At 35.7% G+C, this 144,179-nt stretch overlaps 1 protein-coding gene across 26 annotated transcripts; it reads left to right on the top strand.

Annotated features, from left to right (window-relative positions):
- The first annotated feature begins 37,368 nt into the window (after positions 1-37,368).
- RBM26 (RNA binding motif protein 26) lies at positions 37,369-121,314 on the top strand. Of its 26 annotated transcripts, none has more exons than XM_045480148.1 (25): positions 37,765-37,935; positions 45,752-45,862; positions 68,063-68,181; positions 68,798-68,934; positions 71,209-71,297; positions 71,971-72,188; positions 73,910-74,170; positions 74,945-75,184; positions 75,612-75,782; positions 76,148-76,303; positions 81,194-81,305; positions 82,400-82,559; positions 85,219-85,383; positions 86,075-86,206; positions 87,433-87,504; positions 95,131-95,256; positions 95,630-95,704; positions 97,339-97,506; positions 99,041-99,145; positions 102,280-102,480; positions 104,842-104,928; positions 113,097-113,210; positions 114,976-116,168; positions 116,824-116,882; positions 120,593-121,021. In XM_045480148.1, the coding sequence occupies exons 2-23, from the start codon at positions 45,777-45,779 to the stop codon at positions 115,063-115,065; spliced, it is 3,084 nt and encodes a 1,027-aa protein (XP_045336104.1). In that variant the 5' UTR covers positions 37,765-37,935; positions 45,752-45,776; the 3' UTR covers positions 115,066-116,168; positions 116,824-116,882; positions 120,593-121,021. The 26 variants fall into 26 exon arrangements, with proteins under 26 accessions (XP_045336156.1, XP_045336214.1, XP_045336266.1 ...); XM_045480131.1 differs by having other exon boundaries at positions 120,590-121,021; XM_045480237.1 differs by having other exon boundaries at positions 75,642-75,782; positions 76,163-76,303; positions 86,084-86,206; positions 114,976-116,882; positions 120,590-121,021.
- The last annotated feature ends 22,865 nt before the right edge of the window (positions 121,315-144,179 follow it).

Here is a 144,179-nt window from a genome sequence, read left to right as displayed (position 1 = left end):
TGACTACTGAATAGGAAACTCTTAGGCGGGATCCAGCAACCCAGATTTTAACAAGCCCAGGAGGTGATTTAGTACACGCTAAAGTTTGAGAACCACTTCCCTATAACATTAGTGTTTGCAGCTTTTTTAAAAAAATGTTTTAATGTTTATTCTATTTTTGAGAGAAAGAGAGCACAAGCAGGGTAGGGGCGGAAAGAGAGGGAGACACAGAATCTGAAGCAGGCTCAAGTCCCTGAGCTGTCAGCACAGAGCCCAATGCGGGGCTTGAACCCCCACAAGCTGTGAGATCATGACCAGAGCTGAAGTCGGATGCTTAGGATGCTTAGCCGACTGAGCCACCAGGCACCCCTGCAGCTTATTTTAATGAGAGTAGAAAGCTCAGTCTAACTCTAAGGGCCAGTATTTGTCTTGATTGTTATATGTTAATGGTTTTTATTTAAAAAAAAAAAAAGCCATCCAAAATTTTTGCATTGTGTTTAGATTTCAGGAATCTGTCACAAATCCTTTTGTTGAAAAGGTCTGTTGCAGAAAAAAAAGTGACTGTTTTTTTCTAACTACTGAGAGTTACAATGAACTTTTCATAGTTCTGAAAATGAAAGACTTTAAAAAACAGTAAACTTGCTGCTGATTCATTTGCACCAACCGATAAAATTTACGAACCGTCATCAATTTTCACTCCATGACTTTAGGCAATTATTTATGACAATGTTTCAACAAAACTTTTACACTTACTCAAGTACAAAGGTTGCTATTGTGTATTTCATAATAGATGAAATCAAGTTCCATAGCACATCTTCTTTTTGGGGACAGGAGCTTAGAGAACAGAAAGTTCACTATAAAACAAAATGCAATCTGATGTAGGACATTTGTTCGTAACCTAGTAAACCAATGAGCAATAGGCAATTTGCGATTCAAAAAAAATGATATTCTTTTCAAAGGGCTTATGAGTCAGAGTCCAGTCAGGAGACAGAAATCACACCAGTTATTAGAACAGGAATAACACAATATAAAGAATTGCTAGAAAGTAGAAGGTGGTCATCTACCAAAATGAATAAAAAGAGTCCAGAAATGTCAGGTGTAAAAAAGCAGCTACTTTTTATAGACTGTGAAACCATAGATAATAAAGGAACTAATCACCAGAAGCAGGCTATCCCATAGCTCAGACTGAGATTCTGATGTCTTCAGAGAGAAAGTGGCTACCACAGTAGCACATAGCCTGCTGGTAGCCGAAGAAGTTGACTGAGTATAGGTCTGCAGAAAAGGGTGCACCATTGCTGGCAGTTGTGAGTGGGCTGGAGCTGGTTTCTAGAAGTGATACACCATTGCCTGAAAGCGTAGGCAGACCAGAGCTGCTCAGGCTTCTGGTAGGGAGATCATAACCTTAGGGTATGCCAGGAGCTCCTCTGAACAGCCAGCTGCTAATCTGCTCTAAAGAATAATATTGGAAGACAGGAATCTGGAAGAGAAGTATGTTCCTGCTGCTATTGCCTGGAGGGTCACACCAGTGTTTAGAGTCCAGCTGTATTATTACAAAGTAGGGCAAATAATGGTGGATTTGTAGCTGACAGACAATAAATCGATAACCTCACAGTCTATCCTCTGGCTATTCAGCTTCCATATACACTTTTCTCCACACATTTAGACCTCTATTCTATGACAAAACAACTCAAGTTCTCCACCAGTAAGTTACAGCTGTCCTCTGTACACGTGAAAAAGTTCTTACCCTCTTCCCAAAATGGAGAGACACACAGTGCCAAGAGTTACTGTATTATAATTCAATCATAGTCCAATTGAATATTCTGTTATCTAAAGGCTAAATTGTAAATGTAACCTTCAAAAACACGTATATAAAATCATAAATGAGAGAGGAAAAAAATCACTAATATATGCATTTAAGCAAATAGAAAATATGCAAAGCTGCTATAGCCCCAGCTTTTGTAATTGGCCGAGACTGTAGTTGACACCTGTGACTTCTTTCTTCTACTATCCTTTCCACATTTTGTTTGCTCTCAGGAAAGATATCAGCTAGCTGGGGCTCTTCACTTGGTGGAATGATCTCAAACTTAATTCCTGAGGAGTCTGTATTCTCAACAATCTTGTCGTTCATTTATCCATTCATTCATTTTTGGTTGCTGAGTTTTCTATTAACCTCAGAACATAAAAGTACCTGGACAACTAGGTAACCATTTGGAAAAAGATAAAATTAGATCCATATCTAAACTCCAAATAGATTAGAAATCTAAACCTAAATTAAAAAATTATAAAAGTACTAAAAGAAAACATGAATGGAGCGCCTGGGTGGCTCAGTCAGTTAGGTGTCCAACTTTGGCTCAGGTCATGATCTCACAGCTCATGGGTTCGAGCCCCACATCGGGCTCTGTGCTGACAGCTCAGAGCCTGGAACCTGCTACAGATTCTGTGTCTCCCTCTCTCTCTGCCCCTCCCCTGCTCACCCTCTGTCTCTCTCTGTCTCTCAAAAATGAATAAATATTTTTAAAAATTTTTTAAAAAGAGAAAACATGAGTGAATTCTTTTTTAACCTTGGTGTAATGAAAGACTTTCTAAACACGATTCAAAATCCAGAGACAAATAAGAAAATAATAATTTTGACTACATAAAAATTTAAAAATTTTGCATGACAAAAAAACATAAAGTTTGTCATAAACTGGCAAACAGGGAGAAATACTAGTGACATATAAGATGGACAAAGGGCTAATAATCTTAATATACAATGAATCTTAAAACTGAAAGACAATCGCTAAAGCAGTGCCTACTAGGATATTTATAGCATTAAATATTTATATTAGAAAAGAAGAAAAGTCTCAAATCAATAATGTAAGTTTCTAATTCAGGAATTAGCAAAAGAAGAGAGAAACCCAAAGCAAGAAGAATTAAGGAAATAACAAAGACTAGAGCAGAAATCAACCAAGTTGAAACAGAAAACAATAGAGAAAACAGAAAAACAATAGAGAAAGCCAATGAAACAAAAAGGAGGGTCTTTGAAAAGAATAAATAGAATTGAAGGGCGCCTGGGTGGCTCAGTAGTAGTCGTTTGACTTTAGCTCAGGTCATGATCTTGCGGTCTGTGAGTTTGTGCCCCAAGTCCGGCTCTGTGCTGACAGCTCAAAGACTGCCTACAGCCTGCTTCGGATTCTGTGTCTCCCTCTCTGCTCCTCCCCCACTCACGTTCTGTCTCTTTCTCTCAAAAGTAAATAAACATTAAAAAAAATTTTTAAAGAATAAACAGAATCTATAAATCTCTAGCAAGATGGAGGAAACAGTACAAAAATACTAATATCAGGAATGCAAGGGAGGATATCACTATAGATCCCACAGACAATAAAAGAATAATAAGGAAAGGAAAATAAAAAGGGAATACTATAAATAATTCTGTGCACATCAATTTAATAACTCCTATGCACCTAAGATGAAAAGGGCCAATCCTGAAAACTACAAACTACTAAAATTTATCTAATCTGAATAATCCTATTACTACTCAACAAATTGAATTCATAGTTTAAAATCTGAAAAAGAAATATCCAGCCCAGATTATTTTACTAGAGAATTCTAGTAAACATTGAAAGAAGAAATAAAAACAATTCAATACATTCTTTCCAGCAAATAGAAGCAAAAAATAGAATAAGTAGAAGTAAATAGAAAAAAAAATAGAAGACACTTCCCAACTCATGTAATGAGGCCAGAGTTACTCTCATACCAAATCCAGACAAAGACACTGGAAGAAAAGAAAATTCAGACTCATACCTTCAAGAACATAGATGCTAAAATCCTCAGCAAAATATTAGAAAATTAGATCCAACAACATATAAAAAGGAATAATACATCACAACCAAGTGGGGTTTGTCCCAGGAATACAGGGCTAATTGGTTCACTATGAGAAATTCAATCACTGTAATTCACTATACTAACAGCCTAAAGAAAAACACCATGTGATCACTACCAATTAATGCAGAAAAAGCATTAGACAAAATTCAACACCTATTTATGATAAAAACTCTCAAAACCTAGAATAGACAGGAACTTTCTCAACCTAATAATAGCATCTATGAAAAGGCTATAGCTAACCCTAAGTTGAACAGCCTCAATCCAATATAAGGTATATATTCTTGAAATATATATGTTTGCCATAGGCAAGATATCCATATTTTATAAAGTTGATATAGAGGCCTTCTGTAATAGGTGACTTGGGTCACCTATTTGCATACATAACACATAAAGAAGATAATCATCCCCTCCTTTCCATTTTCCCAGGATATTGTATCATTATTTTCAGATGATCCAAACTTTTTTGGTTAAAAAAAAAAAAAAAAAAGCCAGAGGCTGGTCTGAGTGCAGTGGTGTTTACAATTAATTGATCATAGCCAGTTACAGATTTCTTTGTTTCTTGTCCACTCCCACTACTTCACTTGACTCGCCTTACATAAAAAATTAATTAAATAAATAATTATTTTTAAAAAACCACAATTCCAAAGTATAGTTTATTCTCTTTTTTACCTTTTCTGAGACAAAAGTTTCTCATATAAATGAAATGCCTTTCATTATAATTACAACAAAAAAAGGAATTTTGTTGAGAACACTCCCGGGTTTTTCCTTACTTACATTACACTTAAAGTGATTTTAGGGGCGCCTGGGTGGCTCAGTTGGTTAAGCGTCTGACTCGATCGAACCCCAAGTCAGGCTCTGTATTGAGTGTGGAGTCTGCTCTCTCTTCCTCTCCCTCTGCCCTTCTCCTGTGCTCTCTCTCAAAAACTAAATAAATAAAAGAGATGCTAATTAAAAGTCCTAGATTTGTCTCAGAGAATTCTGTATTTTATTTATATGAAGTGTTTAGGAAATGGAAGCTCAATTTTTCTCATTAGCCTCATTAATATTTGCTTCTTCACATATGGAACATTTATATAACTTATAACAGCTACTAAATTGTAATTAGTACACCTAATTTTCCAAGCAAATGCTAGAAAAAACAAATGCTATAATCATAACTCTTATTTAAAAATAATTTAGGCAAAAATGAACTACTGGGACCTCATCAAAATAAAAAGCTTCTGCACAGTGAAGGAAACAATCAGCAAAACTAACAGGCAACCGCAGAATGGGAGAAGATATTTGCAAATGACATATCAGATAAAGGGTTAGTATCCAAAATCTATAAAGAACTTTTCAAACTCAACACCCAAAAACCAAATAATCCAGTGAAGAAATGGGCAAAAGACATGAATAGACATTTCTCCAAGGAAGACATCCAGATGGCCAACCGACACATGAAAAAATGCTCAACATCACTCAGCATCAGGTAAATACAAATCAAAATCACAAAACTCACACCTGTCTAAATGAATAACATTAACAACTCAGGCAACAACAGATGTTGGCGAGGATGCGGAGAAAGAGGATCTCTTTTGCATTGTTGGTGGGAATGCAAGATGGTGCAGCCACTCTGGAAAACAGTACGGAGGTTCCTCAAAAAACTAAAAATAGAACTACCCTATGACCCAGAAATTGCACTACTAGGCATTTATCCAAGGGATACAGGTGTGCTGTTTCGAAGGGACGAATGCACTCCAATGTTTATAGAAGCACTATCAACAATAACCAAAGTATGGAAAGAGCCCAAATGTCCATCAATGGATGAATGGGTAAAGAAGATGTGGGACATACATACAATGGAGTATCACTCGGCAATCAAAAAGAATGAAATCTTGCCATTTGCAACTACATGGATGGAACTGGAGGGTATATATGCTAAGTGAAACTAGTCAGTCAGAGAAAGACAAAAATCATATGACTTCACTCATATGAGGACTTTAAGAGACAAAACAGGTGAACATAAGGGAAGGGAAACAAAAATAATATAAAAACAGGGAGGGGAATAAAACATAAGAGACTCTTAAATATGGAGAACAAACTGAGGGCTACTGGAGGGTTGGTTGGAGGGGGGATGGGCTAAATGGGTAAGGGAAACTAAGGAATCTACTCCTGAAATCATTGTTTCACTATATGCTAATTAATTTGGATGTAAATTTTAAAAAATAAAAAAATAGAAAAAAAATAAAACATATATTCACAAAAACAGAAAAAAAATAATTTAAGAGGCACATGGGTGGCTCAGTAGGTTGAGCGTCCGACTCTTTTTTTTTTTTTTTTTTTTTGAGAGAGAGAGTGTGCAAGTGAGCAAGGGGCAGAGAGAGAGGGAGAGAATCCCAGGAGGGGAAGAGGGAGAGAGAGAGAAAGAAGTGGGGCTCACCTGAAGTGGGGCACGAGTGGAGCCTGCTTAAGATTCTCTCTCTCTCTCTCTCTCTCTCTCTCTCTCTCTCTCTCCCCCCTCACCTCCTGCTCCTCTCTCTGGTTTGCACTAGCTCTCTCTCTCAAAAATAAAAAAAAGTGAAATATAATAAAAATTATATATGTATATATATTAATGTATATTTATTTTGAGAAAGAGAGAGAGAGAGGGAGCACAAGTGGGAGAAGAACAGAGAGAGAGAAGGGGACAGAATATCCAAAGCTGGCTCTGTTCTGACAGCAGAGAGCCCAATATGGGTCTCGAAGTCACAAACCACGAGATCATGACCTGAGCCAAAGTCAGATGCTTAACCACTGAGCCACCTAGGCACCCCTAAAATCAAAATTTTAAATAAAAAAGATTTTAAGTATTTATTTTTGTTTTAGTATACAAACTTGATAAGAGTTAAAATGTATGCGACTAACATAAAGGAATGTAATGGGCTGAATTATGTTCCTCAAAATTCATATGTTGAAGTCTTAACCTCCAGTACTTTAGAATGTGACTGTATTTGAAGATAGAGCATTTAAAGAGGTAATTAAGATACTATATGGGTGGGTCCTAATCTGATACGACTGGTGTCCTTATGAGAAGAGATCAGGACATAGACATGCACACATGACAAAGACCATGTGAGGACACAGCAAGAAGATGCACATGTGCAATCCAAGCAGGCCTCAGAAGAAACCCATCTTGCTGATACCGTGGTCAGAACCATGAGAAATAAATTTCTGTTGTGTACATGACCCAGTCTGTGTTACTTTGTTATGACAGCTCTATCAAACAAACACAAAGAGTTTTAAAGTATTTTTTTTCAAGGTGAGTTGAAAATGCTTCCTGTCTGCTAGGCACTGTGGGAAATATGAGCATTTTAAGAAACAGTTATTTCACTCAAGAAATTTAAAATATTCAGATTTAACTGGGCTGAAGACCACAGTGGTAGATCAATCCTGTATTCTCTAACAAGCAGAACAATAAACAATATACGTATATATTCTCTTACATTCTTTAATAAACAAAAGAAAATTGAGTTTTCTGTTCATGATCACTAAAATCTTAGTGCTTTTTGACTGTAATACATAAATCCCCACAATAACATGTAAATGTAGCCTAATCATGGAAAAATTATTAAGGAAAAACATTTTTTTTTCCAGCTTAACCATACTACTGCAAGAAGCACAAATGCAAAAATGATAAAACTTTTACTACATTTAATGGAGAATGTCCTAATGCTCTCCAAACAGGTGTTCATTAACAACTAAATACCCCCTTAAAGATAAAAATTTGAGGCCTGGAAACTGATACCTAGAGCTGAGTAGAGAAAGCGTCCATGCACCAGTAGAGCTAGAATCCAAACCACGGTATCTGGGACTTTACTATTAGAAAACAGGAGCAGCTCTTGTATTTGCGATTGTTCTGAAGAGTAATTACAGAGAATTCCTCTCCAGTGAAAAGTTTAAAAATTTATATAACTGCTTTTTCCACTTAAAAAAAAACACTGGGTTATTAGTTAAAACAAGATATGGTGATAAATGAGTTTTGTCTGTTCTCTGTGGCTTGGTACAAGCTGTATAATCTGTTCCAACCTACTCATTTACATGACTCGTCTCTATCACTGAATAATTGAAAGTTAGCTTCACATTTGGGCACTTACTGCACTGTCTTCTCATACATTCTTAATATTGTATTGCTAATAAGTTGATAATGTACCCCCTTATATTAGAAATAAATAATTAATTAAAGATGCTGAACTCTGGGAACATGAGCTAGCAGCTTTCCTTTCCTCCTTAAATATTGAGTTTATAACTTTGATCACTTGGGCCAGTGGTTAAGTCCATCTTTGGCTGAACACTGAATAAGCATCTGCGGGAAGCTCCTTCTGCAAATGAACTAATTAATTTTATTAGAAAAGACATAAAGAAGCAAGTTTACAGACATATTCATAGTACTTGCTAGGAAATATTCCCAACACATAGTAATTGCGGAAAACTACATGAGACATTCTAAGGCTTTGTCTAAAACTTTTATGATGAACACTGAACAGATTAACTTCATTCATTCATTCATTCAGTCAGTCCACAAAGATTTGCTGAATGCCTTCTGTAAGAGGTTATCTTGTATCAAGTCCTAGAAGCAGAGCCTGAGATGAAGATTCTTATTGAAATGATTAGTTGAGGAAGTGATCTCAAGAGGTGAGTGAGAGAGGCAAGGCGGCACATGGGATAAAGGTTAGCAAGGATGTAATCTCATCAAGACATTAACTTCAACTTTAGTCCAGTCCCCCAGTTAAGTCTCATCCCATCTTGAGGGAAGGGGCCAACATATGTGCCCCATGTTAGCCCTTCAAGGGTGTGGCTGCTCCAGTCTCTCTCTGTTCTGCTGAAAGGAAGAGAGCAATTTGCCTGAGATGGGGACATCTATGAATTGCTAACAGCAAATACTCCTAACAGCTAGAGGATTAGGGGTAGACAAACCAGCCAGATCAAGGGAAGGTGGCCACCAACATAGTCCAGTTGATGACTGTGTAAGATATGGTCATGACTTATTAAGTGTTTAGAGGTAGAATGTACTTTAGAGATTAGATAGAACATGACCACTCATTTTCTACATAACCAGCACTGAGGCTCAGAGACATAGTTTTAGGAGTACCTGATTTGGCACAACGTAGATTAAAGATTAAACAGGGGTGCCTGGGTGACTCAGTCGGTTAAGCAGCCAACTTCAGCTCAGGTTATGATCTCGTAGTTCATGAGTTCAAGCCCCCTGTCAAGTTCTGTGCTGACAGCTCAGAGCCTGGAGTCTGCTTCAGATTCTGTGTCTAATTCTTTTGATTAGTATATAGGTTGCAGAAACTTCATCTCTAGTATTTTTCTTTCAGAGAACTAAAGAAGCAGATAATAGAGTTTGGGACTAAATTGAGTTTTGTAATAGGAAAGAACTAATTGCTTGAGAACAGTAACTGGACTTCTCCCACTTGCAATGAATTGAAAAAGAATTCAACATATAAAAAAAGAATTCAACATCTAAATATAGATGAGAATGAAAAAATTAAAAAGGTAGCCCTAAATTGGAAATAAGAATAAGAAACAAGAGATCAATTTCTTCTCGTCACAAGTGATGAGGCAGAAAAAACCAAAGCTGCAAGAATGCCTAGTAATGAAAGAGCAGAAAGAGATGTCTCATCATTGGAGTTGTTTTTTTGGTTTTGTTTTGTTTGTTTGTTTGTTTGTTTGTTTAACAGCACTAAGTCGTTTGACCATGTTTTATGAGGAAGAACTTGAAAGAAACTGAGAATTAGGACTCTATTTTCAAGTGCTTTTTAAAAAATTTTTTTGAATGTTTATTTTTGAGAGAGAGAGAGAGAGACAGAGCATGAGTGGGGGAGGGACAGAGAGAGAGGGAGACACAGAATCGGAAGCAGGCTCCAGGCTCTGAGCTGTCAGCACAGAGCCTGACGCGGGGCTCGAACTCACGAACCGTGAGATCATGACCTGAGTCAAAGTTGGACGCTCAACTGACTGAGCCACCCAGGTGCCTCTATTTTCAAGTCTTTAAACTTGACACAGATGAAACCCAGGGAATTTGACTTTTCTCTTAAAACAGCCTGGCTTAAAGATGTATTTACATTGTCTTTAGGAACCCTGTACCAAATAACCAAAATGTGAGAGTTTATGAATTCTGTTCAATTTATCTATCTGTTTATATCAGGAGTTCTTAATCTGAACTCCTTGGGTACCCAAAAGGTCCATGGATAGAATTCAGAGGGTATTTGAACTTGATGGGTAAAAACAAAATTTATTTTCAGTAACATTTAAATGAAATTTAGAGAGTCCTTCAAACATGAATGTGGGCAGAAATCTTGGTCCCTGTGATCTTGTCACCATTAGAATCCACAGATACTTTCAGACCACAGTGAAGTTGTTACAGACATGTTAAAATATTATTTATGCTAATCACTCCTCAAAAGTACTATGGTATTAGCTTACAGCCTCCCTGTCCATGGACACTCTTGCACTGGAGTACTAATCTGGGCCTTCACCTATTGAAGCTATATAATCTCATAATAGAACTTTAACTCAACAGCTTCAAAGAATTTTGATATTCCTTGGGGGAACCTATCCACTTCTTGTTAAGCAACCTCTGGAAACTAATTAAATTTATGATAATATATTTTTGATAATCTGGATTGTCAACACTTGTAACCAAAAAAACCCCAAACTGGAAATCAATCGTATATTTTACATGACATACACATTGCCCTGTCAAAGAAAATTTATCGTTCTTATTCATATTAAGTAACAATGGCCTTCACATGGATAAGTGTTATAAAAATACAATTTAACTTTGATTTGCCTATATTTGAAATCTGTTGTTATGTAGCATATTTTTAAAAATTCATATATTGTTACATTACAAACATAATTTTTTTAAAGTAGGCTCCATGTCCAGTGTGGGGTTCAAACTCATGGCCCTGAGATGAAGAGTCACGTGTTATCCTGACTGAGGCAAACTGGTGCTCCAGAAAAATAATATTTTATAACGTTGTCAATATAGTTACTTTTTTGGTAATCCTATATATTTTATGTATTCAAAAAATTATTCTTAATAGGAATCCACAGGCTTTACCAGACTGCCAAAAGGGCCTATGATATAAGAAAAGGTTAAGAACCCTTGAGTTAGAAGTTATTTCTTATTTATGTAAATCATGACATTTAAAAGTTGCTTTCACTGGTCTTTGTTTCTGGGTTCTGACTCAAATCAGTTAATTATTTCTTTAACTCATACATTTTTCCTATATTTATACCTTCATGCCTTTAGTGAAATATGTTTTACATATTATAAAATCCACTCATTTCAGGTGTACAATTCAGTGACTCAGTAACATTATTGAGTGGTGCAACCATCCACCATGTGTCAGTTTTAGAACACTAACATCCCCCCCAATAAAATCACTGGTGCCTATTAACAGTCCTTAGTTCATTTTTAGGCATATTGAAAATGTATCCCATAACCTTATCATTGGTTATCATGCTATTTATTTATTTTTAATTTTTTTTTTTTAACGTTTACTTATTTTTGAGACCGAGAGAGACACAGCACGAACGGGGAAGGGTCAGAGAGAGAGGGAGACACAGAATCTGAAACAGGCTCCAGGCTCTGAGCTGTCAGTACAGAGCCCGACACGGGGCTCGAACTCACGAACCGCGAGATCATGATCTGAGCAGAAGTCGGACACTTAACCGACTGAGCCACCCAGGCGCCCCGATCATGCTTTTTATTATTTATTTATTTATTTATTTTGAGAGAGAGCGAGCAAGCAGGGAGAGGGGTAGAGAGAGACGGAGAGGGCTTGGTTAGTGCAGAGCCCAATGTGGGGCTCTATCCCATAAACTGTGAGATCATGACCTGAGCCAAAGTCAAAGGTCCAATATTTAACCAACTGTGCCACCCAAGAGCCCTCGATTATCATGTTTTTTAGCTTATAGTAATTCATCTATAATAAAAGTCCCATGATTATGCTAATGCTTAGCATGGCATGAGTGGTATACATTTTGGAAACAAGTTTAATTGAAAAATACTCATTCTAGGGGCACTTGGGTGGCTCAGTTGAGTGTCCAACTCTTGATTTTGGCCAGGGGATCATGATCTCACGGTTATGGGATCAAGCCCTGTGTTGGGCTTTACACTGAGTGTGGAGCCTGCTTAAGATTCTCTGTCTCCCTCTCCCTCTGCCCCTCCCCCGCTGGCACTTTCTCTTAAATAAATAAACATTTTAAAAAATTCTTTTTTTTTAATTTTTTTTCAACGTTTATTTATTTTTGAGACAGAGAGAGACAGAGCGTGAACAGGGGAGGGGCAGAGAGAGAGGGAGACACAGAATCTGAAACAGGCTCCAGGCTCTGAGCTGTCAGCACAGAGCCCGACGCGGGGCTGGAACTCACGGACCATGAGATCATGACCTGAGCCGAAGTCGGACGCTTAACCGACTGAGCCACCCAGGTGCCCCCCAAAATTCTTATTTTAGTTAGTAGTAGGTAGTAGTCATCAATGGATGCCAAAACTAGTGTGTAAATGTCTGAGGAGTGACAGGATAGTTACAGAATCTCAAAGTATCTTTCCAAAAGTCATTTATTAATTATAAGAGGTAGCATAATAATGTCAGAGTGGAGACACATGACAGATACCCCTTTAGTCAAACGATCAAGGTTAAGCACAAGTAGTGAGACAAATGAACAGTATATGCCTTCTGATGTGCACTGTGAAGAACAGAGCATCCTTTCTGTGATATTCCTGCATAACTTGAATCTAATAACAAGAAAACATCAGACAAAACCTAATTTGAAGGACACTCTACAAAATAATTGTCCTGTACTCTTTAAAGATGTCAGCTTCATGACATACAAAGAAAGTCTCAGGACTTCCATATTCAAGGAAAGTAAAGAGATACGACAACTGAATGTAATGCATGATCTTAAATTCCTTTTGCTGTAATTGCTACTACTGATCTATTAGTAAGAGCTGAATAAAGGCTGTATAGTAGGTAATAGTGTTGTATCAGTATTAACTTCCCAATTTTGAAAATGTGCTGTGGTCATATAAGAAAACGTTCTTGGTTTTAGAAAATACACACTGAAGTATATAGCAGGAAAGAAGTATTGTATCTGTAACTTACTCTTAAATGATTCAGAAGCGCAAGTGCATGTGTGTGTGTGTGTGTGTATGTGTGCATGTGCACATTCACGTGTAGAGAGAGAGAATGAAGAAGAAGATTATGAGACAATAAAAGTTAACATTTGGGGAATCTGAGTTTAGGGTTTTCTGGAATTCTTTGTACTACTTTTGAAATTTTTCTATAAGTATGACATTATGTTAAAACAAAATAAAAGACAGCCAGCTCTACGTGTACTCACTGTCATGGCAAATACTGAAAGTTTTAATACCTCAATTTACACACCACTATTGGTTGTTTTTAGGTACTGGCAATTTTTCTCCGTAGATTTTTTTGGCTGTGCCCTATTTGCTTCTTTCGTTTGAGTATTTGTGCTCTCCTGTTTTGTTTATTATTTCCCTAGGGCAGATGATGCTGAGCTTCAAACATATGGTCATTTTCATTTTCTGCCATTCACCTACAAAAAAAAATGCTAAAAAGGAACAATCATTATGATAAACTAAAATAAGGTATAGAAATGTGGAGCAGAATGAGTCATATTTTGGGAGTCTGCAACTTTGGTTAGCTACTAATTCAATTCGTGACCTTGGAAAAAAACCACATCACTGCTTTGAGCCCCATTCTCCTTATAATCTTGTACAATACAGAGTGTTGAAAGGATTAACTTATGATTGTGCATCACTTTAAATCTCTTTGATTTAGGTATTTAAAGAGTTACCACAAATAAATATCCCTATAAATAGCATACTTATGAAAAACTTCTTCTTGGTATATTGGTAGTTGTTTTAGAACTACAAAAGCTTTTCATAATTCTCAAAGTATTACCAGCACTGGCCTAGAGTATACTTTCTCCTTGTGGACATTGTTACTGAATAATATTGAGAGAATAGGAATCATGCAAGGGATTCATAGGTCACCAGTATTTTGCCTATTTTGTCTTTTCATTTCTGGACTGAAAATACCTGAATTAAACTTTTTCTTCAAAGTTATTACCCTCTGCACCAGGCCTGTTGTTTTTGTCTGCCTGGCATCCATTCATCTTTTCTCTAGCATTGAGTTTAATTTGGAAAGACATATCTCCTTCAACTCAGTTCATATGGTTTAGCTGGGACTGACCTGGGAGGATGAGGTCCACAGCACAGATCTGACCAATCGGAACAGCACATACTCTTATCTACAATGATTATAGGATTAGGCACATGATACCAAGGACCATGAGTCCCTCTTATGACTCTTTCTAAAATGAAGAAACAGGTGATCTCTTTCCACTGAGATCACTAAACTGGGAGAATGTAAGATCATTATTTCTAGTAGTTATCTTGCCACCAGAAGGGAAGAATATGTCAAAGCCTATTTCCATTCCAGATAAAAACACAGGTGACAGATAAAGAAAGTGACTTCCTAATGCTTATTTGAACATCTAGATGGGGTATGCCTGCATAGAGACATATGCATGGACATATGATGGTTACAATTCCTGTTGCCATCTTGTGACACTGAGGATAGGAGCCATGAATCAAGAAAAGCACTGTAGACATACAGAAAGTCCTGGATTCCTGTTGTCTCTGTGGAACTCCATCTGGTATGGAAAGCCCACAGTTGAACTTCTTTTATGTAAAACAATAAACACTAAGGTGTTTAAGTCATAGTAGTCAGGTTTATTGCTAGTAGTTGTCAAAATTCTTATGTAATATGATACATCTCTGCAGTCAACTATCAATGGTACTCCATGAAATGCTTGGATTTATTTCCTGTAGTGGAAATTAAGGAGAAATGGAACAAATATTTTTGCTTCAACCTATCACTAATTTCTTTTACTTTTACCTCATTTATGAATTTTTTGTGACAATAATTCTGATTGCTACTACCTCAATTCTTTTTTTAATTCTCTCTACACAATAGAGAAAATTTTAGACTGGTCAAATGTGGCAGTTCAGAGTTATGATACTCTTAATATGAGCTTGTAGATGATCCTAATTTTTTGCCTTCTCTATTCTTATGCTCATTATTCCATTTCAGACCATCATCAGTTTATTATGTGGAATTTCTTGGATCCAACCTTTGTTCACTAGACCCAATTCTCTGCACTGACACTAATCATTCAAATACATCATAATTTTAAAAATTCCTTAGAAAACAACTACCTAAATGAACTGGAGAGTGACCAAAATCAGGCAGAAACTGGAGGGAGGACAAAACTTGAAGTAAGTGGCTATAGGTTTAGATATGTATATATAATTTCTATCTTGAGGGCAGGCTCCAGTGAAGGAGCTAAATTTTGGAGAGAAACCCACATTTTGGCTTCAAGAAATAAACAAAGCGTAGAGTTTGGGATGACAATTATAGCTGGAAAGAAAAAAGGAAGATTTCATATAAGAGAGGTCCAGAGTTCCAAATACTCTGCTCATATTTTAGTTGAAGCCTAAGCTCTAGCTGTTCAGGGTATATTTAATGTAACGCAGGGGCACTTGGGTGGCTCAGTTGGTTGAGCAGCCAACTCTTGATTTCAGCTCAGGCCATGATCCCAGAGTCCTAGGATCAAACCCTGTATCGGGCTCTGTGCTGAGCATGGAGCCTGTTTGAGATTTTCTCTCTCTCTCTCTCTCTCTCTCTCTCTCTCTCTCTCTGTCCCTCTCCCCTGCTGATGCTTTCTCTCTCTTTCTAAAATAAAAAGAAAATAAAAAATAAAAACATAAAGTAACCTAGATAAGGCCAAAAGATCTGAATAGAGATTGCAGCTGTTGCCCTCCATAGGAAAGATCCTGTGAGTTCAGTGATGTTAACTACCTTAAACAACAACAAAACAAAACACAACTCTTAGCCAACTAGGAATAGAAGCAGAACTTTTTCAATTTGATAAAGCACATCTACAAAAACCTGAGAGCGAATGTCATACTTAATAGTGAAAAACTTGAAGTTTTCCTGCTAAGATCAGGTACAAGGCAAGGATGTCTCTGGCATCATTGCTTTTCAACATCATACTATAAGTCCTAGCTAATGCAATAAGCCAAGAAAACGAAATGAAAGTTGTACAGATTGGGAAGGAAGAAATAAAACTGTTTTTGTTCATCGATGACATGATTGTCTATGTAGAACCCCCCCCGCCCCCCGCAAATTGACAAAAAAACCCTCCTGGAACTAATAAGCAACTATAGAAAGGTTGAAGGATACAAGGTTGATATAAAATCAACTGCTTTCCTATATACCAGCCATGAACAAGTGGAATTTGAAATTAAAAATACATTTACCACATTAAATTAGCAGCACACCCCCCCAGAAAAACCTATGTATAAATCTAATGAAATATGTACAAGAGCTGTATGAGGAAATTCCAAACAATGAAGAAAGATTTTATGAAGATGATCTAAATGGAGAGATATTCAATGTTCATAGACAGCAAGACTCAGTAGCATCAAGATGTCAGTTCTTCCCAATTTGATCTATAGGTATAGTATAATCCCAAACAAAATGCCAGCAAGTTATTTTATGGATTCTAAAATTTATATGGGAAAAAGTCCCAGAATAACCAATTAACATTGAAAGAAAAGAACAAAGTTGAAGAACTGAAAGATTTACTATAAAGCTACAGTAATCAAGACAGTGTGGTACTGGTCAAAGAAGAGACAAATGGACCAATAGAACAGAACAGAAAGCCCAGACATAGACCTACATAAATATAGTCAACAGATATTTTGTAAATTGAAGTATGACTGACATATAACATATTAGTTTCAGGTGTACAATAAAATGATTCAATATTTGTATATAATGTGAAATGATCACCACAATAAGTCTACCCAAATCTGTCATAACATATAGTTAAAATTTTTCCTTTTGATGAGAACTTTATATAAAAGATTTTTAAATTAAGTTTTTCCTTTTTTAAAGTAGGCTCCATGCTCAGCATGTAACCTAGCACAGGGCTTAAACTCACAACCCTGAGATCAAGACCTGAGCTGAGATCAAGAGTCAGACACTTAACTGACTGAGCCACTTAGGTGCCTCTTTGATGAGAACTTTAAAGATCCACTTACTTAGCAACTCTCAAATGTGCAATACAATGTTATTAACTATATTCACTATGCTGTACATTATATCCCCATGACTTATTTACTTTGTAACTGTAAGTTTATACTTTTTTAATGTTTATTTTTGAGAGAGAGAGAGAGAGAGAGAGGGAGAGAGAGAGAGAGAGAGAGAGAGAGAGAGGAGGAGGAGAGATCGTGAATGGGGGAGGGCCAGAGAAAGAGGCAGAATCCCAAGCAGGCTCCGCACTGTCAGCACAGAACCCCAAATGGGGCTCCATCTCACAAACTGTGAGATCATGACCAGATGTGAAATCAAGAGTTGGACACTTAACTGACTGAGCCACTCAGGTGCCCCCAGAAGTTTGTACTTTTTGACCCAGTTAACCCATCATGCCTCCACCCCCCGACCCACCAATATGTTCTTTGGCAACCACCCATATGTTCTCTGTATCTATGAGCTTGTCTGTTTTTTTGTTTTTTTAAGATTCCACATCTAAGTGAAATTATATGGTATTTGTCTTTCTCTGTCTGACCAATTTCACTTAGCATAATGCCCTCAAGGTCCATCCATGTTGTTGCAAATGGCAAGAAGTCATTGTTTTTTACGGTGGAATAATATTCCAGTTTGTGTGTGTGTGTATGTGTGTGTGTGTGTACCTTTTTTTAATCCATTCATCTGTCAGTGGGCACTTAAGCTGTTGCAATGTCTTGGCTATTGCATATAATGTTGCCATAAACATGGGAATGCATATCTATTCAAATCAGTGTTTTCATTTTCTTTGAATGAATATTTAGAAGAATTGTTGCATCATATGGTAGTGCTAATTTTACTCTTTTGAGAAACCTACATGTTTTCCATAGAAGCTGCATCAATTTACATTCCCATCAACTGTGCACAAAGGTTCCCTTTTATCCATATCCTTACCAACACTTGTTACTTTTTGTCTTTTTGATAATAGCCATTCTAACAGGTGTGATGTAGTATCTCACTGTGATTTTGATTTGCATTTCCTTAAGATTTGTGACAATGAACATATTTTCATGTGCTGTTGGCCATCTGTATGTCTTCTTTGGAAAAATGTCTATTCAAATCTCTGCTCGTTTTTTAATGAGATTATTTGGTATTTTTTGCTATTGAGCTGTATGAGTTTCTTATATATTTTGGCTATTAACCCCTTATCAGATAATGATTTGCATACAGGCAAATAGGTTGCCTTTTCATTTCACTGATCATTTCTTTTGCTAGCAAAAGCTTTCAGTTTGATGTAATCTCACTTGTTGATTTTTGTTTTTGTTGCTTTCACTTTTGGTGTCATATCCAAAAAACCTTTCACAAGACCAATGTCAAGATCTTTTCCCCTAAGTTTTCTTGTAGGGGTTTTACAGTTTCAGGTCTTATAGACCTTAAGTCCTTAATCTATTTCAGTTTAGTTTTTGTGAGTGGTTTAAGATGGGGGTCCAATTTCATTCATTGTTTTGCATGCTTTCCCAATACCATTTATTGAAGAGACTATCATTTTCTCATTGATTCTTGGCCCCCTTGTCAAATATTATTTGATCATATATGCATGGGTTTATTTCTGGGTTCTTAATTGTTTCATTGGTCTGTATGTCTGATTTTATGTCAGTACCATGCTGTTTTGATTACTATAAGTTTGTAACAGAATTTGAAATCAGGAAGTGTAATGCCTCCAGCTTTGTTTTTTCTCAATATTGTTTTGGCTACTTGGGGTCTTTTGTGATTCCATACTAATTTTAGGCTTACCTTTTCTATTTATGTGAAAAATGCCATTGGAATTTTTATAAGGATTGCACTGGATCTGTAGATAGCTTAGGGTAGTATTTTAATAATTTTAACAATATTAACTTTTCCAATTCAGAAAACTGGAACATTGTTCCATTTGTTTGTGTCTTCTTCAATTTTTTTCTTATAGTTTTCAGTGTATAGATCTTTACCTACCTTGGTTAAATTTATTCCTAAGTATTTTATTATTTTTGATACTATTGCAAATGGGACTGTTTTGTTTCTTTTTGTTGTGTATAGAAATGCAACTAATATTTGTATGTTGATTTTGTATCCTGCAAATTTACTGAATTCATTTATTAGTTGCCATGATTTTTTGGTGAAGTCATTAGGATGTTATACTCTATTGGCAGTCTTGGAACATTTTGCTACCCATTTGGAAAAATGAAGTTGGTTCCATAATTCACATTGTACTTCAGAATACAGTTCAAATCCAAAAATCGATTTAAAAAAAAAACCCATAAAATTATTGGAAGAAAACATGGGAGAATTCTTTATAACCTGGGAGTGGGGATGGATTTTCTAATTGTGACTCAAAATCTAAAAGGCTGTAAACAAGATTGATAAATTTGACTATGTAAATATGGAAATTTCTGCATGCTAAATATATACCATAAGTCAAAAGACAACAAAGTGGCAACACATATCACAAAGGGCTAATTGCCCTAATAAGAAGAGATTGCAATGTAATAAGGACCAACAAACCAGCAGAAAAATGAGCAGAAGATTATGAACAGTAAGGTCATGAAAAAGAAATACAAATGGCTCTGGCACTGATGTTCTATTCACTCATAATAAGAGAAATGTACATTATACCTAGACACATGTCATCTATCAGATTGGCAAAATTCAGAAGTTTGATAACATTCAGTTGACAAATATTGTTATGAAATAGGTACACTGGTCCTGAGAGAATATAAATTGATAAAAATCTTCATATATGGTAACTTGGCAATATCCATCAATATTATAAACTCATATGTCCTTTTACCTAGCAATCCCATTTTTGGGATTTTATCCTTCAGGTATACTCTTTACATATACAACTTGGTACATGTATATAAGGTTATTATTGAATAATTATTTGCAATAGAAAAATATCAGAACCAACTCAAAATGTCCCACCAAATGGGAACATGTAAATAAATTGTGATATATTCATAAAACGCTTGCTATCCACTATACAAATGTTTTAAAAAATGATTAAGTTCTCAATTGTAGACTATGAAAAGATTTCCAAGATATATTAGTGATAAAACCAAGATACAGAATAGGGTGTATGAAATGCTACTTATTGTATAGGAAAAAGTGCATTAGAATGAGACTTTATATTCATATGTGTCTGTGTATTCATAAATAAATTCTGGAAGGATACTTACAAAAATAATAACGAATGGTGTTTATGTATGTGGAGGAGCTGAGAAATGAGTGAATGGGAATATGTTCCTGTTTTATTACATATACAGGAATTAAACTTAAAATGTGTCATATTTTATCTACCATGTTTAATGTTTATAGCTGGAAAGTTTCCATTTTAGTTTCGTCCACCTTACCAGAACCAGAAATCTTGGTTAGAAAAATTTTTTGGAAGTGCAGGCTATTGGAAAAAGTAAATGGAAAGAATGTAATTTCAATTGCCTGACATTTCTAAATAAACTAAGTGATATTGATGTCTTCTATGTGAATATATTTTTAACTGAAAGACTTTTTATGAACACATTTTATTATTTAAATGATAACTACATATTTTTCAGAATCTAACACCTTTTAAAAGAGAAAATATTTTCAATAGTAAGTTAAAAAAACATAGCAAAAATGTTTGAGCTCCCTCTGCCGGCTCTGTAGTAGCATATCAGAGTGTATTTTGGTTTTATTTAGAAACAAACTAGCACATGGTTAATGCCATTAATTCATTTGCCAATATTAAAGAGAGTAGTTTTAAACTGTGTGTTTTCCATAATCTTATATACGTTAAGTTCTGCTAATATACCACTAATATTAGCAAGTAAGATGAGCATTTCAATATAAATGTTAAAGTTTTATTCAATATGTCCCTGTTCTTCTTAATACATCTTTAAATATGGTACCACATAAATGGATTGTACAACAAAAAATCTCTACATGCACAATATATACACGAAGGAGTATTTTAGCTTTTTAATTTATTATGGCTTTCAAACTACAGTGAACATAAATGTTACTGTTGTGTTAGTATATTAATGTTTAATAGATTAAAAATATCATATGCATATTTTGAAGCTAAGAGGAATATAAAATATTTGCATAGCTAAAAAATAATTTATATGACAATTCTGAGTATCTATAGTTTTTTGTCATGGCAGCGCAATCAATGATGTACTAAACTACGATGTGCTTTGCAAAATTACAAGTTACCTCTTCTCTTCTTATGATTTCTATTTTTATCTTCCAGATCATTGATTAATGTCTCAGTGGTGACCATCTTATCCTTCTCTTTATCTACTAAATTCTTTAATTTTGAGAGGGGTTGAACTGAAATCTCTTTAAGGATGCCTTTTAGAAAAAACAATTCAGGGGGAGCCTGGGTGGCTCAGTCAGTTGAGCATCCGATTTCAGCTCAGGTCATGATCTCACAGCTTGTGAGTTCAAGCCCTGCGTGGGGCACTGTGCTGATAGCTTGGAGCCTGGAGCCTGCTTCAGATACTGTGTCTCCCTCTCTCTGCCCCTAACCCACTCTGTCTCTGTCTCTCTCAAAGATAAATAAACATTAAAAAAATTTTTTTAATAAAACAAAAAAAAATTCAGGTTTTCATCCCCCTTTTTTATCAGTTTCATTTTTCTCTTGTTTGTTCTGACCGATATTACTCTCTTAAACTACTTGTGCTTCTTGTTTCATGTGTTCAATTCTGGTTGCTGAAAATTGAGAATACCTCATGTAGTGGAAGGTAAAGGTGTTTCCAGTCAATGGTGTGCTGGAGCTGGCTGTTAGCACCCTGTAAGAGCTTATTTTCAAGAATTTTACAAGCTAGAGGTTTATACAACTTGTATTAAAAACTAAGCTTAGGGGCGCCTGGGTGGCGCAGTCGGTTAAGCGTCCGACTTCAGCCAGGTCACGATCTCGCGGTCCGTGAGTTCGAGCCCCGCGTCAGGCTCTGGGCTGATGGCTCAGAGCCTGGAGCCTGTTTCCGATTCTGTGTCTCCCTCTCTCTGCCCCTCCCCCGTTCATACTCTGTCTCTCTCTGTCCCAAAAATGAATAAACGTTGAAAAAAAAAAAAAATTAAAAAAAAAAAAACTAAGCTTAAAATTACATCAGTTGTATTTTAAAAGGCAATAAATACTAAAGATTTATCACTTCTTATTTACTCTATTTTATTATTATTTGTACACCTTAGGTTATTTACAGCTATTGTATCTTCATGGTAGAAATACTACTGTATAATGATGTGTTCCTGTGAATCTCTTTCCAACTCTGCATTCAGTGATATGTTGATAACCCGAAATTGGCTATTTTGGGAGCATTTACACCATGGAAATTGGCAATTGCTACAGAGCTGGGCTTGATTTTTTGTTTCGTTGATTGTCTAGATGTAAAAAAATGATGCATAAAATGTTACAGATACAAGCATTTGGTAAAAATCAGCAAAAACAGGTCAGAACTGATTTGTTATATGGAATTCATAATAAAGAGTATTATATATTTTATCATTTGTTGTGTGCTACATATCTTTTACAGCAGCAAAACTTATATACATACATATGTATCCATATATTCTATTTTCTAGAAAGCTAGTTGCTAAATATTAACCAGCACACCACCAGTCTCTATCTGCAAAGGTAGTATATGCAGGCAAACAGTCAATTCTCTGCCAGGGTTCCTGGAGGAATCACTGATGTCCTACTCTCATTAGAGAATGTAGTAGAGAATGTAGTAGAATGTCCCAGTCTCATTAGAAGTGCTGTGGTTTTCAAATATGTCCACACATTCTTTGATGCACCTCCTTTCTAAAGATGAGGCCTAATTCTCCTCCCCACCAAATGTGGGCTGTATGGTGACTCTAAAGAACGGAATGTGGTGAAAGTGACAGTGTTAGATTTCCCATGCTAATTCATAAAAGACACTGTGACTTCTGACTTGCTCTCTCTTGCATTGCCTGTCTTGGGGAAAACCCACTGCCATATGATAGAGGACACTTAAACATCTATGCAAAGAGGCCCATGTGGTGTAGAACTTAAGACTCCTACCAACAACCATTTTGGAAGAAGATTCTTCAGCCCCAGTCAAGGTTTCAAAGACTGAGGCCCCAGTAGCCATCCTGACTGCAACTTCATGAGAGACCCTGAGCCAGAACCTATCAGCTAAGCAGCTCTCATTGATCATTACTACTTCTTCAGCTCCAAGTAAGTCTTATATGATGATAATTTCTATTGGTTTTGTTTGGGGGTATTTGTGAGCCTGAGTGTTTTATTTATGATTTGAATTTGCCTTTTGGACATCAGCTCTCAAATTAAATTAATATCCACCTTCTGGAAAATTATATGCAAAGAAGATCATTTATTGAAGGAAAAGACTCAGAATTTTAATCTTGTTCGTGTTACTGTTTTAAAGTTGCAACTTTTAACATGCCAACTGTGATAACATGCTTTGTCCTACAACTTACGTTGGAAGTAAAATCGCTCATTGGGTGAAAAGATAGGAATATAATCAAGCTAAGTCAATTAGCTTCTCTATACCTATTATTCGTGTCTTGAACAGAGAAGCTCAGAGTGGGTGGTTGTTATTGTGTCATTGGAATGCAGGAGCAATCAATAGAAAAGGTCCAGGAAGGAACAAATTGGCTGGTATGATTCTTAGAGGTGTGCTGGTTCTGTTGCTTGGGAGGCTTGTTGTTAAACATTTTTTGATGCCATGAGTTACCTTAATTTTGTTTTAAAAAATCTCCTTGATATGCATAAATCAACTATGAATATTGGTTGAATGAATGATGGAATGAAAGTTAAGTCTGTGTCATAAGAAGAGTATATGTTGATAGAGAGTATAGGCCTCAGTGTACAATGGCGTTTGTAACAATTAATGTTTATATAACTCGCCAACTCAAACTAACCACCACCTAGTGGCTTAAAGGCATTTATTATTTCTCATCATTCTGTGAGTTGCAACTCACATTATGAGCATGATACCATGATAATTACCACGCAGAAGACCACCAAAAAGCAATAAATGACAATTTAAAAATGTATCATCTTATTACTCCCATTTCAGAAATGAAGAATCTAAGGTGCAGAAAGCTTAAGTAACTTGCCCAAAATAAGCCAAGGCATCATGATTCAGACTCTGGTGGCCTAACTACAATTCAGGCTCTCATTGGCCACACTATATATACCACTGCCCCTAGTAGGAACAAATATAAGGCAAAGAGACCAGGTCATTCTTAGGTTAAGTTAACCAGTTGATACAACTAATCCACAAGCACACTCTATAGAAAAAAAAAAAAAAAAGATAATTTCCTTCATTTTCAAAATGTGCAGCTGAGGGCTCATTAGCTGTTGCCACCACTTTTCCCTGATGCTGTGAAGACCCTGAATGCCATAACAAAAATTGACACAGATCATCACTTGTCCAGAGTCTGCAAAGATCTTTCTGTGGTCACAGCTCCTGATTGAGAGCACCTGTCATTAGTTAAATAAGCAAATCACTAGGTTGTAACAAAAAGGTCAATACAAATATATCTGCTAACTGGTTGATGCACCCATGTTCCAACAAACCTGATTGAAGCTCTGCCGCCCAAGGGCAATCAGCATTTCGGTTCTTAGCTTTTTGGATTATCTCTTGCTGTCCAAGGAGTAACACTGGCTGAGGACACTATTTTAAACCAATGAATCCCAGTGATGCATGCAAACAGGGGCAGGTCTGATGCAGAAAGGGGCAGGGATGGATAAAGCTCTGTCAAGTCCCCTCCTCTTGGCCCTGGCACTGCCCTCTCTCTCTACACTGCTAGCTCTCCAGACATCTGACTGCCTGCTCTGTTTGGGATGTTCTGTACTTCCACAAGCTAAAAGATCTCAGACTCCTTAAGGCCATGTGGTAGAACAGGCTCTGAAATCAGGCAAATTGGGTTGAAAATTTGGCTCTACCACCTCCCACTGTGCTATGGGCCCAAATCCCTGCAGTCCTCTCTGCCTTGGTTTCCTCATCTCTACAGTTGAGGAATGAATAGTATCTACCTTATGGGATTGATGTGAAGAATAAATGCGTGTCAGCTCCCAGAACCCCATAAATAAAAGCTCCTATTCAGGAACCTGGATTGATTGAAGATGATGACATATTTTTTCTTTAATTTACAAGGACATAGACATTCAAATGGGCCTTATGCTCTACAAAGCAATTGCTTTAAGAATATCTCTAAGCAGCATTTTTTCCCTAAAGGTCTCTTTGCTTAACACATTCTTGGAACTTTTCTTCTGAAGTTGCCTCCAGCATGAATATCTTTACTGGTGACAAATCTCTTTCCTTTGGGGATGCATTATGACCAGAATGGTCAATCAGAACCAAGTTCAGTATTAAGAGGGGAATCCTTTTGGTTAAATGGGGGCAGGGGACGGGCAACGGTAAAGTCCTAATCTGGTCCCAATACATGTGTCCAGCTCTATTCAGCTGCCACAACTCCTCACTCAAGGCACTCAGAATTTCTCAAACCTCACCATTTCCTGAACAAACGGAGCTTTCCTGCTCCCAGGGCTCCACACCAGCTATTCCTCCTGAATAAAATGGCATAGCCTTCTCTCTCTGATCCATCTGGAAGTATCCTGCTTAAAACTGTCCTGCTCCAGCCCACAGTCAACTCTTTTGTAAAGCTTCTCCTCTACCAATGAGGCACATCAGCACAGTGGTTAAGTAAAAAGATGTGAGAGCCCAAGAACAGGGCTCAAGAGAAGCAGCAAAGTGGCCTGGGCCTGAATCCTGCCTCTGCAATGTAGTCACAAGCTCTGTGATCTTAGATGAGTTACTTTATTTCCTCATGAATCAGTTTCGTCAACAGTGAAATAGGATAAAGAGTGGTAGCTACTTCAAAGGTCTGTTTTGGAGATTAGATAAGCACCTAGAACAGTTCCAGCAAATATTTGTCTAATGAAGTCCTAGATCTATAACATCTTAGCTAGGTTAACCATTTTGCATCTCAATTTCTTGACTTTAAAATGAGGATAAGAAAAATAACATCAATTTCATAGGATTTTTGAGGATTAAATAATGTATGTAACTTGCCTAGTACATTATCATATATAGAGCTTTACATATGGCAGGATTTCAACAAATGGTAGTTAAAAAAAAAAGTTGGCTGTTTCTTCTGAACTCCATAATGCTTTATTCATATCTCTATTATATCAAGTTATAATAGCCTAGACTGGGAACTTCTTTAGAGGACAGGAGCTTTGTCATTATTCTTTAGATAAAGGGAAAAACTGGTTAAGCTGGCAACCAGGATGTGAAAAGGGAACTAAAAGTTGAAACAGAAACCACAACTTGCAAAACTGTATTGTCACTCACAAAATAGCAAAACTGTATAAACCCATGACATGCACCACAAACTATCTTCGGACCCTTAATACCAACTCATTAGACCCATGGTATTCTGAATAAGACCACAGGCAAACAAACTAACCTAACAAAGTCATGTGTCCTAAAGATAAGACCACTGATGGTTCTAGCAACTTTCTAATTTACAAATTTTGACCAATTCCTGCCAAGGCCATCCTGACTAATTCTGGTTCTTCAAACTCTATAGGTATTCTTTCATAACTGCCACCTGTTGAAATTTGAACTCTCCATGGTGTACACTCTCCCTTGCAGCAGCCAACTAGTAAACCTAAATATGAAGAAAAATAAAGGAAAGGAGAGGAAAGAAAGGAAAGAAAAAAGAAAAATACTGTCTATTATACATTAGATATTTGGAATAAAACAGTGAATGGTAAAAAAGCTTTTGCCTTCAAGGAACATAATCCTTCAATGTGGTAGACAGACAACTATTAACCATACAAGGTGATATAATTATAACAGGAATAAATACTGTGAACACTCAGCCCAGTCAGAAAAGGTATCCCAGAGGCAGTGGTTTTTAAGTTAAACACTGAAGTGTGATTAGGAGCTAAATACAGAATAGAGTTGGGCATGGTAAATGCTCTAAACAGCAGGGGCTCCTTGTGCAAAGGACAGAATAAAGGGCAGTGTGTTTTGGAACAGAATAAAGGACAGCTAGGAATAGACTGAGGATTTTATAGGCCCAATGCATTAAGAATATTATAATGCTTTGCCATTTGAAATTCAAAATAAAAATAATGCTAATGATAAAATACATGCAGAAAATTCCTTCTATCTGGTTTTTCTTATCATATTCAGTTTGATACTTTATTTTATTTTTTTTTTCAACGTTTATTTATTTTTGGGACAGAGAGAGACAGAGCATGAACGGGGGAGGGGCAGAGAGAGAGGGAGACACAGAATCGGAAACAGGCTCCAGGCTCTGAGCCATCAGCCCAGAGCCCGACGCGGGGCTCGAACTCACGGACCGCAAGATCGTGACCTGGCTGAAGTCGGACGCTTAACCGACTGCGCCACCCAGGCGCCCCCAGTTTGATACTTTAAAAGAAATCCCTTGGATGCCTGAGTGGCTCAGTCGGTTGAGCGTCTAACTCTCGATTTCAGCTTGAGTCATGATCTCATGGTTTGTGGGTTCAAGCCCTGCATCAGGATCTATGCTGACATTGTGGAGCCTGCTTGGGATTCTCTCTCCCTCTTTCTCTCTCTGCCCCTCCCCCATGTTTTCTCACTTGCGCTCTCTTTCAAAATAAACATTAAAAGAAAGAAAAGAAATTCCAAATTCTCTAAAAAATGTATTCATGTTCCTGTTTTGATGTTTTCTTCAGAATATACCAGTTCATTTATTGCAGAATGCAGTATTGTTTATTTGGGGAACTACAAATACTTTGGTAAGGCAGTACTGTAGAGTGTGAAAGGTGAAGAAGTGAGATGAATCTGGAGAGCTAGACAGATACCAATTAATGAAAGATTTAGTAAAATGTGGTTAAAGATGTGGTCTTTGTTGTTCAGTAATCTGAGTTCAAGGTCTACCATGCTTGAGCACTCACTGAATATATTTAGGCAACTCAAGACTTTAATTTCATCAGCTATAAAATGGGAATGCTCAATTGTGAGGATTAACATTCTCTCTCCCTCTCCCTCTTTCTCCCTCTGATATTCTGTCTCTCACACACTCTGTCTCTCTATGGCACTTAGCATGGTGTTTAATACCATAAAACACGCTAAATTTCAATTAGGTATTATTATGAATAAATTTGTACTTCAGCCTGGTAAATGGGGAGTCAATAAAGGATTTTAAGTAGTAACATGATTAGCATGGACTTTTATGGATTTCTTTGGCTTCAGTGTATAACCTGGGTTGAATGACAATGAGTAGATTCTAGGTGTACTTATGAGGAAGACTCAATAAATACTAAAGATTGATTGGATGGAGGGTGAAGAGATATATGCATACATGCAGGTATATACATTACATATTCATACACACATAAGCACACATTTACAAAGTTCTTGTACAAACTGCTATAGATGATGACAGGTATAAATCTCCAGTATCCAGACGGGGAAAATGTGTAATATTAAAACCATCTGTCAAGGAACTCATATGATATGATGTTTACGCTGTCAAAATAATTTGAAATGGAGTAAGAGGAGAGGATGGAGTATCAATGAAATAAGATTGATCATGAGTTGATTATTGTTGAAACTGAATAAGAAAGATTATACTCTTTTCTGCTTCTGTGTATGTTTAATTTTTTCCAAAATAAAAATAAAAAGCATTAAGAAAAATCTATTGAGGTAGGGATCTCGCCTGTCTTGTTTACATCTATATTTCCAGGACCTAGATTCATATATATATATATATATATATATATATATATATATATATATATATACACATATATATGTATATACATATATATGATGAATATATATTTGTTGAATGAATTAACACTGGAGAACAATTCCTATAACCTGAGTGAGAGTCTGACAGCTTAGGTTGAGAGCCAAGACTCCTGGGGTTCCCTTTATCTTCATGCTACATATAGCATTCCATTAGCTATTGTAAAGATGAATACCTGAAAACAAACAAACAAACAAACAAACAAACAAACAAAAACATCCAAAGAGAAAGCAAAGCAGATCGACAAAGTTCATTTTGGAATTCCATGAGAAGTAGGTATTTACATGCTTATATGCATAAGATCCCCAGAGAGCTTCTGTGGGGACTCTGCCATATCATTTCATTTCATTGCTTTTTATCCAACAAATATTTACTGTGGAGATGTGTTTGTCCTTCAAGCCAAGAATCAGAAGAAAATTGTATATACCCTATTGTCCCTTCCTTTCTCATTCTCCACCTGAAATAAGGGGAGGAACAGTCTTTTGGAGAAAGTTCACCTAAATGCTTTGTTTTTGTTTCCATAGTAGCCCTAGGACAAAATTGTCTATTATAAAAGTAATGATGTAGAACCTTAATTAGGGCTTTTGAAATTCAAGCCCACTTTTATTGAAGGCCAGTACCTGACCAGAGGAAAATGACCAATGACACTGAAACAACAGACATCAGCCACAATTAAATACCCACATGAGACACTCTCTAAAGTTTTAAAGCTGTGCTGTCCAATAGAGAGCCACTAGCAATGTGTGGCTATTGAGCACTTGTGATGTGGCGTTGAGGTGAGCTGTAATTGTAAAGTATACACTAGATATCAAAGACTTAGTAAACAAAAGAAGTAAAATATCAATAAATTTTATATTAATCACACATTGAAATGACAGTATTTTAGATACTATAGGTAAAATAATCTATATTAAAATTAATTTCACCATTCTTTTAACTTTTAAAAAAATATGGCCACCAGGAAATGTAAAATTGCACATGTGGCTCCTATTATATTTTTATTGGATAGTGCTTTTCTAAAATGGAAGAACTTTTCCTCTTCTTTAAAAAAAAATCTTTTTATGTTTATTCATTTTTGTGAAACAGAGACAGAGTGCAAGCAGAGAGAGAGGGAGACACAGAATCTGAAGCAGGCTCCAGGCTCTGAGCTGTCAGAACAGAGCCCAATGCAGGGCTTGAACCCACTAGCCATGAATTCATGACCTGAGCTGAAGTCAGACATTCAACCAACTAAGCCACCCAGGCGCCCCTGGTTTTTTGTTTGTTTGTTTGTTTGTTTGTTTGTTTTTTAAGTGGAGAGAGGAGATAGAGAAAAAGAATTATACAGAAAAGATCCTGAGCAATGGTAAGAAGGTGAGAGAAAACAATATATGTCAAAACTCAAGGAATTTCCACACAGGGCTCTAACCTACAAACCATGACATCATGACCTGAGCCGTAGTTGGACGCTTAACAGACTGAGCCACCAGGGGCCCCTCCTCTTCTTACAAAGAGTTCAGTGTATTAGTAGCACAACTTCTAGTCCTCTTACTCTGTACTGCTCTGCTAGGTTTTAGATCCCTTCCATTAAAGTACTGCTATAGGGAGTCATTATAATCAATTATGGGTATAAATGGAGTGCCCACTAAAGAATTGGTGATTGTCCTTCAAATTCTTTTATTGCCACCAGAAGTACTCTGATCTTATTAAGGGGGAAATGATAGTATGTCCTCTGCTCCTAGTTTACACTATTAGCAACTGCTGAAAGGTTTCCTCTTGAATTACCTAAGGACATACTTCACCACGGCACAAAGCATTATTTCTCTTTCCAAGTTATTGGTTTCTAGTCTCAGATGAGAAAACCATATTCCCTTTATTAACATGATCTTGATTCTACTTCTAGGGAAATAAAAATCCTAGCGTTACATTAAAAGTGATTTGCCTCCTTTTTGTTTTTATTTAAAACTCCAAAATTTGAAAGGGGACCCCCTCTTGCACTGTTGGGGATGCAAACCATTCAGTGCTGGGAAACACTGTGGAGGTTCCTCAAAAAATTAAAAGTAGAACTACCCTATGACCCAACAATAGCACTACTAGGAATTTATCCAAAGGATACAGGAGTGTTGATTCATAGGGCACATGTACCCTAATGTTTATAGCAGAGCTTTCAACAATAGCCAAATTATGGAAAGAGCCTAAATGTCCATGAACTGATGAATGGATAAAGAAGATGTGGTTCATATATACAATAGAATATTACCTGGCAATGAGAAAGAATGAAATCCTGCCATTTGCAGCAATGTGGATGGAACTGGAGGGTATTATCCTAAGTGAAATAAGTCAGAGAAAGAGAGATATCATATATTTTCACTCATATGTGGAACTTGAGAAAACAGAAGATGATGGGGGAAGGGTGGGGGAAAAATAGTTACAGAGAGGGAGGTAGACAAACCATAAGAGACTCGTAAATACATAGAACAAACTGAGGGTTGATGGAGAGGTGCGGGAGTAAGGGGAAAATGGATGATGGGCATTGAGGAGGGCACTTGTTGGGATGAGCACTGTGTTGTATGTAGGCGATGAATCATGGGAATCTACCCCCAAAACCAAGAGCACACACAATAAATAATATTAAAAAAAATAAGTTAAATTAAAAAAACAGATTAAAAAACTCCAAAATTTAATTAAGCTTTCTCTTATGAGATGTTCAGGTTTTCAATTCATCCTGCCACATTGAAACCTTCTCAATGGCTTCTCGTCATATTTTAAATGAAATCTTGTTTAAAAATCTTAACCCAATTTACCTAATTTGACCCACAGCTATGTTTACCTAATTTGTTTACCTAATTTGACCCATAGCTATGTTTCCTCCTCATTCAACATGCTTTCACTTCTCTGGCCTTTAAGATGCTGGCCCTTCCTTACCTTGAACATTCCACAAGCTATCATGTAGGCTTGGAATGTTCATCTCTATTTTGTTTTACATGGCTAACCTGTATTCATAATTCACTTTCCTAAACCATTTAAATAACATACCCTCAGAGAAGCCATGTTTGAGCATTTCCAGTCTAAATTGCTCAAATGGTTCATATTTCCCTCCTTATAATACCTAACATAACTTGTAAGTATAAGTTTTTTCTTATATGATTATTTGTTAGAAGTCTGCCTTCTTTATTAACTTGTAAGCTCCTTAGGGCATGTATCATGTCTTTCTTATCTACCACTATATTCTCAGCAAGTAATGGCACGATGATATGGTATTGTCAGCAAGTAGAGCAGACCTTCAGGAAACATTTGTTGAACATTGCCATTAGAAAGGCCCAGTAGAGTACAAGGGTTGAACACAGGAGATAAGGAAGTACCTGATCAAAGTACTCAAGGAGGCCACTGGGGATTACATTCAGAGCATTTGATGGAGGATAAAGTATATGTACACTAAAAAAATAAAATGACAGGTACTAAATCAATGATGGAGAGAGCAAGTCAAAGACTTGTTAGAATGTATGTTTTGGGAGACAGTGTATTTTTTTTTAATGTTTATTTGTTCTTGAGCGAGCGAGAGAAAGACAGAGTGTAAGTGGGGGAAGAGCAGAGAGAGAGGGAGACACAGAATCCAAAGCAGGCTCTAGGCTCTGAGCTGTCAGCACAGAGACCAATGTGGGGCTGGAACTCATGAACGGTGAATCATGACCTGAGCCGAAGTCAGATGCTTAACCAACTGAGCCACCCAGGAGCCCCGGGAGAAAGTGTATTAAATTGAGTCAGGTAGGGATGGTTTCAAAGAAGTAACTGGGCCAGAAAGTATGGTTAGATTTTGTTATTAACTATGAATTTTTTTAATTTATGAAAACAGAATTAGTCAGATGACTTAAGTTGTATCATAAGTTGGGCTCTCTGGGGAGATGCTGAGATGAGTTAGAAGTACAAAAGATTTATTGCAGAGTGGCACTCGTGAAAGGGAGAGAGCGGAAGCAGGACTGGGCAGGGGGAGCCATGTGACTGCCATGCAGGTCTGACAAAGCTTGTCTTCCTAATGTTGAGTAGGTCTTTATACTATGCTTGACTCAGTCTTTGGCTGAGGATGGGCATGGGGGAAGGGGCTGCCCTGATAATAGTGTAACTTAAGCTTGAAATCTGAGGCAAACCCAAAGTTAACAGCCGGAGGCTATCAGCTAAGTACATGCCTTCAGCTGGGCAGTGAGTCCTTTCTTGAGGCAGAGCTGAAGTGTACCTGCGACTGCCATACATTATAGGATGCCAATTCAACCCAAATTAATCTATAAATTCAATAAAGGATTTTTTTAAATAAGCTCAACAATCTTCTTGTAGAAAGTATTTGGAAAAAGAAAGGTTTATGTTTAGCTAAGTAAAATTTCAGGGGAAAAAAGAGCAAAACAGAGGGATTTGCTCTGTTAAGATAGTCTGTAAGATGATGGTAAATATAAACAACATGGCACTGGTGTAGTCATAGACAAAGAGACCAACTAAGTTCAGAACCAGAACCATATATAAATAGAAATATGATATATGATAAAAGTGGCATCAAAAATAAATGAGGAAGGGACAGACTATTGTGTATAATTACAGAGAAAAATTGGCTTGCCATCTGGAGAAAAATAAGCTAGATCCCCACCTTACACCAAATAAAGGAATATATTCCAGAGAGAATAACAATCTAAATGTGATTCTCTGGAGAGTAATGAACAATAAAGGAAATAGAAAATGTAGGCTATTTTTGTGAAGTCAAAATGCAGGCTGAGTTTTTAAACAAGAGCCCAAAGGCAACACTGAGAGTGATAAGATTATATCCATCAGCTAGGAGAGAGAACTGGAAGAACCCAAGGAGGAGTTATGTACACTATACAGAATATTCCTAGGATGAGGGCAGCCAAGGAAACCACAAGGAGATATAAGTCTGTTAGGAAGTGTCATTATGACTTGCCTGTCCAAAATATTTCCCCCTGCCTCTACCTCCTTCCTATTTAAAATTAAGCACATATCCCTCAACAAACGTTTTTGAGCTCCAGACACTGTTAAGTATAGGAAGTACAAAGACGAATATGCTTGAGTTCTAGTCCTTAAAAAGTTCATAATCTAGTCAGGGAGACAGAGCAGAAAACTGAATGTTTTAACTCCTATCCTACAGGTAGAAACCTAGAGGCATCTACCTTCACCTAGGACATCAGTGAGAAGCTGTTTTTTTTTTTAATTTTTTAAAAAAAATATTTTTTTATTTTTGAGAGAGAGAGACACACAGAGTGAGAATAGGGGACGGGCAGAGAGGGAGACAGAATCCGAAGCAGGCTCCAGGCTCTGAGCTGTCAGCACAGATGTGGGGCTGAACTCACAAGCCACAAGATGATGACCTGAGCTGAAGTTGGACGCTTAACCGACTGAGCCACCCAGGCACCCCAAAAAGCTGGTTTTTGAGCAATGAGGAAAGTCATTCCAGGCAACATCACTAACAAAGAAACAGGACTTTGAAAGTTTATTGGAAAATGTTAAGTAGGTAACCTAATAATGGACATTCTGAAATGTTTGTTATTGAATGCAGAAAGTACTTTATGGAGGTTATTTTAGTCTTCCCTTAGCAGCACTGATAATCACACTAGCTAATTATCACCTTTGAAGGCACAGCCAAAGAAGTACTAAAGTGATAAGGGGTAAATGTTAATGGTTAAGAAAGAGAAGCATGCTGCAAAGCACTGACGACTAAGTGTGGAGTAGTAACAACTGTATAATGGATTTAGAGGAGGAAGAGGTTGCTGTCAGCTTCATTGGTCAGGGAAGATCTCATGGTAGTGGCAAAGCTTCACTTAATCATTCAAGAATTGAGAACTGACTGTATATATGAGGAGCTATGCTTGGAGCAGGAACTTCAAAACTCAAAACTATTGTTACTGAAGGACAGATAATCAGATACTTGCAAAAAATAAAGCAATGAGTGTTATGACAGAGGCAAGCATAGGCTGATGTGAGAAAACCTCAGAGGGACTCTTGCTTTAGAGCAGGGAGGTCAGGGATGGCTTTCCAAAGGTGATGCTGTATGCACTGAATTATGATGGATGAGTAGGATTTCATCAAGTGAAAGGGAAGGAAAACCATTCCATTTAGTGAGAGTGGCTCCATTTAGTGAGAGAACACACCTCCCTCAAGGAACATGGAATAATAGCTTAAGGTAATGGCTGAAAGGCAGTGAAGGAAGTTTCTTTTCTTTTCTTTTTTTTTTAATATTTATTTCTGAGAGGAGGGGAGGGGCAGACACACACACACAGAATCCAAAGCAGGCTCCAAGCTCTGAGCTGTCAGCACAGAGCCCCTTGCAGGGCTAGCTCAAACTCGTGAACTGTGAGATCATGACCTGAGCCCAAGTTGGATGCCCAACCAATTGAGCCACCCAGGCGCCCCTGTGAAGGAAATTTCTAAGGCAAATAGGTAGAGATTTGATTATGAAAGGCCTTTTATAGAATGTTAAAGAATTTGGATTTCTATCCTGAAGACAACGTGGGAGTTGATGAAGATTGTAAGCAGGGAAGTGACATGATTAGATTCAAGTTTTACCATGATTACTATTAAAGGCAATGATGATAAAGGCAATTGAAGATGAACTGATAATGGGGGCAGCCTAAGAGGCAGGGAGATTAAAAGGCTGTTGCTATTATTTATGGAAAATAAAAAAAGACTTCAAACATATACTAGCAGTGGTACTAAGAATGGGTAAGGTTTGAGCAGCCAGAGAAAGAAGTAGAGGCATTCCTCGTAGAAATGACAGGTATAAATGTTTGGAGAAGGGGAGGGTGAGCAGATCAGTTTGCCTGGAGTATACAGTATTTGACAGAAGGAAAATGATTAGCTTTTGGAAGGCTGGAGCAGAAGGCCAGGTACGGAACAGTTGGTGATGAAGTTGAAAACAATGTTGGAGTCAGCCCGTGACAAACCTATCAGACAGGCTAAACAATTAGGATTTTGCTTTTCCCATAGCAATATTAAATTAAAAAATCACTTTTATTGTGGTAAAATATACATAAAATTTATGACTTTTATCATTTTTAAATGTACAATTCAATGACGTTCAGTACATTTACATTGTTGTGCAACCATCAACAATGTTCCTCTCCAGAACTTTTACCACATCCCAAACTGAAACATTTTACTCATTACAGAATAACTCCCCTACCTGCCCAGCACTGGCAACTACCATTCTACTTTGTATCTCTGGGAGTTTGGCTACTCTAGGTACCTCATAAGTGGAATCATACAATATTTGTCCTTTCGTTTCTGGCTTATTTCACTCAGCTAAATCACTTTAATCAACACTCTGATTATTCAGTGGTTGAATTCTAATTTCATTCTACTCTACATGCTATATTTTAAAACAAATGTCTAGCTTTCTTGATAATCTTTCCCACTTATTGCTTAAGGACACTTCAATCTAGCAAATTATAAAAAAGGGCTCCTAAGGGCAATTTTACTCTACCACTATCTATCATTAAAGAGCTTTTCATTGTCTACTTACTCTAAGCGTCTTTATATTGCAAATTATTTTCATTTCATTATAGTTTTACAGGTACTAGACCTTTTGCAAAATCCCACCTAGTACCTTTTTTTAAATTTTATTTTATTACTTTGAGAGAGAGCGCGTGCGGGAGCAGGGAAGGGGCAGGGAGCGAGACAGACAGACAGACAGACACAGAATCTGAAGTAGGTTCTAGGCTTTGAGCTGTGAGCACAAAACCCAACGGAGGCCTTAACTCGTGAACCGGGAGATCACGACCTGAGCCAAAGTCGGAGGCTCAACGACTGAGCTACCCAGTCGCCTCCTACCCCGTCCCCGCCCCCACCTCCACCTAGCACCTTAATGATAGTAAATAATAGCAAATAGACCAACTCAGGCAGGATCCAAACTTCCTCAGAAGGGAAGTTAATTTAGGATGCTGATATGAAGGCTCTGTCTTTTGATACTATTTATTTTCCCTATCTGTGACTGAATCGGCTCTACATAAAGAGAATTAAAAACACACTGTTCTTATCTTTAGCCAGGGAAAAGTCTGAAGTTTCAGATGCTTGAAAACTATTAGAGAACTAATAAGATTATCTCACCTTTCTTTTGGGGCATCCCTAGATCATTACTGTTCTACCATCAAGTTGAGTAATTCTGGACAAAACACTAATCCTCTGGAAGTTTCACTGGGTTAGATTATACCAGCCTGTGCTTCCCAACCTTGTCCACACCACAGCACACACTATACGGTATTGCAAGACACTGAGATAAACGGAGGAGGCAGTACAGCACACCTGGAACCCCCTGGCCGCCGTGCGTCCTCGCACAACGTGTAGACGCTCTCAACGAGCGCTCCAGTCCGCAGGTTCGTTCCGGCTGATGCGCCACAGCCGTCTATACACAGGACGAGTGGGGCTCCCGCTGTTTCTGAAGTCAGAGGCCTTTCCCTCCGTGCATAAAAATAAAGTCTTTATTCCATAAGCGGACCAAAGCGTAAAAAGGCACAAAGGCCTCAAACGAGGCAAATACGCAAAATATCAAAGTACCGCACTCGCCCAGCGCGCTCTCCGCCGAGCTTACGTCTCTTCCCAGCAGGCTCCGGGAGTCACCGCGAGACTTCATCAATTCTCGCGAGATTTATCGGCAGCCATCTTCTTGGGGGTGCTGGGAGCCGGGAAGACCCCCCGAATCGTTCCCATTGAGCTGCCCTTCGTCGTCGCTTTCTTCACTTTTGCCTGTTCTGCGTTGCCAACACCACCTGGTTCCGAGGCTGAGAGAAAGCTCGGATCTAGGCGCGTGTCGACCTCCCGGTCCAAGAAGATTTGCTTGGGTGGAGGGAAAGGGGAGGGCTCGGGCAAACCGTTGCTGCCTCAGCCCGGGCCGGGGTCCGGGGACGGGGAGCTCCTGGCACCCCGTGGATTCGCGGCCTGCGACGGTACCCGCAGAGCTGTTCGCCGATCCGGGCTCGCGGGAACCTGCCACCGGCGCCTCCCACCGCGGCCCACGCGGGCGGCGCGCGGAGGAGGGGGCGGGGGCAGCGGCGGCTGTAGCGGCCGAGACCTGGGCGGGCGGAGGAGTGTGACGGGCCTCGGGGCCGCTGTGGATGGTTTCTAAAATGATCATTGAAAACTTCGAGGCACTCAAGTCCTGGCTCAGCAAGACTCTCGAGCCCATGTGAGTATCCGGGGGCTATCTCCTTGCAGGGATGGGAAGTGGGAGATAGGCGGACACATAGATCTGTGCAGTTTCCCCCAAGTGCCTGTGATGGAGGCCGAAGCGGTGAACGGAGGTCCCAGGGTTTTTTTTTTTTTTGTTTTCTCCTTCTTTTCCACCGTCGCTCCCAGGTTTAGGAGAGCCTGAGCTGACCTTTATCTTATCACCGAGTTGGTCCTTGAACTGGTATCTTCTCTTGTTTTCCCGTTATGTGTAGATCGACCCCCAAGCCGCACACACATTTGACGAGGGCCCCCAAATCGGTTTCCTTTCATTTAATGAATCCAATCATAACGTCTTGCCCACAGACTAATATACCTTGTTTCTTTAAGTGAAGTGAAATGGCCCTTATTAGGGATTAGGGCAGTTGTAGTGCAGGCCACTCACGTTTTACATAAATACAGTCCCTGAAAGAAAGGCCACGTTTCCCATGTGCTGTCTGGCTCATCTGCACCTCTTCTAACTGATTGAAGATGTAACAGGTGCTAAGGTACCCAGTAAGATTCCCTTTTCCCACCTACACGTTTGTTAAGTTGGAGAGGAGGAAGAAAATGTTATCTATCCATATGGAATATTTAGCAGTTTTAAGTGGGTTGCTGTAGATGGATTGTGTGTGTGTGTGTGTGTGTGTAGGTTTGTGTGTTCAGGGTGCCGGAATGTTTTAGATTGAAGAAATGAGTGTTTTAAGGATTTGTCTTTACAGTAATACATACAAAATATATCTTGATCCAGGTGTTTTATCAAGATTGGTTGATTTACAGTAAACAACTTAAAATATGGAAAATCCACTCATTTAATGAGTTTATGCAGTGCCTGCTATGTACTCTGGGAGGCTTTGGTAGAGCTTTTAAATTCCGAAGTTGACAAGACAATACTAAAGGAGTATTAAATAAGATAACTTCAGATAAAAATAGGAATGGCGGTTGTAATAATACAGGATCATATAAAAGGGTGATTAGAAGACTTCTCACAGGAGTTAGCGTTTGAACAACACTTAGGAGAAAACCATCTGTGTCAGAGTCTGGAGAAAGACTTTTCCTTGCAGAAGGAACAGCAGGTGCAAAGGCCCTTTAGCAGATATGATCACAGTGTGTTCCAGGAAGACAAAGAAGGCAATGTGACTGCAAGGAACCTTGTGATGGGGGTGGGAGAGAATGGAAGGACATGAAATTGGAGAAGTTGTCAGGGCAAATTATGTAGGATTTTCTAGGCCATGGTCAAGAGCTAGGATTTCATTTATAATGAGAAGACCTTAGATACTTTAAAGCAGGCAGGGACTGGTTTGAACTCTTTTTTTTTTTTTTTTTTAAATATGTTTATTTATTTTGAGAGAGAGAGAGAGAGAGAGAGACAGAGCGTGAGCAAGGGAGGGAGGGTAGGGAGGGAGACACAGAATCTGAAGCAGGCTCCAGGCTCAGAACTGTCAGCACAAAGCCCGACGGGGTCCTGACGTGAGCCACAAGATCATGACCTGAGCTGAAGTCAGATGCTTAACCAACTGAGCAACCCATGTGCCCCTCATTTGATCTTGTTTTTTTTTTAATTTTAATTTAATTTTAATTTATTTTATTCTTGAGAGAGAGAGGGAGATACAGAATCCGAAGCAGGCTCCAGGCTCTGAGCTGTCAGCACAGAGCCCGACGTGGGGCTTGAACTCACAAACTGTGAGATCATGACCTGAGCCGAAGTCGGACGCTTAACGGACTGAGCCACCCAGGCCTGTTCTTGTTTTAATGCTGCCTGCTTTGTGGAGATTAAGGGGGCAGGCATTAATGTGAGGAGACTGTTCTGAGGGCATTGTAGGCAGAAATGTGAGTAGTTTGTATTAGAGTGGTAGTGGAAACAACAAAATATGTTTTATAAGTGGATCTGATAGAACTTGCTGATATTGATTGGATGTGGGAGATGAGGGAAAGGGAAATCAAGGATGATGACCAAGAAGTTAGCAACTGGATGGGTGATGATAGAGAAGGCTGGGAGAACACATTGAGGGGAGGAGGAAAGATAGTTGGTTTTGATCAGTAAATGTAAAGTGTTATACATCTGAGTTAGATGTCAAATAAGTTGTTGGGTTATGAGTCTAGAACTCAGGTGAAGACTAGAGAAATTTGGCGTCATGCAGATTGTATTTGAAACTATGGAGTTGTGGGAGATTTCCTAATTAAGAATGTGTTGATAGGGAAGAAAGGAGGGCCAAGGTCTGAGGTAGAAGGTTGAGATTTATGTTACTAAAGAAACAAAAGAGGTGAGTTGTCAACTTGATGGGATGTTACAGAATGGCCGAAAAGGATGAAGGCAGATAAGTGGCCCTTAAGTTTGGAACGGTAGAAGTCATTGGTAGCCTTAGCAAAACAGCTTCATTGAAGTGGGGTGCTCCAGATCCCTTATTTCAGCAAATGGAGAGAAAATACGCAACAGTGTAGTGTAGTAGTTGAGAGGACAAACTCTGGAACCAGAATGGCTGGCTTTGAATATCGTCTCTGCCACTTTGCCAGCTGTTTAAAATTGGGTAAATTACTTAACTCAGTGCCTCCTGTTTCCTCATCTGTATGGGGGAAATAATGAATGTGTATTAATCTTTGAACACTACCTGGCTTGTAATTAGTGTTCAATAAGTACTAGGTGAACAGAAAACTTAAAATGTTTTAAGTTGAAATAGCATTCCTTTTTAAAAAAACTTCTTTGAATATAGTTTACACATAATGTTGCATTAGCTTTAGGTATACAATATGGTGATCCAGTATCTTTATATTTTATGCCATAATCTAAAAGAAGGTTATTTATAGTTACTTCATGTGTATGCTTGTGTTTTTATTCAGTTTTAATAAAGCATATAGTTACTTCATGTGTATGCTTGTGTTTTTATTCAGTTTCAGGTATCATATAGCTTACTCAGATGACTGTAGCACTGCAGTCATTACTGGTAGAATAAATAAGGCACTGCTAGCTAGAGTACAGCCTAAACCCTCGTAGGAATTGGAATTGGTCCTTTCATAATGTACATTGCTGTGGTAAAATTGAGCCCTTATCCAAGTTCCTGTCCCTTTAATTGCATTTCAGATGAATTCTTGGTAACTTTGAAAGCTAATTCCAATTATTTAAGATTTGTGGTTTCTAACCTTGGTTTTGTGAAACTTTAAGGTGTATTTGTTATCTGAAAGGATTTTTTTGTTTTACTTTAAAACTATAATTGCCAAATAGCACCTGTTTGAAGGAGAACATTTGAAGGACCAAGGGTAAGATGTAACTCAGAACTTGTGTGGAACTATCTAGTTACTCATGCTAGTAAAGCATCTCATGGTTTTGGACTTCCTCTGCATTTTGAGTATGTTAATTCAGCAAACATTGAGTACTTAATCTACTTTGTACTGAGCAGTGTGTTAGATATTGGGGATAGTGGGAAATGAGCAGAGAGGACTATCTTCGTATTGTTTACCACTTAGCAGGGAAGACGTGTTGAACAAGTAATTACAAGGCCAGTGAGTGTTACTAAGTCCAGAATGCTGTCAAAATATATGTCTGGGAGGTCAGGAAAGGCTTTGCTGATATGGTAACATTTTATCTTAGTCTGCAAGGATGAAGAGCAGTTTGCTAGGCCAAAAAGATGGGAATGGAGAACTGTGAAAGCATCCTAGATTTTGAAAAACAGATTGTATGAAAGCCCAAAAATGGAAGAAAAAAAGTGTCTTGGGGAAATTGAAACAAGTTGGAAAAAATAAAAAAAAGCAAAGGGAAGAATAGCAGTGGATAGCTCAGAGAGAGAAGCAGGAACATTCAAGACTTTGTTGAGTCATGTTAAGGATTTTGGATGTTAATTGAAGGATAGTGGGAAGCCGCTGAAGGGTTTTAGAAGCCGGAGAGCTTTCAGATTGACATAAAAACAAATATGAAATCCAGCCTGGTTGCACTGTTTTGGCATGAAATGAAAGTTGGCAGATCTGCATTTAATGATTGTAAGGTCTGTAGATATGTCAGGGTTTTGAGTTTTGTGGGTTTTTCACATAAATTATTGAAAATGTAGGTGTTAAAATTGGCATCTTAAAATACTTAAGATTGATACTATATTCTCAAACATTTGCTTAGTCATGCTTGCTAATAATAAAATGAAATTAGATGTTGGTCTTTAACATTCATTTCTTTTTGCTAATTTGAAGTCCTGGAAAAATTTTTAAGCTTTTTTTTTTTTTTCTTTTGATATTCGGTTTTTCTGTTTTTGTTTTCTAGACAGAAAAGATTTTCTGCTGTATTCTAAGATGTTTTTATGAGTTTACACATCACCAAGTGTGGTAATTTAATAAAATCATGGACTTTTTTTAGCTGGAGGGAAGCCTTAAAATCAAGTAAAAATAAAAAAAAAAAACTCCTTAATTTTTCAAAAAATGGAGAGGCAGATAGACTTAATGATGTACCCTTATTTTGTGACCTTAATAGTAAAGAACACAATGCCGCGTTTTGTCCTCCTGCTGCTGTGTAGTGCTGTGGAGGTAATGTGTAGTGGAAAGAAGCCAAGCTTTGATCCACGTGGACTGGTGTTCACATCTCAGATCTGCCACTTAGTGAGTAATCTAAGCAAATGAACCTCCTCTTTCCTTACTGGTATAATAGGTAGAATTATACTTCTTCTGTAGTTGAAAGAATTGAGACACATTTTTAAGAGTTTACCCCGTCGACCTTCCTTAAATACTACTTGATTAAACACAAATAGGTTACATTACTTGCTACTGTTACTATTATCACTACCACTGCTGCTGGCGCTACCCACCTGTATTTGCATACATTGTTGAAAGGTTTTGTATTACTTCCAAGTTCTATGAGGTAAGCACTGTTACCTCCATTTTGCAAGTGATGCCACTGGGGCACTGAAGCAGGAAGTTAAGGTACTTGTCCAGAGTCACACAGCTAGCTATAGCATGTGACTAAACAGTAATTTAAACTCAGACTTTTTTGATTGTAGAGCCATGTTCTTAATTTACTACTACACAATACCATGTATTCTTTCTTGTAACTGTATGCACTTTTTACTGTTACATTTTCATAATACTAGCTGCAATTATAAAGGAATAAAGTTCTAAAGTGTCATGGTTATCAGTGCTTTACAGTGTAAGAAAGAAACCTCTTTGGGAACTTTTGTAGTCTTTCTCCCTTCACTCACACTTGTTAACTATACCTTTCTCACCACGTTACAATTATTTTTGTTCCTGTTTTACAGGAAGAACTGAAAGGTGGTCTTTTTACTCCTGAACTTTATTCCTGTTTCCCTCCTTTGATCTTTCTCTTTTTACAGACCCTCTTGGGCTTAGAAACTCATTTTCCTGGTCTTTAAGGAAGAAAACTCAGCAACAGTGGTAGTGAAAACAAAAAAATAAAATCATACTTCTAGTTACTTTCATACTAGCTTTAGCTTTCTTTCCTTTTACTCGTAAATCTAGAAATAGTAGTCTTTATTTTTTCATTCCTTTGCCCCAACTATTTACTTCTTAATCCCTTGTCATGTAGTTTCTTTCTGTTTATATTCAAATTGCATATTTCAGTGTTACCAATTTATGCTAATTAAATGTAGAGATTCTTATATACATTTTATATTCTTTGTCCTATATGTATAACATTTAACAATGTTGATGCTGCCTTTTTAACATCACATATTTTGAATCCCTAATGCATTGCTTCTCTTTCTTCGCAAATCAGCCCTACCCTTTTTAGTTCTTTTTCTTGCCTTTTAATTGTATTTTTTCAAGTTCTGTTTCCATGCCTTTTTTTCCTCAACTGTTTCTACTCCTGTCCTCTCTTGCACATTCATTTCCATGGATGGTTTCTATTATAATCTGTGCCAGTGGTTCTTAAAAACCGTGTGTGTGTGTGTGTGTGTGTGTGTGTTGTAGAGTCTTTGAAAGTTTGATTAAAGACTTCCTTCCTTAGGATATTGCATATGCTATATACACATTTGCATTGAATTTCAGAGCTTTTCCAAGAGAACCTCTAGTTTCTGCATTACTTTTTCACATATGTACCTTTAGGACTTGATCACTCTTCAAAGCCTTAACCTCTTATTCCAGTTGCTAGCTAAATACCCACCTGGTTCTCCCATGAACTTCAAATTACATTTCTGAGAATAAATGTTCTCTGAATTCACTGATTTCCATTTCATTTCCTCAGATTTTCCAGGCTTGGAATTTTATTTTTTGGCTTTTCCTTACTTCATTCCTTTCCTGCATCAGTTAATCATTAGGTCTGTCTCTTTCTTTCCTGTTTTTTTTTTTTTTCAACGTTTATTCATTTTTGAGAAACAGAGCGAGACAGAGGGCACATGGGAGAGGGGCAGAGAGAGAGGAAGACGCAGAATCCAAAGCAGGCTCCAGGCTCTGAGTTGTCAGCACAGAACCCAGTGCAGGGCTCGAACTCACGAACCGTGAGATCATGACCTGAGCTGAAGGTGCCCCTGTCTCTTTCTTTTAATAATTCTTAATAATGACATTGCTCAGTAGGGGGCCTCGCACTCCTTACCTAACCTTTTGGGTTTTTTCTCCCCTCTAGTTCCATCCTGGATGCCCAGCCTTGTTTATATCTTCTTGTCCGATCAAAATCTTTAGCACTCCTAAATAAGTTGCGTACATTTAGACTTGGCTTTCAAACATATACAGTAATCTGTTTACCTTTCCGGTTTGTATCTTCCTATTTTTTGTGTGTGTCTTAATTTCAGCAAGGCTGAACTTTCATTGTGGTTCTGTATCATCACATTTGTATCATTTGTACATTTGTGATACATTTGTGATACATTTGTATCATGTGTATCATGTATATGTGATTCTGTATCATCACATACTGTCCCCTTTTCCCAACTTTTAGAGGGTAACATTGAGCGCTTATCTTATGCTAATCATTGTGTATTCATTGAGTGTGAGCTTGATTCTGTTATCTCAGTTTTAAATATGAGGAGATTGAGTCTTAGGAAGATTAAGTAATATGCTTCATTCATAGCTAATAAATGATGGAGACAAGATTTGAAACAAGACATTTTGATATCAGAGCCTTGTAGATTATGATATACTGCCTTTCTCTGTTTCATTTCTATATAAGTTGAAATCAAAGGTCAAGGGTGATTCTAGTTCTTTCAGAAAGTTATTTATAAGATCCATCCAATTGGAAGGCGTGATGTGATTCTCCGCCTAGAACTAGTTTGTGTCGATTGTGACAGTCATCACTTGCACACTTGTTTAGTAATCCTTACTTATTTTAGCTTCATTATTAGAATCTCAGGTTCTTGAAAGTAGACTCCAAGTCTTAAATTTTAAATGTCTTCCTGTTGTGTACAACACCCAGTACAATACCTTGTGTGTGGTATGTTTAAATGCACTGGTTGATATTTGTAGTTTATATAACCATAACCTAAGCAGAAACGAGTGTAAACTATAAAATGTGCCATACGTTAGGGGCACCTCGGCTTTCTCAGTTGATTAATGTTCCCGCTTAGAGGTCGTGATCTCGTGGTTTGTCAATTCAAGCCCCGAATCGGGCTCTGTGCTGACAGTGCAAAGCCTCCTTGGGATTATCTACCCCCCTCTCTCTGTGCCCCTCCCCCGCTTATTCTCATTCTCTCACTCTGTCTCAAAATAATAAATAAATAAACTTAAAAAAAAAGAATCTACCGTACTTTAGAATTTTATTTCAGAGCAGCAGATATATGAGCAGTTTGAAAAGTTATTAATTCCTGGGTCTCTTTCTCTTTATTTTTACTTCATAGCATCTTCATTATGTAAAGCTTAAGTGATTTTTTTTTTAGGGGGAAAGGACAGTGAAGAGTATTAATGACATTTACTCAAAGCATTTTTGAATACTGTTATGTGCAAGCTGCTCGCCTCCATGGAGCTGCCCAGAAAAGAATTAATATATGGTAATTCTAGTCTAATGAATTTTACAGCTGGTAGAAGAGTTTTTCTATAATTAATTATTGGCTAAAATATTTTTCATTGCCTTCTTCATCCCTTTAACATTTGTTGAGTTGACTCATCACCACATTTCACTGCTGCATAGCAACTTGGCTTTTCCATGTGAACGCTGACTAGTTAAAATGGATTTAGCATTTTCTATATGTTTTAGCACTTTCTTATCTTGGGCTTATAATGTTTTCAAATAAAATTATTCTATATGCATAAATCAAGAGACAGGGATAGTATTATTAGCAAAACAGAAAATAAGATATTCCAGTGTTTGGTGTCTAACATCAAGAATGACTAATTCAGGCATGAGCTAAATGGTTTCTAGGAATTTTTTGTCTTCCTCCTGCTTCCTTAGCCCCAGAAACTAGAAAATGAGAGAAATGAGTGGACGGTATAAGCCCTCCCCTACCAGACTTATTACTTACTCCCATTACCTCTTCTCAGTGTAAGAATCTCAGTGGAAAAATCCTCAGTTAGTCTACAGATAATAACCTCAAATTGGTAAAAGTTTATTTTTAACTTGGAGTAATATTTACTATTGTATATGTGTATGAAATAATGAAATTCACTTGAAATCTGGTACTCAGTGATTCTTGAGCTATTTTACCAACATACAAGCAAATAAGTTTATGTATTCTTTCTGCTTCTTATATAATTAGTATCATACTTGGATGTCATTCTGTATAATACATAAAAGTGTTGTCTTTTTTTTTAAGGCTGCATAGTATTTCAGTGGATATGCCATAATTTAACCATCTGTATTGATGAACTGAACAAATACTATTGTAGTGTGTACATTTATCACATGACGCACCCATATATACCCATCACTTAGGTTCTCCTGTTAACATTTTAGTGTACGTGCCACTATCCTTTGATTTATTTCAAAGTAAATTGCAAATGTCAGTGAATTTACCCCTAAATACTTATCATGCATATCATAAGAGTTCAGTATTTGTAATTTTAAAAAAGTTGATATAATTTATATACAGATCTTAAAGTGTACTCTTTGATAACTTTGACAAATGCATACATCTTTGTAACTCAATTCCCTATTAAAATAAAGAACATTACCCTCATTCTGGAAAGTTTCCTCATTCTCCTCCCCATACTCCCATCTATCCATACAAACAATCACTATTCTGATTTTTTAAATTTACTATATATTAGTTTTGCCTATTATGGAACTTCATATAAATGGAATTTTAAAATGGGTACTCTTGAACAAGACTTGTTTTTACTACTCAAGATGTTCTTGAGATTTATCCATATTGTTGCATATATCTGTAGCTCCTTTTTATTGCTGTGTAGTATTCCATTGTCCAATGCATGCTGTGTAGTTATAATAATGTCCATGCTATTTTTAGTTTTGACTAGTTAATTGGACACAGTTTTTGTTTTTAATTAAAAATAATACATATTTGTAATAAAATTTGAACAGTATAGAAATATAAGCTAAAAGTGAGTCTTCCTAGCCCCTTCTTGATCCCTGTACATAAACACATAATTGTATATATATAAAAATATACATGTATTATGTTTATTTAGGTGTGTACAGTTGACCCTTGAACAACCCTGGTTTAAATTGCATGGGTCCATTTATACATGGATATTTTACAGCATTTTGGATGTATTTTCGTAATAACTCAACATTTTATCTAGCTTTATTGTAAGAATACAGTATGTAATCATATATAACATACAAAATGTGTGCTAAATGACTGTTTCTGCTCAGGTCATGATCTCACTGTTGGTCACATCTGTGGGTGGCTCATTCAGTTAAGTGTCCAATTCAGGTCAGGTCTTGAACTCAGGGTCATGAGTTCAAGCCCCACATTGGGCTTTTCCTGTGCATGGAGCCTACTTTAAAAAAAAAAAAAAAAAAAAAAGAAGAAGAAACAAAGATGTTTGCAGGAGTCAAAAGTTATACACAGATTTTTGACTGTGTGGGGTTGGTGCTTCTAACCCTTGTTAGTTCAAGAGCTGACTGTAATTTTTTAACATAGGATAATTTTATTCATTTTTACTGTAACTGATATTACAGGTAACAGACGTGCTACATATCCTCTCATATGAGTATATTCTTAAGTAGTTTCCTGTTGTTTTTTTTTTTTTCCCCAGTGGTTCCATAGTATTATGTTATGGGAATATACTATAATTTGCTTTTTTTTTTTTAATTTTTAATGTTTATTTTTGAGAGAGACAGAGTATGAGAGGGGGAGGGGAAGAGAGAGAGGAAGACACAGAATCTCAAGCAGGTTCCAGGTTCTGAGCTTTCAGCACAGAGCCCAATGTGGGGCTCAAACTCATGAACCGGAAGATCATGACTGGAGCTGAAGTCAGACACTTAACTGCCTGAGCCACCCAGGAACCCCTATAATTTGTTTTAATAGTGCTTTATGTAAGACATGGTCATTAACTTTTTAGGAAAAAACACCTTAGTGGGGTGCCCTGGTGGCTCAGTCAGTTCAGCGTCTGACTTCACCTCAGGTTATGATCTCACGGTTTGTGAGTTTGAGCCCCTGCTTGGGATTCTCACTCTCCTCTCTCTCTGCCCCTTCCCCACTTGCACTTTCTGTCTCAAAATGAATAACAAACTTAAAAAAAAAAAAGGAAGAAAAACATTAACTTATTTTCTTAAAGTATTAAATTCCTGCACATAGTTACAAGAAGGAAAACTTCCCAGAAGGCTTTGAAATGAAAAGTTAAAGTCCTCTTCATATTTCCTACCCTAGCATTGTTAATATGTAGTGTTTATACTTTTAAAACAGCTGAGTCCAGTTTTATTGAGTGATTCTTCCGTAGTTTACTTAGCCATATTCTTGTCATTTAGTTCATGTCCTAGGTTTTTTTTTACTTTATAAATAACTGCAATGAACATCTTCCTGTATGTAGTTTGTTTCTTTTCTCTTTCTCTCCCTTATTCTTTCCTTCCTTTCCCTCCCTTTCATTCTATATCTCTCTCCCCTTCCCTCCCTTCTCTTTTTTCTTTGTTTCTCGTCACCCCCACTCCCAGTCTCATTAGAGAAGAATTCTTTTCCAGATGTCACCTAATGCTGCTGTTGGAGGCCTTTTTAACATTAAGAGATGTGTATTTGAAAGCTTAACCAGGTGTACTTTTGGTGGTGGTGGTTTAAATCCAGTAGTTCAGATGAACTTGTTTTATGAAGTTGCGTACTGCGTTGTGGCAAGTAATTTCTCTAGTTTTCTTGCCTCAGCCATTTAAAAAGTGACAGAAGGAGAGATAATATGTCTGTATAAATTCTGGTCTGTTTTTGCTTTGTAACTTTCTGTGTCCTGCTATTCCTACACTCCCTGCTTCTATGCCTACATTCCCCAGTTACTACTTTTCCATTGCTTATGCAATTTCCATTGCTGGCAATTAAAAAGTTGTTATGAAAAAACGTCTATACAAACCTTAAATTTAAGATTCATACAAATCTTAAAAAGTTACTGCAAATGATAAATAATTGAATGATTACAAATTATGCATATAAGCATTAAAATATGCAGTTCAGCAGGTCATTTGTTGCTCTTTGTAATAGTTTCTTTTAATTGAATAAATTTGCTGGGTAACTTTGTGTAAGTTTAAGGTATAAAGCATGTTATTTTGATACATTTATATATTTTCATATGTATGATTGCCAGTGTAGTGATACTTATCACATAATTATGATACAATATTATTGTCAGTGTCCATTATGTTGTGAATCAGGTCTCCATGACCTATTTACTATTCATCACGAGTTGTACCCTTAAACACCATCACTCTTATCTCCCTTCTCCCCCCACCCCCACCCATTCCCTGGTAACTGTCATTTTACTCTGTCTTTAATAGAGTTAACTTTTTTAGCTTTCAGTGTAATGTGCTGAAGGTCCATCCATGTTGTCAAAAAGGGAAGATATCTTCCTTTCTTGTGGCTGAATAATATTCCATTGTGTATATGTACCATATCTTTTTTATCCTTTTATCTGTCCACGGACATTTGAGTTCTTTTCAGATCTTGGCCATTGTGAATAGTGTTATGATTAAAATGGGAATTCATATATCTCATCAAAATCCTGTTTTCGTTTTCTTTGGGTATATACCCAGAAGTGGAATCATTGGCTTGAATGATAGATCTTTTAAAATTTTTTGAGGAACCTCCATGTTACTTTTTGTAGTGGTTGGGCCAGTTTATGTTCCCACCAATAATGTAGAAGGTTCTCTTTTCACTACATCCCTACCAGCATCTGTCATTTCTTGTCTTCTCAGTGGTAGCTTTTCTAATATGTGTGAGGCAGTATCTTGTTGTTTCTGCATTTCCCTGATGATTAGTGCTATTTAGCATCTTTTCCATGTGTCTGTTGACCATTTTGGTGTCCACTTTGGGCAAATGGCTGTTTAGTTCTCATTTTTTAATTGGAATGTTTGGTTTTGTTTGTGTTTGAGTGACCGTGTTCTTATATCTTTTGGATATTAACCGCTTCCAATTTATGCTTTACAAAAATCTTCTCCCTTACTGCAGGTTGTCTTCATTTTGTTGACAGTTTTGTTTGCTCTGCAGAAGCTTTTTAGTTTGATGTAGTCCTACTTGTTTGTTTTTGCTTTTGTTGCTTTTGCTTTTGGTGTCTGCTTCAAAAACTCATTGCCAAGACCTATGTCAAGGAGTTTATCACATATATTTTCCTCTAGGAGTTTCATGGTTTCTGGTCTTAAGGTTAGACCTTTAGTCTATTTTGAGTTAATTTGTGTATATGGTATAAGATACTGGTCCAGTTTTATTTATTTTTTTGCATATGGCTGTCCCAGTTTTTCCAACACCATTTTCAAATTATTATTTTTATTTTGAGAGAGAACGTGAATGGGAGAGGGGCAGAGAGAGAGGGAGAAAGAATCACAAGCAGATTCCACACTGTCAGCACAGAGTCCCCACATGGCGCTCCATCCCGCGAACCATGAGATTGTGACCTGAGCTGAAATCGAGTTGGATGCTTAATCAACTAAGCCACGCAGGTGCCCCTCCCAACACCATTTATTGAAGAGACTATAGACTGTCCTTTCCCCATTGTGAATTCTTGGCTCCTTTATTATAAATTAATTGACCATTTGTGTGTGGGTTTATTTCTGGGCTTTATTCTGTTCTGTTGATCTGTGTGTCTGTTTTTATGCCAATACCATGCTGTTTTAATTACTACAGTTTGTAATATAGTTTGAAATCAGGGAGTATGGTGCCTCCAGGTTTGTTGTTTTTTTCACAAGATTGCCTTGACTATTCAGGGTCTTTTGTGGTTCCATACTAATTTTAGGCTTATTTTTTCTATTTCAGTGAATAGAATATGTAGGTTATATATACGTATATATATATAATGTATGTATAACATATATATTTATGTATATTTTATAATAGAATATATACATTATATATTTTTTCTATTTCAGTGAAAATGACATTGTAATTTGTATAAGGATTGCACGAGCTATAGATTGTTTTGGGCAATGATGGACATTTTCATGATATTAATTCTTCCTGTCCATGAACATGGGATGTCTTTCCATTTGTTTCTTTGATTTCTTGTATTTTTTGTTGTACGAATCTTTCACTTCCTTGTTTAAATTTATTCCTATATATTATTTTTGGTGCTGTTGTGAAAGGGATAGTTTTCTTTATTTTCAGATGATTCATCATTAGTATAAAGGAATGCAGGTGATTTCTGTATGTTGATTTTGTATTGTGCAACTTTACTGAAATCAGTGATTAGTTCCAAAAGTTTTTTGGTTGAGTCTTCAGAGTTTTTTTTTTTTTTTTTTTTTTAAATAGATAAAATCATGTCATCAGAAAATAATGACAGTTTTACTTTTTATTTTCCAATTTGGATGCCTTTTACTTTTTTGTCTAGCTTAATTGCTCTAGCAAGGACTTCCAGTAGTATACTGAATAAGAGTGGGCATCCTTGTGTTATTCCTGATCTTACAAGAAAAGCTTTCAGTTTTTCTCCATTGAGTATAATATGAGCTGTGAGGTTTTCCTATATGATAGCATTTATTGTGTTGATTTCTGGCCCTTCTCTACTCAGCCTGTTAAGATTTTTTATCATAAAGGGATATTGTATTTTGTCAAATGCTTTTTTTACATCTATTGAGATGATCATGTGATTTTTGTTTTTCATTTTATTGATGTAATGTATTACATTTGTTGATTTGCATATGTTGAACCATTCTTCCATCCCAGGGATAAATCCCATTTCGTTATGATGTATAATCCCTTGAATGTGTTCTTTAATTTGGTTTGCTAATATTTTGTTGAGAAACTTTGCATTTGTATTCATTAGGGATGGTAGTCTGTAGTTTTTTTTTGTTTTTTTTTTTGGGGGGGGGTATTCTTACCAAGTTTTGGTGTCGGTAATGCTAGCCTCATGAGTTTGGAAGTGTTCCCTCCTCCTTGCTATTTTGGAAGAGTATGAGGAGGATTGGTGTTAACTCTTTAAATGCTGCTTGGAATTCTCCAGTGAAACTGCCTGGTCCTGGAGGTTTCTGTGTTGGGAGTTTTTGATTACTGATTCAGTCTCTTTACTTGTTATTTGTTCAGATTTTCTATGTCTTTTTATTCAGTTTTGGTCAGTTGTATGTTTCTAGGAATGTATACATTTCTTCTAGGTTATATAATTTGTTGACATATAATTCTTCATAGCAGTACTTTAAAATTTTATGTATTTCTGTAATATGAGTTGTAATGTTTTTCATTTCTAATTTTATTTTTGTTTTTTGAGGCTTCACTTCTTTTCCTCTTAGTCTAGCTAAAGGTTTGTAAGGTTTATCTTTTCAAAGAACCAGGTGTTCGTTTCATTGATGGTTTCTAATGTTTTTCTGGTCTCTATTTCATTTATTTCCACTCTGATCCTTACCATTTTCTTCTTTCTGCTAACTTTGGGCCTAACTTATTCTTCTTGTTCCTTGAGGTGTAAATTTAGGTTGTTTATATGAGCTATTTCTAATTTTTTAATACATGCATTTACTGCTATAATTTTTCCTTTCAGAACTGCTTTTGCTGCATCCACAATATTTGATATATTGTGTTCTTATTTCATTTGCTTTGATATAATTTTTTATTTCCTATTTGTTTTCTTCTTTGATCCATTGGTTTGGAAGTGTGTTGCTTAGTTTCCATATATTTGTAGATCTTACTTTTCTCTTGTTGGTTTCTAGTTTCATACCATTGTGGTCAGAGAAGATAGTTGGTATGAATTTAGGCTTCCTAAGCTTGTCATGATTTGTTTTGCGGCCTACCATATGCTCTGTGCTGGAGAATGTTCCGTGTGCACTTGAGAAGAATGTTTATTTTGTTTATTTTGTTAGATGGAATGTTCTATATGTCTGTTAAGAACACTTGGTTCTGAAATGTGGTTCATTCCAGTGCTTCCTTGTTTATGTTCTGCCTTGATAATCTATCCTTCACATAGTGGGATATTGAAGTCTCTCATATTTACTTACCGTATTGTCTGTTTTTCCTTTAAGATTTGTTTTAGTTGATTCATATATCTCAGTGCTTAGGATTTGGGAATGTATATATTTACCATTGTTATATCTTCTTGATGTATTAACCCCTTTATCATTATATAATGACCTTCTTTGACTCTTGTTACCCTTTTTGGCTTGAAGTCTATTTTTTTTCATGTATAATGGCTCTGCTCACCTGTTTTTTTTTTTTGTTTTTTTTTTTTTTGGTTTGTTTGTTTTCTTAGAATATCATCTTCTGTCCTATCACTTTTCAGCCCGCGTGTCATTAGAGTGGAATGAGTCTCCTATTGGCAGCATGTAGTTGGGTCTTGTTTTGTTTATATATCCAGCCACTTTGTGTTTTGCTTTGTTAAGTTTATTTTGAGAGAGACACCCATGCGTACAGGGGAAGGACAGAGGGAGAGAGAGGGAATCCCAAACAGGCTCCATCCCACAAACCGTGAGATCATGACCTAATCAAGAGTCAGATGCTCAGATGATTTGAGCCACCTGGGTGCCACCACTTTGTGTTTTGATTGGTGAGTTAATTCATTTATGCTTAGGGTAATTATTGATATGTAAGGATTTACTACAACCATTTCATATTTTTCCTTCTGGTTATTTTGTTTCTCTCTTGTTTTTCCTTTTGTTTCTGTCTGTAAGTTGGTTTTCCATGGTGATTTGCTCAGTCTCCCGTTTTTTGATGTTTCATGTATATGCTGTAGATTTTTGCTTTGTGATTACTATGAGGTTACACAAAACATTTCAGAGGTAATGAAGTCCTTTTTCTGCTAATGAAAAATTTATCTTCATTTGCCTATAATGGTTCTATCCTTTTACTCTTCCCCTTTTATATTTTTTTGATGTTGTAAGTTATGTCTTTTTATATTGTGATTTCATTATCAGGAGGTAACTATAGTTATTTCTTAATACTTTCTAAAATCTTTATGCTGTAGTTAAGAGTTTAATATACTATCTTAAAAAAGAGTTACATTATTCTAATATTGAGTATTCTGAGTATTTATTACCTTAATCAGAATTTTCTGTACTTTGGTCTTTTCATTTCAGCTTGAGGCACTCCTTTTAACATTTCTTACAAGTATGTCTAGTGATGGCGAACTCCCTCAACTTTTGTTTGTCTAGGAAAACTTCTCTTTATTTTTCATAGCTCAAAGATAACTTTGCCAATGGAGTATTCTTGATTGTTTTTATCATTCAGTGTTCTGAATGTGTCATTCCATTCTCTCCTGGCTATAGAGTTTCTGCTGGGAAACCTGCTGATAGCCTTATGGGGTGGGGTACCTTTGTAGGTTACTGGCTTTTTTCCTTGGGCTGCCTTTATAATTCTTTATTGTTGACTTTTGAAAGTTTTCATACAATGTGTCTTAAAGAAGTTTTTCTTTGTGTGTTGGTATAATAATGTGTTTTGTCAGCATTGTGGAGTTGTATCCAGTTCTTTCCCTGGGTTTAGAAAGTTCTCAACTATCATTTAAGTACACTCTGTGCTCCCTTCTCCCTCTTTTTTTTTTTGAGATACCCTTATTATGGGGCTTGAACTCAAGACCCTGAGATCAAGGTCTACTGACTGATCCAGCCAGGCACCCCAGGGTTTTTTTTTTACTTTTTAAAAATCTTAAATCTGGGGCTCCTGGGTGGCTTGGTTGAGTGTCAGACTTTGGCACAGGTCCATGATCTCATGGTTCAGGAGTCAAGTCCTGCATTGGGCTCTCTGCTGACAGTGCAGAGCCGGCCTCAGATCCTCTGTCTCCCTTTCCCTCTGCCCCTACCCCGCCTCTTTCTCTCTAAAATAAACATTTAAAAAAAATCTTAGTTTTTTCTCCCCTTCCACCTGGATCATATCAATATTACTATCCTTGAGTGTGCTAATTCTTACTCTTCCATATGATCTGTTCTGTTTCCAGGGTATTATAATTCATTCTTCATATATTCATTTCTTCACTTCAGAATTTTTTTTTTTTCTTTTTTTTAGAATTTTAACCTGTCTGGCAGAATACTCTTGTTTGTTAATTTTGTTCCTGGGATCATTTATTGCCTTTCTGAGTTTTTGAGTGGCTCATTGAATTTCTTCATAATAGCTGTTTTATAGTTGTTTTATAGTCTTTATCAGTTAGATTACAATATTTTATGTCCTTTGGGTTCAGTTGCTGGAAAACTGTCATTTTCTTTTTGTGATTTCATATTACAGATGGAAAGTGCCTCTGCTCCATTTGAAGTAGTGAACACCTTTCTTATTTAGGCAAGGTTTTGTTTACTTTGATTCTGAGAATTCAACAGATTTGTAATTAGGAGCCTTCATTTTGTTTTCCAGAAGGTGGCACTATAGCACAAGTCTTTGGTTTCTCTTACCAGAACTAACTCATATTAAGGTTGTAAGCAGATGCATTAAAAGGAAAAAGAAAAAGGAGCAAAGGTGGCTGCAGAGCTTGAGGAGAGGTGTATATTTAGCACTTGGGGCTTTGGGTATGCCAGGGGCCTGCTGGGGAATCTTCAAGGTGGGGTGGGTACCAGAGGTCCATGAGTTATTCTCTTACTCCCCCTTTCCCCCTCCTCCCCCTGGCAGATAGCAAGAGACACTTTCCTTCAGTTTTCTTTGCCTACTTCCCTTTCCTTCTGCTGTTCGCAGGCACTGTGGTCTCTCTTCAGAGAGAGCAGCTGGGTTTTGCCACTACTGTATGCATGGTCAGGTAGACAGACTCCTAGTCTCCCGCCTTTACCTTCCACCTCCTGTGCCAGAAAGGCTTGCTGGCTTGCTGCTGGACCAGCCACCACCTTGTTTGCTCTTGTTGCAGCCTCTCTGGTTCAGTCCACTCACTTTAAGGTGCACAGATGGATAGATCTCTCAGGTGTCCTGGTATCCCGTGTGGAGGTACTTTTTTTCTCCTTTGGTTATGGATGTCCAATTAGGTGTAAAGCAAAGAGGAGAGAAAAAGGGAATGACTCAGGCCACTGTGATGCTGATGATTGTAATACAGTTTAAAATGTAATAAGTACTTTAAGATATGTAATTTAGGACTTCTTTGGGGCATTTTATAAGAAATTGTCAATGTGTTATATGTTTGTACTATTTTTTAAATGATATCTCCAATTCTTTAAAAAAATTTTTTTTAACGTTTTTATTTATTTTTGAGACAGAGAGAGACAGAGCATGAGCAGGGGAAGGGCAGAGAGAGAGGGAGACACAGAATCTGAAGCAGGCTCCAGGCTGTGAGCTGTCAGTACAGAGCCTGACGCGGGGCTCGAACTCATGGACTGTGAGATCATGACCTGAGCCGAAGTCGGACGTTTAACTGACTGAGCCACCCAGGTGCCCCATGATATCTCCGTTTCTTATTTTACTTTTTCTTTTTTTTTTTTAATGTTTATTTATTTTTGAGACAGAGACAGAGCATGAATGGGGGAGGGTCAGAGAGAGGGAGACACAGAATCCGAAGCAGGCTCCAGGCTCTGAGCTGTCAGCACAGAGCCAGACGCAGGGCTCGGACTCACGGACCGTGAGATCGTGACCTGAGCCAAAGTCGGAAGCTCAACTGACTGAGCCACCCAGGCACCCCCTTATTTTACTTTTCATAAAGTTTAATTCTTTATAATAGGAGACAGTGCAAGACACAGATCCCATTTTGAAAACTGTTCATAAACTTTCAGTGACCAGTCTGTGAAGTTTTTCATGCACCTTCTCAAATTGGATTGTGTTAAAGTTTTGATCTTCTGGTTACATTAAATAGCCAAAATTGGAAAAACCATTCTGCGAGGAATTATAACTATTCATTTTGGTTAGGAAGAGTCTTTTGAATCTAGCTAGTGTTTGTTGGTTTCAGAGTAAAGAATAGGTTTTATTGCCATGCTGAAATGTTTGGACATTTGGGGGACTAGGTTATGGAGTACTGGGGAAGATCAAGCTGGGGAGTAACTTAATTAGATCTTTTTTTTATTTATTTTTATTTTTTATTAAAAAAAATTTTTTTTTCCAACGTTTATTTATTTTTGGGACAGAGAGAGACAGAGCATGAACGGGGGAGGGGCAGAGAGAGAGGGAGACACAGAATCGGAAACAGGCTCCAGGCTCCGAGCCATCAGCCCAGAGCCCGACGCGGGGCTCGAACTCACGGACGGCGAGATCGTGACCTGGCGGAAGTCGGACGCTTAACCGACTGCGCCACCCAGGCGCCCCTACATCTTTTTTTTAAAGAATGATACTGTGGTGTGTAGAGATTTGATTAGATTGTAGCATTTTGGAGACATAATATTAGTTAGCAGTTTTTTTTTTTCAACGTTTATTTATTTTGGGGACAGAGAGAGACAGAGCATGAACGGGGGAGGGGCAGAGAGAGAGGGAGACACAGAATCGGAAACAGGCTCCAGGCTCTGAGCCATCAGCCCATACCCTGACGTGGGGCTCGAACTCACGGACCGTGAGATCGTGACCTGGCTGAAGTCGGACGCTTAACCGACTGCGCCACCCAGGCGCCCCAGCAGTTTTTTTCTTGTAGCTTTAAGAGTGAGTTGTGAATGCCTGAACTTGGACTTTGGCAGGAGGTACAAAGAGAGATGGTGATATTCTTGGGAGTTTCTGTACTAAATGTATATGAAGACCATATCAGCGGTGAGGTTATAGGAGGAAAAGGCAGTGAGGAAGGACTTGTCAGTGTGCTAGGAGATGTTTTATTGACTTTTTTTGTATCTGTGACAGATCTTTAAACTTGTTAGTACACCTTTATATGTGTCATAATTGGTCTCGACCTAAACTGAGAGTTGTTTTTTGTGAGTTTTTGTTGATAATGCTCTCGATTTAGTATACCCTTACATAATGTGATAATCAGTAGATATTTCTCAACACATTGTGGTCGGGTCTGGGGTAAAGGTAGACATAGTTACCTAGAATCTCTGTAGGGAAAACAGACAAGCATACCAAGAGTAACAATTTAATAGTGATAGAAATATGTGTAGATCTTAAGGTCTGGCAATTTATAAAATGTTTCTACTTGGTTGAATTTTGTTATTATTTATCTCTCCCAAGGTGTTAAAATTTGCTCATGTGTGTTCAGAAAGGGAGATTCTATGAGTGCTATTTCTGTTGGATAATTCTGCTGCTTCTTGGTCATGAGAGAAAACACTTCCTAGCTTCTTCCTTCCTTAGTAACTGAAGGAATGAAGTACCTCAGATTTGGTTTATAAGTAGGTAGAATGTGAATGAGTAACTGAAGGATGCCTTTGGAGGCCAGAGTCCTTTCCCAGAAAACTCAACTTTTCCATGAATTGGAATGTAAAACATGTACTGAAATGTGGGGTTTTATTGTGGGCTGCCGTATCAGCACCTCACTTCCGGTCCCCACTTTTCTTTTAAGAAAGAGTTCTGTGACAACATGCTATAACCACACGTGTCTGTGCTCAGTTTGCCATTTGGGTTATTTATTACTCTTTGCACTGAACAATATAGAGGTTTGTTTCTTTTTTCTTTTTTCTTTTTTTAAATCCAAGTTAGTTAACATATAGTGTAATAATGATTGCAGGAATAGAATTTAGTGGATTCATTGCTTACATGTGTTTATGTATAATACCTAGTGCTCATCCCAACAAGTGCCCTCCATAATGTCCATTGCCAGTTTAGCCCATCCCCCCACCCAATACCCCACCAGCAACCCTCAGTTCTCTGCATTTTAAGAGTGTCTTATGGTTTGTCTCCCTCTCTGTTTTTAACTTCTTTTTGCTACCCTTCACCTATATTCATCTGTTTTGTTTCTTAAATTCCACATATGAGTGAAATTCTGTGATATTTATCTTTTGCTTATTTCGCGTAGCATAATCCACTCTAGTTCCATCCACATTGTTGCAAATGGTAAGATTTCATTCTTTTTGATTGCTGAGTAATGGTTCCATGAACAATACGGTTTTACAATCCGAGTTAGTGGGTCTTAACTTTGAGAAGCTGACGACTTTTTCTTTGAATTAGATACTTAACAGATACTTTCTAAATGAATTTTAAAGTTTATTTATTTTGAGAGAGAGGGAGAGAGTGCATGGGCAATAGCGTGAGCAGGGGGAGGAGCAGAGAAGGGGGGAAGGAGAGAATCCCAGGCAGGCTCCGTGCCCAGCACAGAGCCCTACTCAAGGTGGGCCCAATCTCAAGACTGAGACCATGACCTGAGCTGAAACCAAGAGTCAGATGCTCAGCTGACTGAGCCACCCAGGTGCCCCTCTAAATGAATTTTAAAACAGTGGTTCTCAAGTGTGGTGGGAAGACTCCTGGGCTTTCCTGAGACTAAGGTCTGTGAAGTCCTCACTTTTCCAACTATTCATCTGTTTGAGGTCAGATTTCTCTATGTATTTCAACCAGAATAGCATATCCCAACAGATTGAATATAAAAGTAGATATTAGAATTGGTCTGTTTTCTTTTAAGCCATACATTTAATGGTGTTTCCAAAAATTGTGAAACATCATCAGTCCTCTCACTACATTTTTATTTTGTTGTGGAAATATAATTATCTTTTCATACAAAAAAACCAAAAAAACAAAAAACAGGGTATTTAGTTTCAGAGGAGGCTATTAGTCATGGAACTCTGCCCATCCCTGCCTTGTGTAGGGATAGGACCCAAACTGGAGAAGATTAGTTCTTTTCTTTTTTTTTTTTTTTTTTTAAATTTTTTTTTCAACGTTTATTTATTTTTGGGACAGAGAGAGACAGAGCATGAAGGGGGAGGGGCAGAGAGAGAGGGAGACACAGAATCGGAAACAGGCTCCAGGCTCTGAGCCATCAGCCCAGGGCCTGATGCGGGGCTCGAACTCACGGACTGCGAGATCGTGACCTGGCTGAAGTCGGACACTTAACCGACTGCGCCACCCAGGCGCCCCAAAGATTAGTTATTTTCAAGGACCAGGGGCAGCTGCCTTTCTCTGGATTCACTAGCTATCAGAATGCATAAGCCTGGAACTGCTCAGGGTCATCTCTGTTGCCACCTGGAGAGGGCCTGCCTTAAAATGAAGCGAATTCTGGGCAAAACAGAATGGAAAAGAGGGTCCTGGTGACATCATTTCAACTCCTGGATCCAGCTATGCCTAAAGTTAGCTTTAGCTTTACACTTCCCATTTATTAAATTCCTCCTTTTGATTACCCTGCCCAAAGGGCCGTTTATGTTAAATTGTAGATTTGTTATTTTTTGACTTATATTTATATAAATAATTGTTATACTTATTTTATGATTTGTTATTTTATACTAAATTTAAATTATTTTCAGTTTTAATTTCTAATTTGGTAAATACTGATAGATGTAACCCTTTTATATTTTAAGTTTATTTATTTATTTTGAGAGAGAAAGGAAGTGCATGTACACACGAGCAGGGAAGGAGGGGCAGAGAGAGGGAGAGAGAGCCCAAGCAGGCTTGTGTGGCTTGAACCCACAAAACATAAGATCCAAAATCAAGAGTTAGACGCTCAACCAGCTGAACCACCCAGCAGCCCCAGATAGATGTACCCCTTTTAAATAAAAGCTCTTTGGAGTTCTCTATAATTTTTAACATGTAAAGGAATCCTGAGACCAAAATGTTTGAAAACTACCATTGTTAAGGAAGGTATTGCTGCTATTTCTTGAGGGTAATATAGGGAATGAAAGAACTGACTGAACAGTTTTCAGTGTTGTAATTATATATATTGTGATAAGTGTTTGCAGTGATAAGTGATTTGTATGATGCTCATGGATCGATCATGTTTAGATATGCTTATATTTTATATTGTAGAATGAAGTGGTGTGATAATTCTAAAGAATAACCTTTCTTTAAAGATTTTTTTCTCTGAAGGTTTTTGTGGTAGCTCATTACTGCATACAAATAATCTATTTTTGCCTCCTTACTTGAATTGAATGAAGCTGTATAATAAACTATGGCAATTGAGTTTTTCAATATATGCATTATGTTTGTTGCAATGGATTTGGATTTCTAAATGATAATCCTAAGCATAGAATGATAGAACTATGACTTTGATGCAAGTTAGATATTTTTCTTGAATATAAAGTGAAAATTTGGTAGGAACAGATGTGGGTGTATATCCGTGTTCTAAAGTTACTGAGTTAACATATTTAAATTTAATTTTTAATTTCCACTGCCACCTCCAGTTACACCTTCTCAAGATTACCGAAAATGGAAGCTTGGGTTCAGTTCCTTCATTTATCTTCCACTGAGTTTCTAAAGCCTTGCTTGAGAAACTTGAGTAAAACAAAACAAACTTCTTTTTGAAAAAATGTACTAGAAGGGTACCTTTTTTAATTTTAATGTGCCATTACTATTTTGAAATTCCTAAATTAAAAGGTAAAAACTAATATGAAAAGTGTGTTAGGATTAATTTACAATCATTGTAACTAGGGGCAATTTGATTCATGCTGTTTAAAGTATTACTTAATAAAAGTCTCTTCCTCTGGGGTATTTTATTACTTTTTTTAATGTTTATTTTGAGAGAGAGTGAGCCTGTGCCCACAGGAGAGGGGCAGAAAGAGGGAGAGAGAATCTCAAGCAGGCTCCATGCCCAGCACAGAGCCTGACATGGGGCTCCATCCCACAAACCGTGAGATCATGACCTGAGCCAAAACCAAGAGTTGGGATGCTCAACTAACTGAGCCACCCAGGTGCCCCTGGGAGATTTTATTTTAGCATTTGACTTTCTGAATTGCTTTGGCTTCTCCAACTTACTTAGTGTATGTACTTCCCTCCCCAGATACTGTTGGAAGAGAATGACCTTAGATGGTCACCCGTGCTAATGCTTTTCATTATTATTACTCTATCCTTAACATAAATTCAAAGATTGTTAAAATTTTACTTTTATGTCTTTACAATTTTTGGTTTAAATGACTTCATAGTGATTTGGACTTTTAATTTGTCAAAGCTCACTGAAACAGTTAATTTTAAATCTTTACAGAAGTGAGAGGTTAGAAATCCAGCTGTTCATGAATGCTGTCTTTGCTCCATTCCACTAGACTTCTGTGCCTCAAGTGTCAAATAAGCATCCACTCCAGGCCTTTTCTCTTGAGTTCCCTTGGTCTAGGCTGTCCTTTTTCCAGATAGCCCAAAGCTGATTTGTACTCCATTTTGATCCCTGTTTAGATTCAGTTTAATGTTACTTCATCAGGGTCCTTCCCTGATGATCTTATCTAACATGTATTCATTCATTCCTCTCCTCTTTCCTGTTTCTTCCTCCTTCCTTTGCTTCATTCTTTTTACTCTGTTTTATCCCCATACTTTACCTCAGAGCACTTGTCTACATGACAGTATGTTGTGTGTATTTATGTGTGTATTGTGTCTCCTCACTATACCCCTAATGTAAATTCTGTGAGAACAGGAACTTAAGTTTTTTCAAAGTTGTATCCTCAAGATCTAGAATAGCGCCTTACGTAGTACATGCTTAAATATTTTCAAAAGATGAGTGTGATATTTGGAAGATAATCAGTAAATCATGTTATTTTCAGTACTTTATGAAGATGAAAAAGAAAGGATCCCTGAGAAAAGTGAGCGGTTGATCTAGTGAGATAGATTTGAATATATTTTCTTTCTCTGTCTCAGTATTTTGTCTTAGATGCTGTGTTAGGCCCAGAGGCTACATATGTGAGTAAGAAGTTTTATTTTTGGATTTTCATATGTTTTTGGTAAAATTCTCTTACATAATAGTGTATATTTTATTTATAATGCCAGGTAACTTAATTTTTCTTATTACTAATATTTACAAGTCCATAATTATAAACAATACTGTATTGTCTTATATTTCATATATCTGCATGAACAAAATTAAACCTAAGGGATTAAACTCTTACAGTTTTGTGAGCGATTTACTATCCATTCCAGTGCTTATCTGCCAGGGGCTGTTCAGCTTATGCTCAAAACCATTCTGATGATGGAAAACTCCCTTTCTTGTAAGCAGTTTATTCTGCCTTTGGGAGGCTTCTGGTTATTAAAAAAAGTTCATCTCTATTTTAAGCCAAAATCTGTTGCTTCCATTTACTGGTTCTAATTATATCCCATGGAGGATGTATTGAATACGTGTAATCTTTTTTGTGATAGCCCTTCAATTATTTGAAAACCCACCAAGTTTTCTCTGACATTTCAATTTTCCAGGCTGAGAATCCCTAGTAAGCTATCTGATAATGATACTCATTTACTATTCTGGTCATTTCCCAGGAATCCGTTTGAGTTTGCTTATGTAGTTATAAAAGGTGGTACCTAGAAATGAAAGCTTTGGCTCTCTTTACTGTATAGGAGAGCTGCACTGTCCTCTTTAGTACTTAGTTTTTATTTTATTGCATCTTTATGATTTAAGTTTTTCCCCAACTACTTCACACTTTATCTCATATGACTTAATAACTAAAATACCTAGTTGTTCCTCTTCCACTCCATCTTTCACAAGTGCTGTTGGCAAATCATGTCTTATGCCTGCTTTATTTTGTAGTTTATGGTTTCTTTGTGTTTTGCCCACCCAGCCCTCTTCAACCCCCAACACACACACACACACATACACACACACACACACGCACAAGGGTAATTGGAGTTGGGGCACTCTGTGGTTAATTTGATGTTTTATTGGCAAATTATGTACTTGCTTGGTTGAGAAGTACTTAATGGAACTTAGGTTCAGGGAATTTGGCCTGTTTTCTAAGATAGGGATGAAGTTGGTCACTAAGTGTTCTTTGTACTGAAACTATTTTCAAAATCTGTTCTTTCTTTCGCTGTCTCTGGTGTGAAAGGAGATTTCAGTCTCGTTTTTCTTTCACTGTTTCTAGAATGCTAGTAACATAGCATTCTACATTCTTTAACATAGGGTAAAGTCTAGCTCTGACAAGATATATTCATTCAGTCTACAAACCCCTCATCAACAGTGGCAACTGGTGCAGTAAAGTACCACATGAACAATCTTGCTTGCCATGGAGACTTTTTTAAATAGCCCCTTACTATTTTAATATGATTTTCTTTGGTTAGGCGATTTGAACGTTTTTACTGCATTAATTTTGCATAGCAGGTTATTGCAAGGTGTTCAGGTAATGTAGCATTGGCACATTTAATTAAGATAGAAAAGAGAACACATATTTTGCCTTTTCTTCTTAATTTATGACATTGTGGCATATTACTTCTGTAGTTCAGATATTTTTTACTGAGCCGTAATTTTCAAGTACATACCTTTTTTATTTTTAAAAATAAATATGAAATCTTATAAGATTTAAGAAAAATTGCCTCTCAAGTATAAATTTACCCATTTTTCTGTTAAATGTGAAATTATAAACCTTGCTTCTACCATATAATTTACAGTCTAACAGATTTTAAAAAGTAATTTGCCCTTTCAGACAATTTCACGCATTTAGAATATTTGTGTATAGTAGTTGATTTGCTGTGGTGGTTGTTATTTTTATTGGTTTTTGATTTGATTCAGTTGCTTCCTGTAGAAGATGTTGAGTAATCATTGTTCAGAAATGATTCCGTCCTGCTGTTTTATAAAATTATAGTCTGTAAACCATAATATTACAGAAATCGCAAGGGTTTTTTTTCTAGATTTTTAGCTGGTAAAATTTTAATTGACTTACAGTGTCCTGTTTAGAAACATAATGCAGCAACAATGAGATAGATTTGGTGTTCAGTTAAGAGAAATATAAAGTCACAGTTAAGTCATTAGAAAAGCCATTACTAAGTTGAAAATTCACCACAACAGTCAGACCAGTGTTGAATTAAATTGTAGCATTTGGACTCAGTGTAGAGAGTCCGAATTGGTTTATTAACAGCAGTGCAATAAAACAGTATAACACAGTGATAGTATTATGTATCACAGTGATTTCCAACAAATTGAAGTTTGTTTAGCTTGATGTCTGGTTAAGTAAGTGTTTAGTCTACTGTGTTTATTCAGGTTACCTAACATGAATAGGTATTGTTTCAGGGTCTCTCATGAAGTATTACCAGATTGCTGGATCTAAGTAAAGCTATAGGTACATCATGAGATTATATTTGTCCCATTTCTTCATGCTTATTTTTATCACAGATGTAAATATTTCTATGCCCATTATGATAAAACATGAAAAAAATTGCCATAAATCATTTTGTCTCTTTAAAGTGTGGGTTTAAGTACGTATATTGAAATAAATTTCAAAGGAAAAGTCTTAAAAAATTTTTTTCATGTACCATTGGAACAGATTTCTTTTTTTATTCTTGTTTAGGTAATAGCCCATTTCAAGTCTTTGTAAATAAATGGAAATAGATCTATGAGGAAAGTTGACTTATGATTACTAACAAATTACCCTGAAACTTAATTTAGTAGCACAGCAGACATTTATCACCTCATGACCTTTATCATTCCTGTGTCAGGAATTTAGAAGCAGGTTAGCTGAGTATTTCTGCCTCGGAATCATGAGATTGCAGTTAAGCTGTCGATCAGTTCTGTAGTCTTCTCAAGGTTCTACTGAGACTGTAGAATCGACTTCCAAGCTCACTCACATGTGGTTATTGGCAAGAGACTCAGTCGTCTGGCTGTTGGCTAGAGCTCTCATTTCATTGCCACATGGTGCTTTCCATAAGGCTACTTGAGTGTCCTTGGAACATGGCAGCTGATTTCTCTAGAAGTGAATCCAGAAAGAGAGCATTCTTCTGCTGTTCTGCTTAGTTAAGCACCTAAATTGAGCCCTCTCTCAAAGGGTGGGGAATCAGGCTGTACCTTCTGAAGAGAAGAGTGAAGAATTTGAAGACATACTTATCACAGCAATGTAGACTAGGAAGTCTTACAGTATATGATAAATGCTATATACTATTTTCTTAATAGAGTAGTTGTCAATTCTGACACTGTATTAGACTTAACCTGCAGCCTTTATGAAACATTGAAGCAAAACATAGATGGTTGTATTAGGCCTGTTGATTGACTTGCATTCAGGTTTTTCCATAGGTGTTTCTATTGTACAACCAAAGCTGTTCACTGTCTTTTTTTAAGATGTACTTTTTGATTCAGTGACATAGGTCATCGCTATACTTTTGTAGAACTGTTACAGAATAGAGCTAAATACAGTATGTACAGTTCATAGCACAAACTAGATTAGTAGATATTAATGCTTGGCTATTGCTAGTATTTTATTGTTATTCACCCTGACTTGTAAAATGGTCATTAATTAAATAGGTAACAATCTTAGCTTAGTTGAAAAAGAGTTATCTGACTTTTTGTTAGGGTGGGCATGGCCCAGGCATCAAAAACTTTCTCCCCTCACTCTGTTCCTCCTTCACTTGTCCCCGCTACCTGCTCCCCCCACTCAAAAAAAAGAAAAAAAAGAAAAAAAAAGAAAAAGAAAAAAACAACCAATAACCATAATTATTTGTTTATACTTTCACATATTTGTTATTCAAACATAAGCCAATCCAAATGTATAATTTCTTCTCTTTTTCCCACACAAATGGTAACATACCTGGTTTTCTCTACCTTTTTAAACTTGCCTCTTAAATTTAACAAATTCATAGGGAACATTTCTGTAGTAGGAAAACTTCTTCATTCTTTTTTGCATTTTTTTGGTGTATCCCATTCCTTGTGTAGATTTACTATACTATAATTGCTTTTTCCAGTCCTCTGTAAATGGACATTTGCATTTTTATTTTCAATCAGTGTGACAGTGAATGACTTGTACATGTGTCATTTTGAGTATGTAAGTATGTCTGTGAGGCAACTTCAGAGAAGTAGAACTGCTGTCCGTTGTACTTGTGATTGTAAGCTGCCATACGTTAGGGGCTACTGCTTTCCTCACAGCAGCCACGGTGTTTGAGAAAACCTGCTTGTATGGCCATAGTCTTATCTCCAGAATATATTTTCATATTTTTTAGATTTTTGCCAATTTTATAACCAAAAAATAGTATTTCAGTATAGCTTAAGTTTGAATTTCTCTTATGGATGAGGGTGTATTTTTACTCATATTCAGACTGACTTTTCTTTTTCTGTTCAGCATCTATTTGTATTCTTTGTCTTTTTCTTTTATGGTTTTGGTCTTACTAATAGAAACTCTGCATATTAGGAGAATTCACCTTTTGCAAAAAAAACAATTTGAGCTTTTTTTATTTGTCTTTTGGCTCTTCATTCTGAAGTTTTGCCTTTTTTTTGTACAATCAAATTACTCTTGTGATAACTTGCCATAACTCAAAAAGTCTTCATTATTCCAGAGTTCTAAAGTAACTGTCTTATTTTTTTCCGGATACTTTAATGCCCTTTATAAAAGCTAAAGTTTCTGTTGTTAATGTACTATGTAGTGGGTTTTCAGGTTTTATTTTAGTGCCCTCTCTGTCTGGATTTTCTTAGCTAATTTAGTTATTGGGATGGAGGGGAAGCCTTTTTGGATTTTTATTGGTGCCACACTAATACTACGTTTTTGATGTTTTGATACTGTTTTTACTTTGTTAAAACTTCTCTTTTAAATAATAGTAAAGCCTGCTGAGTTTTTAATACATATGTTAGTATATATGTGGAAGGATACTGAGTAATGGCCGCATATATCATGTAAAATACAATACTATAAGAGAGAACTTCGATTTCTTCATTGCTTTATGGGCTAGGTGCTTTTTACATATATTAACTCACTTAACTACCATACTGACTGAGTCAGTTTTATAACTGGAGTTTTTAGAATGTGTAATTGCTTATGGCTAAATTTCCTTCAACATTGTTTTTTTCTTCAGCTGTGATGCAGATCCATCAGCCCTAGCAAAATATGTTCTCGCTTTGGTAAAGAAAGATAAAAGTGAAAAAGAGTTAAAGGCATTATGTATTGATCAACTGGATGTATTTCTTCAAAAAGGTAAAAAAAAATCTTTGGTTTAAAAATACTAGTTTATTTCAATAAATCATTTAAAGGAAGATTTTCCACAATATGAAAGAAACTCCGAGAACAGGCTCTAATTGTCATAAACAGTATTATTACTGATGTTAGCCATATATGGAAGCTTTTTTTCCCTTAACATCTTTATTCTCTTTTTTTAAAGCATGCTGATACTTTTCCTTAAAAGATTAAATGACTGAATGCTTGTTTATTTAAAAATAGTATTGCTTAAGAAACTGCTTTGAATGTTGTCTAGATAGTGATTCTAACTTTTTTCATTTTGCCACCATCTAGATAATGATGATATTTATGTTTGGCACACAGGGCACGGGGTACATGGAGACAAGTCATGGCTGGAAGCAACTGGCCTAGAAGCCCTGGCCATCCTAGTCCCTCTACCCTGAAATTGAATGGATTAGTATTACCATAGGATTTGTGCCATGGCACACTGGTTGGAAAGCTCTTGGTGTTATAGTGTTCTAGATTTATAAAAGTCAGTGTATATTTCATCATATTGAACTCTGATGTGTAGAGGGGAAGAATTGATGTCTTAGCAAATCTCTTTAATCTGTGGTTTTTTTGGTTTTATTTGTAGAGACACAGATATTTGTGGAAAAACTTTTTGATGCTGTGAATACAAAGAGTTATCTACCTCCTCCAGAGCAGCCATCGTCAGGAAGCTTAAAGGTAGAATTTTTTCAGCACCAAGAAAAAGATATAAAAAAAGAAGAGGTAAGGATTTGTGTTAAACCTTGGATGTTCTTTAAAAGCATGTAAGGAGGGGCGCCTGGGTGGCTCAGTCGGTTAAGCGTCCAACTTCAGCTCAGGTCACGATCTCACGGTCCATGAGTTCGAGCCCCGTGTCGGGCTCTGGGCTGATGGCTCAGAGCCTGGAGCCTGCTTCCGATTCTGTGTCTCCCTCTCTCTCTGCCCCTCCCCCGTTCATGCTCTGTCTCTCTCTGTCTCAAAAATAAATAAACGTTAAAAAAAAATTTTTTTTTAAAGCATATAAGGAATTAGGGGTGCCTGGGTGGCTTAGTTGGTTAAATGTCCGACTTCGAATCAGGTCATGACCTTACAGTTCATGAACAAGTTTGAACCTTTCATCGGGTTCTGTGCTGACTGCTCAGAGCCTGGAGCCAACTTTAGATTCTTTCTCTCCCTGTCTCTCTCTCTGCTCCTCCCCCCACTCATGGTCTGTCTGTCTGTCTGTCTCTCTCTCAAAAATAAACATTAAAAAAATTTTTTTAAACATACATGGAATAATTAAACTGAATTTTACTTTTTGTATTTGTATTGAGATTTCTCAAGAACATCACTTGGAGCAGTCATAGGATTTAGCCTGTTGTCATACTCACAGCTGTAATTTCTTACAGCAGAATCAGCATAGGGAAAAGGAAAAAGTGGGTGTTGCACAGTCTGGGGGAAAATAGGCACAAGCTTCCATAGGCTTCTCCCAGGGGAATCACAGAAGATCTTAACAAGTAGTTCAACACATGTGAACCAGGGAAGCTCTTAGCGACTCAGTGCCCAGGGTTTCAATTTAGGGCTGGTCACACATGAACCTTCGGCCTAATATGTACCAACATTTCAAACTCCCAGAGGAGAGCATGTGTTCAGCCTAAAACCATATTGTTTACACAAACAATTCAGGCATATAGTGAGCTATTATTGTCAGGGAATGATGGGAACCCTTCAGAAATCAAAGTTCACAGATGCAAGCCAAGAGCTTACCTTACAAGAAGCAGGCCTTTCTGAGGCTAACAGTCTCAGGTTTACTTTTAACTCTTTTATGCATAGTATCTTACACTATGGACTCGCATTAAAAAAGGCTTTTAAGCAGTGTTTCTCGAAGTTTGGCCTAGTGATAGGATTTCCATTTTTCATCCAACATAGAACACTTTCGACAGTGAGAGGCTCTTCCCAGAGGGATATTGGAACAACTGGCATAAATGGACACAGTTATATTATCCTGTAGACTGCCTGCATCAGAATATCTTAGACTTCTTGTTAAAAATGGAAAACCTTGAGCCCTGTCATATTTACAGAAGCCACATGTTCAATATTTCCTCTATTTGTTTATCCTCTAAATCCTGTTTTTCTTGGTAACACCTGTTAACGTCCTATGTAACCTGTGTTCTAGACAGTACAGCATGGAAAATTCTGGCCTCAGAAAAGTAGCATTGGTAAAGGGAATATTTTCCAGGGGTGCTTTCTATTAATAATGTAATATGAATGGAGGCCCCTTGTAGAAAGGAGGAATGTATAGCTGCTGTACTGCTATGAGAAACTTGAAGAACTGTTTCACCTTGTTTATTGTTTTTTCATATGTCTCTCTTTCTGACTTGTTAGTTTTTTGTTTATTTTTGAAAAAAAATTTTTTTAATTGTTTTAAATGTTTATTTACTTTTGAGAGAGAGAGAGAGCGCGCGCACACGCACACACAAGTGGGGGAGGGACAGAAAGAGATAAGGAGACACGGAATCCGAAGTAGGCTCCAGGCTCTGAGCTGTCAGCACAGAGCCCAATGCGGGGTTCAAACTCAGGAACTGTGAGATCATGATCTGAGCAGAAGTCGGACGCTTAACTAAATGAGTCACCTAGCTGCCCTTTGACTTGGTTAGTTCTAATGCATTCTCCTATATTTATTAATGTGTTTGGTTCCAGACCAAATTCATGAAACCAAACATGAATGTATGTTGGAATTTTGAAAGAAGGAATCAAAGTGGCTTTAGACTAATAATGTTAAAATGAGAACACTTGTCTAAATGTTTTTTCACAGCTGTTACTATCTAAGATAAACATTTTTGAGTCTTGTTTGAATTTACTTTAACTTTCAACAAGCCTTTTTTCTGTTGTTAAATGAAATGATTGTACTTCGAAATGTATATTTTTAATGCTTTTAGAAGAAAACACTTTTCTGTTTTAATATCAGTTAAGTCACTGAAATAGTAATATGGCAAGGAGTAACTTGCTAAACTTAGCAAATTTTTCTTTGTATATCAGATCACAAAGGAGGAAGAGCGAGAGAAGAAGTTTTCCAGAAGGCTAAATCATAGTCCTCCCCAGTCAAGTTCCCGATACAGAGAAAATAGGTGATCGATTTATTGAACCATGTTCACTGTTCAGACATTGGATATCTTTTATATGAATGCTTAGACTGATTATCTTTTGTTTAGGAGCAAGTAGTGTGTACTCTTCTATTGGTCTAGGACAGTGCAACTCAGTCCTTTCTTACCAAGAGTATTTGTGTCAGATTTGTAGGTTCTGGAAGTGATGTTTAGAAAAGTGCTTGGCATGCATTAATTATTGCTATTGTTTTTATTTCCATCTTCAAATTCCAGTGAAATCTTAGTGTGAGAACGTTTTTTGCATGAATTTTTCCCTTTAGTGTGAATAAATTATTTTTCCCCACTAAGGCTTCAAAAGCATTTACAGGCCAATTATATGTGATACATGCCTGTAAGTATGAGTTATATGTACAAGATTGTATGTTCTATATGACAGGATGTACAGATGCTAAATGTAAAAATGTCTTTGTATATAAGACAAAGGCCTGAGTTATTTGGGAGGTTTTTTTTTCCTTTAAAGGGTTTTAGAGTTTTTGAGCAGATCATGTTCAGTTTTTTCAGTTTGAGTTTCCTATATTTGCGGTGGGTTAAAGAATCATAACATTATAAGAATTAAATAATACTTTTGCATTTAATGATTCTTTTCCTGTATCTACTTAAAAATTATTTTCCTAAAAGTGATCATTTATTTCTTTAGAAGTCGTGATGAGAGGAAAAAAGATGATCGTTCTCGCAAAAGAGATTATGATCGAAACCCTCCTCGAAGAGATTCATACAGAGATCGGTACAATAGAAGACGAGGCCGAAGTCGCAGTTACAGCAGGAGTCGGAGTCGAAGTTGGAGTAAAGAGAGACTTCGTGACAGGGATAGGGATAGAAGTAGGACTAGAAGCAGAAGCAGAACACGAAGCCGGGGTAAATAATTCATATATATGTATATTCTGATTAGCATTCTTCTATTGTGAAAAAACTGTATTTGAGGGTTTTAAAAACAGTTTTAATTTTTGTTAGTGTTGCCTTCATTTTTTCCATTTTGATGTATTTTGTGGTCCAAGTGAATGCTTTTTTAAAAATTTCTTCTAAAATTTTTATTTCATGCACATTTTAACCACAGTGAATCACCACTGCATGCCTTTCAGAATGACTGCAAGTGAAAAGGCTGACTCTATCTAGTATTAGCAAGGATGGAGATAAACTGAACTCTTTGGAACATACTTTCATAGTATCTTAAAAATTAAATCTATACATACTGAATGACTCAGCTATCCTAACGCCTGAGTATTTATGTAAGAGAAACAGAAGTGTATTTCTATGGAGGCTGTACATGAGTGATCATGGTACGTTCGTTTGCAGTAGCCAAACACTAGAAACAACTCGGATGTCATGTGAATGGATAAACTGATGCATCCGTACAGTGGATGAAAAGAACAGAACTTTGGATAATGTGTGTGACACAAGGATGGATCTCAAAATAATACTGCTGAGTGAAAGAAGCTAGACGAGAAAGAATATATATAAAATTTTAGAAAATGCAAATTAATCTATGGTGATAGGAAACAAATCCGTGGTCACCTGGCATGGAGTAAAGGACAGATGACTTATTAAGGAGCAAAGGGTACTTTTGGGGGGTGATGATTATGTATTAGTGTGTATGTTATTCTGGTTACGGTGTTTGGTTTCACATGTGTGTACATAGATAAAATTCATTAAATTGTATAAATGTATTCAGTTTATACCTTAAAATTAAGAAAACAATTAAATTTCTCATTCAGATGTGTGTATTTGCAAGAGCATGTCATTTCCAACATGTATAATTTTTCTTCCAGTGTGTGTTATTGAAAGGAAGAAACCATAGGAGAAAAAAACAACTAAAACACCTTCAAATAAAACACCTTTACTCAAGCTTAGATTTTTTGCTACTCTTTCAGCCTATATTGTACAGTCACCTTTAGTTATTGGGAAACAATATTTATTTCTATTATACCAAGTCTGCGTATAAGCTTTATACTTCTCTGTTACTTTTTTCTTAGTGTTTTCCTCCTCTCTGATCTAGGTGTACTAGGCCTTTCCACATATCGCTTTATGTAACTAGTCTCCTTAATCCTTTTCTCTTTCCTTGGGACCATAGACAGCCTAGCTAATGTTTTTGTTCATGTTTAACATGAACTTTTTTTCCTTCCTCTTCGCTCATCCATTTCTATCTTCAATAAATAGCTTTCACCATTAATATTATTAATAATGTATGGTATTTATTAAAAAGGCATGCTAGGAACTTTAGGTAGATGACAAATGTTCATCACAGAAAAAATAACCATATTTTAGTTGTATGTTTTGTGGGCTGAAGTTATGCATACTAAGATTGTAGTGAAGAAAATAAATCTCTTTTTTTCTGTAAACAGAAAAAATGTTCATTAAGTATAGCAACATGATATGTAATTTTATAGTATAGGTCATATTGAAAAGAAACCACTGGTCTTGGAACATTGTATATTCATTTAGTAGTTTTCAAAAGAAAAGGAGGACTGTGTAAAATATGAACATTTTTTTTCTGTTCAGCAAAATTACCACTGTTTTGTAGATCTGGGACTTCTTTTTAATAGAGTATAATTTTATAAGTCCTTTATATTTTGTTGCAGAAAGGGATCTAGTAAAACCTAAGTACGACCTGGATAGAACAGATCCACTAGAAAACAATTATACTCCAGTCTCTTCGGTACCCAATATATCATCTGGTCACTACCCTGTACCTACTTTGAGCAGCACTATTACAGTAATTGCTCCTACTCATCATGGTAATAACACTACCGAAAGTTGGTCTGAATTTCATGAAGACCAAGTGGACCATAACTCATATGTAAGACCACCCATGCCAAAGAAACGGTGTAGAGACTATGATGGTAAGTCTTTCTAATGTTTCATGATGTACTGAGTCAGTATTTCCAGTTGACAGCATTCCATGAGTCTAGATTTTGTAGTTACTCAAAGATAATTAATGTATTGGAAATGGTGGTAAATTAGTCTTAGGCACTTCTTGAATTGCTCATATTATTTAAACCTTCATTAGTCACCACTGACTGTTGTATACCAATTTAAAGATATTGCTTATTTACACATAAATCTTAATATATTTTTGAAGTTTACCAAACAAAAATATATACTGAGTTATTTGAGAATCTGCTACTGAAACATTCTTGACAAAACTTACTTCTTTAGAAGTAAATAGTTATTGGCATGTAAGCAGAACCTAGACATGTGACTCTCACCTGTATAAGAATTTTATTAATGAAGACTCTTAAAGTTTTACTGTAAAAGTTTTATAATTTTTATTAAGGCTGTAGTTGCAATAGTCTTGAAGTTTTTGGTGAGATTTAAATGAAATATTTCTAGTGACAAAAAGTATATATACTATATAATATGTATATTATGTTATAAAAGTTATATATTATGTCTTGCTAGCTAAGTAGACTTATTTTAATTTGGTGATGTATTTTTTAATGTGTGTGTTAGCTATATTATCTACTTCAAAATTATATTACTGGAAATTAGCTCTTATATAGTTAAACTGGCCCAATATTAAATTTTTTTTATTTTTAAAGGTCTTGCCTTTGATAACTTATAGAAAATTTATATATCCAGCACTTAACCATATTTTTAATTATTCTTCCTTACAGAAAAAGGTTTCTGTATGAGAGGAGACATGTGCCCTTTTGACCACGGAAGTGACCCCGTAGTTGTAGAAGATGTGAATCTTCCTGGCATGCTGCCTTTCCCAGCACAGCCTCCAGTTGTTGAAGGACCGCCTCCTCCTGGACTTCCCCCACCTCCACCAATTCTTACACCCCCACCTGTGAATCTGAGACCCCCAGTGCCACCACCAGGCCCATTACCACCCAGCCTTCCACCTGTCACAGGTAAGTAACTACATTTGCTTGCTGGTGCCTAATATCTGTCTCTTCATAGTCTTTACAAAGTTAATGGTTTGATGCTTGCTTTTGTTAAAAAATATCTAAAGTAATCCTATAGTTGCCTGCTAAAAACTAAGAGCAACGTACTCTTACTTAGAATATACTCTGACTTCGCAGGCTTTGCCAGACCTATGGTTTATTGTGGTTTGGAGTGGCCCTGACTTAATGCACGTCCCTGATGAATCCCAGCTGCCAGTAGTCCTTTATAGCTTATAAGACAAACCTGTTTTTGGTATACATTAACAGGATATCTTACCTTAGAAAACTAATACAGTTGTAAGAACTTGGGAGTTTGTAGATATTATAATTGTGCTGATAAATGAGAATATCATGTTTGGATATATAGTAACTTATTTTATTTGTTTGCTTTCAGATGATATTTCTTATTCTTTGGTTTTGACAGGACCACCACCTCCACTTCCTCCTTTGCAGCCATCTGGCATGGATGCTCCCCCAAACTCTGCAACCAGTTCTGTTCCTACCGTAGTAACGACTGGCATCCATCACCAGCCTCCTCCTGCTCCACCCTCTCTTTTTACTGCAGGTGCAGTTTTGCCCCTCTTTGTATTCATAATGTAATGAAGTTTTAGAGCAGAGTTTTAGGTAGGAATATAAAAACGTCTAGAGACTGACTAGCTCTATTAGGTTTATTTTTCTCACTAAAATCCTATAGAATAAGATGTAGATATAGCGAATGGATGTTAAATGCAAGTCCTCATTTATGATTTGTTTTAAAAACTAAGTTATATTTTGTTTAATAACATTTTCATTTTTATAAAACTAAATTTTCTTTTTGATACATACAGCATGTTAGCTGTATATTAGAATATGTTGTGTAATGTACTTTTTTTTTATTATCAATGTAAAAATATTACCAAGTGGCGTTTTATAATTGTTTTTTAATTACAGTTTTTGTATTACCAGATACATATGACACAGACGGCTACAATCCTGAAGCCCCCAGCATAACAAACACTTCCAGACCTATGTATAGACACAGAGTGCACGCACAGAGGCCTAACTTGATAGGACTGACATCAGGGGATATGGATTTGCCACCCAGAGGTACCCCGGTTAATCTTCTCTTCTTATCATTTTCATATCATGAATGGCAAGACATTTGTAAAGAATGTGGTCTTGCATTTATTGGGGTTGAGAAAGGGATGGTGATTAAGTTTATTCCTCTGATGCTTTGGTTTCTCTTAAGAGAAAAGGTAGTGTGTGATTCTCTATTTCTGTTACTGGTGCCACTTTATTCTGCCACCTAAGGGGAAAGGAATTTCCCAAAAGTACATATTTTCCAAGGTAGCTTTTTGGGGTATTTTCTATCATTTGCAGTCTTAATTGGTTCATTTAAACTCTTGAAAATAATGCTTAATTCCTGAAAATAGATATTTTTTTCATAGATTGGATAATGAAATCAGCTTTACAAACTTGTGGTTGATACGCATTTTACATGTATTGAATTTGTTACGTTAAGCAAAAGGAATTATTTTTTAGGAAGTGACTCATTAGCTTCGAAAATTCTCTTAGAGGAGACAGACTATATGATAAGATTTCTAAATGAGAGAAGACGATAAGAGTTTTGATGATAAAGTCAGAAGCTGGGGGGACCTATGTATAGACTGCTGGGAGCAAAACTGCTGTCCTGGGGGTGCAAACTGATAGGAAGGTTCAGAGGAGGGAGAGCACTGGTATTTGTTTGAAAGAGGGAGCGTTTGCTACAGATAGTATTTGACATCAGGGGATGAGGGATTGTTAGACATAATGGAAAATATTATGTAGGCCAATACTTATAGATCTTTTTCCTTAATTCAACTAATTTTTAAATCCCATTTTCTTTCTAGTCTTGCCTTGCTGTCTTTTTTTTCTAGTCAAAAAAAAAAAAGTCATGCCTCATTAATCACAAATAAAATAACCCAACTTGTTAATTAACAGTCAATACCTAATGTGGTTTAGTAAGCTTGTGATTACTATACTTTGCATTTTTTGATTTGTTTGTTGAAACTATCGGATTCTGAGCATCTAACTTCAGTGTTCAAAGCACTTTTTATAATAGAGATATGAGGAACATTATAATTTATATCCAGTTTAATTTATATCGTCTGACATCAGAGGAAAGCATTTCATGTGGATGCCACCTTTCCCTTCATACCTTTTAAATTCTTATTGAGGAATTCTAATAGCTATCATTAACAACAACTAGAGAAGAAAGGATTTTTTAACAGTTTTATGTAAGGGACATAAGATTTCTCATAAATGAAAGTTATAAGCCACTTAAGATTGTGGCTCTTTATCCCTCAAATGTCTTACTTGACTAGTTCAGAGAAAACCCTTTTTTTATTTGGTCACCACTTAGCACGTATTTTCTTTTCATCATGCCAGTCAACACTTCTTGCTCTTACTGGAACCTCCCACGTGAAGTCATCTCTTACCTTGCTGCTTTGGAATGGCATAAATATATGCTACTACAGATCAGTCTTTACTAGACCCATTCCAATGCCAGGCAAACTTTTTTGTTGGTTATTAAGGAAAGGAAAAAGGACCACACTCCCTGCAAACAGTCTTGCAGCAATGTAGAAGTTGCACTGAGGGTAGTTTCAGCTCCACATGCTTGTAGTTACAAGTTACAGGAAGTGGCCCTGTTGAGAGAGAAATGTCTAGTATATATGGTTAGAAATTTAAATGCCTTTTCCTATAGAATCATTGTACATAGTGATTATTTTAGTACTGTTCTTCAGATACACCCCGTACTATTTTTTTAAATTTTTTTTTTTTTTCAACGTTTATTTATTTTTGGGACAAAGAGAGACAGAGCATGAACAGGGGAGGGGCAGAGAGAGAGGGAGACACAGAATCGGAAACAGGCTCCAGGCTCTGAGCCATCAGCCCAGAGCCCGACGCGGGGCTCGAACCCACAGACCGCGAGATCGTGACCTGGCTGAAGTCGGACGCTTAACCGACTGCGCCACCCAGGCGCCCCACCCCGTACTATTTTTGTGACCTGGTTTAAGAATATATTTTCCAGTAATAACATTGTTTCTCGGTACCACAGAACTGACTTAGCAGCCCATTTAAATTGAGTAGTACTTATACTTCTATTTTCTCAACTCTTGTCATTCTTTCTCCCCCTAAGAAGTTTTCATCTTTTGCCTATTTGGTTTGAAATTTATTGTCCTGGATGCATAATTAAAAGTTTTTAATATTGTTTATTATATAATACTGAATGTACATTTCTTATAGTCTGTAGATGGCCTTAATTTGAATTTGTCACAGACTATTATGTGATAATTATATCATTATGTTTCATACTTGAAACTTATGAGGAATTCTCATTATTAAACAAATGAAAAAATATAGGCGCATTGATGCCTTAGAACTCCTAGTATAAAAGTGACCGAGGGGCTCTGAGAATTGTTCTTTTCAGATTTCTAAGGAGGTAGAGAATTTGATGGATGTTCCCTTCACTGGATATATATAGAAATAAGGACTGAGTGGTTTTTCATTTGCCGTCAGCAAAAAAAACAATTCATTAAAAGGATATTGGGGGAAAAACTCAGTACATATAACTAATAGACACATTTGCTAATTATATACCAAGAAGAATTTGCTTTTGTTTTTTTAACAGTCTTAAATAAATAACAATGAAAGAGAATCTGATAGAGAACATAGATGAGTTGGAACAAACACGTTACAATGACTGGGGGGAAAACTTACTACTGTCTCTCTTAGTGAACCTTCAAGTAAAGAACATAATAAAGTAAAAAAGGATATTTGATAGCTCAAAGACTTCAAAAAACCTACTGAGCCAGGCTTGGGAGACAGGAGTAAGGTCAAAAATCCTGTTGCAGAGTCCTGCAAATCAAGAGAAGATAGGAGAAGAAGGTGATGAACAGCATTTAATACTCTTGAGCGGTCAAATAAGAGAAGGATTGGGATTTATTTATAAGCTTAAGCAACAAGTTAGGACATCAGGGAATTTAGGATGAACAAGTTAAGTTCAGTAATGGAAGCAGCTGCCAATTTCCAGAGGAAATTGGTGGTAGGGAAGCAAGTTAGCAAATGTAGACAGACACCTCTTAGGAAATAGCTGGGGGGGAGGGGGGGTTGGGAGGGAGGGGGAGAGAGAGAGAGGGAGACACCTGTGTCTGGAGAGGAAGTAGTTTTATGGAGTTTCTTTTAAAAATGGAGTAATTTGGGGGGCCTGGGTGGCTCAGTCGGTTGAACGTCCAACTTCGGCTCAGGTCATGATCTCGCGGTTCGTAAGTTTGAGCCCCATGTTGGGCTCTGTGCTGAAAGCTCAGGGCCTGGAGCCTGCTTTGGATTCTGTGTCTCCCTCTCTCTCTGCTCCTCCCCTGCTCTCACTCTGTCTCTCTCTCAAAAATAAATAAAGATTAAAATAAATAAATAAATACGGAGTAATTTGAGCTTGCTTCAATTTTTTTTTTTTTTTAACGTTTTTATTTATTTATGAGAGAGACAGAGACAGAATGCAAGTGGGTTAGGGGCAGAGAGAGAGGGAGACACAGAATCCAAAGCAGGCTCCAGGCTCTGAGCTGTCAGCACACAGCCCAACGCGGGGCTTGAACTCACGAGCTGTGCGATCATGACCTGAGCCGAAGTCGGCCACTCAACCGACTGAGCCACCCAGGCGCCCCGAGCTTGCTTCAATGTTAATGGGAGGGAAGTGTCAGTTTAGAGGAAGAGGCTGAAGAGGGAGGAAAGCAGCAGAGCTGTGAGGCACTGATTTTGCCAGTTCTTTATGTAGGATAAATTTCTGGAAGGAGAATCCAGAAGCAGAAATCCAGTTAGTACAGTAGATTACGTGAAAAGTAATGCAAGTTTGTACTAAGATTGTCTTAGTGAGAAATGAGAGGAAATATATGCAAGATGAATTGAAGGGATATGGGCAGATTCAGAAATCAATATGATTGGGAGAATGTTAGTTTCATTGATAGTAATGTTTAACAAAGATTTTAAAATATACATTTGATATAAAGATAATTTGTATTTTGTATATGCTGTAGTGAATTTTGAGAAACCTGTAGGATTTCCAGAAGATGGCCAAAGAAAACCAACAAATTAAAAATTTAGGACTTATTCTTAGAGCAGAGCTTGTGTGTGGTAGAAAGATTGATACGATCTTCTGTGTGGAGATCATAGTTGTAGCCATCCATGAGAGAGATTGTGCTGAAAAATCCTCAGTTCCTTTGGTTAGCTATTTGTTCAAAAATACTAAGAATAGGATATATGCAATCAATGTATCCATTATATTTTTCTGTGTGGATTAAGGTTTGCATGTTTTAAGCTTTAGGGTCATTTGGGAATAACAGGTTAAATGTACTGTGCTTGTCAAATTCCAACAAAGTAAATGTAAAGTGTTGAAAGTAGCAGATATATATAGCTCTTCTGCACTGTATTTCAGTCTTGAATATTTACTTTTTAAAGTCAAGTATACTTTATGTTACTATGTTGATACTTAAATAGGCAACTCACTTCAGTCGCAACTCTGAGTTATCAGTTCTTAAAGAAAGGTCATTGGATTAATACTAAATTTTGAATCTTCTAGGTTGTGCATTTGATTTCAAAACTATGAACTCAAAGCCTCAAGATAGTTTATTTGTTGTTTATTTGTACATTTACTTATTTATGGCGAGGGTGATGGCAAATGGAAACAGTGATATGGATTTTACCCTCCACACCCCCAAAAAGTAGCTTACAAAGTCATATTTAACTTGACATGTAAGAATTACTGAGTCTTCTTTACTTACGTATGACATGAACTCAAAATAAGTTAAAATCCCTTAAATTACTTTATGTGAACATACATTTAACTATTTCTTCCAAGAATGTATATTTGGACAAAAGCCAGAACTTTGTTTTCACTCTGCATTTAAGGAAATAGCTATGATAAACAGAAAATATTAATCTGTGCTCTCTTTTCTTTTCAAATAGAAAAGCCTCCTAATAAAAGCAGTATGAGGATAGTAGTGGATTCTGAATCAAGGAAAAGAACCATTGGTTCCGGGGAGCCTGGAGCTCCTACAAAGAAGACCTGGTTTGATAAGTAAGCTGCAGGGAAAATTGAGGAATTTTATTATGCAGTGATTTTTAGAATACTGGAATATTATTATGACAGTATAGTATTCTCTTTTAAAATGAACGCTCTATAACTTTGTTCTATAGGCGATGCTACACTAGTGTGTACATTGGTTTCCAAAAGTTTTTAAGTTAATTGGCACTTGGGAGGCATTTTCAAATGGAATTGGTGTGGTAGTTGAGGACACAGTTTTTCCTCTTTCTGTCATCCTGCATCTCCCCATAAAACACCCCTTCACTGAGAGATGTCACTGAAAACTACCTATATAAAGGATAGTCATGAGCCCATTAAGGAAGGAAGTTGGGTCTGGTTTGGGAGGAGGCTTTAGCATGTAGGCTGGTCCTGTTAAGAGCTAGAAAGTGATCTTTCGGGGAGCAGGGGAGGCTGGATAGACACAAATTGTCAGGGAAGGGCTTCAGAGAAAGAGGTAAGGAATCTGAATTTTGGGGTGCGTGTGATGATTCTCTTATGAATATTTGCAAGTTAAAGGAAAGGATCACACTTTCATACTTTAATATCATTTAATAATGGCTAATACCTAGTTCTGGCTCTGCCTGTAATTCTGTGATTTAAGGCAAGCAGTGTCACTTCCCTGGGCCACAGTTTTGTCCTTTATTCAATAGTCAGATTTATGGGCTATAGTTTTGACATTTTTTCTGAGTTGGAAAGTGGTTGAAACAGTCATTTCTTGTTTTTAATCAGTGTTTTAGAATAGGATACATTTCAGTAAGCTAGCTTTTGCAGAAGTACAACAAAAATTATATATGCAAATTTATTGAAAGAGGGTGCTGGATCTTTCCTGCTAAGGATTTTAAGTAGGAATGGATTTAAAGTGGAACATGACAAATGACAAGAACCCTTCTCATTTGGCTTCTATGAAAGATATATATACTACTAATGGAAATTTCAGTTTTTGGGAGAAATTTAAATTTTCTTTATCAACCAGTAATTTCAGTTTTGAAAAAAAAATTAAGCTTAAGTTGTAAAACCTCATTAATCTGTACTTGATAGGGGTCAGGATTTACAAATGAATGTATTAATCAGCTTGATTTTTGTTACAGGCCAAATTTTAATAGAACAAACAGCCCAGGCTTCCAGAAAAAGGTTCAGTTTGGAAATGAAAATACCAAACTTGAACTCAGAAAAGTTCCTCCAGAATTAAATAATATCAGCAAACTTAATGAACATTTTAGTCGATTTGGAACCTTGGTTAACTTACAGGTAAGAGCTATGAAGTAATTTTGTGGTTTTTGCTTATTTTAGGAGGAAACTTAATACAGTAGAAGAATACTTTTATAAAGGAATATGGAAAATTTGCTTATGTTCTAAATTTGGAAAGTTGGAAATGAAATGAAACTATATTTTTGAAATATTGTGTGATTTTGAGTAAGTTTTTTTACTTTCAAAAAGCAGGAGTTTGATCACATTTTATGTACTGTTTACCTGATAGAAGTTATCATAGAATTATAAAAACTTTAAATCTTCAAACTAGGAAAATCTAGTCTTTATAGTAGTGTTCATTTCCTTAGTTTCTCCACATTATTACTGCAGAAAGTTTCAGTCTGGTTATTTTTGCTGCCTGTATGTGTTGGGAAGCATGTAACAGATACCTTTGGGGCCCAAATACCATGTAATCCATAATTAGTTTAAACATTTACTTTTTCCCCCTATCACTTTTGAATGTCCTTCAAGATTAAATATCAATGTAATTTGTATTTGACTTCACCTAAAATCAGACCTTGGCTGGAGTGTATGTTAACTTGTAAGGTTATTCAGTATTAAGTTTACATTATTAGGTATACTGAAAGTGTTAAATAATGTAGGGCCTTTTTTCCCCCCATTTTTGTCAGCTAAAATAATTCTTTCCATTAATCTGATGAAAATAAGAATAAATTTTAGAGAGTACAGCTGATGTTATTTGGAAAATTTTGCTTTCTTGACATTTAAATTTTTCTTTTTTTAGTGTTTATTCATTTTTGAGAGAGAGAGAGAGAGCGTGAGCGGAGGAGGGGCAGAGTGAGGGAGACACAGAATTCGAAGCAGGCTCCAGGCTCTGAGTTGTCAGCACAGAGCCCAATGCGGGGCTTGAACCCACGAACCTCAAGATCATGACTTGAGTCGAAGTTGGACACTTAATCAACTGAGCCACCCAGGCGCCCCTCTTAACATTTAAAAAATAATATAAAAGTAACATGAAAAAAATGAATGCTTTCTTGGTATGGGGCAATAGAGATTTATATAGAATTTCAAGAAAGTGTTTCTCCTTCAGCTGTGTGTCCTTCTCAGTTCCCCTTACCATATATCCCCATAATTACATTATTAACAATTTATCATGTATTATTTTAGATTTTTTTTGTATTTCTGTGTCTACTTATCATTCAGTCAGTACATCAAAAACATATATATATTAAAAAATATATGATCTCACACTTTGTGAGTCTGAGCCCCAGCTCAGAGCGTGGAGCCTGCTTCAGATTCTGTGTTTCCCTCTCTCTGTGCCATGCTTTGTCTCTCAAAAATGAATAAATGTTCGGAAAAAAATTTTTTAATAAATAAAAAATATATAGGCCCGTGGTATATGTATTACCCTGTAATTATCTAATCTTGAATGTCTCTGAATATCTTTTTACAGCAATACAATTGTATCTCCCACATTTAGATCCAGACACAAAAAGTTTTCAGAATATTCTTTTCCTTGTGCAATTTAACTGCCCTAGTAAAATTAAATTTAAGAAATTTTTCAAAGCTGAGGAGCAAAACACGGTATCTCACTGTTGTTTCAGTTTGCATTTCCTCAGTTACTAGTGAGGTTAATATCTCATCTCTTTACTAGGCCTTTTGCTGTGTATGCATATGACCTGTATTATTATTTGCAAAACATGTTTTTAAAAATCATTTAAAAATTAACTTTATTCTGATTAGGCCTATGGGTAAAATTGAAGTTTTAAATTCCAATAAATGTATGATTATTAACATGCTACCTAAAATCACCCTTGTAAAAGTAAATATTTATTGAATACTTACTATATATTCTCTGTTCTATATAAATTATTATTTGATTCTTAACACTACAGAGTGAGGTATTGTTATCCCATTTTTGAAGAGGAAACAGAGTCACAGGTTAAATAACTTGCTCATGGTCTCCCATGAACATAGCAGTCAAGGTTTGAGTCATGCAGTTTGATTTAGAGTCTGTGCTCTTAGTCCCTATTTTGTATTGCTTCACTACCAATGACTTGTGTACCACACTTTAGAAAACACTACTATTACTGAGAGAACAAGAAATTTGAAGTGAAAAGCCTTGGATCTGTTACCTGTTATTTGTATGGATCTGCAGACTCACATACTCTGAATCTCATTTTCTTTATGTGTAAAGTGTAATTGCTATTGTTATGTAAATCCCTTCCCCCCCTTAAATTTTCTCACACTCTTGGAAATATTTTTTGACAGCTGCGAATATGGAAATTTTTACAAATGGATTTTTCTGTAATTTTTAGTTAGAGTCACCTCTTTCAAAGTAGTTTACTGGCTTCTCCTGACTCTGGATCTTGGCCTCATCACTCATTGATATAGGGATTATTTCTCAGTATTAATACTGGGGGTAAAAAATGAAACGTTTTGATTGCTTGTATATAACATTTGTGCAATGAGCGTTCTTTACAAAGTATTACATAGAGGAGGCTCTGGTTCTATTCTGAACAGTACTCAGTTTACCTTTCTTCTGGAGTGAAAGTAAACCATGGTAAATAATCTAGCTTTAAAGAAAGGGTAAACAAAGAATAGTACCGGGAAGGACCAGAATCTCATCTCTTGAGGAATTTTATTGGATGAAGCACTGGATTCATTTGTAATTCAGTGTTCTTCATATTTTAAATCTTAGGTTGCTTATAATGGGGATCCTGAAGGTGCCCTCATCCAATTTGCAACATATGAAGAAGCAAAGAAAGCAATATCAAGTACAGAAGCAGTACTAAACAATCGCTTTATTAAGGTTTATTGGCACAGAGAAGGAAGTACCCAGCAGTTACAAACTACTTCTCCAAAGGTAGGAGAGAGATTTGTGTGAAATTCAGTGCTTTCCTTAGAAAGCTCTTAGCATAGTGTTTAAGAACAGAGTTACTGCAGTCAGGTAGACTTGAGTTCAGATTCTGGCTCTTCCACTGCTGGCTGTAGAGACTAAAGGAAGTTACTTAATGTCTCCAACCTGTTCTCTCATTTTATTATGAAGTGAATTCCTAGTTTAGACAATTATAGGATGCTAAGTTAGAGAAAGGTCCCTGGTAGGCAGTAGACACTCAGTATATGGCAGCTATACATTTTTCCAGAAACTCAGACTCTGTGTTCATCTTGGAAATCCTTCCCTTCCTCTCTCCCTCCTTCCTTCCCTCTTTCTGTTTTTCAGTCATTGAGCCAATCAGTCTGTAAAGTTAGATCAATTGCTTGTAGGAGAGTTTTATAGCAATTTGTTTCTTGATTTAACTTTCTCCTTTTCATTTAAAAGATACAAAAGATACAGCGAAGGGTAGATTTTTAATTTTTTTCCCCTACTTTACAAATAATTTATGCAAAGAAAAGCGTTTATGGGTATGTGTGAAGGAATTTGGAAGACAGGTTTTGATTGTAAGCTGTGCTTTTAAAACTGTATCTGTGTGGGCAATTTAATAACAAAGTAGCAAAAGTTACTTTCCAAGTTCATGAACTAATCCTCTTGGTTAACGTTTTTTTCTTGTTCTGAGGTCATGCAGCCCTTAGTCCAGCAGCCCATTTTGCCTGTTGTGAAGCAGTCAGTCAAAGAGCGGTTGGGTCCAGTACCTTCAAGTACTATTGAACCGGCAGAAGCCCAAAGTGCCAGTTCAGACCTTCCTCAGGTAAATGAAAAGTCTTAACATTGTGTCTGTCACATAGCAGGTTCTCAGTAAATTAGTTTCCCTTGTGATTTGAATTATAGTTAATTGTATGTATTTCATACAGAAATATCATAGTCTGTACATATTTGAACTCCACCTGTAAATTTTCTTTTTACCATTACCATAACATTTTCATATTCTACTTTTTCCTATAGTATTCGAATTTTAAATTCCTCTCTCTCATTAATACTTATTTTTCTTTCACTTTGTGGAGGAGGTACTTTTCAAGCAAAACTGCCTGAAAAATGAAGTTCAGTGTACTAAATCTTATTTTTCCTGTCATCTTTTACTTAACTAGAATTTTATTCCAGAGAAAATTGTACACCAAACTCAACCAAAAGCTTCTGGGAAGGGAAGGGATAAACCATCAAGTTTAAGCACGCTTTGGTACTATCCTGTTTCCAGTTATATATGCAGCAGTCTCTGAACTTTGCATCACTTATTCCTGACTTTCAGATTTTCTTCTCCACATGTCGTTCCCTTCCCCTCCCTTCCACACTTGAGTGGCAATTTCTTGTTTCTACACCCTAAGCGTCTGAAACTTAGCTTTCTTTTGTTTCTAGATGTTTAAGCATTTGCTGTTTAGAGGTAGGATGTTGATAGGATGCCACTTCCTTAAAATAGTGTTCCTACATAATTCCTGAAGCATGAGGTATTGAGATTCTATGAAAACATGCAGAATGGAAATTGATAAATTCTGAGTTACTAAAAAAAAAAAAAAAAAAAAAAAAAAAGCCCAGTCCTGTGATCTCAAATCATCACCAGATCCAGTATATTTGGCTACAAACCAAACATACTTTAGGAAAGAATGGCATTTACTTTTAAGCTCGAGAAGCAGTCATATATTTTAATTACTCATACTAATTACTCACATCTAATATTTACAATGTTCAAACTTCCTACTGTTTGTCAACATAGGATTCTAAGAATTTATGATTCTGTATTGATGGAGGGGGCTTTTAGTAAGTACCTTACTGCATCATTTTTTATGATTGAGTAATACTGCATACTGTTTGTTTTTCCATACACATTTTCTTTCTGTCACTTTGAAAATGGCCCAAGTTTTTGTCATTAACATCAAAATACTTAAAAGAGTCAGTATAAATTAGTAGAATCAGAATGTTCGAAATCCCAACAGACCTTTATGTTTGGGGAAACACTGAATATGTCCATTTTAATTTTTTTAGAATGTAACTAAATTATCTGTGAAGGACAGGTTGGGTTTTGTATCAAAGCCATCTGTTTCAGCAACTGAAAAGGTAAGAAGAATAGCATGATGTGTTTGTCTTGGCTTCATAAATGTTTTCAGGTGGCATCTTAAGTTTTTAATTTTTTTCATAGTTCCAAACTCTTGCTTCTTAATAGTATCTGTACCTCTTACTCCTACCCTTTTGCTTTTCATTTGCTGAAAAAGAAAACTATTTGCCCACCTTTGTTTACTTTTTGCATTAGCATTTTAATATCTGCCTTTCAGTATGTGTCCATGTGCTTCCTTCTTTTTGTTTTTTCTTTTTATTTACTATATATTCTTTAGAGATATTGTGCATTTTGATTTGAAAACTCTGGTAGCCTAATAGAAAAGGCCACAAAGTAGGAATTTTACCTGAGTTTGAGTTTCTGGCTCTTCACATACTAACAGCATGAGATTGGGCAGTGCTCCTAACCTTTCTGATTCTTCTTCCTCATTGGTAAAATGATGATTGTAATATTTGTCTTGCTCATGGGGTTTGTGAGGATTAAATAAAATGATTGATTTAAAAATATTTAACTGGACAGGATGATGTAAATGCAAGTTATTTATTTATTACTAACAGCTATTGTGCATAGCCTGACAGTTTGTCATTTCTTTTTTTAAATGAGGATATAAACACTGATTAAATTAAGACTATTTATGTACCTTACAGTTCGGTGTAGATGTGTTGTTATTGTTTTTTTGTTTTTTTGTTTTTTTTTTCTATTTAGGTATGAGTGAATGCTTTTGTTCTTTAGTTTATTTGAGGTATGTGGAATTATAGAATAGAATTAGGTAGTCTTTCTCATTTGTATGTCCTCACCTTAAAAGGAAGGTAAGGCTCAGATAGATACATTAGGAATTTTGAGGCAGGACTGGAATGTGGGTCTCCTATTTCACATGCGTGGCTCTTTCCATTATTAAGATTATGTAGGAAGTTGACTTCATGTGTCCATAGACCAGCATCCCATGAGATGTGGCTACTTTCTTTCTCCACTGGTTCTTCAGTGTATTCTTTTCCTTATTTACCATGTTAAACTAAGGCAATTGTAGAAATTTGAATCTGAATCTAATTCTGTATATCCGATTTTCATCTTGGGCACCTCAGCAATACTTCAGGCATGATGTGCCTGATTTCCCACATAAATGAATTTCTGGTACCCCAACCTGGGGAAGTTACATCAGCATTTTCTAAGTTGTACTGTCTCAAAAGCCCAAGAGTCATTCACTTGTGTTTGTCACCCACTTCTCTTTTTCTGCCACCCTCAGTTTCCAGCCTTTAGCTGTGGTGTCCTAGCTGCATGTTCCTCCTGTACTTTCTACTACCACCATCCTGCTCGGAGACTCACTTCAGTGTTAACTCTTGCAGAAACTTTCATTTCCCCGGCTAAATAACTGCTTGATTTATAGTTCATCAGACCTCAGTTATTCTGGCGCTAGTTACCTCTGCTCTAGTCCTTCCTTTCTACCTTAATGTTCCCTTTTCTGCTCATTGTTTCTCAGTCTTGCCTGCCTTTTTTTCCCTTTTTTGGTGGTGATTTTCCTGGATTGCATTTTCCTCTTAAGTGGATTCAAATCATTCTTTTAAAGATTGAAAATCTCTTTATTCCATGAAATCTTCAATTTTTTTCCATATCATGCCTCCTTATTTCTGTGAATTTGTCCATGTATTAATCTATTGTACTGAATTTAGCTGTATCTAAATATTTACTTTGATTAGGTTTATTTTCCTTGATAATAAGTAACTAAGGAATAAAGAAAATAAAGTCTGTTATACTTTGTGTAGTACTGAGCAGTTCTGGAGAGGCCTAAAAACCTTATGCTTAACATCTGTTTATGTTAAGATTTCAACTCTGAAGTTGATGTGTACTTATTATAGGTTTTACAGAATCTTTCTGGTATGTTTGCATCTGCTTTTGTTTTTTTTAAATGTGTTTTGTATAGCTTTAGGATAAAAGGGATATAAACTTGGAATCAATAGTATACATTTACTAATATAGATACCAAAAACTAAATTTGTGAAAAATCACTAATGGTAGTGGGCTGTTTGTGAAAAAGAATTACTTAGGAAATACTGTAAAGACTCTTTTGAGGAAAGCCATAATGTACAAATGTGTAACTTTCAGTCATCTTCAGGGAACCTGTTTATAGAATAGCGTTTTGTTTTTGCTTATTCTTGGTTGTTCCTGTTCCCCAAGTCTATAGGGGTTTTCTCTGAAGAATCCTTAGAGGTTAGTATTTCAGAGAAGTCTTAGGAAGGTTAGAAGAATGTTTCCCGTCATCAAATATTGTTTAAATTCTTTTTTTATTCTTCTTAATTGAAGGCTGGGTAGTACTCAAAGCTAGTATTTATACAGTATTTCTGTCGTTATTAAACCAAAGAAGTACACATATACACAGATTTTCCCCTTTCTATGAACAACACTGAGTAAACCCTTGAGTGATTCTTTATTCTAGAATTCCATTTTTGTGAGAGGGTTAAGAGAGGAAACTTAAAACCTAATTGATAACTGTTAAATCTTAAGGTATTGCAGTAGCTGTTACATAGGTATTATTTGGAAAGAGTGATCAGTGAAATGATGTTTGAGTACCTGTCAAGAGATAGAGCAATTTATCAAGAATAAGGTGGCACTTGTGTGTATACCATCCTGGTTAGTCTAGAAAAAAGACTTCTTAGACTGTCCAGATTATCTCCCAACGCTCTTCTAAAGACTAAGAAGCAAGTGATTAATCACTTGAATATTTAATGTTTGTATGTCAGACCAGTTTTAGGTGTATCAGACTTTTGTGATACAAGATGTTGTTGTTCCTTAGCAGTACTTTTTGTTGTTGTTGTTGCAATCTGAAAATATATCTTGGTCTCTGTGTTATGACATGTTAACATATGTACTATGGAACCTTTGAAAGGGAAATTGTGTGGTATTCTGAAGGAACATTGCATGTCTTTTGGAGACTTCAGCTGTTTAGTTAGCAGCTGACAGTCTATATGATCCTGCACAAGTCCTACCCTCTGTTTCATGAGCTATAAAATGCAGTCATCTAAGTGACCCTTTGATTTTTTTAATTTGCATTTGTTGTATAATTTTGCTGTTGTAAATATAAAGGTTAAGGGAATGTATGATCATTTCCTACTCTTGATTTTTTTTTTTTTTTATTTTTAACATTTATTCACCTTTGAGAGACAGAGAGTGAGCAGGGGAATGGCAGAGAGAGACACAGAATCAGAAGTAGGCTCCAGGCTCTGAGCTGTCAGCACAGAGCCCGAAGAGGGGCTTGAACCCATGAACCGTGGGACCATGACCTGAGCTGAAGTCGGACACTTAACCGGCTGAGCCACCCAGGTGCCCCTGATTTTTTTTTTTTTAATGCATTAACCTCTCTCAGGATTATTACCTAGATTATTTAGTTAGAATTATTATGATTGTTTTTCTTATGGAGAAATATGATTTCTATAAAATTATTTGCTATGCTGGATTTTTTGGAAATCAAGCTGTTGGAGCAGCAATTGATTACTGACTACACATTTTTTTCTTTGACATTAAAATGTTTTTTGTAAGCTCTTTAATCCCTTTGTCTCTTAAGCTGCTTATATTCTTGGGGGAAAAAACTTGTTAATCCCTGAAAATATTTTATAAATGTAACTTTATTTTTTAAATATTTTTTTGATGTTTATTTTTGAGAGAGGGAGACAGAGTGTGTTCAGGGGAGGGGCAAAGAGAGAGGGAGACACAGAATCTGAAGCAGGCCACAGGCTCCGAGCTGTCAGTACAGACCTGACCCGGGGCTTGAACCCACAAATCATGAGATCATGACCTGAGCCGAAGTCGGATGCTCAACCAACTGAGCCATCCAGGCGCCCCTTATAAATGTGACTTTAAAGTAAAATGCTATTCTCGTTAGAATTCCCAATTAAGGTTGGTTTTTGCTATAGAAAAAAACACATCAGTTTGCTGCTTTATGAGAATATCATATTAATGTTTAGATTTGTTAAAATAATTTACTTATAATAAAAGTTGACCATACAATAATTGTATTAATAAGCTATATACACATAACTCCTCACATATTCTCTTTTTATTACATTTAAACAAGGCATTTCTGCTGTAGAAACCTGTTAGAGCTAGCTTAGTTTGATTGTCACAGTGAACCATAGTAACTGTTCCTTTTATATTTGATTCCAACTTGGACATTAGTTATTAAAAAAATAACACTCTGATGACTTTAATATATAAGTCTTCTATTTTTAGTAATTTTTACAAAACACTTTTTTTTTCCCTTCCACTCTTGTCCATGAGAAAAATCTGTTTTTCTCTTTCTTTACAAGTACTAATGGTAGTTATGGCTGGTAATATTTTACATTGGAAATAAGATAAAGAGGTATTAATGGATTTCAACTTCTTTCTTATTAGGGAATTGTTTTTTGTCTTGAAGTAAGAGGTATGAGTGATGTACATTTTAATAACGAAGCATATACTTTTCAGCTCACCTTTTGAATTCAACAGACCTTTGACACCAACCCTGACAAGTATATTACAAGGAAGGAAAATTACAAGCCGATAGCTCATGAATGTAGACATAAAAATCCTAAGCTAAATATTACCAAATGTTTAGTGATATGAAAAAAGATAATACATCCTGGCCAGGTAGGATTTATTCCAGAAATGCAAGTTTGAATTAACATTTGAAAATTGGTTTAATTCACCTAAGGGGGAGAAGGGTGGGAAGAACCTCTTATGATTATTTCAGTAGAAAAAGCATATGATAAAATTTATTAGTCATAATAAACAATGTGCAAAGTAGGAATAAAAGGAAACTTCCTTAATTTTATCTACTAACATACTGAATGGTGAATTATTGGATCCTTTTCCTCTTGAGATCAGGAACGAGAAAGGATATCCATTCTCCACTTTATTCAGTAGGGTGGGGCCTAACCAGTTCAGTAAGGCAAGAAAATGAAATAAACAGTATAAAGGTGGCAAAAGAAGAAACAAAATTATATTTACTCACAGATGACATGATAGTATATGTGAAAAATCCAAAAGAATTTACAAATCTTTGGAATTCACAGGTGAATGCAGTAAGGTCAATATATAAAAATATAGCACATGAAGAAACTCATTTGGAAAATAGAGACAGTGTGGTTGTTTGAAAGGCCACAGCCTGTGCTTTGACTTTGTTCTTCGGAATTGCAGCATCTTCTTTTCTGTTGGATTTGTTACTTCATTCCACTGGTTTCATTTTTAACAGATTTTCTTCTCTTTTATCACAACTCTGTTCTTTTGAAAATACAGATGTCCCTTGCTATTCATACTCTTACTTTCTAAACTCTGGAATCAAATAGATTCAAATACTGAGCAGTATTTGGATTCATATAGTTCATTGTTTCTAAGACATTTTGCTTTTTCACTTTTTAACACTTGAATATCTTACGGTATTGGTGCTCATGGTTATAATTGGCACCCTTTTTGTCTTTAATAGCGGTTTATTATCATCATGTGTTTCATAGTGATGTCTTGAGCTCAATGAAATATGTTAGCTGATGTTCTGTTTGTACAGAAGGAAGTTTCTAGATAAAACAAGGAAGTGGGATACTTTTAAAGGAGGCTTGTCATATACTTTTATTTACTTTGAATCACCACTTCTTACTTAGCCTGATATTAGTTAATAAGTATACTTTGAAAAAGGAGTATACTGAAATTAAGGAATGCTGAATTAAACAGATTGCATTACATGGGTTTCTTTACTTCAGGCTCTCTCACAACTTTTATGGTAATAGACATTTTGAAACTAGAAGATGGGGTTATGATATTCGTTACTTCCAACTTATTTGAGTATAGAAATCTTTTTGGTCACAACTTTTCAACTTGTCTTGGAACCCTTGTGAAGAAAAGTTTAGGAGACACTCAGACTCTGTCTTTAGCATATAATGTTGTGTTTCTCTCTTTATGAAGTTACTGTCTAATCCTTGTACAGTCCTGCAGTTTAACATTGTGTAGTATGGTAAGGTAGCATGGAAGAAATTTGCCTCTAGTGTTACAGAGAACAGTGACTGAAGTCAGACTGCAAAGTAACTCTAGATTTACTCCATATTTTACTGAATGCAACAATTTCATTATTTGTTAGTGATGTCAGTGTATTACTTTTCATTATATAAGAAAATTACCAGATTTGATATATGTCAAGTATTATAAAGAACTTTTATTTTTAAACATCATCTGCCTTGCATGCAACCAGTATAATAATTTTCTAAGCTTTTTTTTTTTTTAAGTTTATTTATTTTGGGGGGGGGGCGGAGAGAACAAGGTATGGGGGCAGAGAGAGAAAGGGGGAGAGAGAGAACCCCAAGCAGGCTCCACACTGCCTGCAGAGTCCGATGCAGGGCTCAAACTCATAACTGTGAGATCATGACCTGAGCCAAAATCAGGAGTTGGTCACTGAGCCACCCAGGCACCCCAACATGTGAAACTCTAGATTTCTGTTTCACATGGAGGCTAAAACATTCTTGAGTACTTAGAACAGTGATGAATTGCCTATTCTTTGTGATGTTCCCTAATCTAACTGTATGATAGATGATTAGAAAATAGTGTCTGCTTGTTACTTCTCTAATAGACCTGGATGTTTACATTTTACTAGCTAAAATGGTGGGCTCTTTTTCTCATTGATAATCTTGTTTGTGTAGTTCCTTTAACCTCTTTTAGGTCATGAACTCCCTTAACTCTTGGGAAACTTCTTTTCCTCTGGAAAGTTACACTGTTCACACATATGGTTCCATGTTTAGTTTTTATAACATTCATGGATTTCCCTTAAGGGATCTCTAAACTCCTAAGAACCAGTAACTAGCCACTCCATTGAACCTACAACTTTTTGCTTTTGAAGGATAAAAAAGGTAGCCTGTACAGTTTATTTTCTTGAGTTGACCCTTGTGTAGAAAAGATTGTCCATCCTGATCTATCATCATTTCAGTTTAATTTGGCGCAAAAGTGTTCATTGAGTATTGACTACGTGCCCTGGCACTGTTTTAGGTACTGAAGATAGAGTGATAAACCAAGCCAAACATCCCTATCCTCATGGAATGAATTTTTGAATTTGTAAGGACGTTAGATGCCATCAACTTAAACATTCTCATTTTAGAGATGAGCAAGCTGAGGCCCCCAAAAAGTGCCTAAAGTTAACCAGGGTCTCATAATTATTGGTAATAAGGTTTAGGTACTAGAAAAAGCACAAAGAGGAGAAGAACATGGTTTTGTAGACAGGGAGAGAGACACATAAATTAATATATCATCAGATGATTTTTATTAAATATTTGAGTAACTGTAGGAATAAAATTTCATGGAAGGATCTGGGTAGAAGAAATAAATGATTAGGGCTTTGTGACTATATCACATCAGTGTTTTTTTCTTGATTTGAAGTTTTTGTATGTTCTTTTTTTTCTATAGGTATATTCTGTTAATTTTTTTATTTTATAGTTTAAGCCTCATTCATACCCTTCCTTTCAAATCACTAAATGTGCTTTAGTTATTATATGTATATAATACATTTATTTCAATGTACTGAATTTTGGCAAAAGTGTTTTAAAATTGAGTTTTATAGAAAACAAGATAGGTAATCATGAATGCTTGGTACATTATTTAAGAAACTGAATTTGTATTGGTAGGTGTTGTCTACATCTACTGGCCTAACTAAAACAGTATATAATCCAGCTGCTTTGAAGGCTGCACAGAAAACCTTACTTGTTTCCACCTCTGCAGTTGATAATAATGAAGCACAGAAAAAAAAACAGGTAAATACAGTTAGTGTACAAAATTTGCATGTAGGAAAGCTTTTCTGTGTGTGTGTGTGTGTGTGTGTGTGTGTGTGTGTGTGTTTTAAGGCTTATCACAAAATAGAGCTAAAAGAAAAGTGTATGTTGGCTGCCACTGAACTTTTATTTTTCATTGTATAGCAGTAAATATTAATTTGGGAAGGGGGACAAAAGGTTCTCTTGATTGGTCTTAGAAACTTACATACATAGTTAACTTTTGCATACCAAAACTTTGCATTTAATTGTTATTGCCAAGCTTCTGCATCCACAACCATTTGTCTCCTCTGGAATATCTGTTTATCAGAACAATAAACAGTAAGTATACTAGTGATATTTTGATATCTTTCTCTAGGAGGCACTGAAACTTCAGCAGGATGTAAGGAAAAGGAAACAAGAAATTTTAGAAAAGCACATTGAAACACAGAAGGTAAAATATTTAAGCTAGATTTGGCAAAATATAGATGTTATAATTTTGAGTAAATTTAATCTCACACTATATAGTTACTTTTAAGAAACTTTAAATTGATAAGGGTAACACTGAAATGTATATAAATGATAATGTGTATGTCAGTTGATTAATGTGTATTGGGGATGAAGAGCATACATTAAATGGTGAACTGGGGATTATATTGGTTTAAAGGAACTGTGGTGGCCGGCGAAGTAGAAATAAGGAATGTTTATCCAGATACGCTGCTGCACAGTAGTTTGTCAACAGATAGTGAATTGGAAACTTTTTCTCAGTGTTGAGATACGTACCTTTCTTTAATTTTCTTGGGATCCTCTACTTTTGTGTTGTCCAGTGGGGTAGGTAATAGCTACAACCAACTTTTGAGAACTTGAAATGTTCCAAGTTCAAACTGATATGTGCTGTAAGTATATAAAATATAGGGGCGCCTGGGTGGCCCAGTCGGTTGAGTGTCTGACTTCGGCTCAGGTCATGATCTCACGGTTCGTGGGTTTGAGCCCTGCGTCGGGCTCTGTGCTGACAGCTCAGAGCCTGGAGCCTGTTTCAAATTCTGTGTCTCCCTCTCTCTCTGCCCCTCCCCTGTTCATGCTCTGTCTCTCTCTGTCTCAAAAATAAATACACATTAAAAAAAAAAAAAAAAAAAATACATACCAGATTTCAAAGACATAATACGAAGAAGAAAAGTAAAATGTCTCAATAATTTTTGTTGAAGCTTATAACATTTTAGATATACTGAGTTTAATACAGTATTAATTAACTTTACTGGTTGGGTGTTTTTTGTTTTATGTTTTTTTATCTTTTTAATGTGGCTGCTAGAAAATGTAAAATTACTTATGTGGCTTACAGTATTTCTTTTGTACATTGTTGCTCCAGGTTACGACATTTAATTAGTGCCAGTTCCTGATTATGTCTCGTAATAAAGGTTATGGCATCTCAAAATATTAAAAACACAGAAACTTTTTACATATTGGCTTAAAATGTATCTTTTCTAATTTAAATTTGGGTATACAGTACTTGATAAAGAAATCACAGTACTTGACACCAAAACCTGAAGCTACCTTGACTCATAAAACCTATAATATGTGGTATCTTTCACCCCATATTACCTTGTTTATCTTTTGTTTCCTGTCCACGTTGGCGATACCATTCATACGTTAGCCAGTTCCTATTCCCTGTGACAAAGAAAGTAATTAATTGTTTTAAGATCTCATTATGTGAAGGGAACCATAAAACTTCTGTGCGTCTCTCTGGGTTGTAGACTACATTTGGAGTGGGAATACTTAGAGACCATAATACCCACAAATACATTACTTTTTGAAGTATTGCTTCAAATTGACAGCTTTTCAGTTGAATTTCTTAAGGTTGTATTCTTTGAACTTACATTCTGAGAGACCAGTGGCAATGTAATTCTTCACAAAATGTGCCAAGATGAAGGCTTGAGTTGAGATAGCATCACCAAATCTGTTCTGCTGTCTTAGTGGTTGTAAGCCTTGCCATGAATATGTAAACTAAAACTAGTAGTTACTTATTTTTATATTTATTTTGCTATGTTTACTTTGTGTATCTTAGTTTTTCTCTTTTTAAAAATTTGGCAGATGTTAATTTCAAAACTAGAGAAAAACAAAGCAATGAAGTCTGAAGATAAAGCAGAAATAATGAAAACTTTAGAAGTTTTGACAAAAAATATTACCAAGTTGAAAGATGAGGTCAAAGCTGCTTCTCCTGGACGTTGTCTTCCAAAGAGTATAAAAACCAAGACTCAGGTATTTTAATTTATGTTGTTATTCATGTTACTACTTACTGAAAACATTACAGTGCTGCATTGTTTAACATTGTTTTCCTTTTAGGTAATAACCTTTGCTTAAAATCTGACTATTACATGCTAACATTTTTCCCTCCATTAATTAGTAGTAAATGTATACAAACAAAACTCTATTCATCTTTTAAACTTTTTAGATTTCAGTTCGAAAAGCCCATAATTAGAATATTTATGGATAATAATAATAATAATAATAATAATAATTAAAAAGATATCTTGAGGACAAAGTGATACAGGTACTTGAATGCTTGATGAATACTTGACTGAAGAGTTTGAACTTTGTAAGTTCATAGTCTAAAAGGTTAATAAACAAAAGTAACATTTTGACAGCATTATATAGAATTCATTAAAAGGAGGGAAATTTAGATAGATCAATCCATTAGATATAAATAAGGAAGGAAGATAATTTCACCTGATAAGCGATTTTTTAAAAACTTCAGAGTTCTATAGTATTTATGCTTGGTGTTGTGTATATGTACATACATGTGTAGAATCATGAGTTCATATTGATATTTCTGATTCTAATCCAACACCCCAGGGTTTTTTTCCTCCTTATTCCATATTTTATCTTCGTGTTCTGTTCCCATAATGACAACTTGCTTCCCACTAACACCAGTACAGTACTCATTTGCACAGTCATTTAATACATTCCAAATAGTTCCAGAATTGCTAACAAGAAGCCCACTTCCAACGACTGAGTAAAAGATTCAAAATTTATTTGTATTCTTTAAAAGTTCACTGTATATTCGACTAAGGATATAGAGTCAGAACTGTGGCCTAGGATTACTTTTTTTTTTTTTCTTTCTGCAGTTATGTTATCAATTTGGTAAAGTTAGGTGTATTTCTATTGATAGTCTGTTTTGAACCCCTTCCCTTCATTCTTGCTGATTTAATATTATTTTGAATAAATAAAACATAAACATGATTGAAAAGTTAAACTATATAAAAAGGTATATATAGAAGACCGTTTCCCTTTGATTCCTGCTACTCTGTTCCCATTCTTCCCTCCCTCTTGGCGTGTATGTATTCTTTCCTACATAAAAGCATACTGTATAGCGCTCATTAACACTTTGGGTTTTTTTGTTTTTCTTTTCCCAGTTATTTCCTGAAAATTAGTTCATATGAGTCCATAGAAACCTCACTTTGGCTTCTGTACGGAAAATGAATTATAGGGAAATCAGCGGAAGTAGGAACAAATTAGGAAGCTATTGTAGGAGTGTAGACCAGACATGATTGATGGCTTGGACTAGGGCTGTAGGACTGGATGGAGATAGAGAAGGAATGTATGGATTAAATGGGAATGTATAAAAGTTCTTTGTAAAAAAAAAAAAAAAAAAATATATATATATATATATAAATACAGAAACTATTATATATATAAGTAATATATATATTAAAAAACATTTTTTATTAAAAAACATTTTATAAATGTAGGATATGAATTATTGTCATTTAAATTATTAATTACCATTTTCTAGATGCAGAAAGAATTGCTTGATACGGAACTGGATTTATATAAGAAGATGCAAGCTGGGGAAGAAGTCACTGAACTTAGGAGAAAGTATACAGAATTACAGCTGGAAGTACGTTTCACCACAACTACCCAGTATGCTAAAGATGAACAGATGTAGTAGGCATGGTGGTCAATTTGAAAATGTATCCCCTCATCCTAATCAGTAATTGTTGGTAGTCTCTGACAAATACAGGAAAGAGAGAAGAAGTTAGCAAATGTTTCAGACCTGGTAGATAAAATCGTTCATTTAATGAGGGGTGGCAGCAGTTCTACCTCTACACCCAAGTCCCTCTACTTCTAGTAAGTTTGGTTCCTTTTCTAGCTGTCCTCCCTGAGACCAAAATCTATTAAAGCCTTTTCAGGTATTCTTACAAGAGATCTTCTGTACATATATAGGCATATTATATTAAATTGCTATAAGGCCCAGACTTTTACTGGAGAACTGTATTGAAAACATGCTTACTTAAGTTTTGCCTATAGATGGTGCTGTGGATGTTTATAAAGGAAAATAAACTACTTTCTTCTCTAGCTTAGCTATATGATTATTTTTTGTAAGAAAAATCTAGTGACATTATGAAATTATTACAAATTAGCATTTTGTAACATTTAGCAAAAAGATGTTTAAAATTAAATGTAAAAATGTTTACATTTTGAAGTACAGAGACATTAATGTCATCAATGTAATTGGTACTTGCCTATATTTATCATCGTTTGATGCCACAGTTAGCATTTTTTTACGGTTCAGGTTATTTTGCTTCATCTGAGAATTATGGGGTTTTTTCCCAAATTTGTTAGCACCCTGGTGATTTTTTTTTCTGACCTAGGACAAATCTGAATTTAGCACTGGCGTCCAGGTATTAACGTTAACAGAGTTCACATTTAGCAGCCACTTTGCTTGTATTAAGGCTCTGTCTTGTTTGTCATAGGAAATCATAGGATGGCCTCTAACCCTGTGTACATCTTACGTTCTCTGGAAAGTTGGTAGGGCTGCCTGTACGTCTTAGACAAGATAACAGGTTTTGAAAAAGATGTGTTTCTTTTATGTTAATATAGAAATTGTGTTTTCTTTATTATGGAGGATACTTGCTTGTGTTGATGGGACTTAAGCTACCACATAAAAAGTTTTGGCGCATAAAATTTTAGTAAATAATAGTTCTACCAGTATTCTTTATTAGTCTATGCTTTGGTTCTCTATCATGATCTAGCTAAACACTGAATGGCATTTTCTGCTTTTCTTTTATGATCGCTAAACTTTATAGTTTGTAGTTACTATTAGCATATGCAGATATTATAATGCAGTATGTCCCAGAGTGTGTCATTTAACATGCCAGTTCCATTCTTTGTTAACAGATCTTAGTGCAAAAACTTCTAAGGCCAGGTAAATTTGGAAAAGGTTAAACATTCTTTTTGCCATAGGATTTCTTAGAGGTTTTTAATTTGTTAATCCCTAAATATACATAATCAGTATTCCATATTGCTCAAATTTATTTGTCCATGGACCCCCTTTTTCAGGCAACATTTTGAGAGAGTATTCCTCAGAGCATACTTTTGTATATGCTACTCCCATTATGAACGTTAATCCTTGACCTGTGAAGTTTATTATTTGGATTTTAGGTTATTACTTTAGCTAATGTTAATTAAGATGAATTGTCTTGAGATGAAGAAACAAATATTAATACTTGAAAAGATCTGTCATTGGTGCCTGCTTGACATTTCCACTTGGATATCTCACATCCTCAGACTCCACTTGTTCAGAATTGAGCTTATCTTGCCCCTAAATTCCATCTACACAGTTACACAAACCAGAAATCTGGGAATCTTCATTGATTCCTCCCTTTCCTTTATTATCCATATCTAAGTAGTTACCAAGTGTTATACGTGTTACTTCCAGTATGTCATAAATATGTTTTCTTCTCTCTTACTTGTATTGCCACCAGTGTAGACATAGCTTCCATCCTCAGTTGTTGGGGCTACGTTAGTAGCCTACCAACTGCTTTCCCAGCTTATTCTCATCTTTCTTCTACTATGTTCTTAAAACTAGCAAAAATAACATTTTAAATACTGATTTATTGTATCACTCTACTTCTCTACTTAAAATGTTTTAACTGGTTTTCATGGCTCTTAGGACAAAAATAAAAATCTTTAATTTAGTGATCCTTAAAATTTTTCATGATCTGGTTCTGCTTATCTCTGTAGCCTCATTTCTTCGTCCCATGTGGTCCAGCTACACTGGATTTCCTGTATTTTTGAGTACGGTGTTTATTTTAGCCTTGATTCCTTTGTTCATGTTGTAGCCCCTACCCCTCACCCTTACCTTGCTTGTTCTTTGTTTCTTCTTTGAGTCATTCAACACATACTAAATATCTACAGTCTGCCAGCTGCCATTGTAAGTGCTAGGGATCAGGTGGAGAATAAAACAAGGAAAAAATATCCTCATGGATATTGTAGCATATTTATTGCAGATCTTGAATGTTCTGTTCAAGTCTTTAAGTAAAGCATTTCCTTACTTTTTTAATTACTTCTCATTAATATAATTAAATAACTTGGTTGCCAAATGTCTCTTTACCCCTCTAGGATTTGAGTTTCAGGAAGGTAAGGACTCGAGCATAGGAAGTGCTCTGTAAATATTTGTGGAATGAAGGAACGGTGTGCTTTTCATGTGGAGCACTGTGGCGGAATAGAAGTTAAACATGCTACATTGGTTGTATGATGATGTTAGTGTAAGTGACCAAAGTGATAATTTGAGATAATTATACCTACTGAAGCCACCAGGCAAATAAATAGACACACTGTATTCAAAGGTCCTAAGTGGAAAAATTAATTTATTGTATATTAATTATGTATCTATGTATTAAACTGGTGAAGTAACATTTTCATACCGTGTATTATTTGGAAATCAAGAATTGCTGGTCATCTAATGATACAATCTGAGATCTTGGAAAATAACGAACTTAGTAGAAAAAGGCACATTTAACAATTTTAAACATGACTTAAATATTACTTTGTTTGTTTTCTAAATGCATTAGCTACCTAAGTTTACGCTCACTTTAAAAACTAAAGCCTTAACTTAAATTATGATACTCTTTTCTAAGCCAGTATTTGAATATGATATCAGATTGTATAAAAGTTTGATAGAGTATATATAACGTGTGGCTTGTGTTAGAAATTGTGGCATTTAACTTGTGTGTCTATAATCTCTTCAAGGCTGCAAAACGAGGAATTCTTTCATCGGGTCGGGGTAGAGGAATTCACTCAAGAGGTCGAGGTGCAGCTCACGGCCGAGGCAGGGGTCGAGGTCGAGGTCGAGGTGTGCCTGGTCATGCTGTGGTGGATCATCGTCCCAGGGCATTGGAAATTTCTGCATTTACAGAGAGTGATAGAGAAGATCTTCTTCCTCATTTTGCGGTACTTTCTTACTGTCCAACAAAACAAGTACTGATAGTCATTGTTGGGGATAATGATTAAAGGAGAAATTATGAAAATGATGAGTAATTTAATCCCATTAATCTGACCAAAGGGTTTGATTAATCTATAATTATCTTTTGTTAATTATTTAAAAAGCAGACATATTTTTGTTTGTTTATTATCTGGAAGAAACATTACCATTCTTAACACCTAGTAGGCCTTCAGATACTGTAAAATGAATGATTTAAACTTTGCTGTTGCAGAGGGAAAAGTTAAGTAGTTTAGTGTCATTTGATACTTTTAAGGGAAAATTTAACATATGTAAGCCATCCAGATTTTTTTAAATTACGATGGAATTTTATTTGTTAATACTGTATTCTTGATCTAGCTGACCTTAGAAATGATGCAAGATGAAATTTTGATATATGATCTTGAAGTTGCCTTAGTCAGTGCCAGGGTATACAGTCTAATACAGACTGATTGACTTATGAGAAAGGAGAATGAGATTCTAGTCCTGGCTAAGCCATTATTTAACTTGGACTTCCTGGGATCCATTTGGCTCATGTGCAGAGTGGAAATTATATTTGTTTAAAGGCCGTTTCAACTTAAACGTTGTGATTAGTGGTATCCCAAAGGTTAGTTACTAAGCATCAGTCATGCCCTCAGGCCTATAGTAATTGCTCTGGAGATATGTAGGAAATAACCAGTTCTTTACCTTCCAAGGATTTTATATATATTATTTTAACACAGATGAGTTAAAGTAAATTATAAACATAATTTATGGCATAATCAAGTTACATTTATTAAAAACTGTAAATAGTAACTTAGAGAAGTATCTTTTACACAGGCATATGATCGAAAAAGGATAGTAGAAAATTTCGTAAGGCAGTAAAACTGGAACTTAGATCTTGAAGGATCAGTAAGCTTACAGAAAAGATTAAATCTTTTTGGAAATTCAGATTTATATGTTTGACAGTCACATTCTAAGCTGTTAACAGAAGTTACAAAGGTGAAATTATACTTTGTTGGGACATAGAGAGTTACTGAAAAAAGTGGTATATGTTTATGAAATTACTAAAATTAATATTTAAGGAAGAGGAGTCTGGAAAGTCCAAATTTAGTAGTGGTAATGCACGTTTAAAAATGATCAGTCTTTAAGAATGCAGGTTTAAAGCGTAGTTCTCTGTCTCAACCTGGAATTTGAACCTGTGGCAAGTAACAGAAAAGAACCTACATTTTCATAGGACTGTTGACTGTTACAAATTGTGATTAACGAAATGCTTTCTTTAATTTACCCACTGGGCCCGGTGGTGGTGGTGGTGGTAGTAGTAGTGGTAGTAGTAGTAATAAAAATCATAGAGCATTTATTTCGTGTCAGATATTATTCTGAGTGCCTTATATAATTCAATATATTATGAATTATTTCAACAACTCTGTGAGGTAGGTGCCTTTATTATGCCCACTTTAGAGATGAAGATGAAGCATGAAGAGATTATGTAACTTGTTCAAGTTCACACAGCTAGTACCTGACAGAACAGATTCTAGAGTCCATTATCTTTATAGAAATTTTCGATACAGAGTGTGTGTGTGTGTATTTAATGAGATTATAATTATAATTTTATTTTGGGGTAAAAAAGAAGAAAGGTATTAGTGACGATATATAAAGGACTAGAAATTTATATGATAAAAGGTTGTTTGTAGAAAAATCTACAAAAATCTATTTATATGATAAAGGTTGTTTGTAGAAAAATCTTTCTACATATGGAAAAAATAAAATCCAGCAAACCAGAAGCAAGCATTGTTTAACCTGTTTAACTCTTTATAAGAGTGTGGTGTACAGGAGTATGTGTTAAGAGTGAAAGCAGGGTCAGTTTGAATGTTAAACTTAAATCAAAAGACCTGGACTCTCCTGGTATTTAACTAAATTACTTTGGGAAAATTATTTAAATTCTGACTCTTTTTATTTGCACCATCTTTAAATTGAGAACGGCACACACAAAAATATGAATTCTGAGGATTAAATATTCTGTTTTAGAAAGAAGGTAGCACGTTATGGGATTGGAATAACGAGTGTACACGGAAGGGCAATAAGGAAACCCAGTGTTTGACACTCTTTCGTTGATTTAAAGCACAGTTCAATCAAGTATAAGTTTCCCTAATTCTAAAAAGTGTAGAATTGTAAACAGGACCACTGTTTATCTTGTAACATCAAGTACTAAATGAATTATTCATCTTTTTTTCTGTTAATCACCATGAATTGTTATATATTCTGGGTTACATTTATTGGTGTTTTAAAAACCATTAGGATTTTGGATGTTTCAAAATATTTATTTGGAGAAAATACTTCTTTTTAATTTAAAGCAATATGGTGAAATTGAAGATTGTCAGATTGATGACTCTTCACTTCATGCAGTAATTACATTCAAGACAAGAGCAGAAGCTGAAGCAGTAAGTATTAGAAATCTAATTTATTGAAAATTCAGATTTAAATGTTTTATAAATATTTCTTTTAAGTTTTAATATAAAGGAAAACATTTTAACTTACTAGATAACTGCACTTTGACAGTAGATAGGTCATATGAATTGGAATTCATGGCCACAAAGAATGTCCTAAAGCAGTTAGGCAATTCTGTTTATAACATGATAGAATAGTTACCAAGTTGAATGTTAAGTTGTATTGTCTTGAGACACCAGCGTTTCTCCTTCCTTTCTCTTTCACCTGGGATAGGGCCATCCCACTTTCCATTACCCTTTTTCTCAGCTGGCCCAGAACAAAGTCTGCTTTGGGAGAATGAGTGATGAGAAATAAGGTAGAAGCTAAGATACAATCCTGATGGCAGTCCTTCTAAGCCATCTCTCATCCGCCACTTACTAGTCCCAGTAAGCTGAACTCTAAAGAAGTGTCCCTAGCTTAGCATACCCCCCAGCTAGGCCTCTACAACTTTTTGCAATGTATGATATATAGCTCTAGCTTTTAGGGTCTTTATAGTAATCTTAAACTATGTATCTTGAATTGTCTTTTACAAAGAATGGCCAAGTATATGCAACCTTGTCTTTCATCTGGGTTTAAAAGATTAAAAAAAAGGAAAATGGATATGAGGTGTGGGAGATTTATAGGAAATGTTTTTAGCCTTGTGTGTTCTTTCTTCAGGATTATAGAGAGATACATGTACCATTTTGTCCTTGGAAAAATGCTGTAAGAGTTCCAAACAGTTAACCTAATGTGAATGGAAGAGTGGTATGCCTTTCAGAAGTTTTAACTTGATTGTGGTCTAAATTAAAGTTTAAAAACACTTTCTAAATTGATTTATCTTCTTTATAGTGAATACTCCCTGACAACACAATTATACCTTATTGGGGACCTAACCTCGTAGGAGTTGCTCTTGGGGCATTATAACCAGTAAAAGAGTGTGGGTCTGAAAAATCTTAGTTAAGCATTCAGCTGGGGCCCTGGAATAACCAGTTTTAAGATCAGTGATGTAGGAGGTGGATCATTTTATAGAATAGGAATGGATCCTAGAGTTATGTTTTTTTAAATCTCGTTTGGGTAATCTTTTCACTTAAAGATCGTTTGTGAGAGTATTATTGATGAGAGTTTAAAACTTCTTAAAACTTGTATGTATATATGTTACATTAAAAACTAAACCCTTTTTAAAATACTTTATAAATTTTTTTTTTTTTTTTGAGAGAGAGAGGAAGGAGTCAGGTACTTAACCAAAGTAAATCTTTGATCAGGTTTTTTCAAAAAGTATTATTGAGTATAAGTTAAGAATAAGCTTCCTTTAATTGATGCTTTAGTGACAATTTTCAGTGTAATGTTAGGTAGCTTCAGTATGTCTCTTTATGTTCTATTTTCTAGGCAGTAGTCATAAAACAATGGTAGCTGTCATTGTTAGAACTTCTCCTTGCTTATGTGACTGAGGAATAAAAACCTCTTACCCCTGAAATCCTGAAATAAGTATTGGAAGTTTTGCTCTTAGAAGATTTATTGACATATACCTTTTTTCTTGGGTGTTGCTTTTTCCACCTCACACGTGTGTGTGTGTGTGTGTGTGTGTGTGTGTGTGTGTGTGTGTGTGTAAAATACAATTCATGTTTTCCAAATGAATAGCAATCAATTCAAAAGACTAGGGATTAATGCATAAACAAGACTTTAACGCTGAATTATATGGAGTTTGAATATGTGACAAAATAAGTTAGATATAATAAAGAATTACCTTTTCAGAGTAAATACCATTTTAGTTGGAATTATTCAATAGGCTGAAACGAAGAACTACCATTGCCATGATACACATTTGAAATTAAGTTATGCAAATTGTTAAATCATAATCAGTTGCTTAAACCAAAAAATTCTTAAAATTTTGTAACCTTCCTATTGTAGAAGAGAATAGAAAATTAAGTTGAAGCTGATCTTCTACCAGCAGGATATATAGGCTAAGGCATTGGTTTTCAAACTTCTGGATATCCGGGATCATTAACGTTTAGGAATTTAAAAATTAATGTGTTGACATAGAGGTATCAGTTTTTAATTTTATCAAGGAAAATGCGTTAAAAGTACAAACCAAATTTCATGCACCATCATCATCATTTTATAAAATAAATAAAATTTTAACACCAAAAATATAAGAGGATGTAAACTCAAGGTAAGTGATAAGTCTTCCCAAGGGGGGAAAAAAAAATTGTCAACCTTTTTCAGGTTTATTTCCAAATATATATCATTGTTCTTACTGAACCATTGTCCTAGATGAGTGAATGAATGTCTCTGTATTTTCTTTAATCAGTAGATGCACAATATTTCAAAGTGAAAGTACAAAATAAGGTACATGAGACATTCAAATATGACTGAAAAGTGAGAGATTGTCCCCAAATGGATATACCAAACATAATCAACCATGTTAATGGACTTTAAGTTGTTTTTATTCTTTTACAGTGTAGCAGTGAATATTCTAGGTGAATATTTCTCTATGTATGTATGTGAATATGACTATAAGATATATTCTTGATAACGTTATTGCTGGATGAAAGGATATATGCATTTAAAAGTTCTGAAATTGCCCACCACCCACCACCCATATAGGTTGTACCACATTTGCTTGCCCACCAAAGATGTATGAGAGTGTCTTTTCGCCATACACTTGCCATATGTGTGTACTCTGCATGGTGGTTTGCTTATGTAAAATACATGGGTACATAAGCCATCGTGAGATATCAGACAATTTTATTTTGGTAAAAATAGCAACTCATTTTTAATACACTTTTATGATTGAAGTCGAACATTTTCGTGTTTAAATACTCTTTATTTCTGTTTCTGTCAACTATTTGTGTCATTTGCCTATTATCTTGCTGAGTTGTCTGTTCTACTGATTTTTTTTTCTGAACGAATTATGGGAATTCTTTATATACTAGAAAACTAGCTCATGAGTTCTAAACATTTTTATTAAAATTCATAAGAATTTTATTTGATGTAAGGGATAAACTAGGTGTCTACTTGATTTCATTGAGTAAAGCTAGTTTTCCCATAATTTCACCCGTAGGATGTAAGGGTACTCTTACTTAGTAGTGTTCTCTTCCATTGATCAGTTTTCTTTCCATGTGCTTCTTCCTCACCTTTAATTAAGCTAAACTTTATAATATATTTTAATAGCTTTTCAAGGCTGTTGTTTGAATTCCCTCTTATTATGCCCAGCTATTATTATTCATTTTCAGAATCTTCGTGGTAGATGTTTATGTGTTTATTTTTCATATAAACTTTAGAAATTACTTACCTGGTTCTAAAAAGAAGAATACTTTATAGTAGAATTAACATCTTTATGATACTAAATACTCCTCTAGCATATCATTGTATTTCAATCCTTTTTTATCCTCTGAGAGCATTTAAAGATTTTCTTTATATAGATTAGATATATATATATATTTGTATGTATTTTATTTATATATAAGATATAGGTAATATACATGTGTTGCAGATTATATAATATAAAATATATATAAACAATATGTATAATTTCTTTGTATAGGTAAATATATTAGTAGTTCTCCCCTGTCATTTAAAGTTACTTTAAACGAGGTATTTTTTCCATTGTATTTTCTCTTGATTGTTTGTATGTAGAAAAACTGTTTGTTTTTATTAAATATGTAACTGTCATTTTACCAAATTATCTTTTGATAGTTTTATATTTTGTTCTTTTGGGTTTGTCAAGTATTCATTCAATCATAACACTAAGTAATGGTAGTTTTACCTTCGTCTTTCATGTTTATAACTTCTTACTTTGTGTTGTTTAATTGTTAGTACCTTCAGAAAAATGTTATTCAATAGGGCCACCTGGGTGGCTCAGTTGGTTAAGTGTCTGACTTTAGGTCATAATCTCACAGTTCGTGAGTTTGAGCCCTGCGTTGGGCTCTGTGCTGACAGCTCAGAGCCTGGAGCCTGCTTCGGATTTTGTGTCTTCTCTCTCTCTCTGTCCCTCTCCTGCTCTCTCTCTCTCTCAAAAATAAATAAACATTAAAAAAAAAAACCTTAAAAAAATAAAAAGAGAAAAATGTTAAATAACAGTAGTAGTAGTTGTGTATTTACTCATTTACTCACTCATGAAATGTCATTCGTTGTCTTGTTCATGAAATGAATGAAAATGGTAAATGAATGAAAACATTTTTAATACTTTTAGTAATATATATGATGCTGACTTTTTAGGTGAAGGTAGCATGCAAATGATTCCCATTTTTGAATGCTGTAGAGATTTTTGGGTTTTTATCAAAAACAGATTTTATATCATAACTTTTGTGTATTTGTTAGAAATTTGAGGGTTTTTGTTTTCTTTCATCTATTTATATTGTTTCCTAAAATTGAACTATTTGCTTCTGGTATAAATTCCCACAGTATTGTATTTCTTTGATAAATCCTGAAATCTGAAGTCTGTTCTTTGGTTTTTTGTTTTTTGTTTTTGTTTTTGGTTTTGTTTCACTTTTTAAAAAAAATTATTGAGATATAGTTGACATACAGTGTTATATTAGTTCCAGGTGTACAGCATAGTGATTTGATAATTCTCTACATTATTCAGTACTCACCACAAGTGTAGTCACCATCTATCACCATGTACATTATTACAGTTTTAATATTTCCTGTATTATACTGTTCATTTTTGTGACTTTTTATTTTTAACCAGAAGTTTACCTTTTAATCTCCTATGTGTATTTCGCCATTCCCCTACCCTTTTCCCGGACTCTGGCAACTACCAGTTTGTTCTCTGAATTTAAGAGTGTTTGTTTTTGTTTTTTTAGATTCTGTATGTAAGTGAAGTCATGTGGTATTTGTCTTTTTCTGACTTGACTTAGCATAATAGTCTCCAGATTCATCCATGATTTTGCAAATGACAAGGTGTTATTCCTGTATTTATTTTTACTTTTAGTTCAGTTTTCAAAAGTAAAATTGGTTTGTAGGTTGGGGGAGCAGATATTATTTTTTATCAGTTATCCGTTTTACCTGACTTCATAGAAACTACTTGAAAAGTTTCCATCTTTTGCTTTGAGTTAATTTTAAGTAGCATTGGAGATATATTTTCTCAAAAGTTTAATAGAATTTATCTGTGAAATTATCAGGGTTTACTGATTTTAGACCATGTAATCTTTTTTTTTTTTTTTTTAACGTTTATTCATTTTTAAGAGACGGAGGAAGACTGCGTGAGTGGGGGAGGGGCAGAGAGAGGGAGACACAGAATCTGAAGCAGGCTCCAAACTCTGAGCTGTTAGCACAGGGCTCCAACTCACAGACTGCGAGATCACCACCTGAGCTGAAGTCGGACGCTTAACTGAGCCACCCAGTGCCCCCTAGACCATGTATCTTTTTAAAACCCTTTTCTTTAGAAAAGATTTGTTTATATATATATTTTCCTTTTCTGGCTTTACTTTGGTACTTTGGTAATTTTTCATTTGGATTATCAACTGTTTACATTGAGATGAGCAAATTTAATTTCTTCCTCTGAATCTTCCTCATATCTTTCTCTGAAGTTACTTGCTCCCACTTTCCTTTCTTATTTTGTATATTTTTATGTTGAGCCCCACTTCCACCTTTATGACCACTGCCACCTTGCTCAGATAAGCATTCCCTGGAATATATTTAAACATGTTTTTTTATTAACATTTTATAAGTAGTTAAATTCATTTTTTAATGTACATTTTAATAAAATGGTGGCAGAACTCTTGAAGCAGATGCCACAGAAATGAAAAGCACTGATCTAGCTGATACTATATTATTAAGCATCAGTAACACAGTATGATACTGGACTTGGCCAAAAGATTCCACAGGTCATAGGACAAATTAATGTCAGAGTAACCAAAAATATTCTGAAAAGCATACCAAATTCATTATGAAATAAAGAATATAGTAATGGTATGGATAGAGACTAGGACAAAATTGATCTAGAAAAGACATAATAAGTATATATAAAAATTATAGAGGATTACAAGGAAATGCTTTATTTAAGTCAGGGAATTTAAATTTACTGAATAATCTGTAAAGAGTGTTAGGACAATGGACTGTTAGGAAAAAAATAGTACATTATTATGTCTTTATTTTTGGTATCAAAATCAAGATGAATAAAAGTTATTTTTCTTTTTTTAATACATGTGACTAGTAAAAAGCTAGGGGATCTCTGAAAATAATCCTAGTGTGGAAAAGGCTTTTTGAAGGACTGGCACAACATAGATAAATTACAGAACATGAAAATTTAAGCTTCTTTATGACAAATACAACAGCAGTAAAAACATGCATTATAAACAAAAATCCAGATCCATTTGAGAAAAGAGTATTTTGCCAAATATGACAAAATTCCATTCAAGAAATTAGTTTAAATACGATGTAAAGTATGTTCCCATGTGCATATCATACATACGTATATACACAAACCCTTTTAGTATGTGTACAGGACTTTTTTTAGTGTATTGCAGAGCTTTTTCCCAAATTCTTCATGGAATGGTGGTTATCTCTTTGGGAAGGATTAATCATGAATTACAATTTTTTATATTATGTGACCTGAAATTTTTGAATTTTTTAAATAATAAAATGGGTGGGTTGCAGAACTTTTTTTTTTTAACTTTAAAGATTTTATGTCGCAGATTATCTAAAATAAATTTGCCTCTTCACAAAGCAAGGACTCCGTTATCTCAAAAATTTATACAGCCAAATAGTCAAAAGTTTCTATTGGAGAACATTGATAAAATGTTGAGTACATCTAACTTTGAAAATCATCCTGTAAAATGTTAAAATTAAAACTTTAGAGAGTTGTAGACTCACCTTATAAATTTGAAGATGTATGTGCTAAATATAGAGATTTATAATACTAGGTCATCAGAAATGTTTGTCAAGAACCTATAGAAAATGTCAGTGAAATTTTTGGCCTTTTTTAACTAGATGAAAAGATGGACTTTCTGAGTAGACATTTTGCATGAGTCTATTCGAATTCCTTACGGTAATATATGTATATATATGTACATATATTACTGTAGTATATTTTTATGTAATAGTTACAGGTTTAAAAACTTGCAAGTTGTTAAGTGGAATATCATATATAAGTACTTAAAAATTCTTTCAGTTACGTGACACTGTGATGAAGCCATGGACTAAAAACTCCTGAGCTGCATTTTAATAGGCACAGAATCTTTTAAATTTATCATAGATTTTTATGTGCAGATTTAAAATTTATACCTAGAGACTTTAATGTCATACAACTTATGATCAGTTGTCATTGAACATGTAATTGTTTCTAGATTTCACATTATGCTATACTTTGAGGTTGTACTATAAATCTTTTGTGACTATGAGTTATTTCAGTATGTTGCTAACATTGATTTATATTATTAGTTCATGTTACTTTAATTTGAATGGACGATTTCTTCACCAGCCACTTAATGTAACAAATACTGAGTTTAACTTATATCCTATGCAGTTCTGAAAGCTTTGTAGGAAGTACTTTAGTTTCAATAGAAACTTTCAGGGTTTCTTTTCTCATGGAGATACTTACGTTTTGTAACAGTGATATGTCATATATCGTAAATTTAAAAATAATGTGATACTTTAAACTACTGATGTAATTTTAAAATAATATGATACTTTACGCATGCAAAATTATTATATTTGTTAAAGGTTTCCAGTTTGTAGTTACTACATATGTCATTTGTAAATTAACAAGAATTAAAATGCATTAAGATACATTTAGCCTTGTATTCTCATTGAGACTTCAGTTCAGAACCTATAGCCAAGATCTTGAAATGGTTTGAGATTGTTGCTTGAATAGCAGTTATCATTGTATTATAAACATGTAGACATAGTTCTCTAGTCAGATACCGGCCAGTAGTAAAGTAGTTCCGTTGAAGTATGAGAAAGTGTTCTTGTTTCCTGTTTAAAGGTATTTCCAATCACAACACTGATTTTAGAAGTAAATAACCATAAAAAGTAAATTATAAATATAATAATAAATAGTAAATGGAGAAATAACCACAAAGTAAACGGATAGCTGTCTTCACTTTTGTTTTACTGATTTAAATACTAAGTACTGTAACATTTCATTGTTTTCTTCAGAAATTATTAATGTTCTACATTCTAATGTTCTTAATTGTTTTAGGCTGCAGTTCATGGAGCTCGTTTCAAAGGGCAGGATCTAAAACTGGCATGGAATAAACCAATAACTAATATTTCAGCTGTTGAAACAGAAGAAGTTGAACCTGATGAAGAGGAAGTATGTTTTTTTTTTTAATTTGTCTTTTCCCTCAAATGTTCACATTTTTTATGAAATGTGATTTTATGGCTGTGATTTTAACATAAAACTTTTATTCCTGAGCCATATTCCAGGCAGGGAATGTCAGATAAATACAGACAACTTTAAATTTTCTGGATTAATGAGAACTGTGGATTGCTAATCCAAAAAAAGAAAAGAAAAAGAAAATCATATATATATATATATATATGTGTATATGTATATACACATATATATATACATATATATATATATATATATATATATACATATACACACACATACTCAGTTTTCATTTACTCTTAGAAAACAATAATTATTCATTAGATTTTTATCCACAGGAAATCTTGTAATATTTTAAGTTTAGAGTATATATCCTACTCATTTGCTTTATTAACATTTCAGGTTTCCTTTATTTTAATTCATATTGTTTTAGTTCATTAGAGTGAATGCCTGCTAAATGGTAGATACTGTGATAGGCACAAAAATGAATAAGACACGGTCCCTATCCTCAAGGAGCTTATAATCTGGAAAGGGGGGTGGTGACAGACACATAAAAAATTAATTCTAATGAAAGGCAGAGTGATATGCTCAATAAAGATTTGAACAATACGCTGTGGGAACCCACGGGAAGGAGTGATTATTTCTGTCCAGAAGAATCTTGAAGAAGGTGGTGACAGTGGAGCTGAACCCTGAAGGATAAGAAAGCTTTCCATAACCAAGAGCTGGGACTGGGAATATAGTTGAGAGAGGCATTTTAGGTGTGGAAGAGGAATAGGTATGGAAGAGTCCCTTTTTCTTGGGTACAGCAATCAGTATGGTGGCTTAGAGGTGTAAGCACAAGGAACAATGAAATGGGAGAGCACTTTGAAACCATACACTTAAAAATAAGCAACTCTATTTTAATCATGAAATAAGCTGTAGGAAAAAGTTGAGGAAGTTAATAAATAAAGGTAAGGTGGGGAACTGATTCCATGTTTTACCTTTGTTAGATTCTTGTAATGGCACTTCATTTTGTTTGAAGAGCATTCAAGGCTGTTATACATATCCGTAGTCAAATGCAAGAATAAAATGTGTATTTTGAAACTCATATACATGATTTGTCATTTTATATTTTAGATTATACCTTTGTCCTTCCATGAGTTTGAATTGAATGGGGAGAAAAGCAGGAGAGCTCCTGGTATTAGGTATTTTGAAAAGTTTGAAAAGCAGTCTGAGAAGCTTTTATGAAGGGAATGGGGAAAAGCAAGGAATTCTATAAAAGAAATGTTTGTTACATATAGCAGAAAAGAAATATAAATCTTGATAGACTTTTCTACAAGTTAATTGGTTGATTTAGTGTCCAGGGTTAGGGTAAGTCAGAGAAGATTTATTGATGTTTTCTTTCTTTCTTTTTTTTTTTCTTTTTTCTTTTTTCTTTTTTTTTTTTTTCCAACAAAAGGTATTGAGCAATGTTTTGTAGGTGTAGAAGATGGCATAATTTGATTGAGTGAGGCAGGAGAAATGGCATGTACAAAAAGTTTACTTAGATATTTTTTTAGTGCCTGTTTGATAGAAGCAATAGAATAGATACTGTAGAGAAACCATTGAGTGGATAAAGGTTGCTTTTCTTTGTTTCTTGAATATTGTAGCTATAGAAATACCTTTTGTATTCGACTCTGTTGAGAGAAATCAGTATTTAAAAGTGTCACCTTTTTTCTTTTCTTTTTTTTTTTGGGTAAATTCCTAAATGCATTTTAACCTAAAGTTTCAGGAAGAGTCTTTGGTGGATGACTCATTACTTCAAGATGATGATGAAGAAGAAGAGGACAATGAATCTCGTTCTTGGAGAAGATGATTTGACTGATCATTGATCTGCATATGCTAGAACTCTACCTGTGTTTCATTAGTATTATCTAATGTACTTTTACATATTTGTAAAAACAATTTTTTGGTAAAATGTGATGAAGATGGATTTCACAAATAGACAAAAGAGAAGAAAACTACCTTCTGATCCTGTATTTTGAAAGATTGATGTTTGCATTTTATTTCAGTAAACAATTGCTAAAGACATCACACTAGAAACATATGCAATGTTTTTATTACATACTTCTACTGAACATTACAGAATTCTTTGGGTTCTTTGTAATTTAATGAATAGGTCTAAAAACTTATGACCAATACTTGTTATAACTTAGAGGATTTTGTTTTACTCCAAATAAGGAATGAATTTGCATTTAAAATCTTAATGAATGTTTTCAAAAATGAATAGATAACATAGTACTCTAACTAAAGTCTCCAAGTTATGTATTCATAATATTACATAGTAGTATGCTTAGGCTTTACTATGTATTAGCCTTTTGTTGGACTTGTGTATGTATTTTACCATATGGGTTTTAATGATAACGGTGTATGACTGCTTTGCATATGAGTCCTTATACATTCAGATGTTAAAAATAAAGCGGAATGGTCTCTTGAAAAGAACAGAAAAGAGAAGAAAAGAAAATGACAAAAAAAAAAAAAAAAACCCCACAAAGACCAAGACAATGTTCCTTGATTTTAAAAAAGAAAAAAAAAAAAAAAAGAAAGAAAGAAAAGAAAAAAAATTAAAATAAATAGACCATTCCAGATGGTGATCTACCCTTCCCCCCAATTATCACAAAAGGAGCTATAATCACTAACTTATTAATAATGATTACTGGTACCTTTACAAATAATGTACAATCCAATGTTAAAAATTTATACCACTTCAGTTTGGTTTGATCCTATAAATTTTCAACAGCTGTCTTAAAATTTAAAAGCAGGCTGATTAGTTTGGAACCAGACTTCAAGTAGAGCTAACATTTGGTGAATAAGAAAACATCACATTACATTTTGGATGTATGAAAGAAAACTTGACCATTTGAAGATGTATGAATAAAGAAATGTACTATAGATACTACTTTAGGAAAACACTGTTTGGTAAGTGTTCCAGTCTGATATTTTAAGTGTGCATTTCCTATACTTTGTATAAAAATCTTTGACATTTGACACAATATTGTGATTTTTAAGTGGATTTCTCTGGCAAATGAACGTGATCATTGAACGTTGATAAAACAGCAGTTTCAGGAAATAAATGCATTCTTTGTAGATTGAGGGGGTGGGAGATTACCTATTTATCTTTTAAAATTCATCATTTCAGTTGCAAGTGTTCCTGCCCCTCCTGAGATGATAGTGATTATATTAAATGTCACATTAAAAAAAAAAAAAAAAATCACTTTCTTCCCATACTGGGATCCTCACAGTCACAACTGTAATTCCAAACACCATAATCTTCTGTCAGTGGGGTAAATAATGGATGCTTTTCCTCTTTTTTTTTTTTTTTTTTCCTCCCACACTTAGGGTTAAAGTTGTATATATGTTCCTGATGATAATGCTATTTCATAGGAATGTTTGGGCTTGCAGTTGGTACACGTGTTAATATTTAAAATTTCAAAATCAATTTCTTTTGTCAAAATAGTGACTTTACTCAAAAACTTCTTTACTTAGATCTGTGATATATTTTTATGTAGTCTCTTGTATGTTGACTATGTGCTATTCTGATTCATTAGGTAAGTTTGTTTTCTTTTCTTTTTAGTAGTCGTGAAAGGTGCCAAATTGGCAGAGGCTCACGTTTCTTCTCTTTACACCAAACAGGTATTATAAAGAAAGAAAATCTTTCAAAGGCCAGTTAAATCTCCATGCTGATTTTTGGCTTTATAATTTGATTAATACATTTTAGCCTGATATTTTAAAAATTATTGTAGAATAATTACTTCCTACTTATTTAAATCCATAAATAGCTTATCAGTTTCCCTAGTCTTAAATTCTCTAGTAACCCCAAATTAAAATGTTTTCTTAAGCCATATCGCTTTGAATGAATCAGAAAACAAGCGTTTCAGTTTGGTCCCAAAGTATGGGGATTAAACATTACACACATTCATTAGGGTCACAATTATTCTCATTAATAAGATCTTAGCTATAAATATTACTTAGTATTTAATGATTGGATTTTTTAAATTAATGTTTATAAATACTAGTACTCTGTATGTACTATCATGTTTCTGATTTAAAACTTAAGATATCCCTTTGAAGTAGTTGCTGATTCCCATTTTACAGATAAGGAAACTTAGGCTAATAGAGTTGGAGTGACTTGCCCAAAGTCACAGCTAGTGAGTGAAAGGACTAGATTTAAATGCCGGCATTCTGATTTCAGTGCCAATTTTTTTTTTTTTTTTTTTTTTTTTTTTTTACTTCTACATTGTTACTCCTTCCTAATTATTGATTGAGCATGAGATTGTGTTTGCAGTAAATGTGGTAGTTCTTGCACAAAATTAGTAGACTTCCTGGTCATTAGTTAGTTCATACCTTTACACTCCCTTCTAATACAGCAGTTTGTTCATATCTCTGTTACAGTACTTATGTTGTAATATAATTTATCTGGTTTATATGTCTGTCTTCCCCACTAAATTACAAGCTCCTCTAGGAAGGGGACCATGTCTTATTCATCTTTTTATCTCTAGTGATTATCACAAAGCCTGGCTCATAGTGGGCACTCAGATGTTTGTTGGATGAATTAACGAATGAATGCATATTTAAATCTCCAATAATGGAGTGACAATTACCACCCTTGTTAATTCTTATCAATTTTTCAAAAGTCTCTCCTGAAGGTCTTCTCCGTTATTGAGACTATTTTGCTAAACAAGTGATACAGTTAAGTATTGCAACAGTGGGGTTACAAATACTGTTGGAGGAATGTACATGTAGTCTTAGTGGAATTTCCACAGCAATTAAGTAAGACATTAATAATTTGGAGTATTAAATGTTGTCAGTTTCAGGAGTAAAACAGCTTTTGGTTTCTGTCAGTGTATAAGAATAGAAATACCAAGAGCCACCAATCTAGTCCATCCCACTAATTTTCTTTATATCCAAAGATGACCTCGCATAGAGTACCAGATAAGAGATTTAGCTTTTATGGTCCCAGCTCTGCAACTAACTCTCTGGCCTTAAGCAAGTGTCAACCAGGAGTGTTTCCTTGTCTGTAAAATGAAAAGGCTTGGACTAGATGATCTGTAAGGTCCCTTGCACATCTACAGTTTCCTTGGTGGTATATTAGTATTTGATCTAAAACAATTTAATTTTTCTGTACCAGTTCTCCCTATCTGTTGCCATTATTTCTGTCATCAATGGAAGCAACTTAGATTTGGTTATGATAATCTGTATAACATGTCTTGGTACAGTTTTATGTATAAGTCTTCCCAAATGCTCACCGTTGGTTGGTGCAAAATTCATTTAACCTTTAAAGTATAGATAAACTTCCAAATTCACTAGACTTTTCCTACCTATAACTTTTCCTTTTGCTTCTAAACTCAAAGGCTAAAACACTTTTGCTATTACAATATGCTACCTAAAACTTGAAACACGTTTTAAATTCTACAGTTCTCCCAACAAGTTCTTTGTTTTAGTATAGATCTGGGCTGAATTTGAAGTCAAAAAGGATTGAGAACAATGTAGTAGTCACTGCTTACAGGAAAAAATTGAGAGAAATTATATATTATTGGTTAAAAGATTGATTAGGATTACTTCAAGGGATGGTTGAGTTGTCATTTTACATATTTCACTCAATATTTTATGTCTACTTAAGCAGTGTTGTTTAAATGTTACTGGATAATTGTAAGATTTAAAAAATTTTAGTATTTAACTGATGCCCAACCATTTAATGAAATCATGTTGCAGGAATGGGAGAGTATTCCATAGCTCTTGTTTTACTGTAATATGATCAAGTGTATCAACCAGTAGTTTACTATAAAGATGAGACTTTAGTGTTTTAGCTGATGACCTGTAGAAAGTATGGCTGAGCTTAAATGTAGGAAATTTCCTGTGACTAGAACTGTTTATGGGAACTGTATTTCCAATCTTACTTGGAACACTAATCATTGACTCTAAGGGTTACTTAAGAAAGCAAAAACAGTTGCTTGTTTAATATGTGGAAATATGAATGGTTATTTTAGAGTGTTATACAAACTTTATCAATCTATATATTCTTTTTTTTTCCTTCCCCTTACACATGATGTGAACCAGTTGTAGAAAATTAGTTTTAGTCCTAGAATTTGTATAAATATTTGTAAGCTTTTTTCCTTCCCTTCCCTTCCCTTTTTGCCTTTTAAAACAAAGGCTGCATGAAATTCTGCATGAAATTCTGGCTAATTAAATTAGTTCACTTTTTGGTCTTTTCTCTCAGGGCTTCTCTTACTCTTCTAAAGCCCTATAAATAAAAATGAAAATTCAATCTAGGATTAAACCATCAGGGAATGATGTGTGTGTAAGGCAGAGAGGAAAATTTCCTTTTCCCAGATCTCAGGAACTACCTTGTTCTTGTTAACTTCCTGAACTGGCTAGTTATTCTAAGGTATGTATACAGGCTTTTAGAGAAGAGTAGTTTTTTTTTTTTTTTTTTTTCTCTGATCATTATACACCTATCAGATGACAGATTATCTTCCAGATTAGCTACCTAAAAGTTCTAAGAAAGAAATAAATCTTGGTGAAATGACTGCCATTCTCAGTAATTTCTAATTGAAAACATCATACTTGGTTAGTAGAAAAATTCTTAATTTGGTAAATAACTTTCTTGCAGTTTATCAGTAATATGTACTCATTACTTAGTGTAACTGAAAGCATTTTTTGCATTTTTTGTATCAATTTAAGATTACTTGTTTCTTTCTAATTACTCCTCCCTATTAACTTTATTTCATCCATCTACTTATCTTCCCATCATCCAAAGTTAGTCTTCTTTTGTATACCAAGCACTGTCTCATTCTGATGTGTTCTTTTTATTTTTGGTTGTTAATCATTGTGTTTAGTATAGAATTTTATGTCCTATATTAATTAAAGAATGAAGTCATTATCATATGGAGCTTAAGGAAAGTAGATCCAACTCACAATTACTTTGAAATCTTTGGGAAATTTAAGAAGATTGTTCTTGCTTTAATTTTTATATACAGTGTCTTGGAATTTGTTCATAATTTTCTTAAAACTACTTTGCCTACCCATACTTCTATAACAGTTTACTATTTTGTCAGTTACTGCATTTCCTAAGCAGAAATTGTAGACCACAGCCATGCTGTAGTGCTGAGATCTTTGTGGCTTAATGTTTTAAGGAAGCATGATGCAGAGAGGTTTTGTTAAAATCATTAACCCAAAGCTGATTCTTTGTGGAATTTGTTTCAACTTTGATTTTGATTCCTTTCTGAAATAGATTTTTTTTTTAATGTTTAGAAAAGTTGGCGATCAATTTATGGTGTGATTCAGTTTTTAGATTTACTTACTATTTTCAAAGTTTTTTTAATAGTCTTCTCTTTTTCCAGCAGAGAGAGAGCATCATTGCCTGAATTTAGCTTTGTGACTACAACAGCAAGACCTGTTCCTGTCTGGAGACGACTGTTAAAATATCATCCTATCATTTTATGTTTGCTCTTTATCAATTTGAATAGATGTTTACATGTACTATAATTGGCATTTTGTCTCTTCACAGTTCTCTAATTGGTACATCCGAGTCCAGAAGTATGTCTGAGTGTGTGCTTTGTCTGACCTTATTCTTAAACGTCTTCTCCCCTTACTTTATATCCATTTATTTTTTAAACACTAAGAAGGAAAAAGACCTTTTGGTTTCCTAATATGAGATAAGTTCAGTCTCAGCCACGTTGAAAATTGTGTCTAAGAAACGTATAAAGCCATGATACTGTGTTCATTAGCATGAACAATTTAGAATGAAGAAAATGATTAAAAAGTTAAGCATGGGTTTGGTTTTAATTTTTCTGGGTTTTAGGATACATTTCTGGGTTTAAGGTAGTCACTTAAATGATTTTGAACAGATGCTAAAATACTTTTTTATACACTATAATAACTTGCCTATTTCTTCTAAATACACTTACTGAGGTTGTTGCCAAGGCCACTTACCCAAATATTTTTAAAAAATTTCTTAGCTCTTCAAAACCAACAAGGAGAATAATTTTCTTTCTTTTCAAGTAATACAGGATGATCTGTAGATTATAAATATTGAGAAATTTCTATTAAATGTCTGGTTTACACAGTTTGTCCATATTTTCCTCACTTGCAATCAAGACATCAAAGACAATCTTAAAAGCAAGGGGAAATTGTGTTGTGTGTCTAACATTGTTAAAGATTATAGTTTTCCTGTCTTAAAAGGTGTATGTCCATATTTATTTATAAGCAGTGTGGCTTAAAATTATTTATAAAGAGTATGATTAAATCTTATCCTAAATATTCACCCAAAATACCATTTTTTGTAATGGGCACCATATAAAGAAGTTTTCAGAAAATTAATTTCTGAGTATTTCTTCATAGATTCTCATGAGGCATTTGAGAAGTTTGGAAGTTGTTATTAGTAGCGGCTCTTTATTAGAAAAGTGGAAATTACACTTGATTCTATTTGCCCTTGTTTTTTTTTAGTTTCATTCAGCCGTGCTCATATTTTCATATTTTTTGTGCCAAGTTGACTATTCTGCAAACACTTCTTTTTGAGTATTCAATGCATTTGTCTTCATGAAAAATAAAAAGAATGAACACATCAATCATAATGTAAATTATCTATTTTGATCCACATTAGTTGACAACAGCTTCCTGAATATTAGGCTTGATTTAAGGGAAAAGTACATGTTTCAGAAAGTCTTCTAATATAATTATGACTTGGTAGCCTGCAGGGCATTTTTAAAATTAGAGTTTTGTTTTAGTTCACATTTGCAAACTAGCATATAGCCACAAGAAGTTCAGATATTTTCCCAGATTAGTTCAGTATTTTTTCTTTTTAAGGAAAGAAAATTCTCTTCCCCTGTGATAGTGATTTACTTGCTAGGTTAGAAGCCCAAAGAACATAGTCTGAAGAGACCATACTTGTTAACAGTTTCAGTTGGTTTTTAGATGTGGACCACATACCAGCCCCCTCAACTTTACTTTGTCATCTTTCTTTTTTCTTTCCCTTGCTTTTAAATTAAAAACAAAGCAAAACAAAATTGAATATGCCATTGGGAATCAGAAATGGAGATGATTTGATTCTCATTAAGATCATTGTGCTTTTTGAAAATTTCTGTGAGAGCCAATAGGTCATTACATATTTAAATTCTTATATGTTGATTAATTAAAGATGAGGATTTTCATTATTTCATTTTCCTAAATAGGATTCTCATGGAGCTATGTGTAGATAACTGTACAGAATCACTTTTGTGTAATTGATTGAAGCAGTTTACCTCTGCATGATTGCATTATGGAAGCCTTTTATATATCTTTATATTTTTCAATATTCTTAGATTTTACACTATTAGCGGCTCTAGTCATGCTATATTTGTTTTTTTTAAATAGAGTTTATAAATATTTATGCTCAAAATACAGATCAACTGAATATTTTTTGATCTTGTTTACAAGATAAATAATACTTTAAAGTGATGCAGCCCCTCAAGTGTCTTAGGAAAAAGTTATTGGTGCTATAAAACCTTTCAATATCATTTTTGAACCTGTTATCTAGACTTCGCTAGGCTTTAATGTATGATCACTTGTGACTTACTCTAATCTAGCAGCATAATTATAAAAATGGTCTGTGGTGAGTCAGGAAAAGAGCCCAGTCCATTAGAAACACCCCATAATTTAAAGATACGATACAGAATGACAGTATGCTTATTTGTGCCCAGCTTCCAAAAAAGAAAATAGTCTCTTCAGTTTGTCATTAGCTCTTTTGATAAGAGGAATTTAATCTGGCTAGAATAAAAACAATACATTCAGCATGGCTCAGTTTTCCCATATTTCACATGGAAAATTTTTCTAATCCTAAATATGGTGTAATCCTGCTCTGCTTCAAATTCCCATCTATCTTTGCTGAACAGGAGGCAGGGTAATTCTTAAATATTGATAGAACATTTGATTAGTTGAAAAGAGATGTATTATTTACATTGTACAAGTTTTGCGTTGGTTGTGTAGATTGTTTTCTACATCTATAAGACTCATTCCAGCACCTTAGTGGATGTTCTAAAGATACAATTTTTAAGTATCAGCAAAGCATTCATAGATACTTACTTTTGATTCTCAGAATCCTGAACCTGTTTTGGGTGTGTTATTACTTCAGAACATGTTATCTGGCACAAGATTTCCTTTAATAAGTGGTTTAGTTGTACTCAAGTTCTGTGGATTGTTGAACCTAAAAACACCAAAGGAGTCTTTTCTTGTCTGGAGACTGGGTTGTTCCAGTTTTTAATACCTGTGCCCATAAGTATCCCATTTCACGAATGTGTGTTGGCATGGGGAAAAAATTCCCTGCTCTTTGAGTGGAGCGAAAGTAATTGGTTAAGCTGTAGCAGCTTTTTTTTGTTTATTTTTCAAAATGATAAAAAACTTGAACTGAAAAAGGTAAAACTTGAACTAGAAAACTACTCTTGTATGCTTAGAATGTTTATAGTGTTACATGTTTATGTGGGGTTGTCAACATTTTTATTATTTATAGTTGAATTATGTTGTTTTGTTTGTTAAATATCCATAATGTTTATTATTTTTATATTTTGAAAATTTTTAAATAAAATAGTCTTACTAAAAACAGTTGTTAACTTTTTAAAATTGTCCTGCATCTTGCATCAGTTATATGACCTAGTAGAAAGAAAAATTTGCAGCCCTCAGGCATTGTACAATTGAGAATTCTGAAAATGTTTATGTATCTATACAAATGGCTCCAGGTTGCCTCTTCCCCTCTCAACCCTCCATTCCCACTTTAAATTGTTCTAAGTCACCTTTGGTACCTGTGTGTTGTTGGCCTGATGACTCCTTTTCTCACACATCTACAAATCCTCCATACCCTGCTTCCAATTCCTGCCTCTTTTCTGCTAGAATTGATCTCTATTCTGTTTGAAGGCCACAGTGCTTCTCCTTATCATTATTATGAGTAATAACGGTAGAGTACTATTGTGATGTCAAAGAAAGACTGCCATATATTCTGAAGTGAAACTAGATGTAAAGTGCTTATACTGTCAGCCTCTAAAGCCATTGAAACTTTTTGGAACGTCCCTCCATAATGTTTAGTTTTCATCTCAACATTTATTCTCCTGGTCTGATTTGACCTGCTTTTCCAGCATTCAGCATGTTCATTTCATATTTAATTGCATTGAGTGATAAATATTGCCATATTCTTTTGTGTTCATTGCAGATAATACCTTCTATCACCTATAACGTGGGTTAAATAAGCTTGGTAATCATCTGTCTTCCACTTGTGACACTGCTTCTACAAGAAAATACATTATCAATCTCAAAGTGCATAAGTCTCGATAAAAATCTAGTTAAAGAAATCTGGTTATGCAATAGTAGAGGACTCTGGCTTGAAATAGTAGAGGACTTTGGTTAATAAATAATGATGTACTTAGTAAAATTGTTCTTAAAACATACTTTATGTAATATATACTTTACATATACAGCCCCTGTGGAATATTTGCAGATTGAGTGTGTTGTCAGCCTTCACTTAACCTGAAAAAATATTTCTGCATGAAATATGAATTTGGTCTTTAAAATTTTTTTTAAATCACATGTCATACCTGTTATGTAGAAAAGCTAGAAATTAAAAAGGATGATTGAAAGCCTGTTATTTATAAGTGATCACAGAGCATTTAAAAATGGGGTTATATAATGTATACTGTTTTGTAGTCTTTTTTCATTTATGACACTAGGTTTATACCATTTTTAAAGCCCTTCCAGTTTGTAGATAAAGCCTAATGTATTGAGTCAATCCTCATTTTAGGCATGTAAGGCCTTTCTTTTCATTTTTTATTTTAACATAAATGATACTGTATCCTTGAACATCTTTGATTATTCCTTCAAGATGATTCTCAAAACTTTTGGGCCAAAGTATACTTGTTTTTAAAACTCGTGAGACTTTGTCAGTTGATCTTTTACAAAGGACATAATGTGTAAACGCCTAGATACTTTAGTATTCTAGCTTTGGAGAACTCTGTAAATTCAGTTCTTTGCACGTGTTAAAATTTGTTGAATTTTATATTCATGTTTTAGCAGGAACCAAATTATGCCTGATACAGTAGTTCAGCTCGGATGCATTAGTTGACACTATTATTAGTATTTTCTACAATATGTCATTGCCAAGATTTTGTATACCATAGCAAATTTTTTTTCCTTGGAAATACAGATTTTTATAATTTTGTTATGGCATTTTATAAATTTTTAAGAACTTTTGCAGTCTTGTAACTAGTCTTTTGAAAGGTAGAATGATAATCTTTATTAAATAAGATTTTAAGAATGGCAGAATCAGGACTGGAATTTCCATTTCTCAATACCACATCCACTAGAATACACAAAGACCATGTAATTTATAGCAACAATAAACTCCCCATATTTTTTATCTCTCTAAATTCCTTTTCTCCAGAAAAAACAATTTTCCCCATGAAATTCATGAACATTTGTTTCTGAAACATAAAGCATGAAATAGGCTGAAAGAAAATTATAAAGAAGTGGGAGGATGGTTTCCATATGTATTTTATTTCTATGTCCTAAGCCAAAAAACAAAACAAAACAAAAAAAAAACACCTTTTTGAAAAGATAATCCAGATTCTTGAGAAAAATAAAAGTCCTTGCAAACCATGAATATTTTTCCTGAGCTATTTATGTAATGATGTTTTATCTAATATTTAATATGCTGTATCATATGACATTAAATTCTAGTATTTGAGGGTTTGGAATGTGGCAGAGTTCTCTCGCCAGTATTTGATCCATTTTTTTTTAAAACCTAAAATGTGTTATGAAGTGTACAAGAATGCACTTTGTATTCAGTGCTAAAGAGAATCATGATTCTGATTATTTAAAATACAGTATGCAATGTATTTTGAAGATTTTGAATTTAGAATGTGGAATTAATGAAAAGACTTCTGACTTCAAGGAGGATAGAGTGCAAATTGCAAAGTAAGCCTTTAAAGTCTTCCACATTTTGGAACATTTTTAATGTTGAAATGTTAACTTATTCCAAAGGTCTTATTTAAATAAAATATTTTAGGGACATGACCATCCCCCACCCCCACCCCTTTTTTTTTTTTTTTTTTTTTTAGAAATTGGTGTTAGGAAGAAATAGAAATTGTAGAGGTCTGAGATTTTGGAGTAGAAATGGTTAGCAGTCATATTGGTACTAAGTTTAATGTAGTAGTATTTTTGTGTTATAAGTCTAGTAGGTGATATGTCAATTTCACATTTTTTTTTATCAAGTTAATATTCAGAGTTAACAGAAATTAAAGAAATGATAGAAAAGAAGATCTCTGGCACTTAGCAATTGTCGTGTCTGAATGAAGTAAGAATTTAAGCACCCAAACAGGTAACTTTTAACAAAAATATTCTTTGAGTACTGATCTGATTGTTAGCCATGACAGCCCTCACATATGTCATATTTGTAAATACTAAATGGATGAAAACTACATATATTAAAAATGAAATAGAATCATAACCAACCGTTCTTTGATTAACCTAGAGTGGGTTTTTAAATTTTGTTTTATCAAGATTTCCATTGAAAAATAGGAGAGACTCCTCAAATTGGCGGTACTCACAAAAGAACAAAGCCTTCTAAGGTGCTGAAGATGGGAAGACCAGATTTAATCTTGAATTTGCTAAAGTTCTAATGGAAGGAAAGCATCCTATAAGCAAGTAATACATTTTTATTTTTGTCCCCCCCACAACTGATAAACTTTATTGAGTATCAAATGTATAAAAATTACATTAACACGCATCCAATAACATCAATTCAGGGTTCCTCTTCCGTTCCTTATGGGAAGCACTCAATATAGGTGTGATGATAGCAACCTGAGTGAGTTCCAAGTTATCCCACCACCACCACCACCAAAAAAGACACCCTTTTAATCTGCCACAAGAGCACCTCAGCACAATTTATATTCCCACGTGAAGTCATAGGCCAAACCATTCAGATATAATGTCCAACCAACTTCAGTTTCCTAAGATTTCCACGGCTATATTCTGTGCCCTACCTGTGACCGCTCTTGCCTGGGAATTTTCCAAAATGTGAACACTTCAGGCCTTCCTATGTGCAGTTCTAGCTATGGCTTACTACAAATAAACATAAAAATTGTATTTTTATATACTAACATTGAGCACTTGGGAGAGTGAAATTAGATACACAATGGTAGGTACACCCATACATGGAAAAAAAGATCTACCTAAATGTAAATCTAACAAACCATGGACAGGGCTTGTGTGCTGAAAACTACACAATGCCCATAAAGAAGACCTCAGTAAACCGAGAGATGCTTCATGGATTGGGAAATCCAACATAAGTGTCAATTCTCCCAAATTCATATGCAGGTTTAATGCTTATCAAAATCCCAAAAAGTGTGTGTGTGTGTGTGTGTGTGTAACAAGATTCTCCTAAAATTTATATGGAAAAGCACTAGAATACAATGATTTTGAAAAAGACAATGTGGAAGGAGTCCAATTCCAAGACTTACAGCTACAGTAATTGAGACTGTTTACGATGGATGGATCTTGATGGGAAGGATAAACACATGGATCAAGGAGACAGAACACAGATCTCATAAAGATGCACACGAATATGCCCAACTGATTTTTGGCAAGGTAAAAACAATTGGAGAAAATAAACCTTTTCAAGTGATCCTGGAACAATCACCATTGGCAAGAAACAAAATGCCCTGTTCCCAGACCTAAGACTCAATGGATTCAACAATTAACTCTAAATGGATCAATGACTTAAATGTAAAACTACAGAACTTGAAGGAAATAGGATAAAGGAGAAATTCTTTGGGATCTAGGACTAGGCAAAAGTTTAGACTTGATACCAAAAGTATGATCCATAACAGCATGATAAATTGGACTTAATCAAAATTTAAAAACTTGCTCTGTGAAAGAATCTGTTAAGAGGATAGATAGTAACATAGGCTACAAAAGTGGGAGAAATTATTTACAATCCACATCTAGTATGTGTCAGCACTGGATACAGAATATATAATTATTTTCTAATACATGTTTACTTTGAGAGACTGAGCAAGGGAGGAGCAAAGAGAGGGAGAGAGAATCCCAAGCATGCTCCACATTGTCAGCACATAGCCTGATGCAGGGCTCGAACTCACGATCATGGCCTGAGCTGAAACCAAGAGTCAGATGCTCAACTGACTGCACCACACAGGTGCCCCAGAATATATAATTCTTAAAGTTCAACAATAAAAAGCAAACAATCCAACTAGAACATGGGCAAAAGACAAACATTTTACTGAAGGTAATGTTCAGGTGACAAGCACATGAAAAGATATTCGACATCTGCCATTAGGGAAGTGGAAATTAAAACCACAATGAGATATCCTTACATACTATCAGAATGGCCAAAGAAAAAATAGTGACAAAACCAAATGCTGGCAAGGATGCAGAGAAACTGGATCACTCGTAGATTGCTTGTGGGAACGTTAAATTGTATAGCCAGTCTGGAAAACAGTGTTTTCTTAAATAGCTAAACATGCAGCTATCATATCCACCAATAATTGTACACCTGGGCATTTAACTTTTTTTTTTTCACACAAATACCTGTACATAACTGTTCGTAATAAAAACCAGGAAACAACCCATATGACTTCCAATGAGTGAGTGATTAATCTGATACATTCGTTCCATGAAGTACTACTCAGCAAAAAAACAAATATTAATACATGCCACACCTGGATGAATTTCCAAAGACTATGCTGAATGAAAAGAAGCCAATCCCCAAAGGTTACATACTGGGTGGTTCCATTTATATAACATTCTTGAAATGACATAATTATAAAGATGGGAACATAGTAGTTGCCAGAGGATTATGGAGGTGGTGGGTGTGACAACCTGAGGGATCCTTAAGGTAATGGAAATGTTCTGTCTCTTGACTACCAATGTCAGTAAGCTGGTTGTGATCTTATACTATAGTTTTGCAAGATATTACCATGAGAGGAAATTTGGTAAAGGATACATGAGATCTTTATTTCTTGCAACTGCATGTGGATTTAAATTATCTCAAAAAGCTTAATTTGAGAAAAACATAAAGGCAGAGTAACATCTACTTCCATTTTAGGGCACAATCTGGGGAAATGTCTTGGAAAGATGTGTGTTCCTCATAAAGAATAAGGTCCGGAGAGCAAGTATTTGAGGTATATTTGTAAGAAGAGTCAATTGAGTTTGCATGCTTGAGAATTTCTGGAAGTACTGCAGATTTACTTCTCCCACTGGTTACACTACAACCAGGGCCAGTAAATGAAGTAGTTCTACATACATGTTGACCTTTTATTCTTCCAGTCAGCACTGCTGCCTAAAAGAGACTTCATACTGAGGAAGGGCAGAGCTCGCCTATGGAAAGGTGGGTGAAGATGAAAACAACTGATACTTACCTTGCTTTTCCTGCCCTTTACCATAGTTCAGGGGTTGTGGGGGGGGGGGGGTGGGCAGGGAGCACGTTGAAATCATTCAAAAGAGAAAAGAAACATAGAACAAAAGCAAAATTATAAATTAAATTCTCTGAAGGAAAGAAACAGAGTTTTATGGAGTATAAAGTGAATGAACCTGACCTTTGATGTCAGGAAAGTCTTCCCACAAAAAGTGATCTTTTAGTTGAGATCTGAAAGCTGAGTAGGAGCTTAATAGAGGGGGAGCATATTCTTGAAGAATGAACAATTTTGTACAAAAATACTATACAGGGACCAAGCATGGTATATTTGAAGAACAGAAAGAAGCCCAGTGTGACTGCAATGCAGAGATACACAATTTGAGAATTATTTAGCATAGAAATCTTAATCTATAAGATTGAGATTCCTAGAGATCACATATAGAATGAAGAACTTCTGTGATATAGGCAGATTCTGCAAAGAATTAGGACAGCCAAAGAGGTGGGAAGAAAACCAGGATGGTAATTACAAATAGGGGCCAAAACAACAACAAAAATTTATTTTAGGGAGGAGGGAGTGATAAAAGTGTCAAATGTTACAAGGCAAAGTAAGATGAAATATGAAAAATGTCCATTGGATTTTAGGATAAGGAAGTCATTAATGACTCTGGAATGTTTCTGTTTTGATTATTTTTTTAATGTTTATTTTTGAGAGCGTGAGTGGGGGAGGGACAGAGAGAGGGAGGGAGACACAGAATCCGAAGCAGGCTCCAGGACATGGGGCTCGAATTCACGAGCTGGAAGATCATGACCTGAGCCGAAGTCAGACACTTAACTGACTGAGCCACCCAGGTGCCCCTTGCTTATTTGCTTTTTAATGACGGATATGGGAGCCAAAATGAATAGGCTAAAGAGTAAAAGGAAGATAAGGATATAGAAACAGAGTACAGGTAGGTTTTTTTAGAAGAGTTTTAAAGGTGGAAGAGAGAGAGATTAGTAGTTTGCAAGGCAGGTAGGATAATAGAAGGCCAGGCAATCATGTTCAAATCTTTACAGAGGGGCCCCTGGGTGACTCAGTAGGTTAAGCATTCGACTCTTGGTTTTGGCTCAGGTCATGATCTCATGAGTCGTGAGTTCGAGCCAGTGTGGAGCCTGCTTGGGATCCTCTCTCTCTCTCTCTCTCTCCCTCCTCTCTGCCCCTCCCCTGCTCATGCTTTCTCTGTCTCTCAAAAAACAAACAAACAAAAACAAGACAAAAAACACTTTAAGATCTTTACAGAAAGGAGTTCTAATAAGATAGAATGAACAATAATGGTAGTTTAAAAACATGGGATAAGAAAAGATCCAAAGCACATTTAGAAAGAGTGTCCTTAGATAGTAGTAGACACAAGTCCTCCATTTTAACTGGCAGCAAGGAGGGGAAGAAAATTTCGTGTTCTGGGAAAGTTTGGTAGTAGAACTCAGAGTTTCTGTTAGATGACTTCAGTTTTCTTTGCATCTTGTGGGAATATCATTTGCTGCATGGTCTCCCCACCCCCCGTACAACTGCTGAATAGCATCCCCTCTGCTTTACCTTCTTTCCCAGTTACACCTGAGCATTCCCTGAATATCTGCCTTAACTAGTCCCCTCACATTCTTCCCCACCAGATTCAACTGGACCCTTCACCACAGCCTCTATGGCCAATCACAGTGGTCTCTGTTAAAACACTGCTTTACTGGGTGCACCCAGACCTCCCAGTGCCTCTCCCCTACCCACACCACACCTTCAGGGTGGCAGTGCTGCACTGCAGTCTGAAGAAGCCACTGACCCCTCTCCAGCTCCATCAGTCTTTGTTCCTGGGACACAATGCGTAGTATCTGTTCTTTCTCGAACACAGCTCCTTTTACTTATTGCCCTAAACCTCTCAAGCCAGTGAGTCAACAAATATCTTGCCATCTCTTTTATAATCCTTTTCTGCTCTATCTACTCTCTTTCCTGATATGTAGGGGGAAAAATTCCCATAAATATCAATTTATGAAAATAAACTTTCATACATTGTGCTGACAACTTGGAGCCTAGAGCCTGCTTCAGATTTTGTGTCTCCCTCTCTCTCTGCCCCTCCCCCGCTTGTGCTCTGTCTCTCTCCGTCTCAAAAAATAAACATTTAAAAATTAAAAAAAGAAAAGTACTGAGAGAAGTGGCCAGGAGCATGAAGCAATTGGAATGTAAAGGGTTTTAAAAGAAATGGAAGCTAGAATAGAAAGAGTCGGGAAAGAAACATGGTTCAGAGCATGGTAAGAACATTGAATTTCATCATGCTAAGATGTCGGGGAGGCATGGAAAGGTTTGAAAGTTTAGAAGAAAGAAGGGGATGGAGTGGAAGACAGAGACAAGGGCAGAGGAATGTGAAGTGATTATATTTGCAGTTCATTTTTTACAGTGATGAGGAGGATGTACTGGAAGCAAGGGAGACACTGGGCATAATAGGGGCAGGGAGACTCCTGGATTCTAGGCTGAGCAACAAAGTTTGGCTGTGTCATACCCTGAGTTGGGCCTGTGGGATTGGGAGAAATTTTGTAGAACAAGAAAAGGAGTTGAATTCATGTCTGACATGTTGAGCTTCAGGGCCTCATGGGATATCAAAACAGAAATATCCTGTAGGCAGATGTCTGCTATCCAAAGTATAGGAGAGAAGTCTGGGACGGAGATACAAGCCTAAGAACCAGAGACACTATATGAATGAGATTTCCCAGTTAGGACATGTAGCATGCAAAGCAGGAAAACTAAGGATGGTAAACCCCAATATGTGCAAGGGCCAGAGGAGTAGATGAAAATGAGTTGCTAGGAAAAAAAAGAAGACCTAATTGAAAGGATGTCACAAAAGCCAGTGAAGACGAGAACATCACAAATGGGGGCTTGATAAAATAAGACGTAAGATCAGAACAGCAAGGACCCGTGGATTTGCCAATTCAAAACGCCATGGGCAGTTTCATGGAAGGAGAAGTCAGATTGATGTTTGGTAGAGAATGAATGTAGGAAATTCAGAATGGAAGGCAAAATTTAGGATGGTAGCTTGAAGACTTTGCTGGGTAAAGGAAAGGAAAGGTCTATATTTTACAGACTGAAGGAAGAGAGTCTATGGAAGGAGGGAAGAATGTAAGAGAATTTGTAACTGATAGACATTTCAGGGTGCACGGTGGAAAGGATGGCAGAATGAGTTGTGAGAAGAGTGACAGAGCACATGAGAACATGGTCATCACAGCCCCACCATTTGAGGACTGCCCAAGTGTGATACGGCAGAAAGAAATGCATGGAACTAATGGAATTCTGTGTTTCAAGTCAGTTTTGATAGAAAGTTCTTTTGCTCAGAACTGAGGCAGCTGTGAGGTGTTAGGATATGTGGATTACTGTTTTCACCCAATCCCTAGAAATCTTAACATTGCTGGAATATTGTAATTGTCCATTACAAAATGTAAGTAACTTGCTGATAGTAATAAGCACCCAAATGTTTGTAAAATAAATGGATTAGGCTACCCTGGATTTTTCTGGGGAAAGGGAGAAGGGAAATTATATTTTATTTATTTAATTTTTTTTAGAGAGAGAAAGAGAGAGAGAGAACACAAGTAGGGGAGAGGGGCAAAGGCAGAGGAAAAGAAAATCTTGAGCAGGCTCCACACTCAGCATGGAACCCGAAGTGGGGCTCGATCCCATGAAGCTGGGATCATGACCTCAGCTTAAATCAAGAGTCCAGTGCTCAACCAACTGAGCCATTCAGGCCACTCAGAAGAAGGGAAATTATAAAATAAAAAAGGTGTAGGAAGGACTATTGAGGAGGGGGAGAATCCCAGGGAAGGAAGACAGAATAACAAAGCCTAGTGCCAGAATAAAAACACCCAGTGTAAGGGAAAAATGTGTTTGTTTATGCTTGCTGTGAGTAAAAGAAAAAGATTCCCTCCCACCCCCTTTAACTGTTTGCTTCTTCCAATGACTGTATCTTGATGATTAGGGTAATGAAAATCTTTCCAGGGCGAGAGTTGGTACTTTGGTTCCTGCCACTACTTCCTAAAAACAACCGGTACAAGATGACTGGAGAATGGAGGTGGAACACCTGGGGTTTAGTCACTATGTGACCTCAAGCAACTAATTTACAGTGTCCATCTCAGTCTCCTCATATGTAAAATGGAAGTAAAAAAAATACCACCTTCTCACTGAACTATTGAGAAAATGACAAAATTATGTGGATTAAGGATTTTCTTGGAATATGGTAATGGCTTAATGGATTTTTACTTATCTGAAAGGCTCAGAGAATAGAAAATACTTCCTATGGGCTCCATGTCTTAGGGAAAAGGAAAGGCCCACATAGTTATAAGGAAAATGGATGCAGGCTAGTTCTACCATCTACTCCCAGTGCCTTATTCAGAAGGATGAATTGGATTTGCCCTCAGACCTGGTCTGCTTTAGATATAGAGAATGCTATGGAAAGTCTCATCATTTCTCTTTCTCCCCTCCATCTGCTTCTAATATACTCTGAAGCCCTGATCTTAGGAAGCATGGAAGCTGTGGAATAGTGAGAGTTGAACTCTTTGTGTTGCAGAGAACTCAGGCTGCTTCAGGTACCTCTTGTGGGCTCAATGTCTTGGAGAAAACTGGCTTCAGAGGTATATATGGCCTGGAATTCCAAAATTAGTCAAGGTTGGTAACATTACTCTGTGCCTCTTTTTCCATAATATCTCATCCTTTTCTATGTCTCTACTCCATTCTGATCCTTCCACTAGCTAAAAACTCTTTTCTGTATTTTCCAATATACATTTTTGGAGGGATTTTCTAATTGGCTAAATGCACTCTGTTGTCCTACATCAATCAACTATTGCAAAAACAACAGCAACAATGACAACAAACAAAAAAACTACAGATGTGTAGGAAAACATCCAAAAAACCCAGTAGCTTACAATAAGGCTTTATTCTTCTGCATGTCTATAGGTAGACAGTGATTCAGCTGATCTAGAACTGGAGTCAACTGAGAAGCTTTGCTTGAGGCTACGGGTTGGCTTCAGCTATGTTTCATATATGTTCATTCTGGGGCATTCTCTTCTCATGGTAGATAATCGAATAAGTCATGCTTCTTGAGACATCAGTCTGGTACATTGTCATATCTACCCATATTGCATCAGCTCAAGCAAGGCACAGCCAAAGCCACCAATATGGTAAAAATATACTCTTTTTACTCTACTAAAGCAATGTCTCATGGGAAAGAGCATGGGTGTAAAATTCTAAAACAGGAAATTATGGAGAATTGTAAACAGTGACTCAAGCTTTGTCCCAGACAACTATAATCTATGTGTGTATCAGGTACCCACTCTCATGTAATCTTTGGCTGTGCTTAACAAAAGTCTGCTGAGTAGAGCATCCCACAGTGAAAATAGGCCAATAAGCATGAGCCACCATGACTCATGTCTAGTATGTGAACTCTAGGAAAGGTGTCAATAGAATGAGGGAATAAAGAATAGGAGGAAATGGATAACCCTCGTTTGAAAATTTTCCATGAATTTGCTTCAAAAGTAAAGGTTAGTCAGGTCTGTTTGGAGGTACATTTGTTGAAATGGATAAATTATGATTCAAAAGAAATTAAGTTATGAACCCTCAAATACTTGTCTTTTAAAAAAACATTTTAATGTTTATTTATTTTTGAGAGAGAGAGTGCGAACAGGGGAGGGGCAGAGAGAGAGGGAAATACAGAATCTGGAGCAGGCTCCAGGCTCTGAGCTGTCAGCATAGAGCCCTATGCAGGGCTGGAACTCAAGAACAATGAGATCATGACGTGAGCTGACGTCAGACACTTAACCAACTGAGCCATTCAGGAGCCCCCAAATAGTTGAGTCTTAATACAAATAACTACAGGCAGTCTTTGCTCTAGACTACCCCAATGTACATGAATTTTACTTACCACAGTTTTAATAACACCAGTCCCACACACTACGATTCACAATCAGTTACCATAGTGTATTAACTGTGAGTGTTTAAAGTACTAACTTCATCACTATCTCTTAAGTCCACAAATGACTGCGTAAATAAGAGATGTGCATCATGATCAGTAAACAATCACATTGCTTCTTTCTAAGTCTGTCTGTGATTGGTCACTGTGCATCTTTTATTCAGTTCATGCATATATAGCATGTTGCCTTCTTGTCTCCCAGTGATAAATTTCATGTAACAGTTTACAAAAATGGGTAATGGAGTGTTAGTTACAACAGCTTAAAAGTAATGGAGGCAGTCATTGTTCTTTCAACAGCAAAGAATAGAAGGGAACAGATAGCTGTCATGGAAGAGGACTGACTCACAGCTGGTGTTTGGACTTCTAAGGGGATCACACGCAGCTGAAAAAGATGCTGGAAGGATGCACATATGACTGAAGTTGGGAGGGGGGGCGCCTGGGTGGCTCAGTCGGTTAAGTGGCTGATTTTGGCTCAGGTCATGATCTCGTGGTTCGTGAGTTCAAGCCCTGCATCAAATTCTGTCTCCCCCCCCCCCAAAATAAATAAACATTAAAAAAAAAAAAGACTGAAGTGGGAGCGTCTCTTCTCCCCTTCTTCTCCCTGTAAGTCTTCCAGCAGTGCCTCCTATCGGCAGTTAGTCTGGCAAATGTAGTTTGGAGACACACAGTTAAAGCCAAATATAGAAGGGTCGGACTGGGTCTGAGAAGCGGTAGGTAAATAACTGTAATAATTGCCATCACAATTTCTCCTAGGTATTGTTGCAAAAATAGGATTGTTGATGCTTTCCTTTGCTACCTCAGATCTTTGAAGAGGCATTTCTACAGGGCCACTGTCATAAGTCTGCTACACCTGTAAGTCATGCATTGAAATAATGTTGCCCAAATATCAATCAGGGGTCAGTTATAAGCACTTTTTCTTGGTCCATAAAAGTCAGATACTTCCCCCCGCAAAAAGCTATCATTGTTATTTGCTAATGGTTTCTTTCATTTTTCCTCAAATGGCTAACCTTTGTGTGATTCCATGTCTAAGAACTTAGCTTGTCTTCTTTCATCTATTCTCGGGCTGTGGGGTTGCTTTTTCTTTACTCTCTTTCTTATTTGCCTCTCTACTTCTGGTAATGAGGTATCCTGGGTGTTGATTCTTTGAGAGTACTTTTCACTTTGCTACTCAAAGAAAAAGAGGCTAAGGAATCTGAGATTTTAATTTATTTCAACTTTCTCGGTTTCTTTCTTATACCCCTGCTGGCCCACTGGGAAGAAACAAGTCTACCCCTTTGGAGAATTTGAAGCTTATACTCTGGAAAAGAAAACAATGGCTTACACTTACTTCTTAATATATTTTTGGTTTTCTTTTACATACATTCTTTTACACATAATTAGCATTTATGTATGATAAAGATAGATAACTAGAGCATTTGAGCAGCTTAAAAAAATACTAATAAGAAGTTTTGGACTCCTACCTGACCCCACTTGTACTGGTGGCAGTGACACTGCAATGGAAGAGGAAAATGTGAACAGAAAGTTTAAAGTTACTAATTGAACAACCAACTGAAACACCAACATAGGTGATAACTCTTGCTTATATTCTAATTTCAAATATGTCTTCGATATGATAAGAAGCTATAAAAAGGAGGGGTGCCTGGGTGGCTCAGTCAGTTAAGCACTGATTCTTGGTTTCAGCTCAGGTAATGATCTCATGGTTTGTGGGTTTGAGCCCCGCACTGGGCTCTGTGCTGACAGTATGAAGCCTGCTTGGGATTCTCTCTCTCCTTCTCTCTCTGCACCTCCCCTGCTCGCTCACTTGCTCACTCTCAAAATCAATCAATCAATCTTTTTTGAAAAGAAGCTCTAAGAAAGATATCAAACAGTTAAACTGACCAGTGCTTCTTTTTCATTGCATCCTTTTGTGTTTTACAACTTTTTATGGCAAACTTTTAGAGGCACTTCACTTTTGATTAAAAAAAAAAAAATTAGTGTTTGTTCCAGAGAGCTGGACTACGCTATTGTTAGTTTTTTAAAAACTATGCCTCCATGGCTTTAAGGGAAGATTGGATTGGTATGACATACCAATGAGGTCTTTATGATACATTGGTCTGCTGACACAATTGGTTGAGAGATAGCAAGCGAAGGCTCTAAACCATTATCTATAACATATAATCTAGTATATAACACATATGTACATATAATAAATAAAACTAACATTTTCTATGAAGTATTCATTCCTATCGATCAAGTATAGAAATAAAAAGTGTGTTCTAGTGGAAAGGGTCTTAGGTGATAAGGGTTTGGTTCAGCCTCTACTACTAATTAGCTCTATGACCTGGGCAAAGCCATTTAACCTCTCTGGGACTCTGTTTGCTTATCTGTAATAAGAGAGAATAGACCAAGAGTGACAAGCAGGATTCATCGTGACCACTAACTCTAGAGAGCAGCCTGTTTGTTAAGTGCTGAGTGGAGAATTCTAAGGCTGAGTCTGGGCTTAATGAGAAGGAGTGCCATGATCGATTAGTGCTGTCTGCTATGGGTGCAGGAGGTGGAGAGCAGCACTGAGAGTGTCATATATTAGCTGTCTCCCTAGACTAGATTACCTCCAAGGCCACTTGTGCAATGCCATATAATTCAAGTTATTCATCACGTAAATTTACGTTTATAAACATAAAATAAACTTGGAAAAACAAACCTCAAGTTTCCCTGATCTAAATATGGATTTTGTAAGAACACACTTTTTCCTGTTGGATGTGAGAATGAAAAAGGAAGGTTCTGACAGAACTTTTTTGAAAGAGTTTTAAAAGAATGTAAATTTATCTCCCTTCACTCTTCCATTCTCTCATGAAATATTTATTAAGTACCAACTTTGAAATTGACACAGTGCTGCGTGCTGAATATTTGCTGAATTGAACTGAAATGGAGGATAGAAAGATGAACAGACACAGCCCTTGCTCTTGTGGAGTTCATGGCCCAGTGGAGATGGCATATATCCTAGCAGGTATAATTCCAATACAACATGCTAAGTGCTGCAATGGTCTTATGAATCTCAAAAAATGAAATGACTAACTTTGTCTCAAGGAGTTGCTGCAGGTTCTACAGAGATGACATCTGAGCTGAGAGTTAACGGATGAATAAAAATGTGTCTGGTGGAGAAGGATAGTTTAGGTATGCTGGCACTTTTGAAAAATAATTTCTCCCCACAAATTATTTATATTTTTCATATTGTTTTGGTTGAGGTAGAGGGTAAAAAAATGAAATATAATAGTTAATGAGAATTCTGATGTTTGTTTAAGAAACTTGAGTCAAATGGTGGAAACATAATTTGAACTGCCTGGGAGAGGAAGGATGAGGCATTTCAGATGGAAGTTTAAATATCTCTTGGTGATAACACCAGGAAACAACCTGGTGACAGAGATGACATAACCATGCTAATCAAGACTGGACATTCAGAGAGAATGGAAGAGGGCACGCTGACTGGGAAGGGGGTTGGGGATTGGAGGGGTTCATGAAGGAATTTGTGTGTGGATTTGGAAAGTGGTGGCCTGAAATCAAGGACATCCCAGGAAAGGACCTAGCTTCTCTAGGAAAATAGAGACATAAATAGTATCTTGTGCTGGGGAATGGCAGTGAGGTTAAATATGAAGTTATGAGAATGACAATCAAGATCACTTGGTCAGGTGAACAAGAGGAGTCAGCTGCCAGAAGAAAGGTGATGTGGAACCCAGGGGAAGATAAGCTGATTGCGTAGAGTGGGTGAAGATTTCATTTCCAATGTGTGCGAACTACCCTCCACTCCAATAGAAAAAAACACCACAGACCACGACTGCTTCTGAGGAGAAAGTGGGGCAAAGTCTCAGATGAAGGGCCTTCTTGGAGGGAACAGATCCAGATCGCAGCTCCTCCTCCTTGTGAGCTATGGAAAGCTTGGGAAGAAGTGAGTGTGACCCAGACTGTAAATTTGCTGATATAAACTTGAATGTTGTTTGGAGGTTGCTGATGTTTTCAGTTGTGACCATGTCTTGGCATGCCTGGTAGATAGCGTTAGGAGTTGGATTTGCTTCTTAAGCTGTGTGGCCCCATTTCAGCAGCAGAGGAGCCTCATTAGTATCGTGATTGACTTACAGTGTCGTCCAAGCGCTCACCTGTATGAGACTGGCCATGAGACTGAACAGCGGGGGCTCTGTCCGTTTACCCACTGAAAAAACACATTTATAAATCAAACAACAGGCCTTTTGTTGTTCTAAAAGGATAAAGCCAGATCTGTTAGATGAATAAAAATGTGGCTCATGTTCTGAATAACATAGTGTGGGTCCTGTATCTGCCACAAACTGATCATTTTCTAGTTCATTCAATGAGCTCTAAGCAGCCTGCGTCCAAGTTGCCAGCCATGACTACCACTTCTTTCTTCTCCTGGTGAGGCATAAATACTATCAGCAGAGCTAAGAGAAATCAATCCAGGTTTCAATTTAGGTGCATTATTTTCCGGCTGAGAATTGTGTCTGTGGCATGTGTGTTTAATTTTGGTTAATTTTTTTCTTGCTAATTTTTTTGTAACCTAAAAGAAAATATCACAGGGCATGGTGAGATTTCCCTACTATATAAAAAGTGTTGTTCTCCTTTAGAAAGTTATTAGGCCAGATCTACTAAAGCCATGTATTCATATTAAAATATACATGCAGAGGCAATGACCCAGCAATCCCAGTCCTAAATATGTACTCCATGGAAATGAAAATATATATGTCCCAAAGTGAATGTACAGGAATATTCAGCAACAAACCAAGTGTTTGTCAGAGTAGAATATTCTGTACATCCAATGGAATATTATGCAATGAAAAAGTATAAACTGCCCTTCCACAACAACATGGATAAATGTCCCAGATATAATACTGCGTAAAGAAGTCGGACATTCCCACCTTCCTAAAAATGAGGTCAGACCAGAAGAGTAGATTTTGTACGGTTTGATCTGTATGAATTTCAAAAACAGAAAAAGAGATTTGTGCTGACGGAATTCAAAAGAGTGGTTACATTTGAAGTGTTAGTGGCTGAGAAGGAGCATATCAAGGGTTTCTGCAGTGCTGGTAATGCTCTATTTCTTGATCTTAATGGTGGCTACAGGTGTATTTACTCTGTAAAATGTCATCTATGTATATGATTTGAATGCTTTTCTGCATACATATTTTTACATTCATAAAAATATTAAGAGGTTAGTTTAGTAGTGAATGTTTTATTTATATTATTCTAGTCTTGCAAAGATAGGCTTAATTATTTCTTACTTAGGAGCATATTAAGGTCAAGTCTTTTGCACAAGAATTGGTATTTTTATTCTGTTGTTTTTGTTAAATACGTTATGTATAGCAATTAATATTTTCTGAATTTTGTGACATTCTCTACAGTAGTTAATTTTGTGGTAAACCGTGATGAACTTTAAGAGGTAGACTGAGGTAACAAAATATGTTTCTTACAAAGAAATAAGTTTCTTACAAAGTAAAAATAATGTCTATTAGCTAATAGCATCAATTGATTGGGACAAATTATGTTTTAAATTTATGTATTTATTTTCTTCAGTATGAGTATTATGTAGCTCATTTAAACACGATTGCCTTTGTTACCATCTTTACTTTCTGTGTCTCTTCCTGTTGTATCGTATTGCTTGGTATTCTTCTGTTTGATGAAGAGAATTTAAGATTATATTTTCCCTTCATGTATGTATTTATCCACAGAGTACACAACCATGGGTTTTTCTGTCTTTTTGTCTTACATCATTGATGTCTTCCCAGAAAGGGATGTGTGTGTGTGTGTGTGTGTGTGTGTGTGTGTGTGTGTGTGCAGTGAAGTGATAATAGAGAAATTGTAGTCAGATGCTGAAAGAAACAGAGGATGATAGTTCATACCCCTGTTTTCAGATAGGAGAATCTACCTTCTGAGAAATTTAGTGTTATAGAACATTCTATTAGGAACTTGTAGAGACAATAAAATTGTAAGACCTACATGAAGCAAATGAGACAATAAGCTCTAGTGTTTTCCAACCCTTCTGGCTTGATAGAATCATGGACTGTTAGTGCTGGTTGGGCAGAATGCAGACAGCCTACAACCTCATGGAAATGTCACTCAGGATCTCCTAGGTGCTGGTGACTGTGCTCTGAGGCTCCAGGCATGAAGGAGGTGCCACCCTGAACCTCCATCTCTTTGCAGAGACACAGTGGAAGGTGAACTGACTGTACCCCCTTTGCAGAGAGGGCCTCTGCGCTGCTGGAGATGGAAGCCCTTTAAGGAGAGGGCTGCGACATGGATTTCCTTCCACCGTGCTCTGCTTTTAAATTTTTTAAACTTTGCTTCAGTCCCAAGGCCTGTGGTAGAAAAGCACAGCTTTCCAATCTTATCTATTTTCCAGGGTAGGATAAACATGTTGGGTTTAGTTAAATTATGAATGCTGATAATATTCATTTGGTACAATTTATATTCTTCTTTTATCTTTTTATTTTTGACAGTTTAGGCTGGGGCATAAAGCATAATTATATTCTTGGCATCCTCCCTTAGAAGTTTTAAATCAGTTCATGAGGCTTTCAGCTCCGCTCCTGTCATTTATCCATCAGCATTCAGTCCATTTAATCCCGGCCTCTCAGCTGAGCAGCCCCTCGCCCCTGTTGTGAGTGATTGGCCTGCTCCACTGCTCCCAGCTTCTCCTGTCACATCGCATTTGCATAAAAGAGGACAGATAACCAAATTTGAGCACACAAATGAAAATGCTAAGCGCTAAACCTGTCACAGTTGTTGTTCAACTAATTGTGAAAAATTTGATTTGCTCGCCTTTCACTGTTTGTCATGTGGACCCCCTTCTCAAATGTACCTTGGCTTCTGCCTCTGTATATGTAGCTTTTAAACTCTTGAGCACAAGCAGCCCACCCTGGGGATTACTTACCTCTCCTACCAGCTTTTAATGTTGGCTCATCTTCTTGACTAAATTAGGCCACCATGGCAAACAAACACATAATTAAAAACCCAGGAAAGACAACTGCAGCTGTACTTCTTAAATTGATTTTTACAATGCTGCTGTATGCCTCGGTATGCTCTTCCATTTGATAATTTTATTTCTTTATATAACCTCTGGTAGGAGAAAATTGAGGATGGGTGCTGTGGCACGCTTTGCTATTTTGAAACCTACGTTGGTATTTTGTTTCTTACTTTCTGTTCCTCCAATAACAAAAAATTGTATCATGGGTCTTAAAAAGCACATTTCTATTCCCTAATACTTTACCTGACATGCCAGTATACATTTTTAATCAAGGTTTCAAATGATTCCATTTGAAACAGTATTAGAAACAATGGATAAAATTCCTTGGCTTACAACACTCAATCACATGAGCTCCTTTTAAATGGTATGTGATAGGAGTGTTTTGAAAATTTGTATGTGTAATATATATGGTTTGCTTCAGTGTTCATTATGCAGAGGCTTTAACTATTCTCTTTTTATAGGTGTTAGGTTGATAATTTCTTGATGCCTATGAAAACAATACATATGGTGTGTCTATAAAGTGAAAAAAACTCGTTTTCCAGGAGTCACACAAGAAAAATGTCTCTTTTGTTGATAACAGAACCTCTGGTTGCTTTACTACATTAATTTGTCCCTAATATTTTAGGTATGTAATGTCCAAGCAACAATGAAGATGGCATTAACTGAAGTTGAAACCTTTTAAAGTTGAGTACAGTTTAAATTGCCTTTGAGAATTGGAGGGTTATAGTCTTGAAATTGGGTTGAAGTGAAATGTGACATTACAGTGACAGTTTGTGGTTTGCAGAAGTTAGATGTAACATCGTTTATTGCAGTAGTCCTGTGAGATTTATTTGTAGTAGGTCATAAGACATGGATTAATTGAAGAAATATTTGATTATATATCATTTTATACAGTCCTATCCTAAAGAAAACAATGTGGTTCTCTTTACCATAATCCCCCAAGATGCTGAGGGATTAAATCTAACTTGAAAATTTGAATGTTCACTAATCTCTTTACAATGTTTAATCATATTTTAGTTCAAAGAAATTAGATTATGGTATGAAATGCTCACTACTTTAAGGCATACGTGATAAATTTAAGAGTTTAACTTTTTTTTTTTTTTTCTCACGAAGCTGGGGAAATAACTTTATTCCTATTACTGGTTGTTTGTTTATACTTCACTATTTTTATGTCATTATAATGTCCTGTTTTGTGGATGAAAGTTTCTGTGAGCCTGTATGTATAAATTTCAACTAGATGTGGCTAGTTACCTATGATCAGTATTAACTATGAGATTTTAATGTCTCTAAAACAAAAATGTGGAAAGGACCACAAGATTAATTTAACACTCCAGGAAGGATTGAATGAAACCATTGCCAGAGAGCTCTCTTATTATGACAGTACAGGCCCTTACACAGATTAGGAACAAAATAAATTAATAAATCTACTCCATCACCTACTTTCATCTTACTTCCAAGTTGTACTAATTCCTCTTCAGAAATATTTCTTAATATTTATCTATATATTTCACTTCCACACTCATTAAATTGCAGATTTTGTAATTATGGAGGCAGCATTAACACTGTGGTTG

The sequence above is a fragment of the Leopardus geoffroyi genome, chromosome A1 (genome assembly GCF_018350155.1).
Source record: "Leopardus geoffroyi isolate Oge1 chromosome A1, O.geoffroyi_Oge1_pat1.0, whole genome shotgun sequence".
In the NCBI taxonomy this organism is placed as follows: domain Eukaryota; kingdom Metazoa; phylum Chordata; class Mammalia; order Carnivora; family Felidae; genus Leopardus; species Leopardus geoffroyi.
Note: the sequence above shows the minus strand (reverse complement) of the source record. Positions and strands in the feature narration are given on the sequence as shown.

Excerpts from the sequence above, each read along its gene's own strand:
- RBM26 (XM_045480156.1), top strand. The coding sequence starts at position 45,777 with ATGACATTTACTCAAAGCATTTTTGAATACTGTTATGTGCAAGCTGCT. Across the intron at positions 82,560-85,218 it reads GAACCTTGGTTAACTTACAG|GTTGCTTATAATGGGGATCC; the intron begins GTAAGAGCTATG and ends TTTAAATCTTAG. Across the intron at positions 86,207-87,432 it reads CCAGTTCAGACCTTCCTCAG|AATGTAACTAAATTATCTGT; the intron begins GTAAATGAAAAG and ends TAATTTTTTTAG.